This window comes from Falco biarmicus, chromosome 6, assembly GCF_023638135.1.
Source record: "Falco biarmicus isolate bFalBia1 chromosome 6, bFalBia1.pri, whole genome shotgun sequence".
NCBI lineage: Eukaryota > Metazoa > Chordata > Aves > Falconiformes > Falconidae > Falco > Falco biarmicus.
The window spans coordinates 56,971,046-57,096,025 of NC_079293.1; the positions used below are offsets into that span (position 1 = coordinate 56,971,046).

The 124,980-nt window shown below is 40.9% G+C and overlaps 2 protein-coding genes and 1 long non-coding RNA gene across 13 annotated transcripts in view; 2 read left to right on the forward strand and 1 right to left on the reverse strand.

Annotated features, from left to right (window-relative positions):
* Positions 1 to 18,040, forward strand: part of PTPRK (protein tyrosine phosphatase receptor type K) — a 412,154-nt gene extending 394,114 nt beyond the window's left edge. For all 6 annotated transcript variants that reach the window (XM_056343552.1, XM_056343554.1, XM_056343553.1 and 3 more), the window contains 11 exons: positions 1,378 to 1,475; positions 2,194 to 2,310; positions 3,055 to 3,209; positions 4,298 to 4,433; positions 6,359 to 6,508; positions 7,060 to 7,233; positions 10,282 to 10,413; positions 10,645 to 10,770; positions 12,733 to 12,896; positions 14,188 to 14,323; positions 16,767 to 18,040. In XM_056343552.1, the coding sequence (XP_056199527.1) occupies positions 1,378 to 1,475; positions 2,194 to 2,310; positions 3,055 to 3,209; positions 4,298 to 4,433; positions 6,359 to 6,508; positions 7,060 to 7,233; positions 10,282 to 10,413; positions 10,645 to 10,770; positions 12,733 to 12,896; positions 14,188 to 14,323; positions 16,767 to 16,820 (1,442 nt within the window). In that variant the 3' untranslated portion in view covers positions 16,821 to 18,040. The remainder of the gene's footprint in view (positions 1 to 1,377; positions 1,476 to 2,193; positions 2,311 to 3,054; positions 3,210 to 4,297; positions 4,434 to 6,358; positions 6,509 to 7,059; positions 7,234 to 10,281; positions 10,414 to 10,644; positions 10,771 to 12,732; positions 12,897 to 14,187; positions 14,324 to 16,766) is intronic.
* Positions 18,041 to 36,882: 18,842 nt separating this feature from the next.
* THEMIS (thymocyte selection associated) lies at positions 36,883 to 121,452 on the forward strand. 6 transcript variants are annotated; one of them, XM_056343778.1, is made up of 7 exons: positions 36,887 to 37,064; positions 52,637 to 52,795; positions 61,664 to 62,122; positions 65,518 to 66,563; positions 106,439 to 106,592; positions 114,743 to 114,897; positions 119,324 to 121,452. In XM_056343778.1, exons 1-6 carry the CDS (start codon positions 36,974 to 36,976, stop codon positions 114,886 to 114,888), a joined length of 2,055 nt encoding a protein of 684 aa, XP_056199753.1. In that variant the 5' UTR covers positions 36,887 to 36,973; the 3' UTR covers positions 114,889 to 114,897; positions 119,324 to 121,452. The 6 variants fall into 6 exon arrangements, with proteins under 6 accessions (XP_056199754.1, XP_056199758.1, XP_056199757.1 ...); XM_056343779.1 differs by lacking the exons at positions 106,439 to 106,592; positions 114,743 to 114,897; positions 119,324 to 121,452 and adding exons at positions 88,442 to 88,593; positions 89,056 to 90,308 and having other exon boundaries at positions 36,883 to 37,064; XM_056343780.1 differs by lacking the exon at positions 52,637 to 52,795 and having other exon boundaries at positions 36,886 to 37,064.
* Positions 84,035 to 106,408, reverse strand: LOC130151468 (uncharacterized). Its single transcript, XR_008822581.1, has 3 exons — positions 99,970 to 106,408; positions 99,012 to 99,097; positions 84,035 to 85,542 (listed from the first exon to the last, which is right to left on the reverse strand). It is a non-coding gene; the product is annotated as an uncharacterized LOC130151468 (long non-coding RNA).
* Positions 121,453 to 124,980: the final 3,528 nt, after the last annotated feature.

Consider the following 124,980-nt stretch of genomic DNA (forward strand, 5'->3'; position numbering starts at 1 on the left):
AGGCATTTTTCTTTCCATATTACAATATGTTAGAGTATTGTTAGGGTTTAGTCCGGGATGCAGACAGTGAAGATAGTAATGATAAATTAAATGCTATCTGAGAAAATCTGGGTAAAGTAAGGCCAGAGAAAGACAAAGCCTCTTTGTAGGAAGAGGTGTGGAAAATCTTTATCATATAACATCTTGCTAATAAAAAGGGGAGTTAGAGGAAAAAATTGAATTTCTATGGAAATTATTCATTGTGTATTTCTGATAAAACTCCTCACTGAGGAAAAACAAATAGATTAGTCTAAGATTGCACTGAAATATCAAAGGCCATGAATTAAAGTAAAAATAACTAGATTTAGATGTGTCATTATTTGATCTGTGAGTATAATCAGACAGCTGGCTGGAAACATCCAGTTATTTGTGCCCTTGGTTGATTGTAGCTGCACACAGGAAAGACAAACTAAAGGCTTGTTTTAAAGCAGGATGCTCGAATTTCTGTCCACGTTTTTTTTATTTTTGTGTAAGAGCTGTCTAAACAGGTCTCTCTGTGGCAGTTAAGTCCACATTTGTATTTTATTTCTGGTTTACTATGTAAATCATTGCACATAATAGTGCGTAAAGGACACAAAAATGTATTGCTGCTTTTGTATGCAGCCTTCGATCAAGCATAAGGAATATGGTTGAGTCTTCAGATGTGTGTTATATACAGTAATATTTATGCTGCTGCTGGACCATGGTCAGGGAGCTGTTTCTGAGATGAATGTAACAGGGTAAAAGCCTCTGTTACTCAATGGAATGTGTCTCATCTCTGCAGAAGAGCAGGAGGCAAAGCTTAAACAAGTGCTTCTTGTCTGCTTCACAGAAAAGTAGTTTAGTTTAAATGTCCTTCAGTGGGAAGTTTATGGCTCAGCACCTATTCATGCTTGTGCAATTTGATGGGAGCTAGATGGTAAGTGTGCCGGATCTGTACCACCGGCCCTCCTGACTGATGCTTCACCCCAGTGTGGGCATCTCCTCAGTGAACATCTGAAGAAACTCAAGCTTAACGCATTATATTTAACAAATGTAAAACAAACCTAGAAATGTGACTACAGATGTAGTCACACATTGCTGTGTCCTTGTAGTTTTCAAGCAATCTGGCATTTCGCTACATGAAACACGTGCTATTAATTTATTTCAAGTGGCAATTCTGTTAAACTAAGAAGATTCAGCATTGGTTAGCAATAACAATAGTCTGGAAACTTGCATAATGGAATGATGATGTGGTTTCATGAAGCTTTCATCTTTAAGCAAGTGTGTATCAGCTCTGTAAAGCACTGGATTTTATTTTTTGTGTTTGCTTTGACTGTTATTCTTTTGCAGAGCATTACCTGGAATCTTTTCTTACAGGTCCAGTTCATGAAACTGTGTATGACTTTTGGAGAATGATATGGCAGGAGCAATCAGCTTGTGTTGTCATGGTCACAAATTTAGTGGAAGTTGGGAGAGTAAGTTTTTGGTTTGATTTTCTTTTAAAGCTACAAACCTAAAAAACCTGTTGCCAAGACACACTATCAGCAGAATGTAGAAGAGTCTTGCTGAAAGACAACCCTGCATCCTGAGAGCAGGGGAAGGGGGACAGTCTAGACATTGTTGCAGTCGCAGTATTGTATAAAACCAAAGCTAACTTCTGAAATAGACTGGTGCTGTGTTGCTTTCATGAGTAGTGACAAATTGTCTGAATCCAAAATTCATATTTCAGCAAAATAGATTTTTATATTGTCACTCAAATGAGCAGAGTAAGTGGACTAGTGAGCAAATATGCTTCTATATCGGTGGCTAGAAATCAGCAAATTATTTACAGTTTAGCAGTAACACATCCCTCAGGGAGAAATATAAAGTGTCTGGGATTACTTGCAACAGTTTGATTGCTGATATGAAACGCATCCCAGTTTAACATAAGTGGAAATGTATTCCTAGCTCAGCACTAAAAAAAATATAAATGCTCATTTAGAAATGAATTTGACTTCTAAGTACAGCTGTGTAAAGCAGTGAAAACTCCTTTTAGCTAGCGCTTAACTTGACAGCACAGCCATTAGCCATGACAAGGTACACGAGTGCCTGGTCATTCTGGAAATAAATGTGGTGTAATGCAGTACGTGCAGTAGTGTATCCTCAAGCTTTTATTTTCCTTTGGTGTAAAATGCATTTCCGTTTTGTATTTAGGTCAAGTGTTACAAGTACTGGCCTGATGACACAGAAGTTTATGGGGACTTCAAAGTGACTTGTGTAGAGATGGAACCCCTTGCAGAGTATGTCGTCAGGACCTTCACTCTCGGAAGGGTGAGTACATTTTGAAAGGGCTCAGCAAAACACTATTCCCTGGTACCAAGGGGTATGGAGGAGGCTGTGCTCGCACGTGTTGCTGTACAATACCAAATGCCTCTTTCTGGTTAGCAGGTCCACAGTGTGTAGGCAGCCTTACCTCACCATGGGAGTGATGCATTGCATCAGCACTACCCAAGCATGTGTCTGACTGTGGGATTTCGAATTTCCCCAGAAATGTTATTGACTGCTACCCTCCCCTCTCTGTCACCTCTTCTCTGTAGCCACACTTCTGAGCTGACTCAAACACTGGATTATGAATCATGGCTGGCATTCATCTCTGTTCACTCCGTCCTGAATGCCGCTAAGTCAATCTCACTTAAAGAATAAAGTCTGTGAATGCAATATATGTGATACAGTTGTGGTCTTCTGGTAAATCATTATACTTGCCTGTAAATGTAGCAGGCCATTGCCTTAATTAGCAAAACTTCTGAAAGTTGATGCAAATTGCATCTAAGACTATGAAAAAAAATTAGAGGCAAAACTAGCATACTTAATGATAAAAGTAAAACTTACAAAATTCAAAAGGGAAAAAACCCCAGAATGACATCTTTAAGCTTCGTACATTCATTGCTTTAAATAATTGGTGAAATGATGAAACCAGCATGTAGATCCTATCAGTGTGATAATGATTTGACTCAGAGAATATCTAGTCTATGAAATATTTGAATTTCATAAGTTATTTATTTTTTCCTTTTACAGAGGGGCTACAACGAAATCCGTGAAGTTAAACAGTTTCATTTTACTGGCTGGCCAGATCATGGAGTTCCTTACAATGCCACAGGCCTGCTTTCCTTTATACGGAGAGTCAAATTATCCAACCCTCCTAGTGCAGGGCCTATTGTTGTCCATTGCAGGTGTGTACAAAAGAGGTAGATTGTTTTTTTCCACAACTATGTAGGTGATTATTTACAGTAGTCTCTTGTGAAACATCCATCACTTTGAAGTGTTTTGGTTTTGTTGTTCCCTTTTTGAATTGCCTAATTCACACTGCGGTAGAATTTGCCTGTCTACAGCAGTGTTTGGAAATAACCAGATTCTAGTGCACTTTTCCTAAATAGAATAGGCAGAGATTTTCTTTTTCCTGCAAGAGCAGCACCAGCTAAATCATATGATACTTCAAGTTATCATTTTAGGTAGCCTACAACATTTTGTGACAGCATTCGAGAATAAGTGTAGTTACAGCTGCTTTGACAGCTTGGTGTTGCATATAATGTCTGTTCAGATTATTAATTATGAAAATCTGTTCAGATTATTAATTTAAATCAAAGTAAGCAAGTAAATACAGAATGTTGGTTTTCCTCTGCAAGTTTTGCAAGGTTTGCGTTGTTGGGACACAGTCCCTTAAAAAATAAAATTTCCTTTCAGCATCATCAAATGTTTAATTGTATTCTGTAGATATTCGGCCTTTACAGATTTTAAGAATTCACTGTGCAAAACCTGTCCGTGGCTTTATTTAAAAATGAAATAAATCAAGAAAGATTCTTCTGGATACTGTTGAATGTGCTGCCTGAACCAGCTTAAAGCTTAGCTGGTAACATACGCTTCAGTTTCTTACTGTAATATATCACTTAAAAAACATCTTTAATCTTATTAAAAAAAAAAAAAAAAAACAAGATCTGTCTTTATTTTGAAGTGCGTAAGCTTAATCTTCCTCCAGATTTCAGTTTAACTTTTCTGTTTTACTTGAAGTATTGATCACATGAAGGGTGATAAAAGGAGAAAAGAAATTTATTGGGGTTTTTTGCTGTTAGTAGGTCAGATCTGATGGGAAAAAGTTGTTTGGGGCACATTGAAAGGTTTAAAGGACATTACGAAGAGGAAAGAAGATAAAAATTAGATGATGGTTGTGATGAAAGAACTGAGTGACTTTATAAAAATGCTGTCAGTAATGAGTTTTGAAAGTCTGAGTCTATTCCTAACAGTATTCACTAATTTTTTGTAGTGCTGGTGCTGGACGGACAGGTTGTTATATTGTGATTGATATCATGTTAGATATGGCAGAAAGAGAAGGTGTTGTGGATATCTACAACTGTGTCAAAGCCTTACGGTCCCGTCGCATCAACATGGTACAGACAGAGGTATGGAAGTTTACCTTCAAAGCGCCTGATGCTTTCTGAAACGTGCGAGGTCAGAATTTCACTGTTACTCCGAAAAGCCCTGTTGAGGGGTTATGTCCACTGGGGAGCATAGCTCAATGCAGACAGTGCCCAGGACCAGGATGGTGCAACAAACCTGCCAGCTCTTTCATTCTTCACACAAACAAGTGCTCACCTAATTTTGTACCAAAAGGAAAGCAAAGGTGATTTTTTAGGGAGCACCTAAAAAGTGCTCCTTTTTAGGTAGGAGCAAGAAAAATACTTTTACAGTAGGCCTGTCTGGCATGTCTCTCTCCAGCTCTGGTATCAGCAATTCCAAGGACCCAAAGTTGGAATTTCAACAAGTTGCCACTGGTTTTAGATTGTCTCAAATCACTTTGTCCATAATTTGACTTACCTGTGGAACTTTATGTCCATTTCACTCTCCCTTTTCAACTCTGCTTTTATTTGCTTTATTAACCTCATCACCAAGCCTTTTCCTTTTTCTATCCTTTTTGTCTTTTGTCATGCCTTCAGCAACTCCACAGTAAAACTATTGTCTTAGTGATGAAGCTAGAACAGCTCCCATTCTGCCACCTGAGAGTCATTGAGCTTCCACAGAAACATAGTTTATTGATACATATTAAGACAGGTTACCTGAAGTGGTTTGCCAGACCTCTCTCCTGTCCTCCATGTGGACATCTGCCTGAGAAGTTATTTCACCTGTGACCATGTGGAAATCTCTGCAGCTGGCAGCCAGGCATATCAATGCAATTTGGTGCAGGTTTTATTCCATGCTGCAGCCTGTGGCCGTTGAACAAATCAATGTTCCTGATCAACTACGGGGCCTTTGGGAAGTGCCTGTGGTGGAGCGTTTCAGTGCGACTGCTTCAACCATCCCAGTTTAATTTGCTCTTGCATGTGAATTAACACCCCTGCTGCAGTTCCTTTCTCTTTGTCGCACTTTTGCCTCTTACCTCTCATCATCTCTCAGGAGTTCATACTCACGCAGCTAAATAAAGCTGTAATTGCAGCAAATTCTTGTGATGCTCATCTAGACAACAGTGATGGCGATAGCTCCATAGCTGTGGCAATAGCTCCATAGCTATGAGGGTAAGGCGGCACAGGCTGTAAAGCCAGAATATGACCATGGTCCCTGGGCATGTGCTGTTGTTACAGGCACATGTTAAATTTTGTGCTGTTAATAACCTCATTGGTATCCACAATAGCTAGGTGAGGCTGGCACAGTTCTCGCAAGTTGCTGTGTAGACACAATTTACATCTATTACTCTTGGGGTAAATATAATAGGCGTTGTGTAAAAATTGACAGGAGGCCTGACTGAAATAGTAATGCAATTGTCTAGGGCTCAGGATATCTCAAGGCAAGTCAAAGGAAAAAAAAAAAAATAGGAAAAAATGTTGTTCCTGTTGGGACGCACTTGAATTTATTACTGGCCTGGAGCCCGCTATCAGACAATTGGTGTACTAGCTTGCACACGCATAAGGAAAACGCAGTGTGCCAAATAATTGCTAATCACACTAATAGTGCTTGAAGCAATTTACACTTTCTGCTAGTATTGTAAGACTGAAAGCTATTTTTAAAAGAACAAAATGAGTAAAGCCAACAAGTCACTGGCATACACACAGAAACCTTCGAGCACCACAACTGAAAACCTCCCATTAAATAAATTGCTATGCCTGTTCTGTTAAGTTTTACTGAATTTAAATTAGTTCTGAACTAAACATCCTTGTTAACTGCATACCAATTAGGACAAGATTGTGTTTGTACTAAAGTGTTACTTAATGGGTTGATGGACACTACCTTGAATGACTCTTACAGTGTGCAGGAGATCTGTTTATCCTAAAAGAAGGAAAAATCAGTTGGTTTTAAATGGCTATAATTTCTGTTTCTTTGCCTAATTTGGTAGGAGCAGTACATCTTTATTCATGATGCCATTCTAGAAGCTTGCCTGTGTGGAGAAACTGCCATTCCTGTCTGCGAATTCAAAGCTGCTTATTTTGATATGATTAGAATAGACTCTCAGACAAACTCTTCACATCTCAAAGATGAGTTTCAGGTATTCACAGTTCCTACTAACTCTTCATGTGACAACAGTGTTTTTGCCTCTAGATACATTTAATTTAATTGAAGGGAAAGGGTTTTCATATCATATTTATAACATTTGGTCCCTTTTAGTCCACAAAATAAAGCATCCATGTTTACATCCTTTGCAAAGTTGTTTTAAGTATGGAGTATCATCCTTTGAATAAAATAGCAGTAAATATTTGGAATAAAGAGCACTAACTGGGAACCGCAGAGAGTATTGTTTTCATTTGCACAGCTCTTTAGAGGTCCAAAGTATCCTCTTTGTTTTATTCCTTTTGGAGAGGATAGTGTCATGTGGAATCTGTTCAGTGGTACATGGAGCTCCTTTTACACCTGCAGCTTAACCCGCCTTGAAAAGACTCAGCACATCCATCAGATAGATAGGAGCTCTTATTTGCTAATGTCTTCTTGCTAATGTCTCATGTTTTCCCATATTGCAATATTTTAAATGAAAACGTGGGGAATCTAGAGTCCATTGTTTGTTAGTTCAGTGTGCTAAAGCAAGCATCCTCTCTCCCTTAGACCCTGAATTCTGTGACCCCTCGCCTGCAAGCAGAGGACTGCAGCATAGCCTGCTTGCCAAGGAACCATGACAAGAACCGCTTCATGGATATGCTGCCACCTGACAGATGTCTGCCTTTCCTAATTACTATTGATGGGGAGAGCAGCAACTACATCAATGCTGCTCTTATGGACGTAAGAGACTATCTTCTTTGTCTGCATAGTGTGCTATGAAAAACTGTGTAACATGAGAGAGAGCACTTGCTGATTTAGGAAAGGGTAATTCTTTCTTAGTGTAGTGCCCAGTAAAACTGTCCTAACAAGGAAGGGTGGAGCGAATGGGTAAGAAACCCCACCAGCTTGTGTTGCTTGTTCAGAAGGTTTGTTATCTTTAGTCTTCTGCATCCTTGTGGGACCCACTGGAAATCTCCCCTTTTCAACAGCATTATGTAAAGCTCTAGTCTCCAGTCCTCCAAATCTCAGCAGAATCTCAAAAGTCTGCTCGTTGTTGAGAAGTGAATGTTACATACTTGAGCATGAGGTTACTATTGCTATTTTAGGAAAAAGCCTACATATATCAAAGCAGGAGAGACAGGGGAAGAATGAAGGAAAAAAATGTTTCTTTGGCATATTTGGGGGTAGAGTTGGGGGTTTTTTTGTTCATATTTTGAGTTGCAGCTCTTTAAAGTTGAAGTTTGAGCGACGGATATACTGTCAGGGGAAAAGGTGAATTAATGGGAAAAATACAGGTGAACCTGCTTATAGGTGTCTGATTGATAAAGCAGTTAATCATATGTGCTGTCATATACCTGCCTGTGCCTGCCATTAGCATTTCCAAAGTTAGGCCCCTAAAGCCACCTTTACAGTAAATATTTAAATTAAATTAAAAAAATAGCCTGATTTTCAGGACCATCTCCTTTCCTCAAAAATGAAGCACTGTCAGAAACTGCAGTGTCAAGAAGAGATGCTGGAATAAAATGGCAAATAGCAGCACAAATCATCAGGACTGAATGATGTATTCATCCCAGAGCTCTGCCTGAGCTAGTGCAGGAAACATTTGAACTGCTAGCAAAATGCAGTCCCTAATCTCACAATTAGCTATTGTGCCAGAAAAATAGAGGACTAGCATTGTGTGAGACTAATCTATTATGGAGTCACTGGGGCTGAATGGATAAATTAGAGCAGTGAGCAGAATTTTGGTAGCAACTAAAATTGTTTAGAATTGCAGTTAAAATCACATTAAGCACCTGGATAAATTTGATGTGCTGTGGACCAACCAACACAGCTGCATAGAGGAGTGTGGTTTGGGGAGGAAGGAAGACGATGCAGGCTGAACGGCTGGGTGGCAGGAGGGCTCTGAGTGCGTAGCAGCGTGTGGCAGGCAGCGACAGGAACCAAGCAATGTATTAATGGATGAGCAGTCAGAGGCAAGTAAGGAAAGGCAGAAATGGTAGTAATAAAAGGAAAAAAGCAGCAGAAAAAAAGTAATATACTACAATGAAGTCATGTACCAAGGCTGATAGTACAGCGTTAAAACTGGAGGATAAAAGCTTTTTCTTGTCCTTTCTCTTCTGGGTTTTTTTTGGTTTTATTTTTAAGACCGATTTATTCAGAGAGGGGGACCCCACTGCTGGGCAAGGAAAGGGACTTTCAATAACAAAACAGAAATGGAAACTTTCCCCTTTCCACAATGTACTTGTCCCTGTGTTCCCACAAGGTGTCTGCTTCCCAGTGTGACAGTGGGTCTCCTGCCTCTTCTTTTTGAAAACCTCATCATCTCAGAACTCAGTACATTCTCTCATCTCAGAAAAGACCAGAAATCATGGGGAAGAGGGTCAGGAAACATGTACAAAACTAGTACAAAACTAGTACATAATTTATTTCTTAAAAATACAAGGGAAGAACCGATATTGGTTGTTACTCTTCGCTTCCTGGGCAGATCTAGGAAGTAGGACACAAGCCACTACTACCCCAATATGCTGCTTCCCACATTAAAAAAGCATAGCAAACATAGATTAAAAATTTGTCAGCCACCTTTTTCTGTTGTCAAACAAGTACTGATGCTCAAGACATTCATTTTTTTTATCTTCACAATTTACAGCAAGTAGAAGGGTGAAAAGAATTGTATTTTTTCCTTCTGGGCCTCGCACTATGCTCTTCAAGGGTATGTCAATATATCGCACATGAAGATCCCTCATATCAATCTTCAAACAAGCAAGTTTCCATACCAAAAGTGGTTTAGCTGTGCTACCAGGTCTTTCTCCTAGGATAATTTACTTAATTCAATAAAAAACAGCCAAAGTGCTTTTGGTACCAGCATGGGTGCTAAACACAGGGATCTTTGCATTGCATACAGCAGTCCTAGCACTTCATCTTCAAACTGGTGACTTACAATCCCATCCACCTACAGGGATATTCACCATCTTACTATGTTTCTCAGATGAACCTGTTGGTGCTTCCTTGCCTGTTCATACCTGTATTCCTTCACCGCAGAACTCTTCGGTGCATAGTTGCAAACTGGCTGAAAACAACCTTCTGATATCTTCTTTTCTGCTTGGTGCTCATAACATATGTGCTGCAGGGAATTAGCCCCGCTGCTATTAGTTGCATCTCAGCTAACCTAAAGGCTGGAAGTCCCTATGTGCAGTTGTGTCTAACACAGCACACAGAAAATGGAATCTCCTGCCATGACAGGAAATACTATTTTCCTGTTTAACTTCTCCTTTCAGCTAGAAATGGGCCCCAGTAATCCTGAAGGTCAGTTCCATGGGTGACCTTGTGGCCGTGGCACTGAAAAAGAATTTGGGATTGAACATAGTCCCAGCTTCAGTTACAGAGCTCACGTGTAACCTGCTGTGGATGGGGTGACCTGAGACCTCTGCTCCCCTCTCTGCAACATAGGGAGAAGGCTTCCTGCTCGGTCTCTGGGACATTGTGCCTGGAGCGGAGTTGCTTGAGCCTCAGGTCAATGGAGTCCTGAAGAGCATCTTCAGTGCCCCGTGCATGTCTGAACTGAAACAGGGCTTGGCCTGTGACAAAGCAGAAGGTAGATGTGAGCAGAGTAACCTCTTTGTTCTTACCGGAGATGATAATGTATTTTTAACTTCAACAGCTTTGGTGAAATCTTGTGCAATTGATGTCACAGCTTTGTTTTATTTTTAAGTTTTTTTCTGTTGCAGTGTTTGAGTGGAAGTTATTAAGTACTTCCTCTACCAGTGCTAATAAAATCGTTTGTGTTTACAGAGCTACAGGCAGCCAGCAGCTTTTATTGTCACACAACATCCTTTACCAAACACTGTGAAAGATTTCTGGAGATTAGTATACGACTACGGCTGTACTTCTCTTGTGATGTTAAATGAAGTCGACTTAGCACAGGTTAGTTTGGGGCTGGAGTTTTCCACATACCATCGCATGCTTTAATCACTCTGGATCCACTACATGATCAAAATGTAGAGCAGTGCCATGACTTTACAGTTATTCTCTGCTTTACAGCAACTAATTAACACTAGTTGCTCAGTAAAGTTTAGGTGAGAGATCTGCAGTGGAATAAGGCAGCGCTCCAGTTGTAACATACCATTTAATTATGCCTGTTTTGCTTTGGTGCAGGGCTGCCCGCAATACTGGCCTGAGGAAGGGATACTGCGGTACGGTCCCATCCAAGTGGAATGCATGTCGTGTTCAATGGACTGCGATGTCATAAACCGAATTTTCAGGATATGCAATCTAACAAGAGTGAGCATTTTCATAACAATATATAGTGGAAGAATATGTCATTTCTAATGCTCTCTAGGCTCTTGTGGGTTTTAATTTGGAATAATGGTAAAATAACTAATGTTCTTAAGATATTACCCAGAAAAGAAGCAGTCGGGCATCAATATCTAATACTAATTTCTAGTACTTTTCTATAGCTACACACTAAGCAGAGAGCAGTAAGGTGAATGGCTGTTGTTCTGTGGTGTTCTCCCGGATGAGTAGAAAATGTATGACAAGTACACTGTTTGCTCTGTGTGCAGGGAAAGAAATATCCTTGTAAGGAACATATAGTGACAGGTATTTAATTCATAGCTTCTGTAAGACATTTTCTGTGGTGAATCAGAAACAGGAGCACTGGGGCTGGTTATGCAGCCAGCACCTTCTCAGCTTAAGGTGCAAGAACCGCAACATAAAAGGAGGATTATGGCACCCTGCAAAGCGGGGTATGAAAAAAAACTCCAAAAGCTCCTCTGCCTCTGAAGGGCTCTGCACCACTGTGCCTCGACCTACATTTCTCATCTTTTTCTCAACTTCAGTAGCAGTGGCGGTCTTGAGCTCTTGTCTGCTCTTTCACACTTTACACCATCTTGTCATTTTGCTGTTCTGTAGCGTCTTACACGGTCACAGCATCTTCTCAAACCCTGTTTGCCATGCAGTGTTTCCTCCTTTAGCTCACCCCTATAAATCATTTATGTTGCCTGCGTGTAAAGAGTTACAGATGTTTGTGCCACCATTGTATGTACAGTTAAGCAGCAGCCCCTGTTTTACTTACAACTTTGTATCTTTCATGCAATACTGTACTTCCACGCCACCAAGTACTACTTGGAGTGTCCGTTTAACTTTCATTAATGCTGAAGAACAGTTGTGGGGAAAATGGATTACAGAGCATACGAAGATTTATTTATTTTTTCTTTCCCTTTGGTCACATTTTCATTTTTCAAAGGGGAAAGATCAGTTTGCATACGACGAATATTTTATCCAAACTTATTTTGCTTATATTCAGAGATAAGAAAAACATTTTCAACTCTTCATACCTTGTTTGGTAACTACAGGAAGCTAAGATGTAGGCACACTGAACCATAGTGTGCTTTTTTTGTTGTATTTTGAGACTTCCTCTCTTTTTTTGGGGGGGTTGTGTGGGGAGTGTTGTGTCTAATGTCTTATTTTCACTTTTTCCATTTCTCCTTTCTTACAATGTTTTGGTTTTCTACTTCTCTACTTCTCTTTGCCTCCCATGCCTTTTCACCTTTATGTCTTGCTTCTGAATATCTCTCTGCTCTGTTCTTCCTTTTCTAAAATCCACATTCCTACTCCTTTTTGAATACTTCAGTTCCAAGAAACTGAAACATTCTTCCAAATATTGAGGCCTTTCTTGTGACAGTCTAATTCTATTCAAAGCTCTCCCTGTGTAGCATCTAGCACATGGAAGACTCAGAGACTGGCAGCAAGGCTCTCATTATCAGTCTGGCAAAAAAGGAAGACTTCAAGGAAAATAGTCATATTTGTCCACCAATATTACTTGTTTATTTATAACGGGGTCAGTTTATGCATGGGAGCCAAAGCTATGTCTCTTCCATTCTGTAGGTCTAAGAATTTAACAGTGATATTTTTAATTGACAGTTGATGTTAAGAATAAAAACCCTTGACACGTAGAATCTGGGGGATTTGTCCATTTAGAAGTCAGGATAGGTTACCTTAGTGATTGATAAACTGATGTTGTCTTCAATGTAGCTCCCTTTTTTTCCTTTTTTGACACCTTCCTTGAGCTCAAGTGATACAAATTAATGGTGACCCTACATTCCTACCTATATGGAATGTATATACATGTTGGAATCTGTCCATAACATAAACACTTAGGGTTTGTGTCAGTTTTATATTTTGGTTTTCTAAACCAAGATGTAAAGGTGCCATATTTACCTAAAGCTCTTTGGTTTCCCTCAGCCACAAGAGGGCTATCTGATGGTGCAGCAGTTCCAGTATTTGGGTTGGGCTTCTCACAGAGATGTGCCAGCTTCCAAGAGATCATTTTTGAAGTTGATTCTCCAAGTTGAAAAATGGCAAGAGGAATGTGAAGAGGGGGAGGGCCGGACCATCATCCATTGCCTGTGAGTAACTGGGAGAAAGTCAAATTGTTGTTATTTCAAATAAATGCTTATAAACTCTTGTTCTAAGTTGAAGCAGCATTCTTACAGCTACATTCTTTTGCACATGTCCTTGTTTCTTTTATAAAAACCAACCAAACAAAATGTACCACTTCTACTGTGGGTTGGCTTTTGGTCAACTTTCTGATTTGTCTCTGTTGGGTCAAGGTACCATGGGAACGAGCATTTTGGGCATGATACTACAGTGATACAGCGTATTGTCTCCCTCTGTACATAATAGCATGTTTTCCAGGTAGAAAATATGTACAGATCAATTTCTTCTGTATGGTTTCAGTAAGGAAGTCTTTTATGCTGGCTGCCAAATAATTATTTCCTATGTATCTCTTGCATGTCGTGTGTTGCATTTTTTTCCAGAAGGTCTACTATATTTTGAATGTTTTAGATTGAAAACTATGGATATAGGAAATCAGATAAAAGTTCTGTGATACAGTACATGATCCTAAAACTTGTTGATAAATGACCGCTGGCTGCTTATCTGAGCCTGATATTTAAATTGGAGCTGGTTTGTGAGTTTTGCAAAGGCAGCATCTTTGTCTCCGTAAGCAGAGAATGACCAACCTCTATCCTACCTTATTTAAATATAAAATTTAAAACTTAGAAATTTAATTATCATTTCTCCTTACTTTTTAAAAAAGCTTCTGTTTAAATGTTCAGGATTAACTTTTGGCCCCTTTCTGCCCACCCCTCCTCATTATCCATGGAACCTTCTGCCTAATTTACACTTAATAAGAAGAAATGCCTGCCTTAATTTCTTTGAAATGAAGATTAAAATACTTCAGAAGTGTCCCCAGAGGTCAACAAGATATCAAATCAGTGATGCCTTGGCATTACTCTGGCTTAGATAATCCTCATACTGTAGGATAACTCGAGTCTCTTTCCAGAACTAAGTGGAAATTATTTTACTTGCATTTCAACTTATTTTTTTATTTCTAATGTTGTAATTGCCATTGAACTTAGGGTTTTATTTCTAATGCCTATGTAAATTAAGCTATAGCATAGCTGGGTGGCGTGGTGGGCTGTAAGGGCAGAATTCAAAAGAAGTAATTGAGAGGAAGGTCAGGAACAGCAAACATCTCAGACCAAACCCACTGGAGCTGCAAGGAGATTGCTGAAGCCTGGTCTCCCCGTGGGACTCAGGAATCAGTCGTGCTCACAGAGTGAAAGAACAGAAACACATTTTGGATGCTCTCATACACCATAGTGACATTTAACCAGCTCTTTTTCTTGCACACAGAAATGGCGGTGGCCGTAGCGGGATGTTCTGTGCCATCGGCATTGTGGTTGAGATGGTGAAAAGGCAGAACGTGGTGGATGTTTTCCACGCCGTCAAGACTTTGCGGAACAGTAAGCCCAACATGGTAGAAACTCCGGTAAGCATGAGCCCTTTGGGGCTACTGCAAACAACCAGGGAGCCAGAGGCTCTCTTGTGTGAGTTGCATTCTCAGTCCTGAGCCCACAAAACAGAGCAAACTGATGTTGTGCCACAAGAGGAAAGGGACACTTTTGAGTCACACACATCAGCATTGTGAGAGGCCAGGCTAAGCATTTTATGCTACTTTTCTTGTAGAAGTACTGTGGCTTTTCACAGAAAACGTTCTGAGTGAACAGAATGCACTTTAAACTCCAAAAATAACCTATCTATTTGAAGAGAAGTTGCAGCAGGTTGTGTTCACACAAACCATCCTGAAATTTTACAGAGCAAGGCAGATCTTGGTAGGAATAAGCTATGAAGTCCAGATTAGTAGCTGGAGATGTGAACATTTTGCTTCTTAATAACAACTGCTGCTTTGGAAGCTGTACTGAATAATGATAATGTTTGTTATTCAGACTTGTAGTAATCAAAATGATACCTCAGAACTTTAAAAATCAAAGACTTGGATCTAGTATGTTGCATATTAACACATAGTATCATAGAACCATTTGGGTTGGAAAAAAACATTAAGATCATTGAGTCCAACAGTTAACCTAAATAATAAAGCAATATAAAAAATAAACTAATATAAACTATATGAGCCTGAGTTAGCAAAACTACAAGACCAAATATTTGCACGTACATTGCCAGAACTTAAAATAACCTTCACTCTTCTGGTCAGTCTTTATGTGTACAGTATGAGCGCATATCCATTTGAGTGATCTGTCATGAAAGCTGAATATTGTGGGAAGTCCTTAAAAAAATTCTCCCAAGTGGATTTTTTTTTTTCCTTTCTGTAGGTGAATGTGAAAGCAGGTTAGACACTGTTAGGGAGTTTCTGCCACTTGACTCTCACACTGCCAGCAGCCAGTGTCACTTTTCAGCCAGATGGCTGCCTACAGCATAAAAATCAGGGATGCCAATTGAAATTAAAAACGTTTTGCAGTGTATGCACAGTGAAAATTGCTTCCGACCTTGTGAACTTGCGTATTGAGCAAAATGGCTGTAGCTGCCTCTTCCCATATTGCCCTTTTTTCCAGGTGTCAGTGTTTGCTTAGGATCAAGGAGCTTCTGTGGCATGATTTGCCTAATTATTGTGCCTCGCTTCCATCCCTTGCGACCACATAAATTAGGAAGATGGTTAAAATATTAATAGATAGAGCATCCTGTAGCAGCAGTGACATGGGGCTATGTATTGCTGGTTTTGCCGCAAGTACTTTGCAGTCTGCTGTGCCATAGATGTCTGAGACACAACATATTGAATTGCTGCCTGGATTTCAGTTCACTGCTGTGAAGAAAACAGGTCAGATCACATGGAAAATTACTTGTGTCACTGTAAAGGGAGGCCAAGGTAGATTGTGTGTGTTTCTGATAAATGGGCTGTAAACTTACATTTCATTTCAAAATGCCCCTGAATTCCATTGTAGCTTTAATCTGCAATTACTGAATTTCCATAGTTCTGTGTTTCTGTTGTGTGGGTTTTTATTCAGAACTCTTGAACAGCAGCAGCTGTTGAGTCGTTAGTTAGAGCACAAACCAGGAAAACCAATATATAACACTGTCATGTGCCCTACATTCAGCAACATGATCAGATAACAAAAATGAGCAGCGCAATAAAGCCTTTAAGATATCCCCACCACTTCCTGCTAATGGATCACGCTGGCTTCCTTTGCGAACAAAAATAAATCACAAAAGCAAATTTGTTTTGTTAGGTTACAAGGACAATAGAGATCGAATTAGTTTTGTTGTTTCCTCTTCTTGCCCTCTCCTCCTTCCTCCTCCTTCTCCCCCAGTATCAGCTCTGAACAGCAGCCTTGTTACGGAGAAATACTAACCACGATGGAGTTTGAGCTTTAACGTCTCTTTTAAATGTGCATCTGATCTCTTGGACATTGCATCGACATGACTGTACAAATGGGCTGTGAGCCCAGAGCAGCTTTGTGTCACAGCTCAGTATTCCTGAGGCATTCACTGGCTGTCCAAGCAGCAGGCGCGAGTTAACTGCTCAGTATCGGCTAACTTAAATATAAATGTTATATCAGAGTCAAGGTGCTTTCACTGCAAGAATGCTCTGACTGACAGAACTTTTCATGTTTGATAAACCAGTTTGTTCAGAAGCTGAAAAAATCAGAGAATCAAATCATTGCATTTCATGGTCAGAGTTTTTTTCCAGTTCATTGGTTAGGATGAGATTTTAAATCAGAGCTGGTAATATATTTTACTTGTGTAGTAGGAAAAAAAAAAAAAACCAAACAGAAACAAAACCCAAAGCATGTCAGGCTTGAGGTTAAAATTGCGTAGTAGTTAGCAACTACTATTCTTGTTTGTAGATATTGCTGCTAAGACTTTAGAATCGTAGTTTAACTTCTCTTCCTGTCCCCAACCCCCTTTTGCCTTTACAGGAGCAATATCGCTTCTGCTATGATGTTGCACTGGAGTACCTGGAATCCTCTTAGTCGGCATGGATGTGACAAAGTTCACCAAATACATGAATCTCAATAAGCTGTTTTGACAACAGTTCTTGATCCTGTGAAGAAAGATTTTAGGGGAAAAGGGGGGTGGGAGGGATTTTAAATTTTAAATGCAAAGTATTTTTCTTATGAAGTTGTGTATCTTAATAAAATAACTCAATCTGTTTCTATGCTTGTATACAGTATCAACATTTAGTGCCACAGAAATACTATTTAATGAAAACCAGAGTCAGAAGAGATTTGCGCAAATTAGGACTTTTCAGTGTTTGTATATGCAGCCGTCTCTCAATTACAGTAAAGCGACCATCTGTTGCATGTATCAATATTTCCTATATGGTATTAATTTTTCTTTTTTTTTTCTTTTGATACATTGTTGAAGTACAATAACAGTGCAAATTGATAGTAAGGTTCATTCTTTATACGTTTCAAGTGTTGCATATATATACTATATATAGTAAAACAAACTGGCTTATTTTGTTTTAATGTGCAATGATGGCTGGATCACATAAAGGTCTTTATAAAGAAACTTAAACATAAGCCAAAGACTCAAGTGTAAATATGTCTATATGGAGAAAGCACATGTATTTATTGTTTACTTGCATTCCTTTTTTGATGGCTGAAAAAAGAAGAATCATTTTTCTTGAAGAAAGCTTTTTTTGCTGAAATCAAGTGTAAACAATTTTTGTAGTTTATTTTTTGTATGTTTTAGTGTAAGTAGAAGACATACTTTTTATGCATAGACCAAGAAACATTGGTATAGTGGTTTTGTTGTGTACATGCTTGTGATTCAAATCCATGTAAACAACTCAGTTATAGAAGGTCTTTAACTACAAGACCAAAATCAAAACATTTTCCTGAAAATGTATAGTTTTTCACAGTTGCATTAGTTATGTACTGATCAAAAAAATATGTAAGGAAGGGCACACATCAGAATGGCCTTGCCTATGACTTGCACAATATTGGAAGAAATTCTTAAGCACCATTAAAAAGGTAAAGGAACCAATTGTTTTCAAAAATATTGAAGCACAGGTCAACAGGAGAACTGTAAGACATATAGATGGCTCTGCGTATGCCCTTCAGGGTAAAAAAGTATTTGTTTAGCAAATTGTACAATTAAGCAATGTTTACTTTTATGTTTACGGACATGTAAGCTTTGCTTCCAAGAAAGCAAAATTTGAATAAACCAATGCCAGATTCTGACTATAGTTGTGGTCTACAAAATACTACTGTGCTTTCACTTAGCTTGTATCCATTTGTTCGGAAGGTTTCCTAGATTTTACCAGCTAAAATCATATTCTGGTCACTTGGTCTTTTTTAGAACTGACAGTAAAATGATAAGGTGCTTTTAAACATTCTGTAAAGTAAGAGTGAATTAAACTTTTATTTAAAGATTAATTTATATTATTTCCTATTTTGATACCCTCTCACTTACTGTCCTTGTTAGGGAGTCATTCTTGTCTGGAAGACTGATATATTTGGGTAAGGAAAATCTCAAAAGGATATTGTTTGTGAAGGTTCCATGTCATCTGCATGCTCTAGTTTCTTCCGTCAGACACATGGAATTACCCATCCATCACTATAAATGACAGAAACGTTTAAAGAAATTCTGCTTCTCAGACTTTTTTGAGTGCCTCCATCCATATTGCATAGCTCCACCTCTTCCAGATTTTAAAAAAGTGTTTTTCTTTTGTCACCCATTGTTAGTTTCTACCTATGAGCAGCAAGGTAAACAAATCAAGTTTAAAAATGTTCACTGGGTCTGGATTCTTAATACTCAAAATTGCTCTTTTTTCCTTTTGCCACGTTGGAAAAGGGATTGTAAGCTGCATGCAACAGCACTGCAACATTCCCAGATTTCTCTGTGAGGTCATGGCATTCAGCTACCTCTGGCGTGCATCATCTACAGCTCACTATCTGGTCACCATGTTTTATGGAAACAACGCACCATCTCCACAGACTGATGCGTCCTGCCTGTTAGACCTGTGTCTGGGACGAAATGGATTGGACTCTGGAAGAGCCTTACTCTGTTGTCCATAAGGGGTGTTTGGAAGATTAGTCTAGAAATCTAGATAAAATTTTTGACAGATGAGTAGCTCTTAGAGTTGTAGAATTTGAAAGCCACATTCCATTCTGACCAGAGTGATTTTAATGTGGGGTTTGTGGGGGCTTTTTCCTGATCAAAAATGTATCATTACCATTAGGCTGAATTAATAGTTATTTTCAGGGAGGGCTGCTGTGCTGGTGGCAGTGGGGTTCATCCCCATCAGTATTTCATAATCCTTGGTAAGATCTTTATGTCCTGTTTCCCCTATGCGGTAAGTATGACTGGTGCAAATGCCGGTATGAATCCTGGCATTGCAGCACACTGTGCCTGAGCATCCCCTGCAGCTAGAAGGTATTGTAGCTGCCGGTGGTTATTCTGCAAATGGGAACTACTCTGCCTGTTGTTCACGTAGCTGACTGTGCTGACCTAATGAGTTTTTGCAATAGCTCATGACTGAAAAAGCTTGTGGGAAGTTCTTGCAAGGCCAGGGAAAAGTATGCAGAGGGAATGTGATGTGTAAGAAGCAGATCAGAAATATCATTCTCCAGTAATGGTATACCTTGGGGATCTCTTAGGCAAAAGACAATAACAGAACCAGCTTTTTAGTATAAAGTCAGGAAGAGACAGTTGGCTTTCCTTGTGGCAGCTCTTTCCCCTCCCTTACCTCATCCCATGGCAGCAAATGCCAGCTTTGTTTTCTGGGAGCACTAGCTCTGTTCCCCTTAATAGGTGCTGCCCTAGTGTCCTTTCCTTACACTTGTGCACAAAGAAAGAGAAGTGGAGGGACTATGAAAACCTGCCCCAGAGGTATTTCTCATAAAGAGAGTGTGCAGTGGAGGGAGAGAAGTATTCCCAACCTTGGGCACTCAAAGAGGGAAATATTTTACTCCCTGAGGAAGTGAAAAACCACCGGCACCAGTATTGCAATGTGTCAGCTCCAGCTCCGGCCCTGGAGCAGTCCATAGTTGTTTCCAGACTCCTCAAAATCTTTCTGCTGGCTACCACCCTTGCTGAAATATTAGCACAGACTCAGTCAAGTGGCTTCAGCCTGCAAGGTACACAGGTTCTGCCTTCCTCAGCAGCATAAACATAAACTGGACCAACAGAAGCAGTAAATACAGAGAGAGCAAATGGGCATCAAGTCAGAATACAAAGAAGTGTGAAAGAGTTCATCCACGGAGGAGTGTGAGATGATTCAAATTTGGAATGAATTAAGTTGAAACTGGTCTAATGTCACATAATGAAAGGAACTAAAGGAGTGTAAAAATTTCCAAAAGTTTTTTAGAGCTCTGTGCTCTAAAACTGAGAAGTGATGACTCATGTCCTAGTCTCCATAGCCACTAGTGGAAGGAGTTCCAAGTGTCGCTTTGATGGCTTTAGTTCATTTTCTATAGAACAGTAATCAAAGAGGTACCTTACAGATGTGTTCGAACTATCTAAATTTTCTCTAAATAAACAGAGCTTAGGATCCAACACTGAATGACTGTATCAGACCCTGATATCCTTGGAATCACCTTAAATCCTTGGAAGTGTCTAAAGCAATATCATGGAGACTGAAGTTTGCTAAAACAAGAGCTACTAAACCTCAGCACCCTGTATGGAGAGAGGTTGCATGCTTTTTTTTTTTTTTTTTTTTTTTTTTTTTTAGACCTGGAATCTGCCTTCCCTGTTCATAGTGATCCAGCTCCAGCAGATGGAGGTGTGAAGAGACCCAGTTTTTGAACTTTTATCTGGGTCCTGAGAGATCAGACCCTAGCTGGTCGATGAGATTCTAGAATTTATGTTTCCTGCTTCTTGGGCTAATTCTGCTGTCAGGAAACAACAGCTTTGAAAGAGGCTTTGCCTTCCTGGGTAAGTCACAGACCTGAGTGAAGCTCGAAGCTTAGTATCCTCAGTATATGCAAGCAGTTACTGGTATTTATTTCACTCAAGAAGTTGCTCAGATAATAGAATTATGTAGTTTATGGTACATCCTAGCCTTGCACAATGTGCTACATTAAGAAACACAACATTCCTTAGAGGAACGTGAAAGCAAAAGCTACTGCAGGAGTGTGCTCTTGCAAAGGAGTTAACAATTTCCAAAATCAAAGGTCTGAAAAAGCAAAGTGGGGAAGCAATGGTAGGCAAGTGCTATGTGTTTGAGACTCCGATGCAAATTGAAATGTTAAAGGACAAGGAAGGAGCAGCCCGAGAAAAAATGTTGCAGAATCATTGCGTGGCCAGGCCACCTGGACTGACAAATGACTGCATAAAGGGCCTCTTTTAAGCTTCATTCTGCTGCTGTGTCAGATGAAACCCTGAGATCTTGAAATAAATGTAAAAGCTGCTTTTATAGTGCCCTGCTTCTGTACTGAAAAGTAACTCATTTTCTGCTGCACTTTCCTGTGTCACCTAGAAGTCTGAATTGAGTTAAGTGATCCTAATCTCACAAAGGAACCTTTGTGGTGGTTTATTGCTAGTGCTCTTGCTTTGTTAAACAGTCAAAGGTCTTGTAACCTCTGCAGATCCAGGATAGTCAAGGATATCTGTGAATTTTCACTTATGTCTTTCCCTTCTGGGGTTGAATAACCTGCTAGGAACAGATTGTGTATACTGAGGATGAGACTTTCAGAATATGCAGAGGTTTAGTCCCATAAATGTCCCCTCAACTTTAGGCAGCAAAACCTTGTCTTTGTTTATTTTTTAACTAGAGGCTGTGTTTGAGCAAAATTTGAGATGCTGATAATATAGAAGTGTTTCTAAATTATTTTAAGCTTGCTGGATGCTTTTTCTTTAAGACTGAGTAAAAGAATGCTGTGAGATGTGGTGGTGGTTGACAGGCATAAGCATTGTTTTGGCCCATACTTCTCAGAAATTAATGCTTTCCCTGCTGTTGGGTTTAGAGTCCTAATTTATGCAGAGATTGACATGTATGATGACAGGCACAATAGGATGCTTACCTAATAATAATGTTTATTAACTGTGCCTTGGCCAACAATGAACAGATGTTTTTGTGCCTTGTTGATATACAAAAGCTTGATTTCAACAGTCTTTTGTAACCCCATCTAGCTTCCATCTGGATCAGAAAATAGTCCTGACTTCACAAATTACATCAAGATAAATTTGAAATCCTCATATGCTCAGAGATTTTTCAATGTCCACTAAGCAAGCAGAAAAAAATTAAGTCTATGTTAAAAAAAAAGAAACAAACAAACAAAAAAAAAAACTCTTTCCTGGACATGGAACCAAAACATGATCTTTCTGCAAGCTTTGGAATACCCTGGAGCTTTTTGGTAATGAGCACAAAAATGGCATCTGGCAAAACACGATATCTCCAGATTGTGATACTATGTGATAATATTTTCCTGCCAGGTGCAAACCAGTGCGAGCTCTTTCCATTTCATGGTGGAAAACTTTTGTCTCTCTTTTGTGTATCTAATCTTTTGTAGACTGGTAACTGAAAGGGCACGGTATTTTTCCAAGTCCCAACATTTTGAAGAAAGTTGCTGTCTTTTTGCACTCCTATAGCAAACACGAAACCAAAGATTTTAGTGTCCATAGAGTTTCTCTCTCAAAGTAAACAGAGCGAGTTGTTTTCTGTAGTGGCCATAAAGCCAAACTGGTAAGTTTCAGAAAAGGCTTGAAAGATATTTCTTTTGCTGAAGTCCCAGCAGGTGAAATCCCAGTCCATTTGCAGCCAAGAACAATAAGTCTCGCTGCTCGTGTGTTGTTATTCTTTCTGATCCACTTGCTGTGTCCATGAGTGGGCACAAATAGCCCATTTGGACTCACAGTCCAAACTCCCTTCAGCACAGAACCTGCTGCTGTAGTCTTTTCCTCCAGCTTCAGGATGAAGTTATGAAACTTGCTGATGATACAGATTAGCAACACAAAATTGCCTCTATTTACTGAAAATGGTTGAAACCACCTGCTGAAGCAGTGTGTGCCTTCATTTTGTGTGAGGTAGAAATCATAGACTTAGGAAGCTGTGGCACTGCTGCAACCTTTTCTGTTGCACAAAATCGTATCATTGAAGCTTCAGTTGATGCAGTTTAACCTGTACAAATAGGTTGCTGCCTAGTTTCATCTTCTGAAACGATCAAGGTTTCCAGCTTACCTTGTATTAAGAAACACAACAGTGTTTGAGCAGTAGTTCTCACAGGTCAGACAGCTTCAGGGATGGGGATAAAAATGGAGCATAAAAGCACTAGGCACAGTATAGGTTTTTCTAATATTTCCTCTCCAGCATGACAAGCTGGTTCAGCTAGTGTGACAATGAGCTGTAATTACAGCTGTGAGAAAATAGCAGTGTGGTTCTGTCTGTGGCAAAGGCTTTTAAAAATGCCTTTTAAAAAAACTGGGAAGAAGTGCGGGCTTTGTTTCTGCTTCAGTGTGTCTTCCTTTCAGGCACTTGTTTACTTCAAATAATAGCCCTGCTTAACACAGACCCTTTCGAAGGTGATAGTCCTTCCAGCAGTCAGTCACAGCCTGCAGCACTCTCTGGCCTTAAATACAAGTAAACTGTTGGTATGTGGGTTAAAGGTAGCAGGTACAGGTACGATGGATGCTATAGTGCATTAAGGTAGGGGAACTGCAAAGGGCAGAGGCCTGAGGAATACGCCTCTTGCTTTTGCACAGGGGGATTTATAAACTTTGTGCAAGAGAAAGAGAATGAAACACTCAGTGAACTGACTGGGACCAGCATGAAGATAGGAATCTTGTTTGCTGGTTATTTGGGCAACAACATAGAAAGAACAGGCTTTGGATGTAAGAATAGGCAGGATGGACAGTACAAAAAATCTAGGCAAGATGGGAACTTCCCAAAAAAGCATGCAGTTATGAAATATATGGAAGGAAATAAAAATCCTAAAAGCCCCAGTCAGTGAAATAGTTTCAAATATTGAGTATATGTCATGCCTGTGGTCAAGCAAGGTTGTTGAATAGATGGTTTAGGCCACTGAGGATGAAAGAAACTGAGCAAGGGCCAGTGTCAAAGAACTGGGCAGTTTATGTGAGCAGCTCCTTCAATAAAGGAGAGATATAACTATGAGTAGGTCTCATGAAAGATTTAAAAAATTATAATCCCTCAAAACCAGGCTTAGTACAGGCAAGAGACTTAGGATCAGCTCACTTACCTCATTTTATGACCTCTAAACTCCACTTGATTTTTGGACTCCAGCAGTTAGCTGCCTCAAAGCCCAAGAAGTGCAGCTTTGGTGGTACCATATTTATCATTGCTGATCAAGAAAATGAGAACAATACTGCTGCAGTGCTGAACATGATCATTCAGATAGTCCTTATCTTAGTTTTGAGGACAAGCAACAAATGAGAAGTAAAGTAAATGTGACAGTAAGTGACAGGTGTGATTTCACAGGCATCTCAGCCCCCACTCCACTGTTAATCGAGAGCCAAATGCTACTTTGCAGATTTCTTTCTGATGCTTGGTTTTTGAAATTATGGTTTGGTTTTGGTTTTCCTTTCTTAGAAGAAGAAAATTTATACTGAGAAAAGCAACGTTAGACATTGTGGGGGTGAAATGAGAAGCATTGTGGGACAGTGTGAGGGGCAGCTGCCTGGCTATGGCCAAGGGGAGCCACTGTAAAGGAAGATTTTGAAGACTGAAAAGAGTTCTGAGTGTCTTGAAAATGTAAGTCAACTTGACAAATGAAATAGCTTCAGAGTCCTACACCATTTAGTGTTTGGGGAAAACTGCAAAAAATGGGTGGGAGAAGAGCACATGCCCTGCAAGCTTTTATCTGTGTTTACAATCCAGCGTGGCAAAACAAAAATTGAATTAGCAGATGGGCTTGGGAAAATCAGAGAACAAAACATGACAATTACTTTGATAATACACACATTCAAGCATGCATTTTCCACATTCTTCACTTGTAAGGCTTTAAGTAACACACTTACTTGGTCATGAAAAGTCTCATCACGGTATCGTGATGTCCTGATCTTGCTCATTACTTAGAGTTTGCTGGTGAGGTGTCTATTCTGGACTTGGCACAGGCCACACAAACATTTAAGGAAGACAGATACTCATCTTTTTTCAGGACTGTGTTGTTCAGATTAGACGCTCTACTCTTACCTGATTATTTTTCTTCTTCTTCCAGTGGTCTTTCCCTTTCCAAAACACAGTACAGATTGTGCAGTTTTGTTGTTTTCATTGGGATTTTTTAATTCTTGTTTTCACCCACATTTTTTTCCTCTACTCTTTCATCTTCTACATCTTAGCACAGGCTGAAGCTAAGCAGGCAGGGATGGGATGTGGTATTATTTCCATAACACATTTCAACTTTTCAGCAGAACGGACCTCAAGGAGTAGTTTCAAATTCACACTAAATGGCTGGACCAGCACATCCCGCCCTCTGATCTCGCCTGAGCCAGGATCAGCTGGCATCTCTGAAAGCAAGCTTATTGCTGTTTGTCACTCAAAGTCTGCTGAGTGCGTTAAGCAGGATGACAGTGACTTAGTTACAAAGTGAAACAACTGCAACTGCTCTTTTGTTCCTTCCAGTGCTTCTCTGGGGTGGGGAGGAGGTGAAAAACCTGCTCCCTTCCAATTCTTTCAAGGTCTGTGGGCCTTAAAAGCAATGTGAAACAGCACAGGAAGAGATTTGGTTAGTGATGTGTTTAGGCGTGTTTGATTTGTGAAAGATTAACACAACAATGTATGGGAGGGGTTGGTTAACTTAGTAGAAGGTCCTAGGTGTTAAGGGAAGGGAAACAGGAATATCTGGGTGTATAGTATGTACACCCGTGTGTTTGGTGTAACTGACTTTCTGTCGTGGCAGGTCCTGAAATGTGCTACCATGATGTGAATTTGAAATGAGACTTAAACATGCACTAGTAAAGGAAGAATGGCAAAAATCAGTTTTCCCACACCCAACTTCCAATAACATTACCATAGCTGATGTCCACATGGAAGTGGGGAGGCATGCTCTTGACTCTTTGGCATGAAGCTGGGTTAAAACACATGGCCCAGGGACAGTATTCAGAAATACAATGTTCTGAGAAGACCAGAACCGACCAAATTGAGGTTAAGCACCCCAAGTTACAAGCATCTCTTGAGCCAGTTCTTATTTTTGCAAGCAAGAAGAAAGAACAAGTCCAGGAAGCAGCATCTTGATGAATGCCTGTCCTAGGGCAGGCTTGGATGAGCAAGGGGCTCTCGTTATCTGCTAGTTTTAGGATGCTGTACAGCATCCTCAGCTGCGTGTTAAAACAAGAATCAGCAAATTTTCTCCAGCATTTTTGTTCAATCTTTGTGCTGTTTTTTGCTGCTGCTCTACTTGCTTTGATTTGATTTTGTTCTCTTTTCTATGAAGACTTTGAGTATTTGGATTGGATGTGGTTTTTTCCCCCTTTTTAAAGTCCTTTCTGTTATATGTTGTATTAAATCTTCTTTGGCAAGCATACTGTGTTCCCGGGTTTTGTAGGTGAGCAGAGAGCAGAATGCAGAAGAAGAAATAAGCAAAATATGTTTGTGAAACTGACTTTGGTGCAAGTGATGGCTTTGCAGATTGCAGATTTCATCCTCTAGCCATGGCAAGTCTGTTTGAATTAATTTGTTGACATAATTCTGCAAGAACACTTATAAATACATTCCTCAGATAGATGTGAAGGGAGCTGTAAACTTTCATTTTTCAAAATGTATCTGTCTATTCATGCTGGCTGATTGTTAGATCTCACAATGTGCTCAGCACCAGAAGGTCCAGGATGCTGTAGTGCCCCCACAGGCTCTCAACACCCTCTGGCTTGGGGTCTCTGGCAGTATGGTGAGGAGAAGGAAGGAGAAGGGTCTAACTGCTGCACTGTATGCTTCACCCAGGAGAACATGTGCTAGGAACACATTGAAGGAGATGCCCAAGGGACACAAATGCTCTTGTATGTCAAATAAATGTAGATGCAACAAACTGAAAAAAAGATGAAAGGCTGGCAGAAGGACTTAAACTCCGAAGTGAGAACCCAAGGATGTTTCTTACAGACTCTTTGATATCTTAGATAATTTAAATTAAGTTTGCAGAGAAGGACAAGTTTAAAGAGCCTTGGCTGGATCATAGCACATGTTCCATACTGCCAGGCTGCCTACAAGAAGAAATGGATGCTCAGTGTTACCACTCTACATGAGAAGTAACGAGATTTATTTAGCTTTGAAAAAGCAGACAAAATAGGTAAGAAAACACATGGTGAAGCTTCTGGATTGAGCATTTTAACAGGAAAGGGCTAAAATACACACTAGAAAAAATAAAATAAATGCTACCTATAGGTTCTTCTTTTGCAGTGTTTTTACAGGTTGTTCTGGAGAAGAGCTCCTGTGCTCTTTCCTCCTCCACAGCTGGGAAGACAGGCTTATTGACCAAATTGATAAAGAAATACAGTTGTTTTCCAGCACTTTTCCAAAGCAAGTCTCTAAAGGCATAGCTTGTCAGAGTGGGAAGTGTGCTGCATGCTCTTAGTGATCTCACTGTTTGTTGCAGTCTACCACAAAGATGGTGAAGGGTGTGGAGGATTCAAAATAGATGTTGGCCAGCAGCTACTGAAAGTACTGCATTTGTCTCTTGTGTGAGGTAGAGGATGGGACGTGTGCTGCCCTCAAGGGCATTAGAGGGATCTTGGTGACCACCCTGTTTATGTTCATGATACCAGGCATGGTGCAAAAGGCAACACTCTGCTCTTGGGAAAGGAGAAATAGGACTGGAAGAGGAAAAGAGTGGGATGCTTATCTTTGCTTCATATGAAGCAAATGTACATTGCTTATGCTGCTCACAGAATTTTTTATGGCCAAGTGTACCAGATTCTGCATTAATCAACAAAACCAATCTCTATTTAAATTGCACTTTCCTGGAACCAAATAACTTTATGGCTAGTAAGTAAAAACAAACAAACAAATAAAAAAAAAATCCAACAACATAAATAGTGCACTAGTTGTATCTTTGCCTGTGATGAAATGCAGATGTGTACTGGCCTCCAACCCCACCATCCCTAGGGATGAGGGATCATGAGGGAAGGCTGAGAACTCCCTGGGCACCGTCTTCTCCCACGGGCTGAAACTCTGGCGGGTGCCAGCCCAGGAGTCTGGCTGCCTCTGCAAATAAAATGACCCTTTATTTCAGATCTTAGCTTTCCCACAGCTTGCTCAGACTTTTTCAAATCCCTTCATCTAAGTTCAATTCTCCTGTGTATTTCCAAAAAATACCCACAACCCTCCAAGAAAGAGGTCCAATTACTGAAATCTTTATACTGCTTCTCCTTAAGAAAAAGCAAGGGACACCTGGAATAAGCCCATAAACGCAGATCCCTTAAGCAGCAAATGCATCTAAGCTTTCATATAGGAAAATAACAATGATAACCAAAATGCCTTGCAGCAAGGTAATATCAATGCCTTGAAAAAGGTAGGAAATCAGAATCAATTTAACTGATATGTTGGCAAGTGTTAACTGCATTTCATCTGGAGTCTTTATTCTTTGAAGAAACTCAATTTTCCTGCAGAAACACTTTGCATATAGATTCAACTTCATACACTGAGTAGAAGTAACTGCAATTAAGTTTGTTCTCAAACTTTCTGAAGCTGTTTCTGAAAATCAGGCCAATTGGATTGTGTGCTTGGCAGACTATCTTTCTGTGTACCTTTTTAGAAAGGTTCCTATTAATGGTTTTAAAAAAAGCAACAAAAAAAAAAAAAAAAAGAGAGGAATGCTTGGTTCTGTATGTATTTTAAAATGACAGCTGATATTTCAGTTGCAATAAGAACAGGAAAACATATTCAGTGCCACTGCTTTATCATTAATTTGAAAGTCAGACAACATATCTGTCATTTAAAATAAATATTAAGGATGACAAAAAAATTCAAGGTAACCATTATTAAAATAAATGTTTTGTTGATTTCTTTTCCCAGCTGCTTAGACTAAACTCTGGGTTCTAATGCTCACATAAAAAGGGATTATTAGTGCTCGTTCTTCTGGTAACGTAGACATTAGAGAGTTAAGGAGTGCAAGATGCCAGTTTTAATTCTAGTTCTGTTAAAGCTCTTTGCTGTCAGGGAAAGTCAAACTGTTTTGCTTCTCTTATGTAGAAAATTGTGAGTTGATAGGTGAAACTTCAGGAATAATTAGTGAAAGTAGATGTGTAAATTCCATTGGGGGAATCAATCTTTCCAAAATATATTTAAATTAATTCAGTGTCCTATTCTTTGAACAGTGGCATGGTGCAAAAAAAAATTATTTTGGATTCCTTTAACAGCATCTAGAAACCTACATTGCCTCTTTAAAAATAAATTACAGCACACCCCACTCAAGAAATCACAAAGGGAGAAAGTGATATTTAAAATTAATTCAAAAAAAATCTGCAACATGTCTTCAACTGTCAAAAATGCACTGAAGATATGCCAACCATATTTCAAAACACTTTTTGTAATTTGAAGATATCTCAAGTAATTTTGACTCCCAAAGTAAATCTTTAATGGACCTGTACTTCTCCCTAAAACTGTGGGATTTCTTTTTTTTTTTTTTTTTTTTTTGTGTCCCTGCCTTCCTTTCTTTTACCTCCTCAAAGAAACCAACAACCCACAGAAACTAGGTATTTAATGAAATCTGCAGAGATGGTTAGGTTTGACTTTTTTCTTTTACTTTTTCTTTTTTTTTTTCAGAGAGAGTAGATAGTTCTGTGCTAGGAGTAGTCAAGTTGGGCTTTGGAGATTTGGACCTAAGCCAGGGCTTTGCCATAGATAATCCATGTAGCCCTGGATAAATTGTAAATTCTCTGCTTTCAGTCTGCTTTGGCAAAATGATGGAAGATAGAGACCGAAATTGCTTAATATTCGCTTAGCTATTGGAATGCTCCAGGTTGGTCAACTGCCTGGATTGACTTTACAGTGTGACACCATGTACAGAGATATTAATATTCTCATGGGAATACTGAATTCATGTTCTGTGCTGTTAAATTAAAAGCCTTAACACCAGCTGAGGATCACCAGGATGGCTCATTTTGTATAAGCACCCATTTTGACAGGTTCCTCTTTGTATTGTAAAGGCCCAGAGCTCCTACTGTATTAAACATTTGCAACTGGCTTTACTTTCAAAATATTTTATAAACATTTAAGGATCAATCATCTTAATATATTTATAAAGATAGGTGCCATTAATTAATACCTGTCAACAGACGGAGGAATTTTTAGCTTGAGCTTTTGAGTCTATACTAGTGCAGAACTTAGAAATCTCAGATCATGTCCTTTTCTCTGTGGTTGAACAAAACAGCAGCACTTGAACCTTTCAGGGCTTTGAATGTCCAATTCATACACAGTACCAAAACTTTAAATGTATTTATTAAGGCCATGGTGTTAATCCCACTTACCGGCAGCTGGAGAGAGAGTTCTGGAAATACATTTCCTATAGTTTACTGCTGTATGTAAACCTATTACTCTTTCTTGAAGAAGTTTGGGAAAGATGCATGTCAATATTCTTTGCAAGACTGTAACTTAAAATGCCATTATCAGCACAGTGTTTATATGGGAAGCCACAACCAACCGAAAGCCATAACTCTTCCTTATTAAAAGCCTACTCCAACCCCTGTTAAAATCAATGGAGGGACCTTTCTGACTCCAACAGGTACAGAACTGCTCAATAAAATGTAGAAAATCCCCACAGGTTATTGTTTAGTCCATAAAAAGTCAGCCAAAAACTTACTGTTTTTCAAAATCTGATGTGTGTACATATGCTTCGGTTCTTTTAAAAGCACTAGGGGATCCTGGTTCTTCAATAGACCATTCACTCGAGTCAAACACTGGCAAACAACCCTCTGGGCTCAGGAGCTTTTTACTAACAGCCTTTTGTTCACACCTGCTAAGCCATTTAAATTTCATATGAAGAGCACGTCTAAGATCTCTCTGCCGAGCTGTAAGGAAATGTCAAAGAACCCAAAACGTAGTTCCTGGAAACGTAAAGGAAAGTTCACAGTACAATCACAGGGCATTAAAATGTTCCAAGATTTTAAAGCCAGGAGCTATCACAATTCACTGGGGTGAGCGCCTGCTTTGTGAGGGTGTTAGGATTTTCAACCCAATCATTTTTGTACCAGGTCCAAAAACTTGGAGCTGAGCAAGATAATATCTTTAGAAGGGCAGATTTTATCTTTATCTATGGGCTTCAGCGGATGGTGAAATAGTATAAATATCTGTGGGTAATCATCCTTACTTTTTAACACAGCTCCTTATTTTAAATTTCAGCAGAATCTTGCTATGCTTTTGTCTGCAGGATTAAAAAGTCGTCTAACCACACTGACTCATACTAGGGGGAGTTTGAGCAGAGGCTGCCCATGGAAGCCAGAATGCTAAAAAAACCCCATCTTTAGGGGGTTATTGAAATATGCTGTGCAATTAGTGCTTTCTATTTTCAGGTGACATTAGAAGAAATTGTTGCAGGTGCTGGAGGATAAGTTATGCAAATATTAGGCTAACAAAGCTAGGTTCCTTTGGAAGGAATGATTTCAATGTTTAAGAGGTGATCATTTTGGCTTTACTGGGCAATTGATCCCATCCACCTATAGCAGTAAAACAAGCTTTTACACAAAGATCTACCCATCACATTGCAACTCATGTTTTGTTTCATTTAGGTCTTTGGCCAATTGAAACCCTGTCTCTGTGGAGATAAATCCAGGGGTACTATTGTAGGGGTTGGATTTTTTTGCTCGTGATGGGACAACTTGTTCAAGCTGCTGAGACCATCAGTTTACATCCCAAAGGCCAATGAAAATGCATGGTTGTCAGCAGAGGGTCAGGTGCTTCTTGAGTGAGTTGTCCAAAACCTGAGTGACGCTACTACAGGGGTCCTCAAACTGTTTAACCAGGGGGCCGGCGCGCGGATGCAGTGGCAGGCAGCCATCTGCGGCTGCTTGGTTTTCCCCCCCCCCAACCCCCGGCGGGGGGATCTGTAAATACCGGGGGCCAGATTGAGGACCCTGGGGGGCCGTATCCGGCCCGTGGGCCATAGTTTGAGGACCCCTGCGCTACTAGAACTGGTGCTGACTAGGAGAGGAAGATCCCAGCTCCTGAAGTCTTCACAGCTTCTTTTCATGCTAGGGTTCACCTCTGGAGCAGTTTCAGTATAACACTGTTCACCTGACTTAGTTATTGAGCCAGTAGATTCCTATAATGAAGGGTGACATTACAGCCCATCACCTATAGGAATAGATGACCTATCTCCCTTTCTTTATCATAATTGTTCTTGATGTGTCCTATAGTCCTATATTTATTCAGAGCCTAAACATCCCAAGTGTCCACTTGTTCCCCTGGGAGATTATTTCACAGCTCAATGCACCTGTGTCAGGGAGGATTCCCTACAGTTTAGCCTGACTTTATTTTTAATGACAGGTGGAGTTCCCACCTTACACTGGAAAAAATATGTAAGTGAATTGAACTTCCTGCAGTACCTTGAGTTTGATTCAAAGACAGCATAACCATTCAATATAAACCTCACTCACACCCGCCTTCCAGGGCTTCATTGTTCCCAGTTTCCCTAAAGCATCTTCCTCTCTGGAATTACAGTTCTGCCAGCTCAAGCATCAAATATATTTCCCTTGTGTATATAAGCTCAATAAATGGGGCGTGTCTTCCTGTAGACATAATGCTTGGTTTCATATTTACAAGATCGTTTTAAAAAGTCCCTTCAACCAGCGCAACTAATGGCTGCATTTATCTGGAGAATGGTCTGAGCTTAAAAAAAAACCAACAAACCTTCACAGGCTTATTTGGAAACTTGAAACACTTTATTGGCTTCCTGAAAACCAGTGAGTAAAACAAGTGAGTATTCATCAGCATGGTAGAAAAATATTCTTAGAAATAGTTTTCAGAATTCTCTGTTTTGCCATTCATCCATTCTTCTGAATTAGCTGATGTCACTTTTCAGGCACATTCCCCTACAGCTGCTCCCTGGCCACCCCCGTGGGGGAATGCGCAGGGGCTTTTCCACGTGGGGAGATGTGGGTCCCTGTTTGTGCACGTCTTTCAGAGCAGCTGGAGCTGCTGGCACCATGGCTGCATGAGGGCTTATGGCCGCTTTGGCTTTTGCAGATTTCCCTGCCTGGCTTCACCTTCAGCCCGTTGTTGGCGGTAGGAGGTGCGGTGGCCAAACCAAATGCTGCCTGCAGACTCCTGCAGGGCATAGGTAATGTGGAGGTCCCGGTAAGCTCTCTGTCAATAACACAGTAACTCAGAAATGGAGGTGTGGTAAGGAGAGGTTTGTGGTCTCTGGTGTTTCAGTATGGGAAGAACAAGCTCAGATACCGCATCCTTTTAGTACAGTATACATGCATTTTTCAGCAGCTTGTCTTCATCTTCAATACTGAAACTTGGAGGAAGCAAAGGGAATTTTTCCAAGTCAAGATCCTCCTGAGGATTTAATCTCCAATAGAATAATCCCCGCAAATGGTCCCTTATTACCAGCAGTCCATGATGGGGTGTGTTAATCTTCCATTACGGGATTAAGGATGGTTTGGAGATGGCAAATTATTTTTCTCTGCACTTAGCATTGCACATCAAACTGGAAAAAGCTCCTGCAGAGCATTTGGGAGAACAAATCAGTGGTTCTCACTTACCAGTCTAGGTGCTAGCAGAGACACGGATGGCTCTGATAACATGTGAGCAGCGGGTAGCATTCCTGATTTGGACTGCAATTTCAGACAACTGCATATAATGCTCCTTCATTGCACCTAAGACGACTGGTTTTGCTGGGTTGTGTGATAAAAAGCTGGTCTCTGCACACACAGAGGGGCTCAAAGGAACAACGGCAGGTGGGGGAACCCCAGAGGTACCCTGCCCAGGGTACTTCCAGGCACGTTACAGGAGAGCCATCAGCCCATTAATGGCTCATCTGAGGAAGCACAGAGGCATGGCACCAGCAGGGCACCCCGATAACCCATCAGAGAAAGGGGCCCTTCCCAGAGCCCCCCAGGGCATTGCAGAAGGGTGATCACATCTTGAGCTGGCCATGACACCCAGCACATGAGTTGAGGGGAGAGGCTTTCCAGAGCACCTTACAGACTGACAGGGACTATACTTAGAGTTATGGGACTCATTATGGGATGCAGGGCTATAGCCAAGTATAAGACTTGCTATGGGATGTTTGGGAGATGAACCAAAGATGGGGAAAGGGAGGGATGATGATAGTTTTGGGAGGAACGAGGGTGGGAAAATACCTTAAGGGCTTAAGGGGATAAAAGGAGCTTGTCACACATAAGCAGGCCTGGGGGTCAGTACGCTTGTCTGGCCATGCCCTGTGCCACATCAGCACAGCCCACCCTGGCTTCTTATTCAGCTCCATTCCTGATTATTTTCCTGTGTGCACATGCACGCTGTGTGTATGGGGGTCTGAGTGCCAGCAGCTGGAGTGGGATGATGGGTCACAGGGCCATGTGGGTGCCAGCAGGGCAAGTGGCTTGGGAGCCAGGGGGTGTGGGGTGGGGAAGGGTGCTTACGTGTGCTAGGGGAGTTTGTACCAGCCACGGTCATGGGGCTCTGGGCCCTGAGGGCTGCTGACATGCCCAGTGGCAGGAGGATGAGAGGCCAGTTACCAGGTGCACTGTGCCTAAGCCCAGCTCCTGGAAGGATCCCCACCGCATCTACACATATGTGTATGTTTCCCACTAACAGACTCATCCAGATCAGCCAGAGGGGGGCACAGGATGAGGCTGTTGGTGGTTGTGTAAGTGCTGTGGTTTCTCCATAGGTTGAGCTGATTTATGTGTATAGGTGCTGTATACGTGTGTGTGCACCCGTGCCTATAGGGAACACATGCTGCTGGTTGACCCTGGGAACATGGAGCTGCAGCTGCCTTCTCCATGCTGTTGGGCTGCTGCATTCAGCAACATAAAACAAGTTTTGTTCTGATTTTTCTTGTATGAAATCCACGCCTGGTTGGATTCAAGCAAATTTGAAAGCAGTTATTAATTTTTATGTGTGTTTGCAGTTTATGTTAAATGTTTTTTTGTGGTACTGTTCCTGGCAACCTTATCAAAGTGAAGAGCCAAATACAAGTGAATTCAGGAGCAGTAGAAATGGGCTTAAAGGCTTTTTATCCATAGGCCAAAATGACCAAACCAATGTGGACAGGTAAAGTCCAGCTACCATCACCAACACAATACCTGATAATTTGGGGAGCTGGTACATGAAGAAAATTTGCTGTGATTTCCTAGAGTAACACACATCATTTTAAAATGTATAAAGATGTCCCACTGAAATAGCTGGAACCACTCACACATTTCAATGCTCTGTGCCCTGTAAGAACCAGCTTTTTACAATATGGCTCTTTTGATTACCACTGAATGCATGTGATTTCCCCAGCTCTCTCCCAGATCAATCATATTTGCTTAGTTTCAAGTATGTGTTGTTGGGAGTAGAGAAGGAAGGATCTTTTATATTAAAATACTTGATGAGTCGTTGGCTGTGCATGTTCTCTAGTATGGCTTTCAATAACACCTGTCACACTGAGACCCAAAGTCCTGTTATTCAGCTTGCCTGCAGCACCTGCAACATTAACAAAAGGTAATAGTGAGCTCTGCACCTGCAGGCTCCCCCCTTATAAAACCTATTTCACATTCCCTAGAGCAATATTTGTTAAGCCCAAGCTAACAAACTCTTCAAACCCCATAGCTAGCCTGGCACCTCAAAAGCCCGGACACCCACTCCGTTTTGAATTTTAATATGTGAGTTATATTGTCTCCTGTAAATTAATAAATACAGATGAAATGCAGCTACCATGCTTTTTGAAAACAAACACTTGGTTATCTCACTCACTGTTTTGTCCCAGCATCATGCTTCCTACTTTTCCTGACACCTTAGGGAAGCACAAGACCAGTGTAAGGGAACATGAAATCACAGTCACTTCAGTTTTCCTGGTGATCTGAGTCTGCTGCTTGTTTGCTCTTTGGTCTTGCTTTTCAGAAGACTGCTGCTGCAATAACAGCACTTGATCAGGCTCAGAACAGCAGAGTTGGGACCAGTGCTGGGGATCTGCCCTCAGCACAATCTGATTTTCACTTGGTACCATGCAGTAGCCTCTTGAAATTCATTCCCAGTTGCAGCATCTCAAATTCAAATCTCCACTGGTGACATTAACAGATCTTGGCCGTTTTGCATAACACTGTTGCGACGGAGGGAAGACACAGTCGCTCAATATGAGTGATCAGCAGACTTCGTTTATTGTCCCTTACAGTCACCTTTTATGCCTTGTTATAATTAGCTCATACATATTACAAAAGTTAAGCTCATTATTGGTTAGTTGCCTAAATACCAAGCCCACCCCTAGTTTCTCTTCTGTAGTTTTCTGTTCCCACCTGCAACATTCTTTTCCCACCAAAATCTTCCTGTTATTGTGTAACAAGGACAGCCAAAGACAGTGTATTTTGCTTTACTTCAGATAAGCTGAGAGCGATGTGCATTTTTGTCCAGCCAGCTGGACTATGTCTATGTGACCCTTTTCAGCTAGCCAGTTATCCACATAACACCATGGTGGTTTAATGTCCATTTACATGATGAAGTAATTTGTATTCTATTTCTATGTCTTAAATCCAGGTACAATTTTTAAGACAGCAAAAAACATCAGAACAAAATGGTTTAATTTCTTTTCTTCCAAGGTTGTTTGTGGTTTTGAAGAGAACAGACACCAAACTATTTTGCTGTGCTCCAAGGGAAAAAAAGAAAAACCCACCCCCCACCCAGACATAATGTCTTCCCCCTCTTTAGGCAGGGCTGATATTCATGAAATATCTTCTTTTCACAGGGTCAATAACCATCACCAATGAGATGGAGTTTTGTGACAGATCCTCTGGCCCCCTCCGAAGCCCAGCACCACAGCACCCCCTACACCTCTCCCAGCTTGGCACAGACCCTCAGCGGGTACGGGTACCCCAACCTGGTGGCAGGGCCACCTGCTCAGCATCCCCCTGCCTCACCCCACTCCAGCTGCAGCCGTGGGAGGAAGTGGCCATTAAGGGGAAAAAGCAGAAGTACCGCCCCGTGCCACTCCCCCCGGGTGCAGCATGCACCAGGCTGCAAGAGTTGCTGCTTCGAAAGCTTTTCACTCGTCTTTATGTGCCAAACCCACATGCTGCCTTGCTGCAGACCATGGCATCTACTCTGGAGAAGTTCATTCATTCTCTGGACCCCAGAGCCCTTCCCAGGGTCCTCCAAATCCAGGCAGGCATCTATTTCCAAGGTGAGCATTGGGTACTTTCTGGCAGGGCTTTGCAAGTCCCTCTGACAACAGGTCTCCATTGGGACTGGGATGGGGGGGGCAGCAGGAGGATGGTGACAGAGCTGTCTCCCAGCAGTTTCCCACCAGCTGCAATTTTCCCTGTGAAGAACTAGCATAATGATCAATGGCTTTGAAAATATCTTTGGTATGGTGTGCATCTGGTTTTGTCACAGGCAGTGAGCAAGGAGCTGTAATTAGTCCTCATCATATCCTGGAAAGAATACTGGAATGAGTCATGAATTTGGTTTGCACTCATGCAGAGCCATCAGTCCAGCAATCACAAATCACCTCACAGAGGTTAATTGCTTAAGCCTAGCTCTGCTCTTCTGGGGTTGGCATGGAGAGGTGCTGTCTCAGAAATAAAGAACCAGGGAGTCTGGAAAGTGACTGTGAGGGACCATAACGTTTTCCTGAAGTTCTGCCCTGCATTTGGGGATACTTCAAGCGGTGCAACAATACAAAGGGATGGGTATGAGCCAGACAGGGTTTTCCTGCTGTGAATCTTTTTCTGATGTTTTTAGTTCTAGGCTTTCCTTGTGCTCAAAACACAGTGGAAGGGTGGTAAAGAGGCTTGCACTGGAGGGAAAAGTTCTGCACTCGGTCAGGGCATGGACTTTGTTTAATGACAGTGAAAACAGCATGTCAAGCCCATGTACCAACCTATGAAAAGAAAGTTACCTCCCTGCCATGGCAAGGGAAAATGTGGGGTCACATTAAATAAAACAGAGAGGGCTTCATGAAATGAACTGAAGCCTGTTTCAGCTTCAGCCAAATACCCACTTCAGGATCCACAATATCTATCTTTACATTAGTCTAAAAATCCCCATAGTGCTTCATAGTAGGAAAAGAGAGGAGGTGGCCGCTGTTCGCTGTGGCCGTGGAAGGTTTGAGCTGTGATCAGCAGCTGTGGCCGGAGTGGGTGATTCTTCCCTGTATAAGAACAACCTCTTGGGATGGAAAGAAAATGGGAATGGGCAGAATTAAGCTGAGATGGTAGCGTACTGTCCATGTTCTCCTGATTGCCCATCCTGGCTGCTCTGGAAACTGCCTAGGATGCACGAATAGTACTGATACACAAAAATACATTCTGGGAAATAAACAGCCAAAATTACCAAAAACTTTTGAAAATATGCTTTTCCCAACCTTTGACATGTGGCCTGTCTAAATTTTACATTTTAAACTGGCCCGAGAACTTGAACAGAATTAAGTTCTTGGTAAGGAGGCTATTACCTCAGTGATGAAGAGGGGAATTTAAAAAATAGGAAGATCACCTCCTTAAGTTAGAGTAGCCACCATATTTGTCTCTTTCCACACACCTAGGAAGCAGAGGTAATATAAATAGAGACTGTATGTATATGTACATGTATATATGTGTATATGTGTACACAAAATACTGTGAGATATATATGTATATACAAAATGCTATGACAAAATTATGGTAGCCCAGCTGTCGTCAGGTTTCTGAGTTCCTACAGTCTGCATCCTACTGCTAGTGGATGGTAAAACTCATACCAGTGCATCTGTGGAGCCAGGGTATTCAGCTTGTGGTTCAATTTACTGTGTAAACCCTTACACACAAGCCAAAAAAAAACCCCAGTGAAGACAGCCCACAGATCATTCTGCAGCAATGTCCTTGCATGTGAGAGACAGCTGATGAATGTCTACAATAAAAGAGCCTGCACAGCCCTGGGAGGGGGTGGTATGTGCTCTAGAGCCAGGAAAGTTTGCACTAAAAGCCAGAGCCATTGTGCTGCCCCGATGCTTCTTCAGTCTTCAGCAGCACACCTCTTCCTGTCCTCTGCTCCCGGTGGCTTCCTCTCAGCTGTGCTCCTAGGTGTTTTCACCAGCAGGCTAGATGCAGCACTAACATACATGCAAGTGTTTCTTGCTTATACAACGAGTAAGGCTGAATCAGACATGTCACTTGGGCCTTTGCCCTCACAGTCTGTGTATCCCCAGAATGCTTGCAAGTACCTAGAAACACCAACATCCACTAGCAGGTTGTGTTGGTTCCTCTCTCTTCTTCTTTGCTTCAGAGGAAGCTTGAGATGCTTGAGGCACTGTGCCTGATAAGTTTGCAGGATCTAGGGCTGCAGAAGACCTTCTCAGGCCAAACTCTCCCTTTTCCTCCCTTCCTCCTTCCCTGAGATCTCTGTCCATGTCAGACCTCTCCCGAACACTTTTCTCCCCTCCATACCTGGCAGCAGGGGTGAACACACTGTTCTGTGATTGCATTATGATTTATGTTGCATTTTCTGAAGCGAGAGTAGTACTTCAGACAGAGTCTGAGGTAACTCCTGTTATATTGCTAAACAGCAGAGTGGACCACTTTGTGCACTTTGAATTTCCATTAGGACCATTCTTTGGTCCTTCCTCAGGCAGATCCTCCTGTGCCCCCAACAACCCTTTTGATTTCTCTTACCACATGCAGTACACCGGCAATCACATTGCGGGTAATGGCAGGTCTATTGACAGAGAACACAGGTTTATTGCTATGGTTGCAGGGACCAAATCAGAGCATTTGTGCACTGATTGTAGTAGCTCCCACACAGCTACAAAGTCAGCCTTGTCAGCTGAGTCCTACTTGGATTAGTGGTTTTATCAAGTTGGATTTCATAGGAATCTTTAACCATTCTTAGCACAACAGGCAGATAGTGAGGGAGAATATTAATTTTTAAAGCATTACATGGGATTTTTTGAAACTGGTCAGTCACAAGAGATAATTAATTTTCTGGTGTAAGAATTTAAAATAGCGAGAATTTTTACATATGTACATGCTATGTATATTCCCCTCTCAACAACCCCAGAAAAAAAGTGCTAGGTTTCTTAATGTCAGCTTAACCAGGTCCATAGAATGGCTAATGGAGTAAATAACGGTCTACTAAATCCATTAGAGCTGTCACGTCAAAGTTGTACAGCCAACCAAAGAAAGCTATAGTAATTATGTGGTAAGATGACAGCAGTGTAATTCATTCACTGGTCTTCTGTGGTGGACTATGTCCTGTGGGGATGAAACTCTTCATTTACTCTATCTGGAAGCAACATTTTGCACACGCTGCACTTAGGTCTAAATGAATTTGCAAATATAGGACCTGCAAATTAGCCACACTTTTCTTGATAGTTTTTCAGTACCTCTGGAAGCATAAGGAAAGCATAATGCTGGAAGTCTTTGTAAGGATGGATGCATCTTTTTCCGTGTGGTGAGGTATTTTTATTAGAAGCTGCAAAGTCAAGCTCTAGGGAAAGAGTGGGAATTTGCTTGCTTTGGGCAAGGTGAAAGGTCTAAAAGATCCTATTCTTCCTTCATACCCATGTTACACCAAATGTAATCCAGGACTCTGTTTTGAGACCCAAGTCTTCCTGATGCAGTTCCTGGTGGAGAGTAAGTTGAAAACATATTGCTGCATGCACCCATTCCACCATTAATCTACTGGCCAACAAAAAATTATGTTCCTGCTGCTATTAATGGAATTGTGATATATTTAACTGTAGCTCCCCAAACTGCAAATGCACAGGACTTGTTTCCATTCAAAACACTTTCAGCTAGAGAAGCTGCAGGCAATTGACCTTTTGCTGTTGGTAGTGAATACTATGACCAAGACACCTTTCTGAGGAAGTTCTGTTCCTGTTCACCTCGCTGTTCCTTCCCTGAAACAGAGGAAAGGGTTTCTCTAGGATGACATCAGTGTTTTTCAAGCTATGCCTGGACTTTGGGCGTTGGTTAAATCCTTATCCTTGTCTCAGGCAGGATAGTCAAGGTTTGAGAAGCTTCTTCATACTCCCATGTTCCTCCTCCCCTTTCCATCCAGCGGTGTGTGGCTGCATAGTCAGTGCCCCAGCCTGCAGTCACCACCTACAACTGTCTGGCACTATGCAGAGTCAGGAGCACGGGAGGTTAGTAATAGCCCCAGGTTCTTCTGAAGTGCTTTTCATTCATCACACTCAAAGGACCATACAGAAGTAGAGAAATTATTGTCATCTCTGGTTTGAAAGCAGAAACATGGGTGAAAGAATAGGGTGGTTCTGCAAACACCAGGGATGCCTCTCAGAGCAGTTGTTTAGGACTTTGCAGTCATAACATCATTGCTACAGAAACTGGACTGTTGAATTTCTGGAGGGAATAGGGAGGCTGATTATAAAATGAGAGCTAGTTTGCCAGATACAAATATCTTGGTAATCAGCACTGATTAGAAAAGAACTACAGTGCAGACTGAAGTACGTGACAATTTAATAGCTCATTAGAATATATTATTAAAAAAATTAAACTACTGAAAATCCATTGGAAACTGATTTGATTGATTGAATATCTTTCTTTGAACATTTTAGTAAATATTGATGCTTAGTGAGCTGAGTACTGTATGACCACTGATTTTTACAGATAACATGCAAATATAGGCTTTCATCTTTATGTTGCAAAAATTATGTCTGTTTTAATACTGATATAATTATTTTATGGGTAATTGAATTTAATATTATGCAGGCTTAATTTAACCAGTGGCAGGACAGTAAAGAGTGTCAGATTTTAATCGTGAAAAATGCAAAACTGCTCAAGGTACCTATTCTGTTGGTGTTTCTTGCCATTAGCCATGTTCCCTACCCACAGCCTTCCCATTTTTGCTCCACCTAAATAGAAATCCCACGTTGCCTTTTTTTATTCCCCTAAAGCTAAATGCACACATCAGCAATGGGATTAGGGCCCCAAGGACTGGGGCTTGCCAGAGTACAGCAAGATTTGGTAGCTCCTCTCTGCAGTTCAGCTGTTCAAAACCAGCATGTGTTGTGTAAATCCCAGTGCCAGGACATGTCCTTATGACAGCCCCGTGAAGCACATCAGGAAGGCGTACGCTCTGCCCTCGTTCTCTGAGGAGAAGGGAACTCTAAGCCAGCATGCTCCACCTCTGCAGGTTGGGAGTGCAGTGAAGCAGCATGCTGCGAATGTGGTGTTCCCCTCTCTGCTGCATCTCCTGGGGCTCTGGAAAGTGCCAGGTCTCTCCACACAGGGAGAAAATGGTGGGAAGAGGCAACAGTGGGGTCACATGCACACCTCTGGTTAATGACCTTCCAGACCTAAGGGAGTTAAAGATGCTTAGTATTGCCAGGTGGGGATCCCCCCTCTGGGCAGCTGCTTGGTGCTCTCTGACAGCTGCGTGAGGGGCAATGCCAAACAAAACCGCTTGGTATTTTCTCCTTCTTTGGTAACAATGAACAGTTCCATTTCAAAACTCCCTTTGGTGAACCATAAAGAACATGAACATGCTTAGGCTCGTGGTTCCTCTTGACTCTCCTTTGCTGGCTGTGTATCCATGTCTGCTCACCCTCTCTGCAGTTTCAATTTCACTCTTTCTGCTTCTGTTACTGGGAAATGGCATCTTTCCAGCATGTGCTTCTGTGAGCCTTTCAGGGGAGTGATGGGTTCTGCTGGCCATCAGCAGACTGCAGGAACCACTTGCGAAAGTCCTGTTAACCCTGTGACTGCAGCTAGGCAAACTGAATAGAAGAACACTTGTATATCAGGTCCCAGCTGCCCAAGTCCTAATTTAGACAAGAATAGCTCTCAACACTAGAAAACGATCATGTACGATTGTTGCGACGGAGGGAAGACACAGTCACTCAATATGAGTGATCAGCAGACTTCGTTTATTGTCTCTTACAGTCACCTTTTATGCCTTGTTATAATTAGCTCATACATATTACAAAAGTTAAGCTCATTATTGGTTAGTTGCCTAAATACCAAGACCGCCCCTAGTTTCTCTTCTGTAGTTATCTGTTCCCACCTGCAACATTCTTTTCCCACCGCGATCTTCCTGTTACTGTGTAACAAGAACAGCCAGGGATAGTGTATTTTTGCTTTACTTCAGATAAGCTGAGAGCGATGTGCATTTTTGCCCAGCCAGCTGGACTATGTCGATGTGACCCTTTTCAGCTAGCCAGTTACCCACATACGATGGAATGATGTTTTACTGTTTTTAAGACAACCTGAAGGGAACAAATTCTGCTCCCTTATCAGTGTGAAAAGCCAGTGAGTCAATGACAGCTAGAATATGCACTCTGTAATACATACGAATATAACAAGCAAGCTGCCTCTTTAGGATTAATAAAGGCACTTTTACTTATAAAAAGCAACAAGATAATTTAAATATAGGCTAAGGCATGGACAACTTTGAATGGCTTTGATGAAGATAGTTAGGGTTATATTCCTTAGAGGTGGAAGATCAGTAAAAATGACCTATGCATTTACTGGGGGAACTCTCAGCTGAATGCATGCCAAAGGGAGAATTGCACATGAAATTGGTGACATTTGTGATACAATGTTTGCACTTGCTAATTTGTCTCATTTTTTTAGAGACAGAAGCCAAATGTGTCTGTAAAAATGAAAGGGTTTTTCCCTTGAACATAGTTGTTTCCCTTCCTCTTGATTGAGCAGTTAGGAGCAAGAGTTCTAGGTACAGTCAGAGTAACAGTTAGTTTGGATTCTTTTTTGCGGTCAGCAGCTGGAACATATTGGTAAATTTTCTCTATTAATATGTACCACTGAAACTCTCCTGCACTTTTTCAGGCTGATTCAAAAACATGTTTTATTCTGAACAAGAAGGAAAGTGCCCTTCAGTGAATGCAATATGAGAACAAAACCTGACTTTTATGGGTCAAATATTGCTCGTTTTATTCATGCCGCTGCCCTCAATGGATGACTCATCCAGACACAGTGAGAAAAATCTGACCCTGGGTAGCTGGTGCTGAGGGCAAAGCTGTTTCGAGGATCTCCTTGTGGGGATTTCCTTTCTGTGACATTAAACTTTGGGCCTTTCTGTGGATAGCATAGGAGATGGGCAGAATACCCAAACTGCCTGGCTTGCCTCAAAGCAGGGGTCAATCCTCTGCCTTGGCTTACTGAAGCTGCCCTCAATGTCCTGGGTTCCTGCAGTGCAGACGGCTCCCCAGCTGTTGCACTTTGGCCTCCAGGGATGCAAGGAAGAGGTCTGCAGCAGGAGGAGCCATGTTTTCCTACACATGAACCTGCTATTCTATAAAACCACCAAGACAATTTTCACAGACTTGGGCTCTAGGAAGATAAGGGGACAACTATATCAAATGACAGAGTAGGGAAGATCCTGGGATAAACATCTCATGATACACAAGCCTATGACCATGCACCATTTCTGAGTCTCAGGGCTTTTTGTAGGGTATTTTTTTCTTCCGTTACCTGGAGATCTATGCACATTGGAACATGGCATTAATCCAGGTTCACTGTTTCTGGTTAGCTCTGTTGGACGCACAGTAATGGTACAAGAGGCAGCATGCTGTGACCTCAGAAGGGCAAGATGCTTAAATATATTTCCAGTTCTGGGCTTCACGTGTGAAGTGCTCAACACTCTGGTCTGATCCTGCAACTTAATTTAAGCAGTCTTCTTAAACCTAGTACAACAAATCACAGATTTTCTGTTAAACATATACTTCAATAAACATCCTTTAGGTCAAAGTAATCAACGCTGCAATGAAAATGAAGAAAACTAAATAAATCACAAACAGTGAAAACAGTGACTAATGCTGTTCAAAATCAGCTTTTAGCATTCTCTTGTCTGCTGCAGTAATTCTGACTTGTGTGGGTAAACCCAAACAAAAGGTCAAGGGTGTTGCATTTGGAGTTGTGGTTTCACTTGCTCTTTCTATTATAGTGGGTGCTGCACGCACAGAGTTCTGCTGCCACATGCAGAGTGTGAGCCCTCTGGATAGATGAGAATCAGAAGGAAGTATAAAAAAAAAAAAGCATAAACCTATCAGGAAAGCAATAAATCAGAAACTGCAGAAGTAATTTTTTAAAAAATTCCATTATGATTGAAATGGCTTAAAGCACTTGACATTTAAAGTTTGACTCTATATGGCTAAAGATAAATCTTACAGCTTTTGTTTTTTGATGGTTTCGTGCTGGCAAAAATCAGACCCTCTGCAGCCTAATTAGATATGATCAAGACAAGATGCCTTCTTTGCGCAGAGCCTTTTGAAGGGAGTTTACCCCCATGGCAATTCAGCAGCTGAACTCCTCGGAGGATTTGTGTCCCAGACTGACCAAACCTGCACATTTTTGTTGCTTAGGACATGTTAGAGAGAGGAGAGCTGTTACAAACCCCAGTAAGTTGCTCTGTCACTTGATCGAGGATCTTGACGCAGATTCCTACCGACTTCATGACCACTGCTAGCCCTGGGCCTCTGGAGCACCATGTGGGCATGGGGCAGCTGGGCTCACCGGGGTCTGGATGGGTGCACCTTCTAGGAGTAGGGAGGAAGGGGTGGATAAGAGCCATACACGTACTTTATACTATTTGCAGCCACCCTCACAGCCTGGAATTGGAGAAAGAAGCTAGGGCATGCTTCCTGCTTTGCCTGCCTTGTGCGTGTGATAGTCAGCTTCTTTGTATCTTCCCCACAAGGTGTTAGTTCATTCAAGTTTAGTGGGGAAAGGCCAGTGTGCTGATTAGCATCTTTGGTTCGCAGGAGGTATCTGACTGAAAAATAAGGACACCTAACTTCTCACCATCAGACATCGGTTGCTTTTCCCTACTGCTTAATCACAGGATAATATGATTAAAGTTATTAAGCAAAACTCTCCTCCCTGAAACTTTAAAATAGGTCTCTCTTCTTGCCAAAGAGCATAAACTCTGAACAACTGGCTAACCCCCAAATAATGTCCATAAAGAATTATATCTTTTTTATTGACGCTAATTATAGATACATTATGCCCTTCATATTACTTTGGGAGCCTGCAGCAGCCTCAATAAAACTGTGATTTCAGCTGAGCTACGTCGTAGGGGAAAGCATGCTATTGCAATTCTGGCTGAATGGCTGCACCAGTGGGTCGTGCCTTTATGCCAAAGCAGAACCATTTCACCAGCCCCTGAAACAAAGCCATCTCTGATCTGGGAATACAGCACCCATATGGGCAACCGATGACAACTTAATAGTGGAGAAAGGAGCACTGGGAAACGGATGTTGGGACAAAGTTCTACTCTTTCAGGACACATAGGGAGATCTTTCATCTCCCTGCAAAGCAGCCAGGTTCCCGATTCTTTGGATCTTTTTTCAAAGACCGCTCAGCCTGCCAGCTGCAATGAATTCAGTGGGTGCTACCGAGAGATGAAAGGGAGAATTTTCTCCTTCAAGGATTCAAGCTCACGGGGCTAGGGAGTCAATGCCTAGTGTTTGGCCTGCAAAGTCATTTGTTTTTGTTAGGAGAAAAGCTTGGTCTTTGTTAAAAAAGAAAAAGAGAACGGGGGATATTTGGAAGTGCTTAGCAGTACCCTGTAGCAGACAGATGGTTAGACTGGGAGTCAGCCAGCCTGGGCTTGAGCTGCTCCAGCCCTGCTGAATGATCCTCTGTGCCACCTTAGTCAAGCCTTTTGTCTTGTTTGCATTGCTCTCCCCAGCCCTCCTCGCTAAACTGCCCAGAGGCGTGCAGCGCGAGAGGGATATATTATTGCTGTTTAGTCATGGGCCTGATTTTGAGCCATACTTGCTATCAGCATCAGTGAAGCGTTCACTCTGAGAGCAGTCACCGAATGGGCCTCTAAGCTTCTGCAAAGGAAAAGGGCCATATGACTGATATATTTGCTGTTCTATCAACCATTATAAAATATTTCTTTCAATGGTACTGTCATCCGCCCTGACATGAAGAATGACATTCTCCATCTCAGGCTTTCACTGTATTTTTGTTTTATATTGTTGTTTTTAATACAGAAAGACCCTTCTCGTACCTATAATGAGAAATAAAGGCTCATGTTAGGGCTCATGTTAGGGAGCATGGTGGTATGGCTGCTTAGCATTTTAGGAAAGATGGAGGAAAAAAGTATTGAACAAATTGTTATGGTTGCTTTGATGTGATCACAGCAGTTGCTAATATGGATTGTCAAAGTAGAGATGAGCTTATGAAGGGATAGAAATGTGTTTTTTATTGAACAAAGTAGCAATCCAGAAAAGGTGGTTTCAAAGGCAACAAACTCTTTAATTACAGCCTTCAGGGGCATTGCTTGATCATTGTAAATAAGCTGCTTTATTCTGGGTTCTGCTAAGATGTTTTTTTTGCATTACATTGCATACCTCTTTCTCAAATCAAAAAGATTCAGTCCTTAAGGTTACTCGATTTACATTTTCAACATCTTACACTTTCTTTGTGGCTTGAGTGGGAAAAACAACAGTTACCATTGTGCAACAACAAATATATGTGCTAAAAGGTCCATTTTGATTTTAATTTTATTTTTCATTATATTGTGTTTATCAGTCCACGTCACACAGCTGAAGTAAAATCTTTCAGGGTCACATTGTCACACAGTGGGTATTTTCACAATGTTTTAAGACTAATTATCATGGTTCTTAAAGGAAAAAGAATTTTTATTGTCTCTTTTGAAAATCATGCAATTTCCCTCCTTCTCTTTTATCAGCAGAAATATCTGCTGCAAATGCCTAGATGACAAATCACACAGGTAACATTTTTCTTGTCTGAATGTAATCTTCATTGTACTATTCCAGGCAAACCGCCAAGCAATGGCTAAAATAAGGGCTAAGGCAAGCTAGCTGCAGAAAAATACATAATTACAATCAATAATGTAAGTGAAATTGCACCCCAAAAAATGAATCTGTTCTAGTATGGCTAGCAGAGTTTCATTTTTTAATGGGGGGTGTGTGTGTGTGTTGGGTTTTTTTGTCATTGTTGTTTTGTTATCCTGGTATGGTTAAAAATGAGGCTTCTGCAGTCACGGTCTCAGGCCATTAGCCATCCTCCTCCCAATCTCGCACCCTCATAATCTTTCAAACTTTTGGTCTATTTCAAATGAATCTAATAAAGGAGGAGGTAATTAAAACACTACAAATTGCCCATGAAAATGGTCATCTAGGTAGATATCTATCTACGTGTATATATATATACATCCATCTGTCTGTCTGTCCACTCATATGTATGTTTTACTTCTGATAAGCTGTTGGAGGTTGGTCTCTGACTCCTTTAATTGGATGAAAAATGTGGTGGCATACCTCTGTTACTCAGTGGTTATATGAATAATTTGTCCAATTTCTCTTCTGGGATGAAAATTACCACCCTATGGCCATGAGTCCTGGGATTCTTGGGCACTCTCCGTTTGTATTCTGCTAAAAGCTTTCCTCTCTGCTAGAAGACTTAAAACATCCTTCCTAGCTGCTTAATACCATTTCCCTTCTTGATGATGCCAAAATATGCATATTTTTTTTCTTTCTTCTTCTTCTTTTAATTCTAGAAGGCGTTCACTTTCCTTGGTATTATTACAAAGCATTATCTCAGCCAGTGCATTATGTACCCATATAATAGTTTGCAATGTAATTTCTTTGACGGTAAGACAACCAGCTCCCTCGATTTACTTTTTTTTGTTTCATTTTAATCAAAACCATGACTTTCTTTTGTAAGTTCTAATTTTATCTCACTTTTTCCTAGAACTGATACTTTTAGATATATGATCCATTTGTTTTCCTCAACAATGTTATGTTTTGTTCTCATGAAAGACCCTGAGAGTTAAGGTGCTGTGACAGCCTTGTGTGTCTATTCTGTGCACACTCTTCTGTGGCTTGCAGTGTGGCATTTATAATCCATCTTTTTTCTGAATGCATTATCTTGGCCCTTGATGTTTCAAACAGAGCCTGCAGCTCCATGTAATGCTTTTTGTAGACTCCAGCTTGCACTCCATATGCTTGCCTGCCTCAGGTACTTTCTCTCTTTTATGAGTGCAGATTTTCTTTTCTTGTGTATTTTACCCTTTTCTTGTAGTGTTTTAGATTCCCCATCATCTGTACAGTGCTAGGCTACTGTTTACCCTGTGTAGGTTGTTACCTGCATTTCTCATGGTTCGCAAATTTGGATTGCTTTGTCAAAAGCTAATTTTGGTGTCATCCAATCATCTATTTTTGAGCGTTTAGCAGAGCTAGTCTCTTCTCATGCGTATTGCCAGGCTGGATCTTCAGTCTTGGACCTGTCACTAACTGATCAGTGTTTTTACTTTTCTGCAAACTCCATTTATACTTTTTAATTTGCAATGGAGAGCAGGACTACTCAAACTCTCTGCCGTACAATTTGTAGTTAAGCTATTGTGTCTGAGGAAAAGTAAATCTGATAGAAGCAGTAAGTCCTTCAGAACCATCCATGATCAGAGACAGGGTACTCCTCTGATTTCTCTATTTAGAGGAGTCTATATAGAGATGACCACTCTGCTGCAGGTATAGACTGAAGTAGTGGCTAAGTATTCTTCAATCACACCATTGTTTTGAGTGGTGCAGCCTCTTAACTGCTCCCTTCTTCCCCTCGGGGCCGTTGCTTGGGTTGCTCTGCTCCAATTACCATGTTATTTGGAAATCAGCCAGAGCAGGGAGGTGGGGAACCCGCCTGGCTCAGTGCCTGTGTGGTATGGAGCAGCACCGCCTGCACCCAGCTGCATCAAGAGGAAAGCTTGCAAAGTCTGTCTAGCAGAGATGAAAGCAAACGTGCCCGAAACCCATAATTAGCGTAGCTACTGTCACACGTTAAATGATTTCTAGGGGTCTATTTTCAAGTGAGGTGATCTGGAGAAACTGCATCTAAACCTGCACTGAAGAAAAAAAGCCTCTAGAAGCCATGAGCTCCCATTTTGACTAGATTTTCACAAATGTTTTTTCAGAGGTGAGAATATTGGAATTCTTTGCTCATCTCTCCATGTTTCTATAATGCAGAGCTCATTGCGCTGGGTCCTCTGGGATTCCCTAATAATATGGTTGCTTGTGATCTCTACTGTGTCTGATGTGAGGAGCGAGGTGGTTCAGCACAAAAGGAATATTACCCTCTTCACGGCTGCTCAATCTTTATCTCCCTCTCACTCTAATATGAAATCAGTATTGCACATACACTTTTCTGACTGTCATAAAATATCCTACAGAGCTCAGCTAAAGCAATGAGAGCTATGATAATTCCTCATGTGTTTATTAGAGCAGCAGCCAGCCTACTGATGGGAGCTGCAGCAATATCCAGTGGAGACATCTGAGTTACTCAATGTTGAATTGCTCAGGGACCAAAGGGAGAGCAAACAACTATGCACTATCTTTACAATAAGAAAACCAGGCTGTTCTTTTTTAGTTAAAGGGAAGCAGCAATCTTGTCTTCTGCTGAGGTACCAGATTGGTTGGAAGCATGGATAAACAGCGTATTTCTTCACCTGGCTGTGGTTAATATTTGCGTGGCACTATAATCCAGAATACCTCTGTGCTAATCATCATCCTGCTGTGCAACAGAAAGTCAGTAGCCTGGTGTGGGAGTTCAGAGCCTAAGTACAGAAGTCCCCTTGATCCTATGTAGGGTTCTCAGCAAGTGAAACCAGGCAATGTTGTCACATCCAGCCTGCCAAAAGCATCTGCCACACGATATTTAAAAAAAAAAAAAATTAACTGGGATTCCTTCAACACAGGGTTTCAAACCTACATCAGTACCTGTCTTCTACAGGGGAGCAGCTGGGGATTTCCTGGCATCCGTCTCATTTGTGAGAGCATCGCACAAGTAACAGACAGGTTTGCCTTGGCATGTCTTCACAACAGACTACACAACCTGTTGATCATTGTTACCCTCCTTCATCTTCCTGTCCTGACACAAACCCATTGTTCTGTGGTGCCCTACTGATGCTTTGAGTTTAGCCTAAAACCAGAGCAACTTATGCTCGGGTCAGACTCCCAGTGACTTCCAGTGAGGCTGGGATGGTAACCAAGTGGTTGTCACCTGCAAGTGCTGCAGCAGAATTGATAAATATATCCCAGACTCAGTAGGAGATGCTTATTAGCCCAAGCTGTGGTCATGAGTGGAATTGATCTAATCTTGAGTAAGCATTAGGAAAATCATTCAGCTATTAGTTGCATTTCTGATATGACACTTGGAAAAAAAAAAAAAAAAAAAAGGTGCCTTTTTTTTTCTCCCCACCAACTCAAGGAGAGCTGTGAGGTAAAGAATGTTACTTTCTGTGGGAAGTGAGTTCTGCAGGCAGTGGCAATACTTCAGTACAGGCCATCTCAACTATTAGTTGCTACTACACAACCAGAGGTCAGGTTTTAAATATTTCATTGCCTGAGACTGTTCTGGTTACTTACGTTAAAAGGAAAATAATAAGAAAAGACTTCAAACTGAACAAGATTTGAGAGAGGACTACTAAAGGTATTGTGAGAAGGGAAATTGGTCTTCTTAGCAGGTGAAAGGAATACGTTTCTTCTAAATTTTTGTCAAAAATGTGACCAGAGAAGGGCAAAACTAACCTTGCAAACCCTTTGGGAAAGGGAGAAATGAAAATGAGAAAAAGAGCATTTTCAGTAGCAGAGCAACATTAGTAGCAGAGCAAATGAATACACCCACCAATACACTGGGAGAGGAAATGAGAATAAGGTTTCTCACCACAAGGGAAATGAAATTCTGAGACGGGATTCCAGAAAGGGTACTTCTGTACTTCCACGTCACTTCAGGACCAGGCTCGATAAGTTCTTGGAATGAACTGCACGGTATTGCAAGAGCAGCAGCTATCATTAAAATCAACATTCTGATTTTCTGGGCTCAATGCAATTCTACCTACAAATGGAACACCATTTGTAGGCTGCTCTGCCTTTATATATAGTTAGTTGATCCCATGCCTCAAAGCTGCTGCTAACCTCCTGCAGCAACCAGGATGCATTTTCCTTCTGCACAGCTTGGCTTTTGGTTTGGTTTTGCTTTGTTCTTCTCCCCCTGCCCCCACTTCCGAAACAGCAGAGACTAACCACAGCTAGAATGGAGAAGGGAGAGTTCTTTTTGGCAGGGCAAGCTGCAGTCCCAGGTTTTGCTGGGGAAGCTCTGAAATACTTGATTGGATTGCCTTGTTCCTGCTCTCAAACTTCTGAACATCACAGACAAAAACCAAATTTTTTTGCTGCTGGGTCAGAATCAGTAGGCTTGTTTCAGTATGGGGCAGGGATTACCACTGTTAATTTGCCAGTTTTCCAATTTCTTATTCTTCAGGTTTTCAATTCTTCAGGTTTTCTGTTCCTACAGAAAGCTCAAATGCTGGTTGCACTTTGATGCCTCCTGGCTTCTCCCTGGGCACCTTCTAAGGTCTATTGGTTTTTGTCTTCTGATACAGTCTGTTGTTTCCTATGGGATATATTATGCCCTGCACCTTTCCTGCCCAAGTTCCACTGCCTGCTGATTTCAGGAGGCAGCTCCTGATGACCCAGGTGAACCTATGCTCTACCTCATTCTGTTTTGGTCTAAAGCTTGGAAATGCAGGTTTTTCAGACTTTCTCCTTACATGAATCAAAGAACAGTGTACACACAGAGCTGACCTAGAGATCACTGAAGCCACAAGATGGATTTTCTCATGACACTAAGGAAGAAATGAAAATTAGGTTAGTTATCACAGATAAATATTATTTCACATAACTTATTTTAAGTATTTTTTGCTTTCATTCAAAGAGGTAAAGACACTTGACAAAGTGAGAAAAAGCCAAATAATGCTTTTCTTTCCTTTTGTATTCCTTTTCAGGCTCCATCTATGAAATGTTTGGAAATGAATGCTGCCTGTCAACAGGAGAAGTCATTAAAGTTATTGGCTTCAAAATTAATAAGCTCATAGCAAGTATCTGTGAGAATAATGAAGTCAGCCGGTTTTCAGCCAAAGTGGAATTACCACTAAATTTTCCTGGTACAGTATTTCATCAATACATGTTTTTGAGGAATCATAACCCTGAGTAATCACCTTTGTTAATTATACTGATTGGCTGTCTTGATTTATATTTTTTCGACGTTACAACTCAGCTGTCAAGGATACAACTTTATCAGATGGCACAGGACACAATGAACTCATTCGTAAATTTCAACTTTTACGGTTCTTTTCAAGCCTGGATAGAAATTATTAATGTTATAGTGTTTGGTAGTAATGCTTTCTATATTTGAGGTCACTGTGTAAGAATTACTACAAAAATCTTCTTTTCAGTTCTTACGACTTTGCAGAACCTTGTCTGAGCTGAAATCTTCCTTTCTGTGTGCACAGACTAAAATTTCTTTATTATTACTATATTTTTATTTTATTATTTTGGTTATAAAACATTTTTAATGCTTTCTTACATTTTGTTTTTATTTTAATGATTTATTTTCATTCCAGTGGCCAAAGTGGCTGCTCTGTGCCTGGAAGAAGTATTAGAGGAAAATGGATGTGGTTTTCTGATTAAAAAACACTTCAGTTGTTCCACAGAGAAGTCCAAAAATATTCTTATATTGGTCTTGAAACCTGGCGTGTGGTACTGACTTGTTATTTGAAACAGATCTTCCTCTGTTCGTGTGGCCTTGTTAGGGAGAGCTTACCAAGCACTGTACCTAGTTCATCACATGTCATATTTATTCATTTTTCAGTTCTGCTCTCATCTCAATTCCTCTGCTGTTAGGGCCCAGCTGTGTTAAATAGGGAAGTGATTGGAGTGCAGAGGGAAAAGTGCTGGACTGTGATTATCCATGTCTAGGTTAGGAAACTGATAGAAAAAGACTGGACCTCAGAGCAGGGCAGAAGCATGAAGATTTGACATGCAAAGATCAGGGACTGGAGTTGTTGGTGGAGGTGGTTACTGGCACCAGAGCAGGACTACACTCACACAGAAATAAATACGTAGGGCAATTCCTATGCTGGGATTCTTGCAGGCAGCAGAGGTAATGGGAGCCCCTCAGGGAAAGGAGAGGAGCGGGCTGGAAAATAGCATGAGGAGGCCAGTGGGATGTGGGAGGGAGCCTGTACAGTAGGAAACACTGGGACAGAGCACACACAGGACACAGCAGCCCTCAAGAGACTGCATCCAGAACTCACTTTGGCCAGCAGTCTAGCTAATGCACTGAATGAGACTACAGTTTTGTAGATAAAGCAGAATGTAAACACTTAATTGACACTGTATTGTACTGTAAGCACATGGGAGGTTAAAATGACACTGCACAGGGAAACATAATATGAGTGTTTTCTAGTGTTTGAGTGCTTGACTTAGTAACCTCATAGATGTTCTTCTAACATATTGCTGGGCATGTGAGAATCTGTGCACATGCATAATATATATATTAGGTTATACCACTGCCCAAACTGGTACGTGCTTTTTCTGCAGAGGGAGACAAGACACACTTCTTGAAGCAAATAAAATGTCAAAGCACATGGGAATGCGATGTTTCATCTGAATTCCACAGGAAAATACCTTCTACCATGCCTTCATTTTCCATCTCCAAAATACAGATTTCTCTCTGAAACAGTCCTATATATCTTTTTCTTTTCCCCAGAAGATCCTCAATTTACTTTCATGTTTTTCTTACTCACTGAATCAGAACCATTTGTATGACCACTTATTAAAAGACTTTTTTGGAATGCCATTTTCAAGTGCTAGTAGGGCCCAAATGTAGCGATCAAAGACATTTTAATTATCTATGGCTATCTAGAGATATTGAAGTACTGCTGTACTGTGAACTCTCAAGATACTTGGTATTTTTCTTGAAATCCAAGCTTCTTTGCTATTATTAAAATTTCTTCTACCTCTAAAATATTTACACATATAGGAAGTAATATTCTAAATCTTGATTGGCAGATGACTTAACATTTTAAGCCTAAAATATCCAACACAACTGAGTGATAAAAATAATCCTATATTTATTAATGTTGAATCTCCCGATTTTTAAAACACAATGACTTGTGATTTCGGGTGCTTGAATCTGGATTTGTTTGTATTCAAGTGATCAGTTTTACAACCTGGCACGTGAATGTTGTTGCCCTACTGAACACATTTTCAAATTCGGTCCAATTGCTACAATTTGTATGCATTCTTATGAACTTTCCCAAACACTGTTCTAGAAAACTAGGGTTTTTTCACTAGAAAAATAAACTCAGAGTTCATTTCACTGAAATTTATCATTATCATCCTCTATATGACATGTATTACTGCACATCAGCACTGAAAAGGGGCATAACAACACTTCTTATTAGCCCAACAGGGACCACTACTCTCGTTTCTCTCTTTTTATGTACTCTTACACATTCCAGAGCTTTTTTGTAAGATGTAAATGTCATTTCTCTAATTCAGTTCTTAGCAAAGAATGATTCTGCTTTACAAAAAGTCAAGATGTCCCTGTCTGCTTTTTCTCAACCTTCTTCCTTTTCACTTTATTACATACACATGCTAAGCTCTGAATGAAACATCATATTAGAGCATTGCTGGTTTGCCCCTGTCTCCAGAACAAAGCACAGAACCAAACCGCAGATGATCTTTTTCACACTGCCATTGACTTACTTCAATAAAAATATTCACAGGTCTCTAGGAGGCTGGCACTGTATTTACATTGCATGTACAGCACTCTCTTGTCAGCATTGATGCAAAGAAATCTGTTGCTTTGATGTTATTTTCCATTTTCTCTCTTGTGAGTTATCATTTGCATGTGATGGGCTCATGTATCCTTTCACCATGTGCATACTGGCATAAGTAAGTAACGCTTCTATTTAGGTTACTCTGGGGACAGCATCTCTGCAAGTGAAGAACTGGGCTCACTGGCTTTAAATGAGCCTTACCCTTTGTCTTTTTGAATGCATTTGCAGTCTACAGAATTCTTTTTTTTCCTGCTCTGGCAAATCACATCCTTGATAAAAGCCTAATCTGCCCTTTGCATTAGAGAAACCACTGCAACCGCAAGTTCACTGTATTATTTCATTTGATCCTCATTCTAATTTGTTCTTTTTCATGCCTCGGAGGGCCAGGCTGTTCTTTCTATGCTCATACACTGGGTAAAATGGCTACGTGTAACAGCCTTTTGAACCACAATTTTCACTAACAAGTTAGCAGACAGATAATTTGCACAACACCTGAACTGTGTGCCAGCACAGTTTTTCATGTTGCTCTGTTATATTCCTTCTTCTGCCAAAGTATTGCTGGCCTGTCCCTGTTCTCAGGGGGTCCCTGGCAGCTGCTGCTGCTCATTCCTACATGGTCTGACAGACACATAGCTGAGCACAACTGTCCCTTTGAGATCTCAGCCTCTGCGAGCCACAAGACAAGACACTTGCCTGTGGCCATGCAGCACATACATGGAGGAATAGGGGTTAAGTGCTAGAAGGCTCATCAGGATAGGAGATGGAGAGAGGGCCTTTGGGGCAGGGTGGGGAGAGGAGGATGCTGGAGCAGAGGAGGTAGCAGAGTGCATGGTACAGGTAAGGGAAAGAGAAGAGTAGCAATCTAGTCAGCTCCAAAGAAGTTGGGAACTGAGCTCTTCCCTGTCTTTTGCATTACTTTGGGGAACAGAAACTGCTAGTCAGGGACAGAAGGTTGTCATGGTTTAACCCCAGCTGGTAACTAAGTACCATGCAGCTGCTTGTTTACTCTCCCCAACCCCCTCAGTGGGCTGGGGAGGAGAATCAGGGAAAAAGGTAAGACTCATGCATTAAGATAAGACCAATTTAATAATTGAAAAAATATAACAGTAATAATAACAAAAATAATTGTAATGAAAAGGGAAGAGAAAGAGATAGGAATAAAACCCAAGGGGAAAAGACCCAAGGGATGTACAATACAGTTTCTCACCACCTGCTGACCAATGCCCAGCCAGTCACCCAAGAAGCAATCAGCAGCTCCCGGCTGTCACAGCACTATCAAAACTACCCAGCTACAACAAGGCTTTTACCATCCCACACCAGGTTAACTTCAATAAGTAGCTCCCACACCTTGCCTCAGTGCAGCCACCAATACCCCATAAGGTTTCAAAAGTTCATCTACTGTCCATGCTGTTTCTTCATCCTCTTCAGGCCAGTCCACCCTGCTTCTTGCCTCTGTTGCATCTGGATTCTTCTTCTCCAGGCTCCTCTTCCAGCCAGCCTCTCCTCATCCAGGCCTCCTTCTTCTCCCACAGCCTCTCCTTCGTCCAGGGTGTGGGCTCCCTCTGCTTCCCCCAGGCCTTTCTTCATCCAGTGCTCCTTTTTCATGCCCCTTAGAGCCATTTAACTACTTAGCAGGAACCAGCCACAGCTGCACCTTATCCACGTCAGCCAACCCACTGCCCCTGATGCCAGCCCACAGCTGTATATTATCACTGTTAATTAACCTGCCTTCAGTCCTCTACAATTCCTCTACACCTGGCAAACTCCCCCAGATTATATACTGAGCATGACATTCTGTGGTATGGAATATCCCTTTGGTAGTTGAGGTCAGCTGTCCTGGATCTGTTCCCTCCCTTCTCACTGGCAGAGCATGGGAAACTGAAAAGTCCTTGATCTAGAGTAAGTACTACTTAGCAACAACTAAAATGTCAGTGTGTTATCAATATTATTCTTGTACTAAATCCAAAACACAGCATTGTACCAGCTACTGAGAAGAAAATTAACTCTATCTCAGCTGTAAACCAGGACAAGATCTTTCTGCTGTTTTTCTTCCTTGAAGGCTACTTGCTGGTATACTAGGTGAGCCTAACTACCGGCTTTCTCAGTTTTCTGTGGGGAAAAGAGGAAAAAAATAATAATGAAAAGGATACTCCTTTCCTTCAGGACTCTTAAGACTAACAATGCACAGTTTATAAAGCTACAGGGAAGTATACTTTATCAGTCCATAACCGTTAAAAAAAGAGAGCTGAATATACTGTTCTGTAAAAAGGTGGTAAAAACATCTGTCAAAACATGCTTTCCTCAGCATTAAATGGGTGATCCTTGGGCTATATTTTTTCGCCCATAACGATTCAGAGTCCCAAATCCTCTCTCTCTAGCAATGTGTATGTCAATGCCTCAAACTTTTCTTGGAAATGATGGGCTGATTAGGCTTGGGGCTTACTAATTACCAAATTATGGCTAGGTAGACACTTCACCTAGAGATATACCCCTAGGTGCAGAGGGTTCATTGAGTGTGACAAGTATTATACATTCCTGTAATAATTATGTATGCATAGTTATTCTTGTCTCTATCTGAAATTTTCCCCAAAACTATTGGGCATCAGTGCCCTTTGGTTGTAGACCAGATTACACTTAGAAAGTGCATCTATGAGCCATAATGCCAGCTCTCAGTAAACCAGATGGACTTTTTTCCAGGTTTGCTATTGCCATCTGTCTTTCTCCCCAGTAGTCCATCAAGCTCTCTTAGAGAAGTCTGAGTGAATTTAAATCAGTCACTTTATGATTTATGAAAAAGTACAAAAATATTTGTGTTTGACCTCAAAATGTCCAAACTTTAGCATCTCAAACTTACCATACGTCTCCTACTCTAGATATTTCCTTGCTGTCTTAGGTTTGGAAAACATTTGGGTTTGTAACTTGATTCATATTGATTTTAGTAAGGTTCTGAATGGTTCCAGAAAATATTGTTTGGGGTTTGTGTTTTGGGTTTTCTTTTTTGGGTTCTTTTAAATATATATCATAGCAAGGAGACCATTTATGAGAAAATACCATGGCAGATTATGGCAGTTAAATAGGACCCACAGTGGTTTTCACCCATCATACCAAAAGAACTTTTTATATATTCACCTATTTTCTGTATAGAAAGAAGCATATGGAACTTAACATACTCATAAGCATGCCCCTGCTTCGAGTATCATCAATACAGAAGCTAAGCACGCAAGGCCACATGGCTTTTTAGTTGGCTATGCAAGCATTCTGTTACCGAAATTAAGAAAACCAGCAGAATGGAAGGTGAAGACTTTTCTGCTCCCAACTCCGACAAAATCAGTCTGCCTGGGCCCATGGGGAAAATCAGTTGTCTCATTTTGTATGAGATCTTGTAATTATGCTTCCATGTAAAACCTGCTTTCCAACACAGGATGCTCATCAGTTTGTTGCCGCAATAACTGGCTTTCAGATAGCTCCATAGTCCCAGCAAAATTAGTAGAGCCTGAGTCTACTGTCAAACTCATAGAAGAGAAGAATATTTATCATAGCTGTACATTGCCATTTTGTTGTATTTTCAACTAAGAAGGCTTTTTTGACATAGTTTATGAAGGCTTTTTAATGCAATTCTGGATGTTTTCTAGGGGCAGTACATGTGCTCCTGTGTCACAGATGGGTAAACATAGTTATTGCCCTTGGGATACATCATATGTAGTTTGAATACATTTTTTAATGAAGAATATTCCTATTTGCTTTTTCCCAGCACTGCCAGAAGACGATGCCCATCTTGTGCTTGCAAAGCATGACACCAGAACGCTGTTTGGGGGATGCTGTCTTTTCCGCAATTTCAGTTTGTCGTTGCTGCCTTGTCACTGTGATGTTTTCTAAATGCTGGTGAACCAGTTTGTCTTGATCTGCACTGACAGCTCCAGTGGTGATTAGGACTGCGGTAGCTAACTTCCTTAATAATTGTGTTAGAAAGGGCTGTGAGGAACATTGTAAATACTAGTAAATAAGAGGTGCGTTGAAATTGTACTTTGTACTTGAGCAGCTACATTCATGGATGTGGCTTCCTTGCAGACAAGAAAAAAAGCCTGGAGACTTTCCCACAGTGCTGCAGTGAGGACATAATACATAGAGGATGTATTTGCAAAAAGGTACTAATTTCACAGAGGAAAAGCTAGCTGTCATATGCACAACTGTGAAGGAACAGACTGCAGAAAGCAGTTACATAGGCACAACTAGTGACTATTTCTGCAGTAGATCAAATAGACTATTACTGTTTAGGCTGCTGACAAGCCCTCAGAGCTGTTAGTTCCCACAGTTACTAGTGGCATTACAGGATACCTAGAACCAAACATGCATAATCTGGTGATAAATTCAGTAAAAAGCTACTCAACAGACAGAATCTTAATAATATCTCCTGTAACAAGAAGGGTGTTAAAGCTGTGAAGTTAAAGCAGCAGGTTGTGTTACAGTGAAGCCAGAACCACAGTAATCTGTGGCCAAAAAAAATATGGCTTTGTGGAGAGGGGAATGCTTTGATATATACTTTTTAAAGGATACAATCTTAAGGAACCCCTGCTTCCATGCAGGCCCCTCCGTTGTGTTGATTGTGGTCAGTGGTGAAAGTTAGTAAGGGAAAAGGTATAGGAGAAAATAAGCAATTTGGAGGTTATTTTTAATGGAAGCAATCCCCCACTCTAATTTGTTAAACAATCCCACAGTCAGGGGAGGCCTAGAGAAGGGAGTGAGTGTCTTTTCAGCATCCAGCAGGAACTGTGTTCTGGCAGAATCCCACCTTCCTGAGAGCCGGGTATCTGCTGGGTCTTCCTTACAGTCTGGTTCCCACAAGAAGAGAGCCATAGCCAGTGTGGGCTCGGTTCCCACACTGAATCACTGGGGGAAGTTGAATGGGACACATAAACCCCTGCAGACATGGCAGGAACCACTCATGGGAAGCGGAGCTGCCATGAAAGAGTTTCTAGTGCTGCCAAGCAGCACTCCTTGCGTGTCTATCCCGTGCCTTCTCCATAACTGGCAAGGTGGGAGTATTCCTTTACCACAGAGACACAGTGCCCTTTGTGTGGGCCAGGGGAGGCAGGAGTGTGGGACAGCAGGGACGTAGGATTTCTGCTAGTTGGCTTCAGGGGAAGGAAGGCGAAAAGGCATTGTATCTCCCAGGGAGCTTGGCTTCTTTGCCACTGTAGCTACTGATTAATTTGTGGCTAGCAAACCTGGCCTAAAAATAACCTCTACATTCAGTTACGTTCACTGGGAAGCAAGCCTTAGTCAATGCCTATCCCAGGAAACTGCGCGTAATTCCTTGAGGCAGCATTCACACTGCTGTGCCTTGGGAAGAAGACAGCTGAATCACACAGTTCAGCTAAACCCTACTGTTTAGTCCTCTAAACCATCCACTTCATCTTCTGCTATGAAAACACTTACGCAAACGTAGAAATGTACACGTTTTTCTTGTGATGTGAACTCCTAATGAGACAGCTCCAAGGGGCATGATTAACATGAAATAATCATGTCCCTAGGGGATAGGGAAGCTCAGATGCAGCTTCTGCCTTGTAGAACTTGACCACCTTAATTGCCTTGCGATGGCCAGAGTGCTACAACACCCAAACTTTGAATTACTCCATCTGGTGGTCTGGACTATCAGATATGCTAAAAACTACTTCTTTTGCTCATTCTTATCTGTAGGTGCTACTTTTTCTTTTGTGGTGTATATTTAAATATACTTGGTCTAGGAATCCCCAGTCTTGTGTGTGGAAGATATATAGCACTGATGTTTAGGCAGAAACATCCTGCATTTCACTGATAACAGTAGTCTTGCTCTTCTTCATACCATGTCTGCAATTATTTCTTAAGGGTTGTTTTCCTGAGAGGAACAGGTAAGAATTTAAGATGATTTTTCTTTTTTGTGTGGTAAAGAAAAATGTTAACGTGGACATAAAAATGTTGGATGTCAGAAATTAGATGCAGAGTAGAAAGGGCTAATTCCAGCCACCTATACATTGTATCACATAGTTGATTTTATCTTCGTAGAGTCACATTTCTAGCAACCAAACTATCAGCTATGAATTGTTTGATGTGCTTTGCTCCCCATTTTTATTGCATTCACAGTCTAAAAATTTGTCATGGCTTGCTTTGTATGTTTCCCTTTTTATAATGCAAGTTTTCTGTTCTTAGGTCTTTATAAAGTTGTGGCAGATAAAACTCCATATGTCAGCATTGAAGAAATTACAACAAAAGTCTTTATTGGGCCAACAAGATTTGGCCATCCGTGTTTCTACAGCCCTGAGGATATAAAACTGACAAACCTCACTATCAAACACGGTGAGCAGATCACCTTCAACTCAGTGGAAGAGGTCAATGGAACGATGTCTGTGAACTGTGGCATAGTCAGAAATAACCAGTCTCATTCATTTACTTTGCCCCTTTCACAAGAAGGAAAATTCTATGAGTGTGAAGATGACCAGATATACACCCTAAAAGAGATTGCAGAATGGAAAATCCCTAAGTCCAGAGACCGGATTGTCAAACTTTCCAATACTTTACACATATGGGACTCCTCTAATCCACTTCCTGAGAATTTTGATGGCTGCTTGATTCTCACACCTGTCTATGAAGTGCAGGCAGTAATGAAATGTAAGTAGGAATCAAAGTCAATGTTCTGTTAAACTCAGTATAACAAAGTCCCCTTAAAGACACAAAACTTGCTTAAAATAGTCAGGAAGGATTCGGTTTGGTCAAGGATTCCTGATCTGTATTTGCCACTGATGCTAGTTTCAAGATGAAGAAAAAGAAAAATAATATTCCCTTTTTTATTCCTTTATCATCTGTTAATTCATATAGTTACCTTGCATTTCTTTCTGTTGCCATTTTATTAACCACTACATTTAAGTCATTATTGCAAATAAAATATATTGCATAGTGAAAAAGTGCAGCTTAGGAATTCTGTTCAGTTCTCAGATTCTGTTTCTCAGACTTTGGCCACAGAAAAGCCACTTGATCATTTATGGTTATGGCTAGGAGGTAGAAAAAGCATATAGATATACATGTTGTAACACACTCAACTACTGTTTATTTTTCAGGAGAAAGCAAACTCATATTTTTTTTACTCTATTGCAGAAAAAAATAGCGATAGAATATAAACAGAAAAGACTCATGGATAATTTCTGAAACTCCTAGGTTTGAGGAAACAGGAAGATATTAGAAAACCAATATATTTAAAAGGTGTAATTTGTGTTATCAGTTTTGATTAATATGTAAATAAATTATTTTTTCCATGTCACATTAACACTGTTCTGGTTGTTCCACCAAAACATTGAACCTGCTGGATACTGTTCTTAACAATGTCTATAACTATGTCTTACTTTAAACCTGGTTGTGAAATTAGTCATGGGAATAAAATTAGAAGGTGTGCAAGAGTAAAGATACACAGTGGAAGGCTCCTGAGTTATGGTGGCTTGAATAGCCGAGCTGCAGTAATAACCCGTGTGTGCATGTGTAGCATAACCCTCTCTGAACTGAGATATCTACCTAAGCAAAAAAACTTAAGCTAAAATGTTTGACCTTGCTTGAGGACAGCCTAGGCAGTAGCTGGAAATGTGATGCAATTCTACTTGTGATGCAACCATCCTGTTAAAAGTTTGCAGGATAGGAGCTTAACTCTTGGGAAGGTTTTGTTGTCTGTTACATTTACTAGAAGCAAACCAATGAGCTCCATAGAAGTGAAATCCTAACAGAAATATGCCATTCATGGGGATATCAAGCAAGAAATCTTTTCACAGTCGAGCTTTCTCTGATGATTGTTGTAAGTAAATGGATAAAAGAGAAAGAAGTAAAAGTGGATAAAGACTGTTAGCACAATACACTATAGCTGTTAAATGCTTATCATGAGACATTCAGCTGTGCTTGCTATGCGATTTAATGTATGAGTTCGGAAAGTATACCTTGCAAGATAAAATACTTTGTTTTCTACAACACTAGCTACATTCAGGAATCTAGCCCATCTCCTGAAGCTGGGTTCACTTAGGTGTGTATTCCTATGCCTACTTAGATATCTGTGTAGAATCAATAAGAATTCAATGTTTCTAAAAAGCTTTCTGAAGGTTCAGAAATGTTTGGTATTCACTTGTCTTCCAGATATTCCAGTAAAAGTTGCATTTGTTGATTTCATTTTCTGTTTCACAGTGCGTTCAACATTTAAGCAGCATTAAATATGTCCTAAATAATTATTTAATGCAAACTTGAAAAGTAGGCTTCATGGTACATCATTAACTATTTTCTTGTGGACCATGAAAAACAGATTTTCACCATTTTTAGAAGACCTATAAATAGACACAAGCAAAAGTATAAGAAATACTATCCATGATTCAATAAAAAAGATTCCTGATAAGAGGGATAGCAAACTACATTTTCACAGGCTGTGTGCAGGAAGCCTCTATACTTCTCATTCTTAATAATGCACAAATTATGTGTGTGAAACTCCCTCAAACACCCATAGAAAACTTTCATTTTCACTAGTTATTCCTCCTTTATTGGCTTCCCTTGTGTACTAAAGATGCTTGTCACCTGAAGGTGTCCAATAGGATAAAAGCAGAGCTGGAATAAACAGATCCTGAATCACTTATAAAAATCTGTCATAAAATACAACTGATACTGACTTTTAAGTGTAAAATATTGGTATGTCCTGCTACAAAGAAGTGTGAATCCAGGATATACTATCCTTGTGCGCGGGTCTATGCAGAATAAGTCTAACTGAAGAGAGTCCTTAAATATTATTTGCTTGTTAAATCTTACTGCCCTGGTCAGTGATCTGTGATGTCACTGATTTGGAGCCAGATTCTTAAACAAGTCTTAATTGCATAGTCAGATTTGTGCTTGGAAGTTTTACATACAAAATTTTGCAGGTTTGGTTGTGATAAAAAAGTTGTTGCTCCCTGTCAGACTGTTAAATGCAATGGCATGGTTCTGATAGTGAATAAAACCAGGTGCCACAGAAAAAGATGTAAGACTTCCACAGAGGGCCATCATAGCAGAAATTTCTTCATTCATTAACAATAAGCTTATGCTTTGTTATACAAAGGTTTTGCCTTTTTTTCTAAAGTGATATTATTTCCTCTTTCTTATGAGGAAAGGCTGAGAGAGCAGGGCCTGTTTAGCCTGGAGAATAAAAGGCTCAGGGGGACCTTATCAATGCATACCAGTATCTTAAGGACAAGTATATCAAGAGGACGGGGCTGGGCTCTTTTCAGTGGTGCCCAGTGACAGGACAAGGGGCAACGGGCACAAACTGCAGCACATGAAGTTCCACCTGAACAGGAGGAAAAACTTCTTTACTTTGAGGGTGACAGAGAGTCTGTGGAGCCTCCTCTGGAGATATTCAAAACCCACCTGGACATAACTCTATTCAACCTGCTGCAGGTGAATCTGCTTTTGCAGGAGGTTGGACTAGATGATCTCCAGAGGTGCCTTCCAACCCTGACTGATCTGTGACTCTGTGACATTAATAATTATAAATGTTTTCATTATTAGATATCAGAATAACTTATTTCTCCCAGACTGGCCACAGCAACAACATCTGTTAACAACCGGTTCAAAAGCTATTTATTTGTTAAAAATGTTCCCCCCCCCATTTCTTTGGAGAAACCATAAATTACTGTGAAATAAAGGAACAGAACTACATCTTGTACTCAAGTAAAAGTTGATACAATAAACAGCTGATTAAACTTGGAGGTGCTGTGAGAAAGATAGTGAACTTGATATTTTACCCTCTCCTCTTTTTTTAAATTTTATTCACTTGCACACATTATTCTTATCTTGTTTCTCCTTTCCTTTGTGAGGTCTCCTGCATATCTGATAGCCATATATCTCAAGTTAAAAATTATATTTTGATTGGCCCTATTAATTGTGCTGGTTTACATATGAACGTGCATGCCCCAGGGAAGGTATTTTTAGTATCTGGCCAACAGGCCATGTGTATTTTATTCCAACGTCAGTTTGAAAATAAAAATTCATGTATTTCTTTTTCTTTTCAGTTCGAAAGGACATAGTTCATATCCTCTCAGATCTAGATATCGAGGTCAAGGATATAACAGACTGTTATGATATTAGCTCTTTCCTTCAGCCACTGTCTTTGGAAGATGTATTTGAGAGAACAAGCAAGGAATTTCCTATGACTGCTGAAATAATGGACGGGCCTTCAGGAAGCCAAAAACCTTGTAACTTACTGCATACAGGGAAAGAGATCGTCATCTACAAAAAGTACCAGGCAACAAGAGTCCTAGCCTCTGAGATCAGAAGCAATTCCCCGAAAAGACATTTTTTAATCCCTATGAGCTACAAAGGAAAGTTTAAGAGAAGACCTCGGGAGTTTCCAACAGCCTATGACTTAGAGATAGCAAAAAGTGAAAAGGAACAGCTTCATGTTGTAGCAACTAAAGCCTTTGATTCCCCTCATAAAGAGCTTTATTCTGTTTCTGTTGGAGATCAATTTTTAGTCCAGCAATGCCAGACTAGTGAAGTTCTGTATGAAGGAAGAAAGAAACTCATAGATGTTTTAGCTTGTGAACAAATACTGAGTGATACATACAAGAAAGTGCTCCTCCCTATGTACATGGAAGGTGGCTTTGTGGAAGTGATTCATGACAAGAAACGGTACCAGCTTTCTGAGATTTGCAAAGAATTTCGTCTGCCTTTTAATGTCAAAGTGTCCGTGAGGGACCTTTCTGTTGAGGAAGACATCTTGGCTGCCGTGCCGGGTCTGCAGTTAGAAGAAGAAATCACAGACTCTTATCTGCTGATCAGTAGTGCCAGCAGTCCAGTGGAAAGCTGGGAGATTCCTGTATATCGTTTAAACATGTCAGTCCATTTGCTCAGCAAAGATGTCCAGACAGTCGTCCCACCTGTGACTAAGACAACAGTGGAAGAAATCAGCGACGAGCAATACTATATGGTGCGAAGATATGAAAACCAAACCCTTCATCCACCACCCAGGCCTCCCAAAAAGCCAACAACACTTGCACCAAAACCTGTTTTTGCAGTGCCTAGGCAAGGTGTGTCTGATGTACTACAGGCTCCAAAGGTAAGGTATCACACCTTGTCTTCAAATGTCTTACAAGCATAGGTCATGTTCTGTGGGTTTACAGTCTCCATTTCACTGGCGTATCCCTATGGCATGTACACAGATGGCTCTCAGTTCTCTTTAATAGGCAAATTAGCCATTATAGACAACAATGGCTAAAATCTCCAGTGTGTGTTAATTGATCCATGAAAAACAACGGAACCATGCCAACTCACAGCAGAAAGCTTGGCCGTATAGTTTTGTGTGGATAATCCTTTACTGCACCAACGCAAAAGTGAAGGGGAGAGACTTGAAGTGGCCATGTTCAAATCTTTATTAAGAGAAAGCATATGTTTTCATATTGTAAAGATAATATTGCTCAGCTGGAAACAGTAGAATTAAATTCACAGAAAGTCAGGTTGTATAGATATTTTTGACTATATGGTTTTGCACTTACCCAAGTGGCAAACAGATCGGAAGCAAAAAGGGCAGCTGTTTTAGAATAGCACTTGATGTGAAGAAAGAAGTGCCCCTTCTAGGACAATTTTCTTTGTGGTTAACCTAACACAATGCATTTGTTCATAAATTTTTGTGTTGGATCTGGCTGAGATGGAGTTGATTTTCTTCACAGCAACCTGTAAGATATTGTGTTTTGGATTTGTGGCTAAACCAGCTTTGATAACAGAGTAGTGTTTTGGCTGTTGCACAGCAGCTTACTCACAGTGTCAGGGCCTCCTCTTTTTCCCAGGCTGCCCCACTCCTAGCCAGTAGGCTAGGGGTGGAAAAGGGGTTGGGAAGGGACATAGATGGGACAGTTGACCCCAGCAGAACAAAAGGATATTCCATGATGTACCATGCCATGCTCAGCAATAAAAACTGAGGGGGTGGTTGGTATGGGAAGGTGGCCATAGCTCAGAGGCTGGCTGGACATCAGTCTGTTTGTGGGAGGTGGTGACTGACTGCCCTTGCATCACTGGGGCGGGGGGGGTCCCCTTTTTCCTTCATTTACTAAACTGCCTTTATCTCAACCCATGAGTTTTCTGGCTTTTGCTTTTACTATTTTCACTCTGAAGAGATCATCAACTTGATGTCAAGGGGGAGTGAGCAAACACCTGGATGGGTGCTTAGCTGCTGACTGGGGTCAACCCACCACAATTTTCTTGCATACATTGAAAGAATCAAAGAAAAGCATCTTGATGGACTTTAATGAGAGATCAGGAGATATTTAATTTGGGTTGCAGTTGCGGTCATGTGCAAATACAAATTCCCTACAGGGGAAGAAGGAAAAACATTGGAAATACTTTCAGGTCTCTGTACTGTGATTTTGCTGCACTTTAATTGCAATGTAAGTAATGGAATTATATTTTGGGGAGTTCAGGAAAAGTTATTTTTTTGTGTTGCTATCAAATTAAGTTCCAGTTGTAGCTACCCTGGAAGGGGAGCTTTTGTGAGTACCCCTCCTTGCCTGCTGAAGGTGTTCCTCCCCTGAGTGCCAATTCCAAGCCTACACGTGGGCCCGCAGCTCCACATAGTCTGGGAGATGGTTACAATAGACCATAGGAGGAGTGAATGGGTAAGGCAGGTCACTCAGATAAGGGTAATACAGCAAAAAGCTGCATAATTTTCTTGTGTCTTTACGTGTACTGTGGAAACTTCTTTTCTGCTAATTTGTACAGTGAACTTTGCGGCAGCTTTTAAGCCACCCTGTTAGGCTAGGGAGGATATGCAATAAACTGGCTCCTGGAGCTAACAGGCAAGCTGTCAGCCTGGTACTGGCCTGGGGTACAGAACTGGGGAAGAATTCCCTAAAGTTGTGTTTCAGGTGAACCCATACCCTAGTCAGGAGGACTCAGACCTCCTGCAGTTACTGATAGCTGTGTGGAGAACAACAGGTAGATGCTCACTCTAGACTAGACATGCAAAAGATATTATTTTCCTGAAGTGAGGAGGGAACAATAAGGGCAGAAGAGGGATGATCTGAGGTTCCTTTGCACATCAATGAGCCAGAGCAACCTTAGACTGCAGCTGTCCAGACAAGAAGCACATTTAAGTAGCCTGTTCCAGAAGACATTTTTTTTGTCACATGCTTGTTATAAATAAGTAATAAACTGCTTAGTTACACAGATTTGTAAATCTCCTTCCCTGGAAAGGTGACACAAGTAGAGATCCCTTATTCATAAGATTAAACATCCTGAGCTGTAACATAACAGGTTTAAAGTTGCACAGAACGCATTATCTTTTCTAGCCCAAGCACCATGAATCCTCTGAGAGGATGTGGATGGTAGCAGATAGGCTTTGCCTTGGCCTCTTTGCCAGCAGTAGTGACAGGGAAGACTGCATTTTCTTCTACATGTATCAGGGATGTCTGAAGGGTTCAGAAAATTGGAAATTGTGCCAAAATGATAAATGGTCCTCTTTGCATATTTTGTGACTATGCATAGACTTATTTGCATAAATAACAGACGAATGTCCTAATGAGCTGAACTTAAGCCTGACAAGGTGGCAGCCTGGAATAAGCTTTAGTGCTGCATGAATGCCCATGCTCCTCCTGCAGGCAGCTCCCTGCCTGGTGCTTAGGGACTCTGGCTGCTTGCTGGAGGATGGTGAATGTCTTCCTTGCCCAATACTTGGGAAGCTCTGCTTGGCTTGGTGCTCCAGGATTAAATGCTGCTGCTGCTGCATGAGTCCACAGAGGGCTAAGATCTGGCTGGTTTATGCCAATACCTGAGGATGCTCTGCAAGGGTGGGTCACCTCTAGCTACAGCTTGTGCTTTGATCGCCTCTTTGCTCACAGCAAGGCTGTGAGGGCAGAGAGGCTCCAGCTGTCTCTGCCTGCTGTTCTCTGACCTTGGTAAAAGGGAACGCTAGGGCCAGGAGCAAGACTTATGTTCCACTGTGTACTTCTGGTCATGTTAGTCACTGAATTGTATGAGATTAGCAGCCAGCACGGACTGGAACCTCAGATGAGTGTAAGAATGGCCTCCGCTTGCATGCAAGGTGCAATGCTGCAGAGACATGGATATTTGCACAGTTCAGCAAAGTCCAGAGACAACAGATGAATTCTCAAATATAATATAGCTGCATGAACCAAGCACTCTGCCCAGTCTCTTCACAGGGCTAATTAAGTTGTCTTGGCTCCTGCTGACACAACTTTCACTTCCACAGCCTGGGGATCTCTCCTCTTTCCTCCACAGTACACTGTAGACTTTCCCTCTCATCTGATCATTTTGTTTGGGTAAGAAACCTCCAGACCACATATGTTTGCAATTTTGTATTATTTACTAATTAAATAAACAAAGACAAACCCCAAGAAACTATATGCAAACTAAACAAATAAAACAAAATAGTATGTATCAAATGATGAAATTAATCTGCTATTTCAGATATCAGATATCTATCTAATATCAAGACCAGATGGCAGATATCTGTCTAATAACCAATACCACCTGTACCCACAGGCACCCTCAGCTGAGGACAGTAATGACAAAACAATTGTACCCTTTGTCTAATGGTAAAATGTAGGATAAAAGCAGTCATTCACAAGAAATCCACATTTTCCTCACTGGAATCATTGGAATAAAGTCCTCAGGGGGCTCTAACTGCCATGTTGAATTAAATAGCTTAAGCCATTCAGTTTCTGATTTGTGAGCTTAGCTAGAAAGTGAGAAAGACCTAATAAAACCCTAGAAGTTAATGCTACTGACTTGATAATGGAGCGCCTCACTCTCTTGCCAAATTGTTCCTGGAGAGAAGCTCGGGTGGGAGGAACCAGTCAGGACCTTCTTGAAATTAAAATTATTTTTAAAACAAGCCAGAAGTGCCTGTTCTTTCCACAGTTAGAACCACCATGGTGAATATAACAAACTAAGTTTCCACTTAGTAACTCCAGAGTAATGTTTCAGGTGGGACCCTGAACGAGAGAGGCATGAAATTTTTTTTCTAAAATTTCCTTAGGCTTTTTAACTGCTATCTACTGTTTCTTACCCTTCCAGGGGAATAAAGCAGCAAAAGTTTTCTAGCTTTATTTTTGCCTATCACTTCAAGCAGTAAATATCCTACAGATTTAAGGTAATATATGTCCCTCGATGGCTTTGCTTTAAATTGAAACAATCAAACAAGGGCTCGTGCCAAATATTGCTCAGTGCATGTTAATACTGGGGGGACCGTAATCAAGGCATGGAAGGCCACAGTTCAGTCCTGCTACTCCTAATACCCTGAGGGCACTAAGTGCACTGCTTAAGGAATGAAAAAAAGGCAGGTTTTGGCTCCTGATCAACAGGAAAACAGGTTAGCTCCCTCCAATGCTATTTTCAGTGGCCTGCTTAGGCACATATCCAGCCTGAGCAACAGTAGAATCAGTAAAATACTCACCAGCTTCAAGTTAGGATTGCTGCTAAATATCTTTATGAATGTGGAACTAGGAAAGTCAGTCACAGACAGTAACCTGCTCGGCACTGGCAAGAAAGCTGAGAGAATTCCAGCCAGGGAAACAGGAATTCAATAAAATGGCAAGTATCAGAGCATGATAGTTAATAGTCATTCTGTGCTAAGGTCTATTATCCTTCAAAAAGTCATTACAGTGTTACGATATCAGGAACTTTCTTGCTTTCTTGCTTTGTATTTCAAAATTAAAATGAAAGAAAAATTATCACTTCCATCTGGCTTTGCAATTCTACAAACTGAACTATCGAAATCTTCCATTAACATATTTATCGCATCTGTCTTCACAGCAAAATGAAGACTTATCTGGAATTAAATTGATAAGACATAAGCTGCATTTTTCAGCAAATGAGTTTTCCTGCAGCGCCTCCTTTCCTTCCTCCTATTTCTTTTCTGCTTCCAGAGCATTTTTCATGTTTTTAGGGCCTTCATAGGGTAGATTTAACACAACTATTTCTGCTGTGTAGCAAGAAACTAACCTTCCTAAATAAATACATATTAGAAAATGCATATAGGACAGCCAGGAAGAAATAGGTAAGAGCAAGACTTCAGGAATTAATAATCTTTGGCACTGGAAATGAGGGAGGAAAGTGTGGTTCATTAGCAGATGCAAAAATGTGCATATGCAAATGTAAGAAAAAGGGTTTCTCTCTGACAGGTGCAGCACTGTGGATGCTGAGGTTGCAGCTGTGTTTCTTCCTGTCTCTTTTTCTTTGTCCTCACTGAAGAGGTTTCCTCTCTCCCTGGAGTCTCACCTCCCACCCCCTCTGTCCCGCTCCTTCCTCACATCCCATGTACTCTTTCTCCCTGTTACTTCCCAATAGATTTGTAAGCCCCTAATAAACAGCATGGCAAGGCTGGAAGTGCAGCCCTTACAGATTAATGACCACCTCACGTTACCATTTTCTTGAAGTCTTTCAAAATCCCATCCCCACCACTGCCTCACCCAGGAGTCAGGCCCCCAAACCCTCCAAATTCTTGTGCTGCAGCTTCTTGCTCTCTGACCACCACATCCACACTGTGCCATAGGGTCCTTTTCATCCTAACACCTATCCTGTGCCACCTGTGCCTGATTTCCCCCAAACCCATGTGCCCTGGGTACCCCAACACTACGTTTGTCCTGTGCCCTTCAGCCTCCCCCAGCTTATATGACCTTGGTTCTCCAGTCTTCTCTATTGCTTTCCAACAGGCTTTTCTTTTCCTCTTCCTTGTTTCTTCCCAGCACATCTCCCCTGCTTGCTCTTCTCTCATGCAGTGAGATGAAGCCAAAGACACAGGCATCATCAGGTAGTAGCTGCAGGGACATCCCAAGTTGCACATCGATTTTCATCTCTTTCCCCAGCAGCACCTGTTCCAAACCTCAGCAGAGCATCAGTCTTCATCTGGGTTTTGGGGAGTAAAACTGGAGCAGGCTGTAGGTGCTGACAAGTGTCAAGCCATTTAATTCTCTTGTAGGCTGGACAGTCAGAGCTGAAGGACTTTGTATTGATGCTTTGTTGCAGAGATCCTTATAGTTATGTCCATAGCTGGGGGCCATATTCTGGCAACCTTTTATGCATCCAGATACTGTGCTGGGCTGAAGCCTGCACGTGTGCCATCCCACCTCATGTCCTGGGTTTTTCTGTGGCAGAAACTGAGCAGTGCTGGCTGAAGAAGCACTCTAACCTGGATGATGGGGGACCAGTACTGCTGGCTACCCTATGGACTCTGTATGAACCAAGTGGGAAAAGCAGGAAGCACTAAAGCCCCAGCTAATAAATGACTGGAGTTTTCCTGATATGCTCAGCATGGAGAGCAGGCATTAAGACCTCCTTCTCTCTTAAACAATATGACAAGCTTAAAATTTCCATAGAGAAGTCTGTATTAGGCACTTACTGTGGGTTGATGTTTCTCTCAAAACCATAATACAGTGAAGATAGCAATGTGCCTGCCAGAAGGACAGGCAGTAGATAATTGCCTGAAAAACCAGCAGGGCAATCTGAGGTGTAAGTCTCATTGCAGAAAGCCATTACTGTTACAGGAAATGCTGATATAGTACATGAAATTAAGGAAGGTACAGATGAACATTTGGATATGCTGACTGATGAAAATGCCAACTGGTTAAAAGCAAATTGCTTAATTTAGAGGTAAAAATGAATTACTCTGAGAGCAAAGAGAAAGGAAATATCAAAATAAAAAGGATGCCCAGAAGAAATAAAAAATTGGACTGTGTGAAAATATGGAACCCTTGATAAGAAGAAAGAAAACCCTGCACAGAGTGTGTGAGCCAAAACCCATTGATGTCAGTAAGAACAGAACTGGCTGGTACATTTTTTTCTCTCTTGCAGAAAGTACATATTATAACAAAACACATAACACAACAAAATAACATCATTATGTTTAATTATGAAGCAGGCTAAAAAAGTAAAAAAATAAATCAAAAATTCTAGGAAGCACTGCAGGAGAATAACGCCTCAAAAACATTATTTGGGGGAGGACCCGAAATGGCTTTTTATCAGCTGGGGTTCCAAGCAGCCTGACTTCCCATGAGACTATTCTCCAGGCTGCATTCTATCACTTGCCCTTCTCCTGATGGCAAGAAGGTTGTAAAATTAAGTTTGTGGATAGCTGATCAGTGAAGCGCTTCCTATTATGGCCTGTATTTTGGTCTGCTTGGAAGTTGTCAAAGAGTTTTCCAGTTTAAACTGGCCAGAGATAATCTAGACCACAATGGATTTCCAGCAGGAAGCACAGTCCCTGCAGTGCGATGCCCACCCGCAGCAGCAGCAGTGACCTGCCCGGCAGCTCCCGAGGCTCCCACAGAGCCAAATGCTGGAACTCCAGGCAGCTCCCGGGCTCTCTGACTCCATCCCTGCCCAAACACCTCCCTCCAGGGACTTTTCTGGGCTCTGGAGGCCAACTAGCATGAGGTGGCTGATGTCTCTGCTAGTAACCCTTTTGGTCTCCTTACTTGTGGACCTGCTTGCAAACTGTGTACGGGGAATGGGCCTTGAGGTGCTCCAACCCCCAGATCACGCCTAGGAGCTGTTTGGGAAAGCACTAGTTGGCACAGGCTGCAACTGAGCCCAGGGGTGTTTACAGGCGCTGTGTAATCAGCTAATGTTTCCACAGCCTCTGCTAAAAAAGAAAAAAGAAAAAAAAAGAAGGATGCTCATCAGAGTCAGCAGTGTTGTATGTGGTCAATGTAAAAGAAAGCACTGACAATGCCCATTTATGTTATGCCTTCCCTCATGAAATTCAAACTTTTGCAGCAGTCAGCCAGGCATCCTGGAAGTGAAAGCATCCCAGAAGGCTGGGATTATGCTTTGAAATATATTGTTCCATGAAATGAAATAAGGAAGTTTCTGTCAGTGTGACAGCAGGGTCAAATCCCAAAGGACCTGAAGGCATGACTCACATTTTCCAGAGAGTCCTTGCAGTGAGGAATTGAGTGATTATGAAGAAACAGAGAGTATTGTGGAGGGGCTCATTAAATCCATTAAAATTTGTAAAGACAGCGTGAGCCCTGGGAATTCCCTCTCTGCTTTTTTAATGTATTAGTCCATAGCCATGACATGAGAAAGCATGTTGATAATGAAATGAATACTGAAGTTTATCAATTATTGTATGAGGGAGCTTTTAAAGGCTGAAAAATAATGTATATCGTTTCTATACTGAGAAAATTAATTGCCCTTCTTTATGGATATAGAGGTGTATAATTCACACTGAACTTTGTCAAGGTACTTCACAGCATTATGTTCTTGTTCTATCTCAGGACATGAAATCATTTTACCGATAAATATTTTAAATGGCAAGATGTGATGCTGTTGTTTAGGTTTTCCTACCATAGGGTTCTTTTTCTTTTTCTTTTTTCTTTCTCTTTCTCTTTTTTCAATAACAAGTAACAAGGGATTTGAGGAGACACTGGGTATTCAATTATATTGTGATTCCCATGGTGCCACTGAAAAATCAGAGCAATGATCCCAGGCTTGCAATGACTGTAGGCAGTCTTGTATCAATGGTCCACCTGAACTAGTGTGATGGAGTCTTAGTAGAGTATCACTTGATAGAGGTCACTGGAGAAAAAAAAGGAAAAAAAACCTCTTTTCTAGCTGGTGTCATGCCAACTCTGGCTGTAAACCGCTTACACTCCGCACTAATTTGGACTCTAGATTAGCTAGAGTTGAAATCTGATGAATAAAACTAGATAAAGCTATTCCCAAAGCATCGCTTTCTTTTAAACTTTAAATTTAAGTGTCTTAGAAAAAGTAAATAATATTTTATGTGTGAAATGAGGAAACCGTATCTGGAAGCTATTTTTACTGACCCATCTGTTTTACATAAGTGGTATATGCATGCTCTGCAGTATTAATGAGGAAAAGAGTAGCTGAGTTTGCTTGTGAGTTGCTCTCATTTGAAGGTAGATGTGCCAAGCAGTTGAACAGTAGCTCTAAAAGAAAATTCTGACCGTGCAAGGAGTGGGGTTTGCTGGAGCTCAGTGGGTCTGGTTTACATTCCCACTTCTGTCACATGCTGCTTCAATGACGCCAGACAAATCACATAAATATCACTGTCTCCAGAAACATGAAGAAACTGCTGTGTGTGAAGACAGAGTGTGGATTTACAGCTCATTAGTTACTTTATATGGATGCTTAAATCTCAGGTAAATGCAAGATACATTGCCTCACTTTCAGTAAGGGTCAGAGCTACCTCACATTTACTCTGGTGCAATAATCACACAGACAGTTGCCATGGAGTAGTTAATGAGCTGTAAATCCATGCTCATTTACTTGGTGGCAACTTGTTCATGTAGCTGTCTCCTCTGTATGAAACGGGACACAACGCTTCATTTTCCTATCTTGGATATTTCTAGAGACAAGCATCATTTTTGCATGCACGCAGCATTTTGTGCACTGGCTACTGCAATAGGAACAAAGGTATCAACATACAAAAAAAATATCAACAATGAAATTCCTGGACACTAGTACATTTTAACCGTGTTTAAAAGTTTTCAGCTGAATGTTAATGTACAGAAGAGGTGCAAAAAGCAAATGACTTGTCTAGGACAGCTGGATTCTGAAGTGTGGATATTTGAAAGAGGAAGAAACAAGAGAAAAGAACTTGTGCCTTTTAACATTGAAAGATGTTAACCTTGAGGCTCACTAATGCCTTTGTAAGCCTGGTCTTTTGTTAACCACTTCACAGTTTATTCTTATAGTAGACATCAGCCTTTGTGCTTGCCTTCTGCACCTGCTGTGGTATATCCAGTGTCTTAAGCCTTGCCTTCACCTGTTGGCTTACAGAAGGTAGCAGTTAGTTTCAAGACATAAAGGGTTATGGATGGAAACTCCGACGCTTCTCAGAATGACTCCATAAATTTACCCAGTCTATGGAACTTAGACAGATGATAACATTAAGCTAAAAGGTGTATGTTAAAGGTTAGTTTGTGCAAGCATGCAAGGTGTCAGCAAGGGAAGAAAATAAGGAAAGAGACTACTACAGTATGGGTTATATATGTGGTTTTTTATATTGATAGATTATATTTGGGTAAAAAGTAAAAAGTAGTGGGACATAACTGATGATGTATAAAGGAATGCTGGACTAAAAGGCCATTTTTCGAAGTCAACCCTAGCATACAGCTTTTACAGCCAAATCATTTATACTGCTTGCGGTGATGGAGCAGCACCACCATTTGGATGGAAGAGTGGATTAAGGAGGTAGGCTAGGAAGGTAAAATTGAGAACTAGTGAAACAGAAAAATGGAATATCCAGTTATCTTCTATCAAACTGTGAAATGGGATGGGAAAGCAGAATTTATGTAAGATGGAGGGAATTGCATTTTTGTTATAGAAAGCCTTCTCTGAGGGGAACAATTTTTCTTTCTAAGTATGTTCTTTTTCCTTTGTGAATATCCTAATTCACAACTATCTTGCCCTCATTGTCTCTCACATAAAAATGAAAATTAGTGTACTGTAAAAAATATCTGCTCTGCTTGAACCACACAAAGTTATTTTAAATTGCATATGGCAGTGGTGGTGCATTCCCATGCAAGCCACAGTTTGTTAAGGACACAAAAGCCACAGGGCAAGTATAACTTAGACTCAATTTAAAATGCATACATACATGGTGGTTAATGTGAAATACCAGCTGTTTATCTGCTGCTTTGCACCTTGCTGAACACAGATGCACTGGAGAGGTTTGCCTCCTACTTGTACTCTATACGGTCAACATCTGATGATTTGGACACCCAGGCTGCTAGCCTTCTAACACCACTGATATTCCCTCACTGTTCTCATGGTTCAAGGTTCAATAGGAATGTGGATGCAAAAATATGGAAGCTAGAAGGAAAATAGAAACTAAATCCTTAAACAGCAGGGCTTAGATTTTGCATAAGGCTTTTTGTTAGTTTACAACTTCAGAAAACACAGAGATAAAATCCTCTCGTGAAATATTGAAGCCCTTGCTGCCCCATACAAATAGCTGAATGTGAGAGATCTCCCTCTACCCTCCAAAATGGGAAGCAAACCTTCTTATGAATGTTATGAGTTACTGAATAATAATATGGCAGTGGTCTGATGCTGCTATTGTTGAGCCTAAATGAAAAACCTTATTAATCATGGATTTGACAGCTCATTCAGTTATAATAATGTTTCCTGTCAATCCAAGCTCTCATTATAATTGGATCTTACTTAGACAGGAAGATGCTCCATTGACTGCTCGAATGGAGGAAAATACAGGTTTGAAAATGAAAATATCAGTCTGAATGCTGTTTCCAGGGAGCCTGCTTATGCATGTACAAGTTGGATAACACTTTAATCCTTGCTGTGTGTCACATTTGGACGTTGCTATAATAAGATTCTCTCATTGACTAGACACTAGCTCTAGAGTCATGACAGTGAAAGTGAAAGGAGGAAGAGTAAATGAAACTTCTCAGGGATGCTGGTATATCATCACTATGACCTAGTTGCAAAGAATTAACTGAAATAGATGGCTTGTCTACATAAAGAACTGTGCTAGGCTGTGAAATTACAGTTAATTTGGTTTTCTGCATGGCCTCTTTTGTGGTTACTCAGTATGCAGAAAGTATTAGATATTTCACGTGGCATTGAGAGAGGATTAAGTTGCTTCAAACCAAAGCAATTTAGTGTGCTGTAGGAGTGTTTACAAAGAGAGTTAGTGGCAAGGAGCTGTCAATTCTTACCCTAACTTACAGCACCCTATCTTTATAAACGAGGCCAGAGACAGGACAAGCAGCTGAGAAAGTTATAAAGGCAGATGAACATTCAGGCTGAGACTGAAAGCACTTGGAAAAGCATCTCAACCAAATGTCATTTAGAAAAGACTCTGGGCAAAATCTATAAACCGCATCTTGGAGGGGCAGATTCCATGGGTGTAAGAGGGAGGTGGTGCATTCCCATGCAAGCCATGGTTTGTTAAGGCCACAGAGCAAGTATAACTTAGACCAGAGGTCCTCAAACTGTTTAACCAGGGGGCCGGCGCGCGGATGCAGTGGCAGGCAGCCATCTGCGGCTGCTTGGTTTCCCGCCCCAACCCCCGGCGGGGGGGTCTGTAAGTACCGGGGGCCAGACTGAGGACCCTGGGGGGCCGTATCCGGCCCGCGGGCCATAGTTGGAGGACCCCTGACTTAGACTCAACTTAAAAAATAAAGATTTTACAGAAAAAACTTTTCAAGGCCAGCTGAAATTATAAGTCCCAGAAAGTGTTCTTGTTAACTGATAAACTAATGTCATTACAATAAATGGGAGCTTAAGTAGCTTTCTAATGAGTAGTATAATGCCAGCAAACATAGAGATACCAAACTATTTTCACTGTCTAGCAGGACAAGAAGCAAACAGTCTGGTAACATCAAGCATATGTACAGATCAGAAAATGGTTACGAACTAGGAAAGAAACTTGTTTATAGATATGAATAGTAAGCACTCTCTACAAGAAATCATAGAGGGACCTGAAAAGGTAATTTTTGATGCAGCTTCTTTTGAGGAAAACAGAAGTTGGAAAAAGTCACCAATCTGCTACAGCAGAAAATAGAGAGGCAAAGTAGCCGATGGGAAGCTGTTGCAGATGGTGTAATGAGTATGGCAAGTCCTTTTTCAGCTCTCATTTGGGCATGCATGTGTCTGACTAATTAACTGAGGAGAAGCAAATTTCTGTCAGCTTCAAGCAGCCCTCATCTCTCCTTCAAAACACACAGTTTAGGGTCACCAGTGTGCTAGGATATAAAAGCCATTTGAGTATTTGAAGTAATGGCAATGAAAGCTTTCTTATTATGTCCCAAGAGCTTTTTACTCATGACATGACATACAAGTGTAGTGGGGCTAGAAGGCAAGTGGTCCTAACTGCAGCAAAACCAGTCTTCCTCAATATACTTGTTGAGAAAGGTTTTCCTAAGAAACCAAATGATAAGAAGTAGTATTCTGATGCAGAATTAGAATGATTTTGTAATAAACGTTCAATAATGCTGTTAACATCTAGTAGGCTTTGCATGTGAAAAAGAAATCATTAAATTAATTACTTAATTCTCAATTTTCACCTATATCCTGGTTTCAGCTGGGCTAGAGTTAATTTTCTTCTCAATAGCTGGTACAATGCTGTGTTTTGGTATTAGTATGAGAATAATGTTGATAACAACTTTAGCTGTTGCTAAGTAGTGCTCAGTCGAAATGAAGGACTTTTCAGTTTCCCCATGCTCTGCCAGTGAGGAGGTGCACAAGAAGCCAGGAGGGAGCAGAGCCAGGGCAGCTGACCCCAACTAGCCAAAGGGATATTCCATACCACAGAACAGTATATAAACTGGGGGAAGTTGGCTGGGAGCCACTGATCGCTGCTCAGGGACTGACTGGGAATCAGTCAGCGGATGGTGAGAAATTGTATTGGGCATCGCTTATTTTTTTTGTTTTAATTTTTCCCTTGAATTTTATTCCTGTCCCTCCCTCTCCTCTTTGCTACAATTATTATTGTTGCTGTTGTTGTTATTATATTTTAGTTCAATTAATAAACTGGTTTTATCTCAACACATGAGTTTTACCTTTTTCCGATTCTCCTTCCCATCCCACAGTGGGGGGGGGGGGGGGGGGGGGGAGGTGGGCAGTGGGAGCGAGTGTCTGTGTGGTACTTAGTTGCTGGCTGGGGTTAAAGCATGACAGTCCTTTCTGACATTCCACATTGGGTGCCAAAAAGGAATGTCATGGTTTAACCCCAGCAGGCAACTAAGCACCACCCAGCTGCTCACTCACTCCCGCTCCAGTGGGATGGGGGAGAGAATCAGAAGGGTAAATGTGAGAAAAGTCATGGGCTGAGATAAAGACAGTTTAATAGGTAAAGCCAAAGCCGTGCACGCAAGCAAAGCAAAAGAAGGAATTGATTCACCACTTCCCATGGGCAGGCAGGTGTTCAGCCATCCCCAGGAAGGCAGGGCTCCGTCATGTGTAACGGTTACTTGGGAAGGCAAAAGGCTGTAACTCTAAATGTGTCCCACTTCCTTCTTCTTCCCCCAGATTTATATGCTGAGCATGACATCATAGGGTACGGAATATCCCTTTGGCCGGTCGGGGTCAGCTGTCCCGGCTGTGTCCCCTCCCCACCTCTTGTGCACCCCCAGCCTCCTCGCTGGCGGGGTGGGGTGAGGAGCAGAAAAGCCCTTGGCCCTGCGTAAGCGCTGCCCAGCAACAGCTAAAACATCCCTGTGTTATCAGCACTGTTTTCAGCACAAATCCAAAACATAGCCCCATACCAGCTACTATGAAGAAAATTAACTTTACCCCAACCAAAACTAGCACAACCTAAAACCTAGCCAAAATTCTGAAATATCTAGCATTTTGTGAATTAATATGCCATTCTTGGAGATTCATTTGCAGTGGTGGATATCTGTTTTTCAGAGTACATAGGAACTTTATCTTGTAAGACTTACGTAAGTTTAATTTAATGTAATTCTTTGCATGAGTGTAAGGGCTTACTGTTTGTGTGCTTGATCCTATGGCAGATATAAGCACTGGGAAGAAAACAGTAAGCAATCTTTTCTCCCTCAGTGACCCAATCAGTTGAGACACAGAAGAGAGAATAAGCTGCAACCCATACCAGAATTTAGTAGCCATACTGAGACAATATGCTTTCTTCCATTATTTGTCTTTAATCATTGCACCTCAGCACTATCTCTTACTGTACTTTATGCCAAGCAGAGACAACTTAGTCTTCACTGATATTGCGGTGCCTGAGAGAAATAAGGCCAAGGCTAAGAGTGAAATGCTGCAAATGTGAACAGGAATAAAATTGCAAGGGAAAGTCAAAGGTGCTTATTTTGATTTTGTTGTGCATTAATTTTTAAAGTTTTATGCATGAATAGCTTACTGATTTCTCATCTCTGAATGAATAAATAAAAGTCAGGATTTGTTTTGGGTGAAAAGTTGATATCAAAGGGGATTTCTTGTATCATTGAAGTGCAAAGATCATCCAGTCATAGACCAGAAGTTGTCATACGCCTCTACAACCACTCATGTAGTGTAAATTTGTGGAGGTTATGCAATGGTTTGTAGAGTGCTTATTAACATAAAAAAACATAAGATTTGCCACGGCAATATGTAATTTGTATGGTGGCATAATATTTCAAACAATGCGTTTCACAATATGTAACTTGATCAGCAGCTGTTGAATACATAAAATTAATATTTATATTCATGGCATATCTATGAAAAGGTCAAGTAGGTGACGTTTTAATTCATGATTTCAATTTGTAGCTATGTTTTTAGGGTAATAAATCATAGTAGCTTTCAAAAATAACAGCAGCAACAATAATATATGACTCTAAAATTTCTATGGACTGTAAATTAAACTACTTTGCTTTTCCTGAGCACCTAAACACATTTTATTTATTTGTTGGTTGTGAACTCTTATGTAATTACAAAAAGAGATTTGATACTTAGTGGCAAAAACATTATACTAACCATTTCAGATTAATGGGAACTCCCAGTTTATTTCAAGGGACACATTGTCAAGTACTGCCGTCATATTTTTCGTAACTTTTTAAAATGTAAATAAATTTTCAAATGTAGAAATGTAATTTGTGTTTACAATTTTCAGTTTAAGTGTTTTTACCCTGACTGCAGGTACAGCACAGTTGTAATCACACTGCAGTATGCAACACAAATTCATTGATTTAAAAAATTCTTTACAAATGTTTTACATGCTTACACATTGTACGCACCCCTAACCAATATGTCGCGCTTGTGTTTGTCTCAATATATAGTGTCATTCAGATGTAACCACAAAAACCTCTGCTCCAATATGAAAATGCTTGTCAGAGCATTTGGTTTTTCTAGCTGACACCATTCATTAGGCAGCACCAAATGGTTTCCTTTCCAAAACCTGCACTGCAAGTGCTCCTTCAGCTGCTCTGCCGTTTGCCTCGCTGCTCAGCTGTGACTATGTTTTGATGCCTATGTTCTGTCTTAGGCTGTCTGTGCTTGGATAGATGGACCTCACAGGACACATGCAGACGTGGTTTAAGGAAATACAGCTCCATTCACTTTAATGGAACTGAAACTTCTTCCAAGAATTTGGAAGATTTGTTCCGGGAGAGGAAGGTGGCATGTGTCTTCCTTCAGAGCTTGGCCAGCATGCTGCAGCAACTGACGGGCTGGGACAGCTCTGCTCCAGAGAAAGGCACCTTTGCTTAGGTGGCCATGTGTGCTGTATCTCTAAGCTCCTGTTATGGCCTGTACCGTCAGCAGTACCTCAAAAGACAAGTAGACACTGTGGTTAGCTGAATCACTTTTTAACTGTATTGATGAGGTTTTCTGACTGCAGTCAGAGCAAGCACATGTGGAGCATGCAGAGAGGTACATGTAGTTACATCTGGTTTTGTGACTCCCAGAGCTGAACTCAATCCATGGTGTAGTAATTAACCCAAACTGAATGATTGGTGTCGTGTCTTTTTTTATGATAGAGCTGTGACTAGTACATTTACATAGAGAAAAGCTCACCACATGATGGCTGCTGGTACGCACAAAGCCCATCAGTGGTTCAAGCCAAGCCCTGATGCCATGGCTGTGTTGACTGGAACACTGCAGTGTTGTGTGAGTACAAGGCCTGAGGGATGAGGTGCAACCCTGGTTCAGAAGAAAGCACTCTGGCAGGGAAGGATGAGGTTTAGGAGTCCCTGTTTCATCCAGGAACTTACAACACAGCCATCTGTAGAGGAAAAATCACATTCTCAGGGAACTGTTTTCATCCCCAGCCTACAAGCTTGCCTTTTGGCTCTCCTGAGTACGTGGCATGTGTCTTTCAGCCTTGTTCAGGAGTCTAGAAGTTTGACCATATGCATATTGAGGATGAAGTTCATTCCTGAACAGAAACAAGCATAAACACAATTTAATTTACAAGTAGATCCTCAAAATAAAGGTTTGAGGAGCCATGCTTTCCTGTTGTGCACATTTCATTCCTACCAAAGTGTGAAGCTGTTCAGAGAAAATGCATAAGTAAGCATTTAACAGAATTACGCAGTAGGGTTGGAAACATTTTGGGTTTCTCATATTTGTTTCTCTTACAATCCTTCCTGAACAAAGAGATAAAGTAAGAATTCAGATGTAAGCTAGTCCTCCTGTTCCCACAGCTCTTGCAGTGCCACAAATTGAAGGGCACACTGGATTGTGGGATGCCTAACAGATCCTTGTTTTCATCCACCACTTTGCTTTAGTAGTATTTTTTATAACAGGAACAGATGAGAAGACCCATGCATGTTTCAAAGGCATAAGAAACACTGACCACTCAGAAGTGACAGCTGTGGCTTTTTTCCTTCAAACTCTTGTTTGTTTTTGCTTAGTGGTCACATCTTCGAAGTATTGAAATTCTTGAAAAGCGTCCTTTGCCCTCTGCAAACATGCAAGCACACAGTAAGTCAGAAAAGATGACAAGTGTTTATTCTGACAATCTAAGCCTATAGCATGCCCCACGCTTTTCTTACAACAAGGTGAGAAATGGCGAGTTCTGAAGACTTCATCTTCACTGTTGGTGGAGGTGTAAAAGTACCAGCTTGAATTAAAAAAAAACAATCAACATAATTCCAGAAAGTTTTAACACCTTTATTGTGACAAAGAAAACTTTAATTACATGACTTTACATTTAAAAAATCAATTTAAATTGGAAGAAATGTGTATGGTTTATACTCTTGCCATAAATTTTGACTCATATACTGAAACATTGCACTTGTCAATGTGTCTGTTCAGCTTCTATTTCAGGTGTAAGAGAGTGCCCATGTGCCATGGTTTTCCTTTCCTCAACGGTACAAAAACTGTAACCATTTGCTAAAATTCTGCCCCACACATATAGGGCTGTATAATTGAATATGTCCTCTCCCTCTCCCTCTACTTCTCCTTCCTCACTGGATATTGTCAAATGCATGAAAGAAGTACACAATTTTTGAGCTTTCCTTTTCTTTCTGAACCGTTTCATTCATGCTTATTACACAAGCATCTCACTGTACTGAACTTCTGTCCTAGATAATTTTCAATGGCAGATAAAAGGAATCATCCACAGAATAATTTTGTACTGAAATTCTTTTTTTCTTCAGTATTTAATAAATGTGTCCCCAGCTACTAGTCACACAGGGTCCATATTTTCATTAATAGGTGCAATAAAGCAAATTTATATCTCTTTCATGTTACTTTCTGATCTTTATTTCACTAAAATTTCTCTTTCATCTGGAAGATGTATGTGAATAGATTTAATTTATAGAGAATTACAATTTACAAAACACCACACCATATTGCGAGCCCTCACCTAAAGCCTAATAAGTTAGGGTTTTCTATTAATTTATCTGAAATGGTCATAATTTACAGACTGAGACAGACTTGGACAAGTTTTTTTTTCAAATCTGAAAGGATTATCTACTGATACACAACTACTAAGAGCATTTTTGTGCAGCTACCATTACATTACATTTTAAAGCTTGTTCAGTTAAGGAAAGATTCCATCTCTACTGTTTCAAACAACACTTTTGTGGAGAAAGAAATCAAACCAAGAAAAAGCAGACTTTTTCACATTAGAGTTTGATTCACTTCTGCCTAGTCTAATAATAAATGAATATTCATCTGCAAAAAAAAATTTTAGTCACTTAGCCTGTGTTCCACACTTTACAATAAATGGGGTGATATAAAATCCCTATTTTGTAAATTGATCAGTCTGAGAAAACATTGCTGTCCTTCAACTTGCAGAACATGACTGATGAGTAAAATGTTCATAGCGAAGTGTATTCAGTAGAAGTTCAGAGGATGAAGCACTTGCTAATGCCTCTGTTCACACCATTACCTAGTCTCCTGCCCACAAATTTTTTTCTCTTTAAACAATTAAAGGTATATTTTTAACATCACATGCTTCTTGCTTTTTTGATTTGCTTTTTGTGGACCCGTTTGGATATATTCCTTGAGAAGACAGGATGCATCATCAGTATTTTGAAATAAATGAAATTAGTGCTGAGAAAATAGGAGCATAGCCGTCGGCTTCCTAATATTCCACAAGTGAACTGTCTTGATGCATGTCAGCAGGTAAAAGTACCATTACTTAATGTCTCCTGAGAAGAAAAAAAAAAACAAACAAAAACACAAAAAAACAAATCAGCAATATTACATCAGTTTTGAAGGACCATCAATGTATCACTGAAAGATGAATAGCCCAGTTGTCCCTTTGTTTGAAGGGATCATAACTGGTTGTAATAAAGTACAAATGCTTTGGCTCCAAGGCAATGCTGAATGCAGCCACGTCATTGAGTTCAGTGATCTTGGCGGACAGTATCTCAGATCCTCTTCTCAGAGTTTAGAGGCACAAATCTTTCTGGCTGTAATTTGTACCACTTTAAATTTATTTTTGACAAGGCTTTACATTCCATTACAGCAAAAATTTATTTTTTACCACTCTTTTGTGACTGATACACATTCAGGCAGGAGATTACTTCCCATGTGTGGATGTTAACAGCATGTACTGTACCAGTGACATGAGGAGTGTGCTCATGCCTACCCTACTGCTTGTTACTTCTCTTCAGAAAGATCTAAGTTCTCCACCCAGGGACCTGAAAGCCCAGAGAATACACTGGCTCTGACAATATTTAATAGTCAAGGAATATTTTTGCTTTAAATGTGAGCATATCTAAAGTCTATGACCATTTTCCTTGCTGGTGTTCGTGGTCTTTAAAGTCGAAATTACAGGAGTTTTACATAAGCAGCCTAGAAGCCTTGGTTATAGAATTCCCTCATTCTTCATGGTTCATCCCTCTGTTTCCACTTCTTCAGAGCTGAAAGGACTGTTCCTATCGCTTTATGAATCTATATATGGATTCTCCAGATGTACAAATGTAAAATCATTGAGTCACTGGAGATTCCCAGAGGATTAATAATTTAAATAAAAACAATCAGGACTGACTTGGTGTTTTACAGTCAAAAAATGTCTTTTCCCCATACTATTTCCTTTCTGGTGCATAAATAATTCCTCTAGCATTAGCGGAGCTATGCTAATTTATACCCACAGAGGACTTAGTTTCAAAAGTCTGATTTAGATGACAACACTGAACTGCAGGGACTTGCCATTTTTATTTGTATGTAAAGTACCAGGCACTTAAGCAGTCATATGTCATTAAATTATTTCTAGAAAATAAACTGTCATTTGGAAGGCTTGCTCTTAGGTGAAATTACATCTTTTTGTATGACTTAAGACAGATGCAATGAGTTAATTTGAACCACCCCTCTTCACTTTCCTAATTTTGTTCTCTTTCCTATCTCCTGTCTCTCCTCTGCTAAGCATGCCTTCTTCACTACATCTGACTGGAACAAATACATCCTTGGGTGGTAGCTCGTGTACTTCATTGCAATGTTCCCTTTGTTCTGAATGGCCTTGTGAAAAATGAAGTAGTAGGGCATAAAAGTGGTCGATGTCAGCTATAGCTCCTGGGGCAGCTAAAAGTTGGATGATAAGAAGACTGTTTTAAGCCATCAAAGCTCCCTCTTCCTCAGCTGTAAGTTTTTTGTTGCACAGCACAGAATTTCACCCTAGGGTTTTTGACTGAATAGTGATGGATTTGACAACAGTCTCACCTGCACACTGGACATGTAATCATTAATGGGGCACTTCACTTCAGAAGAACCATGCAATTAAGATAGCTGATGTGCTTCTACTCTTCAAGTCTCATGTTAGTAATTTCATAAAGGCTGTATTCTGGTTTTGGCAGTCAGTTTTCTCCTCAGCATAAATTGCTGGAGTATTTGCCTTAGCTGTACCTGAGGCATGCTTCTGTGTAGCCCTGGTTGAGCTCTGATGCTGCCATTCTTGCACATTAGTCTTTCCTTCTGACAAAATTAATTTGGAGTCAGCAGGACAGCCACGTACATAGGTAAACACTGCTAAACATGAGAAAGGGCTGCTTTGTTTGCAAACGGAGATGAGATGATCTTTGCCGAAAGAGCTTGCCATCCAAAAAAACCAAATATATGCAAAAAACCTGTGTCAAGGTTAAGGCTGATGTTACATTTGATGTAATTAACATGGAAAGCTTATGTGACCTGTAAAGAGATTACAGGCAGTGGGGTAAGCTATGAACTGATCCTATTGCTTACTGGTATATGATTCTGTGCCTGTCATTTAATCTCAATAGTCATCGATGCTTACCTGCCTCGTGTATTCCTAGTGGAATACAGTGTACTGCATTCTGCTTTCAATTTCGTGTAAGACAGGTCCCCATGGTGTCTCAGATAACCTTGTAAGCCAGCTGGTAATTATTGTCATGGTGACCAGGATATACGGTGAACTCTCACAAAAGGCAACTCTTTGTCTTGAGGAACCAGTTTGACATTTTCTCAGAGGTTTTAATATATTTGGGTTCAGATAAGCACACTTTTGCAAGAACACTGTTTTTTGATGATAGACCAGTAGGTTGCTGGAGACAGAAGTCTTTCAATAGTATATGTAGATAAAAATAGTTTCCTTTATTGACAGACTATATTTAAATCAACTCATCTTTGCATCCTTAACCATAACTTCACGGAATTTTTCTGACCTCAGACCTCCGCTTCATTTAGACAGTTTCCGGCTTTCTATATTCAAAAAATATATATATTATAAATATAAAAATATTTGTGTGTGTGTGTGTCTGTTTGGTCAAGACTAAGGCAAGCTTGATTTTTTTCACATTTTTCATGTTAGTATTGGCTATACAAGAGGACTGTATAAGGGTAGTATGAAAAGAGACAAGAACAAAAGGCTACTGCTAGCTGTAAGGATCCTGGGGAGGTATTTAATGCTATTGTAACTGTCTGTATCTTCAGTTTCTAGGCAGCTGGAGGGCTTCTTACACCTGGGGACATGCCTTGGCCAATCACTGGAAAATAAGAGTAGGATATTTGGATGAAGTGAAATACCACTAGGAAATGGTGTGCTGGTAAAGATCCCTTCACTGATATTTACAGTCATTGTATCACCTACAGGCCCATGTGGAAGGAGGGTCTTGGGGTCTCCGAGCGCTGCAGAAACATGCACTGAGTGGCAGTCCCAGCAGACACGCTTATGCACTAAATAGATGGAGAACGCATGGCAGAGGGAACAGACAGCAGACGACTTGCCGGCAGTCACTCAGCAGGTTAGCAGCTAGGTTTCTTGGCTAGCAGACCTGTTTTGTCCTGAACTAAATCCCTTGACAGGAATTTTTCTCTCCAGTTTTTGGGGAGAAAAATAAACTGAGATCCCAGATACAAAGTTTGTCAAATCATCAGCCTACAAACTGCATTCATAACAATTGCGTAGTATTTTTTATGTCAATAGTTTGTTGCTCAGGTTGAATTGATGCTGTCCTTGGAAGGATGCACTTGTCACAAGGGTGTAATGTGTCCCTATACATCTACATCAAAGCCTAGCAAGAAGTTCTGTGTTAGAATAACCTTGTAAAACACTGTTAGGTGTTATTTTTGTAAAATGATTCTAAAGTAGTTGGAGATCATCACCAGACAGCTTGTTCTTGAAAGACACCCATTTTTGTAGTTGTAGCAGGAATAAATTTTCCACCTTACTCTTCTGGAAGCCACTCCTCTTCCTCTCTTTACAGTGGAAGGATGAAATATAGGCAGGTAAAGAAGAAATCCTGGAGCAAGTGACTACTGCATTCAGTTCTCCTCTGGAGCAAAACCCTCAAGGGACCCTTTTGTAACAAGTGTGTGTTACAACTGTTTTCCTGGCCCAGAACATTGAAATCCACCATGGCCATGAGAGACCTGAAGTCAGAGGACTACCTAAAATGAAGGATTTTGGTCAGGAATGCAATAAATGTTTTGGAAAGGCTAATTTTAAAAGGAAATATTTGAGATGGGCAAAAAACTTTGTTTTAACAAAGGGTAAAGTCTACTCTCCTGTACTACTGCTTTAAATCTTTAAATGACTTTGCAGCCATTGATAATGAGCTGCAGTGACAAAGCGTGTGGCTCCATTCCTCACTCCATGTGTTATCTGCTAAAATCTGATCAATTATTGAGGAACAGTGTCGGGGCTTGACCAGCCACTTGATTTTATGGCTCTGTAATGCTACCATGCTCAGTAAAGTAACACCTGCCTACAAAGGAAATCCACTACAGACCTTTGGTTTTGCTTTGTTTTCCACTTAGGGCTGTGACCTAATAATTACCAAGTAAAAGCAGAAAGAAACTGGTTGATTTTATTAAATACCCATGTGATACATTTCTAACAAATAATAAATAATCAAACAAACCTTTTCATCTATGAAAAGGAAAGCATCACTGATCTTAATGTATTTACTGGAACCTGGATTGATCGTCCTACTTTTATCACTAGCAAGACAAAAGTAGCCATCAGGAGGAAGAGATGTGCAAGATTCTAGCAGAAAACAGAGTATATTAATGAAATGTACTCAGCAGAGAGCCTATTATGGTATCTGTCCTCTCTCCTGTGCCACTGCAGAGCTAAAAGTGATTGATAATAACCTTGTAGTTACTGTACAATTTGCCTACAATTTTATAGTTGCAGTCATGGCATTGATCTACAGTTAAATGAGATAATTCCTGTGTGCTATCTTGCCAGTCTGCCAGGAGCAATGTACCAATTGTACCTGTAAAGTCATAAAAAATGAATACCTGCTTGAATCCAGGGCTTAATATAGAAGTTTTAGATAGCTACATTAGGAAATTGCTATAAAGAATATTCTCAAGTTTGTAAGAGAAATGTGATGAGGACTATTTAAACCTAGAAATTTCTATCCGTAATACTGCTTTTATCAGCAGAGTCTTTTATAGCCTCTGCTTTCTTCTTCTCACTATATGAATGTTGCAAACCATTTTTTTGGGGAGTGGGGGTGTGGGGTAAAAAAAAAAAGAAAAAAGAAAGTAAACTTTGCAACTGTAGTCTTACTGATATTAAGTTCTAAGACATTAGAAAATGCTTATGCAGCATTTAATAAATTAATCTGGAAGACTGGTAGACTACTACAAATACTGAGATAAACTGGTTTAAAATACAAGATCTTTTCCTTCTGCTTTTTCTTTAATCTCACACTTGCATACGATGGATCAAAATTCAACCTCTTAGAAATTTTACTGGAAAATTCCATGGAAATCCTACTTTGGACTAGAAACCAGGCAGTTCAATGAACACTTCCTGAAGCTTTCAAATACATATGTACATCTTTCACTTGATTTCTTCCAAAATGCCTTATTTCATGCAACCCCCAAAACTTAAAATGAAACTTTTGGGTCATAAAACCACACAGATCACCTCCTGCAAAGGTTTGCTGAAAACAGAGCATGGTGAAACTCAGTGGCTTCACAGAGCTCTACACCGCAAACGTGGCTTCTTACTCCTCCCTGGGTCTAGCTCTTGGCTTGCACTGAAGCCTCTTTGAGCTATGCCGATATAAAACAGGGCCTCAAAAGGGAGCTGGTTACTGTCATGGGGAGTATGTTTCCCTGTTGCTAACATGCTGGTTACACAGGTGGCCAAATGGGCTATTAGGAGTCAGAAGTTGCTGACCCAATAAATTCTGACTCAGAAAGAGGCACTGGGGGTAACCTCAGGTTGCCTGTGACAGCTTTTTAATCCACGGCACTTTGTTTCTATGATTTCAGTCAGGAATGCAGAATTTGGGACTGTATGTCTTAGGAGTGCTGAAGGGAAGGCTTCTGCTGGCAAGCAGGGTTGTGTCATCCACAAACTGCTGCTACCTTACAGATGCTCCCGAATGATCCATGCGAAATTAATGAGAGACTTTAGTCCAACTACAGGTAGATTAGGGAATTTTCTCCCAAAAGCCATTGTCACAGGCAGTGTCGCCTGCTGCTGATCTTATTAGTTATCCAAGAAGCTGAAATAAGTGTTGGAGGGTGAGGCTAACCTGAGATCTGCATTACTTACATAAGCTTTCAAATGTCACCAGGCACTCAAAACATAGATTTGTTAGTTTTGAAGTTTTATACACCTAAGTAAATAAAAGACTGTTAAACCACAGACCTAAAGATAACAAGCTGTACATTCGTATTTTATTCTTGTTAACCTTCTTCTAAATCCCCAGAGAAGCAAATAAATAAATTATGCCAAATTATTTTCTCTATTTATTATTTGAATTTCGGTAGCACCCACAATATGTTTAACACTGACTCCATCTGTGGAAAAATATAGTTCCTTCCCTGAATACTTTTCAGCTTAAGAAATACAGGATTTGTGTATCTGATAGATTATTTGGCTACATTTTGTCATTTTCTTAGTGCCAAAAATATGCTTTGCTGTAAAAAACATTGAGTCCAAGGTCCTGATCTTGCCAACTGTTAGGCTTGTACAATACCATGGTGAGATTTCCCGTGTGCCAAATGGGATTGTTCACTATAGTAAACTTAAGTATGTGTGAACGTATTGGCAGGGTCAAAGCCTCTAAGGCTCTGCTCCTGTAAACACTTAATGCATGTTCATAGCTGTACTCACATGAGGATGCACACTGATTTTAATAGTCTAATTTACTCCAGCTGATTAGATATTTTTCTTGCATTAAGCTGTTTCTCACTGGGTCGAGAAGACAACAATGGCCAAAACCAGCCAAACACTATTGAGAATTTGTGTTGCTTTCATTAAACTCTCAGCAAGCCGTTTTTCAACCAACTTGCAACAGCACCGGCCACCTCATCTTTCTGTGACTTGGCTGGGGTCATTTCAGGTTTGCCATTTTATTTCAGCTCAGACAACTTCTGCCACATGCCTCTTTGTATGCATGATCTACAGCAGTCCTGATCTGCTCATGGATGCTGGCTGAAGGCACAGCTGGGAGACAGCCCAGTCTTTCTGGTACTGGAACATTTTTGTATGTGCTCTGTGCCATGCCTCTCTGCAGCACTGTACTTCCACAAACTGTGTTTCTGGTGAAAGACATAGAAAAGAACAGCTCTGGAGGGAGAAATACCTCCTCACAGCTGGCTGTGGTGAGTGTCTTTTCCTCAAGCCCCACATTTCTGGCTGGCTGCACCGGGGAGTTTCCTGAGGAAGCAACAACTAACTCCTGCCACCTCAGCCAAGAGCTCAGCCTCCTCCTCTCCTGCTTGCCGCCATTTTGCAAACCAGAGGAAGGAAATGAGGGGAAGTTGGAGATCAGCAGTCATTTCAGCTGAGGAAGAAAAGTCCTGCTGCTGTTAACACTGTCAGTTGGAACAGACACACTCTCCTTTCTGCTCCTGGAGCTAAAGCATGAGAGCAGTGTTGGTAGATCTGGGAGACCAGCCTGTGATACTGCTTGTAAGATCCTCTGCCATGTGGGGCATGAAAGCTCTAATAATGTGACACGTGACATATACCATTGAGGGAAGATGTAGTCTGCATGTTTGAACTACTTGCTATTGGTAAGAGTGAGAAAGTTGTCTTTCTTGTGCAGGTGATAGGAGGACATGTATTACCTCTCAAGACTGGCACAAGATTAATTCATAATAATATTTTTTAAAACCTTCTGTGACTTGCTTGGGGTCATCTCAATTTCCATGTCCTTAGAAGAAAGTATTCACACCAGAAAAAAAGACCCAGCTGGCCATCTGAATGTTGAGCACGAAGCCTCAGGAGAAGACAGAATTATATTTTTAAAGGCTGGCTGCTGAACTGAAAAGCAAATGAACAATTAAGCTTGGTTCAAAGGTTGAATAAGATCAAACTTTAGGCTGCAGAAATAAAACGTTTTCTGAATTCCCAAGGTAATCCAGTGGACTGAGGAAACCAAAGGAGTCCTGTGTGATTAAACTCATGAGAGTTACACAGGTTTTTGTCCTCAGAGCAAACTGAAAAGCACTTTCTTGTCAATAGTTTGAAGCATTGTCTACCAAACAATTATTTATTTGCTCAAAGAATCTTCTATATGGTATATATCTGTGATCATCATGGCAAAGCCCTCTGAAGATGCATGTAGTTGCACTGACAGCTCAGAATTTAACAGCTGTGTGTCTATACCTAGACACAGGACACAGCAGGACTATCCATGCCAACAGCTATTTAATGCATTGGTCCACTGCAACAGTGCTTAAATACCCACCAATGTGGATGTCTTCTTGGGCTTTGTAAATGTAGTATGGGAATCATTTAATTCATTATTTTGGTTAGGAAATGCAGATATTTATAATTTTGACTATCTTCTGCACATAGGTCTTCCAGAAAAATCTTAAAGTGATTTAAAAGGCCTGGTTTAGTACACTGAGACTATATGCAAAGTTCAGACAATATTTCATGAAGTTGGACATACTCTGTACATAAATGAATGTGTACTGGGGAGCAGCAACATCCACTATCAGGGCTGCATAATCATTAGTGTCATCTGCAGAACGGCAGAACTAACAACTGAGGTTCTATCATGGTATCATTAGTTTTTCAGACAAATGCATACTTAACATAGCTGAAATTTCATGCTCTCCTTTTGAGCTACTACACTCAATGAACAGATGTGAGAAAAAACCTTCAGTGAGATTACTGTAATCTTGATTCTCCTATTTTTAACCCAAGCAAGCCAACCACTACTATAGCTGAAGTATTATTATATAACAAAGAGATTGCCCTATATCAGAAAAAGATAACCAGTGAAAGGAGACTTATTTGTCAAGCATGCTGTCTGAATAAGGGTAAAATCTGTCATAAAGGTCTAAAAATTACCTAAACATTTAAATACCTTAAACCACAGGTGCTTGCTCCTGTAGAAACATGATTGTCTTAATTATACTTGCAAACATCAATATTTACTTAACAGACTGTTCACATTCAATCTTCCATAGCTGTAATAAGAACATCATCATGGATAGGTGAGCTACAAAGAAACTATGCTCAAGACAGGTGACTGGGAACATGACTGTGCCTGTAAAGCAGGCAGTGGTAACCAGTTTGCTGAAATATGCTTGATTTGAACACATTTTTGTCAGCTTCACCATCAGTGCCAGAGGAGCTCACCAGGAGTCAAGGGGGGTCCTGATAACGCCACGAACTGAGAACATAAGAGGTTGCCCCAGGGACCAAGAATGAAAGAGATCTTTTGGTCCTTCCTGTAGGCTTGATGACTGGTATTTCCCCCGGAATGTGTGAGAACATTAACAAGATCATTAAACACAGACCATATATTCACCATGTGACTCACCCAGGCCTTTTGTCACAGCTGGGAGTACTTGCCCGCCCTGCGTGACACATCCAAAAGATGAAAGCAATTAAGACACACTGTTTATATTTTCAAGCTTCCCTTAATTTCCTTGGTGGTCTGCAGGAGCTGACCTGTTTCCACTGACCAGCCAGGGGCACCCTCCCCTGTCTCACCACAGGGCATGCTATCTTGAGGCTGGCAGTCTTGACAAATGAAGTGATCCATGCTGAAGGCTGGCTACAGCTCAAAGCTCCTCAGACGGCTTGTTACCTGCTTGCAAAAGACTGTACCATTACCGATCCCCTCCACAGTCCTGCAGAGGTGTAGAGGAATGAAGGCAGTGGGGTGATTAGCATTGATAACATGCAGTTGTGGCCTGTGGAGCAGGAGCAGGAGCAGGAGCAGGATGGTCTGACCTCTGGAGGAAGGAGATACAGCACAGACAGTAGAATCTGACCAGTGGTAAAGCCTTGTTGCAGTCTACTAGTTTGTGCTGCAACACAGAGGGAGTTTGAACTGAGGTTCAGCAGTAGCTATGAAGGCTTGAGGTGTCATTGCCCAACATTCACGATCGGATGCTTCCACACCCCAGTTCCAATAGTTCCAAGAGCTTAAAACATTGGTCCCTGATCCTCTCCAAGAGCAGTAGTATGATAGCTTGGAGTAACAGGCTACAAAATGGCCACACGGCTTTAGCCAGGCCACTTGAGCTGCTGGCCTGTGTCCTCATAGACTTGCTGAAGAGATCTGCTTGCTGTAGGTCCCATGTTGGCAGCTCCTCAAGAGATCTGCTTGCTGTAGGTCCCATGTTGGCAGCTCCTCACAGCACACACAGCCTTTGCTTTTCACCATGAGCTCGGGGAGGGACTGTGGTGCTTCTGACAAGCCACTGTGCTGTCTCCTTGTTAGGCATGCTGTTTGCTGATCGTGCAACACAATTAATATGTAGCATCTGCAGGGGATGGAGGGAGGAGGAGGTGGTGAGCAGTTTGGAGGTCCATTTTCCGCTCCCTTTTTGAAATGTTCAGTTCCAAACATGGAATAGTATGCATGTTTGGTTAACACAAGAGCATTCCCGTTCACAAAAATGTGATCTATTTCCAGTTGAAACAACTTTGAGGAATTGTGTAAAAGCAAAAACTTTTCTTTCCTAACTTCTTCTTTCTTCTCTCCTGTATAGTTTTTCCATTGTTTTATGTGCTTTGTTGTGAAACAATTTTGATTTAGATTGGGCTTAATCCTTTGTCACCTGATTTATCTCCAGTTTAAGTGCAAAAGCCAGTATAATTTTAAGAGGCAATACTGGGAGAATTTTAGTTTACCTGTATTTTACTTTAGCTATAACTTAAACCACAGTTCTTCAGTACAGATGGTAGGTACATTTTTATGCTCGTATTTTTAACAGTATACCAAATAAATTGAATACATTGAAAATTAGTAACTACTGTCTCCAGAACAGTTCCTTTGGAAGCAACAGAAATGCGTGTCAAGGATACCATCACAGTCACGCAAGGCAAGAAAATTGCCACGTAATCTCCAGGAAGAAGATACAGGAAACAAAGCACAGTGGTGCTGTGTTGGAAGAAGCCTGTGGTATGGCATATCCATCTGTCCTATGAACTAACCCACTATGTATAAATATGAGCACATGCATTACAGGCCTTGACTTCCACAATACAATGTGAAATGGCAACGTCATATGAACCTTCTTCTGCTACTCAATATTTCTTAGTGTACGAGCGAAGTACCACCACCACTGTTTTCCACATTGCTTACTGAGATGACTTCTGCAAGCCAAGAAATAACAGGTTGAGATTTGTACAGATCCTGTCTTCTCAGCTGTCTTCTTTTGATTGGGCTTTAAAGGCCTTATAAATGCCACGGAGGCATAGCTCTGAAGACCACCAGAGTGTCAGGTCTGTCCTACCAACCCAGCTCTCTGGAGAGGAGCTAGAAAAGGAACGATGTAATAAAAGTGCTGGAAAACAGTTATAAGCAGAGGAGGACGTTTAACTGTCATCCTCACAGCTTGGTATTGAGGCAGCTCATGGTTTGAATCTATAGCCTGGCTCTGAAGTGAGCTGGTGACCAGGGTCTGCCATTTGCCGTAGAGAGAACTCAGGGAGACACCTCAGACCTCCCGCAGCCTCAGCCTGCTCCAGTGCCCAGGAGGGAGCATGGATCAGGGTGGGAGGCAGGAGGCAGGAGTGGGCGCATTGTATTAAACAGTTTCATTTTGCTACTGGGGAGCAAATGCCCTTGCATGCCTTCCCTCCCCTTATTTTTTGTTCCCTGCACTGAATTGAGGAATTTCAAAATCTAAAAGGCCAACAAACCGAAACAGACCAAGAAGTCCACTTTTAATAGTTTTGTAAGTACTTGTAATTAGAAGTGAAGCTTTTCTCGGAGGTAGGTACTTCCCAATTTGCCAGAAGTTCTTGGATGCAAACATCCTTTCTGATGAGGAAGAATGCAGCTCCTCCCCAGGACATTTTTCAGTATTGCCAACAAACCAAAACCCCCTGTGACTTGACCAGTTTTGCTAACCACTGGTGTGCAGTTTAACACAGCTGTGAGTGAATTTAGTGTCAGAGGTTCAAAATTATGTCAGAGAAAAAGAACAAAGAGGGAAGTGAAAAATGGGGCAGAATAGTTTCTTTCTGCCAAAACAGACCAGCTTCTAGTGGGCAAGCTGAAATATTTATACACTCATACCTCTGTGTACTTTTATATGTGTATATGTGTGTGTGAAGGCAAAATTCTTGACGGGATCCAAACGCTGCAGAAATACCTGTTAAAGCAGGAATGCATTTTACTAATGAAATAACCCATTTTTTCTTTTACTCCTGCTGTTACATTCCCCACTATGGCCTGGAAACCAGATGATTTTGAAAAACAAGAAGCCTGATGCTGAGCTCAGGCATGACTGAGTAAATCCAGAATAATGCTTCCAAACTGCAGGGAGTGACTCCAGATTTACACCAGGTTTCTGAGATCTGAATCTGGTCTGAAGTATTTAATTCCTACCAATGCGGTGTCCTGCTGCTTTCCTGAGGCTGCTGTCTGCCACGCAGAGCGTTTGCTGTCATGCAGTAAGAGGAAGCGCAGCGTGAGCTCTGCAGCTGGACTTGCAGACTCATGCTAGGAAGGGCAGCACAGCAGTAAGAACTTGAAAACAATTCATTTTAAACATCTTGCCCCCACCCCCTCCCCCCTCTCTGCAGGACCACAATTAGAGGAAATGGGGCAGGATGCAGTCAGACCAAGGGGAGCCAGGACAAGGCTGGGAGTGGACCAGGAGTTCAAGGGGACACTGGACAACTACTTGGAAGAGAGGCATTTTGAGGGTCACTAATAGGCAAACCACGTCAAACTCAGGAAATTCCACAAGATGAAAATAGTAAGAGGCTGAGAGTGTATTCAGAAGTAGCAGATCGCCTTGCTCTGTTCTTATTCTTCCTTGGTGTCTGCTTAGGGCAATGGTGAAGAAAAAGGACTGACTGAGATGCATTTTGACCTGACACAGTGTGGCAGTTATTTCATTTTTTAGGGGCAGAGAAGTCCTGAGGACTGAGTGAGGGACAGCCAGGGGAACGGTGCAGCAAGGGGTGCTTTGCTTGAGGTTCTGCATCAGGAGTTACAGGAAATTTCGTTCCTCTCTTCATTTGGTTTCAATTCAAATTTTCCCCACGGTAAACTGCACTTATGTTCACATTCAGCTTCAACATTCAGATTTCATTCTGTTGAGTAGATTCCATCTGCAGTTTGGCAAACCCGCAGATAATTAGCTCTCCCTTGTAATTATATTTCCAGTTAATGTCCCATTAAGATAAATGAGAAGAATTCGCATCTTCTGCTTAAGTGGTGATTTCAGAAAACGCAACATTTCATAGTCTTTGAACAAACAATCCCCTCCATTTGTTGTGGTGAGGTGTGTTTGTAGTACAGAAGCAGATCTTAATAATTTACATCTTCAGATGTACACCTTTTTTCTCCTGAGAACTTCGGTGCTTAGTGGGTGAATAGCCCAGGAGAAGAGCAAAGCCTGCCTTGGGGTTAAGGCATCAGACTCTCCCTCAGACAACGGGGTCCACTTCTCGCTTCCTTTTGCGGTTGCCTTCTCACACCGTGAGTACCATGCAAACCAGGCTTTTCACAGGTTGCTACTAACTGTGTTTCATTGCCCAAAGTGAGACAGCTCATGCCTAATTCCTGTAGCTGCACACTCATGAGCATGACTGCAGTCACCGAGCAGGGTGGGCTGGCAGCGAAGGCAGTGTGGCGAGGAGTCAGGGTACATGGAAAGGTGACAGCTGGGGGCACCTCGCCGGTTCCTACCCACTTCCTGAAGCTACATGGAAAAGAGCACATTTCAGTTTGCCAGCTCGTAAAATGCAGAAAACAATACTTACCTTTCACTGCACAGTGTGTTGAATAAAGAAAGTGCTGTTTAAGACCAAGTCCTCAGAAAAAGGCAGGCCTTAAGATAAAGGCATATCTGCAAAAATAAATGTAATGCTAACTTCATATAGATTACAGTGAAGATGAAAAAACTGTTCTCTGCTCTGAGGCTCTGGGGATCAAGTGCTCCCCGGGGAAGAGATGGGGCTGGAAGGACACTGTGCAGTTCCGTATTTTGCATTTGAACTATTGCTAAAAAGATTTTAAAATACCCTTTTTGATTTGCAACACCAATATCTGAAGGCGTAACCCTGGTGATTTTGCGCTGGCTAATACAGCATTGTTTTGTCCCAGGGCGCTCAGGGGTGCCCAACATCATTTTCTGTTCTCTTTTGCTTGTACACACAGGAACAGGAGAAAAATGTCTGGGAAAAGAGGCTGACAGCTCTGGTTACCCATTGACATAAAAGACCCTTTGGTAGCAAAGCTTCATTTTAAAGTCTCTTGAGACGTACTCTGCATTATTCTGGGGCAGATTTTGGAAAAGAAAAAGATCTCATTCAACAAGAAATGATTAAATGAGTACTGTGAGCAGTGAATAAGTGCACAAAAGTCATTGGATTAAGAACAAAAAGCTCGGGGCTCTGAATTTCTGGAGCAAGCAAAGAATTTTAGCTGAATGTAATGGCAGTACATTCTTGCATGTATTTATTGATAACATAAGGCAGCCCGTTTTGTCTCCATCAGCTGTAGAAGATTTACCTGAACTGTGGGAACAGTCAGTGCAGTGGCTGCGTTTCATTACCTCCCCAAAGCCCCCATGAAATTGCATTGAAAAGCCCGTAACCGCGGCCGCACGGCAGCCCCTCCTCAAAGGTCACCGCGGCGGCCGCCCCCCTTCTGCCCCCCGTTTGCTACGTCCCCCACGTTAACCTCACGCCGCTCACGCGGCAGATTCTAGCATTTCACCCCGCAGAGCCGCCCCGAGAAGCCAGCAGGCCCGCCCCGGGGCACCTGCCCTCGGCCCGGCCGCGGGGACCACCGCGGCGCTCGCTGCGCTGCTGGTTACGCGCGGGGGCAGGGGCGGCCCGGCAGGCGCGACCCCCGCTCGCCGCTCCCGCCCCCCGCCCCGCCCCCGCCGAGCGGGCTGCACGGCGCATCCGGCGGGGCAGGCAGCCCCCTAGCGGCAGCCGCGCGCCGCCCGCCGCCCGAGCCCCCGCCGCCCGCCCGCGGGCCGCTCCGGCCGCCGCCTGCGCTCGGTCACCCGCCGTGTCCCCGGGACGTTTGCGCCCGTCGGGCAGAAGGCCGGGCCGCCCGCGTGCCGCTGAGTGCTCGGGGGCCGCCATTTGCTGTCACTGTTGGGGAAAGGGCCGTAGCTAGCGCACGGCTTGCTGCGCGGCTCGCTAGCTTCAATCCAAATACTCTTCCTCGGGCTCCGAACAAGGATGAATTAATTCTGCCCCTACCGCAGGGAAAATACCGCTTTTTAAATACGTTATCTGAACCCGACGAATGAGCCTACCGTGGGGTCTGCCTGCCATCTGTCCCGACTCTCTCATGACACAGCCATCTGCTTTTTAACCCTTGAGAAATCCCAGACTAATGACGACGAAAGTCAAATTAATTGTCTTACTGGCGGCATGTACAGAAAGTACCTTGTGAGGGGGGAACCCGTTAAGAGTTTGAACCTTGATCAAAAAAACTTAATTTGATCAGATGTTTCGTGTCCCTTTTAGGCAAAGGCTAATGTGATTTTGTTCCTGTCTTTGAAATGATATAACCTTGACCCCTTCTTCGGCAAAAAATAATTCATCTGTAGTTTATAGTACCTGAAAAGTTCTGCAGGCAAATAGTAATTCTCCAAAGTGCTCCCATCCGGTATGTTAATGAGGCTAAATGAGGATCCTCTTTATTGCCCATGGCCTTTCTGAAGCATCTTCTAACTAGCTCTTCTACTTTTCCACACTCCAATGGACTGTGGAAAATGAAGGCTTGGTATCATCTACGGGAATCAGCGCAATGGGGAAGACCGTTAAAATTCTTTACTACAAAATCATAGGCCCTTGTCAGTATCCTTAGCTGTGGGTATTCTGTGCCCTTGCAAAAATCACCCTGACGTGCAAGATAAGTTGGCTTGCCCATAGATCATACAAGAAGCCTATCCTGGGGTACCGATGAGTAATAATCTAAAGGTAATTGTTTCCTTTCAAGTGGAATGAATCAGTCCTAACTTTCTGCCACAGTGATGCAAATTTCCTGAGAGGTGTCAGCAGTTTCCATGTGTGTGTTCCCATTACTTAAATTTGTGTTCCCCATCTGTTAGGTGGAAGTACCCGTTTCTACTTCTAATCATACAGTGGGTGAAATTCTGCTTTGACTAACACCGGTCTAAATCTGGCCGACATAGCCCAGAACATAGTAAAAGAAATTTTACTTTTACTGACTCCAAAAGCATTACTTTTGCTGACTCCAAAGTAATTCAGATCTGTGTTTCGGTGTGGCCTGTGGCTCTGATTGTCATAGCACTTACCCTGCTTCTGTATTGATACAATACGGAAATTAAAACCTGTGATTCTTCACTGATTCGCTGCAGTTCCAAACTGTCCCTGCAGAAAGGCACGCACGTATAAGGAAGGTTGGGACAAAATTATATAGGTAGGTTGTCATTCTATAGGTTGCTCTGAAACTCATGAAGTTTTCTCTATAAAGCAGCAACTACAATACACTGTCTCACTTAGACAGATACATATCCCTCTCTACCTGTCTCATAATTTCCTTAAAATATTCTTCAAAATATTAAAAGCTAAAAGCTTTATTCAGCTTTGTTTGGGAAGTTTGGGCTTCCCCATGATACAGTGCTGTGTGAATATCAGTTTGGGCTTCCCCATGATACAGTGCTGTGCGAATATCTTGAAGAATCTTCATCTGTAACTTGCGGGGATAAATTGCCTTTTTTGTCTGGAAACAGTGAAGTGTGTTTGGACTGCAAAATCATTCATCACACTTTCATTCTATGTATACAGGCTTTTTTCTGGTGGAAAGATGCATGCAGCAATTAAGCATTTTACAGATAAATATACCTGTGCAGTATATGTCAAAGCAAAGATATGTATCTAGAGCTTTGGCTTGGGTTTCTGAAAGCAGCAAAGAGTGCCACTCCAAGCTGTCTTCGAAGATTGCAGTAAAAGGTTTATGATCTGTATCTACTAGCATGGGTGACTCATAATAAATGTACTCCAAAGGTGTAGTGCCATGTCCAGCACTGATTGCTCTGACAAATGAGTACTCCTCTTCACTAGAGTAATTTGTAATCATATAACAGCTTGACTTTCTGTCTCCAAAAGCATAGTTTTGTCAGATTGGTTTATGCCACTACATCTCTCACAGCATTTTCAGAGACTATGACAGCTTTTGGTTTCATATTTACTCCCACATTTTTCTGTACTTTAAACAAATGTTATTTCACCTTCTTTACTCTGAATGTTCTAGATGCCGTTGAAGTTTTCTTTCCTTAAATAAAAAAAAAGTAAAGAAAAAAGAAAAGCAACTGAAACAATAATGTGTATTATGAAACATGTATTAGCTTCTCTTTTTTTTTTTTTTAGCAGTCTTTTTTTTTACTCACTTCTTTAAGAGCTTCTTTCTGCTGTTCTGTCTCAGAGGTTACGCTACTTTTGCTGGGCAGCTCCGAAGTGGTGGTGGTTGTTTTAATTGTAAGAACTCCTGTGCTATTTTGGCTTAATGAGTAGTTGTGACCAAATGCTGCTGTCTGAAGTCCGTGTGGTATATGGACTGCCTTCAGTAGTTTTGGATTCTATCCTGCAAAGAAGCAAGAATTTCAAGAGCTGGTGCATCATGGATTACTTATTTGAATCCTGTAAGAGGAAAGATTAAATAGACCAGAAACGCTTCAGCCTGAAGAAGAAGTGACTCAGCAAAAAGAGTAAAAACCGGAATGCAAGGAGAAAATTAACTGTGAGGAATTATAGCAGCAGCGTGAAATTCTGAGGTAGGGCAGTAAAAAAAAAAAAAAAAAACAAACAAAAAAAAAACAACACCAAAGGAGATTTTACACAATGAAGAAGTAAACTCTGGAACTCATTGACACATGATGTTGATAACAGAAATATAAATGAGTTCCAAAAGCAATTAGACACAGAAAGGAAAGAAATATTCACAGGGAGACAACTGTTAATAACCCAAATTCCTGAAGGCAGAGGAGAATGCACCTTGGAACTGTGAGAAGGGGAAGCTAGCATACACTTAAATTGCAGGGGTAGTAGGCACTTTTGGAACAGGTTTTGTGTAGCCGGGGCTGAAGACAGGAAAACCGTTACTATTTGTGCAGTGCCATTCGTAAGAATAAAAACTGCTGTCGGATTTCACTGCTTCTGGAGCCGACAAATGGAGGGAAGGAAGCCTTGCTTGCAGAAGAGAGCTCAGGCACACATGCACACAAATGCAGTGCATTAAGCTCTTCAGGTAATCAAAGGAAATAAATTCAAACCGTTCACTCTGAAACTCAGTTTGCTACTGCAGTGTTTTCAGTTCGTGCATCTTCGATAAACTCTGCACTCACTCAAACTTCTGCAGAATGCTGAAACTTCTGTTCTTACTAGAGTGATTTTTCTCACCTTAGCTCTCACACTTTTTTGCATCCTGTTTGATGTAACTCCTGCTATTTCCTGAGAGGGACTGTGCAGACTTAGGCTACCTTACCTCTTACAGCTTTGTGCTTGGTCTTCTGAGTTGTTTCTGGCCAATAAGTGAACCTAGAGATGTGATGGACAATGCTTAGACATGAGGTAAAATTTCAAGTTCATGCACCTGTAGCTGTTGGTTGGATTTTCCATATGCTGAGATTTGGGGTTTTCTCATTAGTAGTCTGTTATAACAAATTACTGTAGTTCAGATCATGAGTTTTTACCTGAATTAGCGTTTGTTGTGGCCTTAACTGAAAACCATGGCTGATATCTTGACGTCTTTAAATTAGTGGAACAATGACTCCATGTAGATGGAAACCCTATGCTCTTAAGCCTGCCAATTATTTGAAAGACAACTGTAAGACTTCACTCATATAGTTTAACAAAGCATCTTATCTCTGTTGGTGTCTAGTATAATTGTTATTGATAGTGGTATTAAGAATGTTAAAGTGATACCAGATTTCAGCATATAGTGAAGTGACAGTTCAGTTTCTGTAATCCTGTTTCATTTTAAATATTTGAGTTCTGCATATTTTAATTTGTTTGCAAGGTGCCCCAGGTAACCACTGTATCACAGTGTGTGATTTTGCTGATGACTCTTAAGATTAGCACAAATTTCAGCTGCCTTCTTCATAACGAGGGGATCTTTCTGTTTTGATACCAAGGCTTGGTTTTAGTTAGTTAAGGCAATGCAAAATAAACAATCTCAACATGCTTGTTCATTATATCGATTGCTATGATTAATATATTAAATAATAAACTGACCAGAAAATAAGAGAATTCATTATATTAAAAAAAAAAAACTTTTTTATATCAACCATTTAAATTAAGGTTCCCTTGTTACCTGAAATCTGACTTTTAAGTAAAAGCTTTCTGTGTGCTAAGTGTGCCACGTAACCTGGAGACAGGAAGAATTTGCTTATGAATAATAATGCTTCCCTGCCCTTCCCAAGACCTTTCATTTGTGATAAACAGGTATGACTGGTACTGAGGATAGGACAAGTTTAGTGACAGCTTTGAAAAATGGTTATTTAAGCATGTATTTTCCTTGAGCAGAAGTGGACATTTCTCAGTAACTATCTGTAAAGTGTGTGTTCATATTACCGGGCCAGAATGGCAACAAACAGGTGGTGCACAGGGGCATGTTTAGGTGCAGATGATCGAGAAAAGAACTGGAGAAGAAAGAAAGGCCACGCTGAGCTGGTGGAAGAAAGGAAACGGTCCTGTAACCTCAGTGAAGCTATTCCACAACACATCAGCCGAGTATCGTCCTAGTTTGAACTGTGCCTTTTCCATTGGGTTATTTTAATTCTCTTCTGTGAAGAACTTCTTCTGACATTTCTGCCCTCATTGCAAAATGTTTGTCAGCTGTGTTTCTTTTTGTACAAATCCCTGAGGTTTTGTGAATGACATCACTGCTTAAAGCTTTGCTTGACCTCAGAGGCTTTTCTGCAATCAAGAGCGCTAGCCAGCATTGCACAACTTGTACTGCACAAACATGCATTGAACACTCAGTCAACCCCTGCGATCGAGCTTGCAGTGTTCATGTCAGAAAACAGAGAAAACTACCATAGATTCTTCTAACTGAAAAATGAGGGTCTTCTACTTACATCACATTGTGACCCACCCACTGAGGAAAATTGTCCATCCATTTTACAGATTTCGTCCTCATCTGTTCTTAACGTACTCTCTCAAATTTTCTATTTCAATTACCAGTGACTTTCTTGTTGCTCACTGATCTTTTTTCAAAGGGGGCAGATTTTCATAACATGTGGGCTTGTGCTGTGCTTTTGCAAATTGTGGGTTGATTCTGAAAAGATCAGGCACTATTACTGCGTAGCTACTGTCAGTTTTACCAACACGACCTCTCTCTGAATACGATGTTCTTTGTCATTGCTGAAGAAAATCTACATTTGATTTTGAATGGAAAATCTATACTGATTATTTTTTAAAATATATACTTTCTGGTATAATTATGGTAATTGGACTGTACCTGCACTGCAGCTACTATATAGCTTCACTGAAGGTATACTTTTTGACACTTCAATTGACTCTTATTTATCAGTTGAAAAATATGTATTTGATGGAAAGTAATTATGACATAAATACCTCAGAATTAAAAAAACCCACAGAATTATGGAAATGTATGTATCAACCCTGAATTTCAAGGGGTGCAAGTATTGCAGCCATATAACTTACTTTCTGCAATGTAATAACTCTATAGTTAATTATTGCATAATTGTCTGTTCATATCATCTAACTATACTCACTATGCTGTGAATGCTACTGGATAAATGTAATTGAAATGTCAGACTTTATATGAATTTGTGATGTAATATGTAGCAGAACTCATTAAATGAACAATTGATACAATAAAAATAGTTAATTGGAAAGAAATCTGTATCGACCAAAAGGGATACATAAATCTCCCTCCTTGTGTTTGCATGACTCCATATACCCAGAAAAAGAAAAAGAAAAGAAAGACTGGAGACATGTTTTAAAGGTAATTTCTTCACCTAGAGTGCCTTCTGGTCATGTTGGTTTGTGAGGTACCTACCTGAAAAAGAAGCACTATGGTAAACATGATTAATGACTTTGTCAAACAGAAGATTTGTGGTTAAAATGCACAGAGGTAACCCAAAGAATGTTGCTTTTGAGTGTTACATTTCTGAAAGCATCCAGTTTGGAGTAAAAATTTACATGTAAAGTCAATGTGCTTTTCTATGTAATTTCAGAATTTCGGTGTAGACACCACCAAGAAATTGTGCTCAAATCAAGCTGCCGATGTTTCAGAATTACAATTTAGTTGTCAAAATGATTTGGTGCATCGTGAGAATAAGAAGGACATGACTGGGAAAGCTACATTAGTGGAAACCAGTGTGATTAAAGGTCAGTTAAGCCTTATGGTTTGAGTTATTAATATAACAAAGCTTAACCCCAGCCCTGATAAATAATTTACATACAGGATTATCTTGTGTGATTTCACTTGGAATCTGTGGCTTGATCAAAAGAGATGAAAAGTGAACATTTCTGTTCTTCCTCCATAAGTGCCTAAGGCAAATTCACCCAAGCTCTCAAGAGCAGCGTGGTATTAAACTTTGTTTGACATTGCAGTATGAATATTCAGTAGTTTTTTGGAACAGATGTGTGGAAAAGATGTGCTTCCCTTTTGCTTTAGGATGATGCTTACACATCATCTGTTATAAAAAACACTGATTCCAACAGGTTTTAACGATGAACAAGCAATTTACATTAAAGATATGAAGATGTCGTCAACTCAGATTTTTGTATTTTGAAGAAAAAAGTAATATTGAGCAAATTACTTGACAGATAATTGTTTTTAAAGTCACCATTTGTTTGGATTCCCCAAGCATTTTTGATAGCTGGTTAGTTTTTCTACTTATCTTTCAAGTTTTTTCCTTTTTCAGAAATGAAACATACTGAAGCTGAGAAGCTAGATGATAAAAGGACAAATCCAAAAGACTTTGCAGTTAATATAAAAAATTCAATTGATTTTATTAATCTGTCAGTCATGGGCTATATCTGAAATATGAACACATCACATCAATTACAACACTGGAAAATTTGGAAGACTGAAGCACAAATACTCATCCTCACAGCATTTGTTAACAGATAACTGATACCCATATAAGAACATCCTATAAAGTTTCCCTTTATTGTCTTGTCATTCAGTGTGTGAGACTCCTAAAAAGGACTGCCTATTTGAAACTATACATATTGAAACTTCCAAATGCAACAAACACAATGTTTATAGTGAAGAATTACTGTGGCATGTTGAATATTCACTAATCCTTATTGCCGTGGAAATTATTCTTTGGGAACTGGTTTTTGAAAGGCATTTTGGTATCTGGCTGCTTTGAAAGATAATTCCAAATTTGTTATTTTGTGGCTTTGAAAAATATCCCTGCAGGCTCCATTTTGTCACTGTTTAATGATTTTATTAGATTTTATAGGGTTAAATGGTGAAGCTTCCATATTGGCAGCTACAAAGTATGGTATCCTCTGTTTAAACCCCAGAAAAAAGAAAAAAAAAAGAAAAAAAAAAAGAATACGAAGATGGGTTAGTGTTATACTCTTTTGTACCAAGGGAACTACCAGCAAATCACTGCGGTCTGACTTTGAAAACCTCTGTCCACGCTACAGGGATCAGTTGGATCACTTGCATGGGTTACTGTCTGTGGGGTGAGGCAGGCAGAGGAAGCAGGGGGGATGCTCCTGAAGAAAACATGACTAAGGTACCCTTGCTGAAGTAACCCAGGCATAAAATTTATGCTGAGCACTGGTTCACTCACATGCACAGGAGTCAATGCCTGTGTAGGTGCTTTACTTAATGGATCTAGACTCCTCACACACAGGGAAAGCCACACGGGTTAAAGTCATATAATAGTTTTACAGCCAAGTTTTTTCAATTATTATTTTCTAAACACAGCCACTCTGTGCAGCAAGAAGTGGAGTCATACTGTGTCGTCCTGTGCCTTTTACAGGAACTGTGCAGTAGCTTCTGAAGTGAGATCCTTGGCTGAGAAAAGAAGTTTGCAGCTGCTGTTACTAAAGCTTCAGCTCAATAACAGAATCGGGGCATCACCCAGTCTCTCCATTCTTTGTGTTGGAACCATTTTCCTACTGTGAGAGTATTTGCTCCTGCTTGTGTTTCTTTTGTCACTGGGCACCACTGAGAAGAGTCTGGCTCCATCTTCTTCACATCATCCCATCAGGAGCTTATACCTAGTGATAAGATCCTCCCTGAGCCTTCTCTTCAGCAGGCTGAACAGTCCCAGCCCTCTCAGCCTCCCCTTCTATTTCAGATGCTCCAGTCCCTTGATCACCTTCATGGCCCTATGCTGGACTCATTCCAGAATGTCCATGTCCTTCTTGTACTGGGGAGCCCAGATGTGGACTCAGCACTCTAGGTGTGCTCTCACCAGTGCTGAGTAGAGGGGGAAGAATCTCTGCTGGCACCAGCTTCCCTAATGAAGCCTAGGAGGTTGCTGGACTTCTTTACCACAAGGACACATTGCTGGCTCATGGTCAACTTCTTTACCAGGACCCCCATGTTTTTATCTGCAAAGCTCCTTTCCAGGCAGTCAGCCCCAGCCTGTACTAGTGCGTGGGATTATTCTTCTCCAAGTGCAGGACCTTGTGTTTTCTTTCACTGAATTTCATAACATTCCTCTGCCGAGTCCTCGAGCCTGTCCTGGTCCCTCTGAATGGCAACACAACTATCTCAGCCATTCCTCCCAGTTTTGTATCATTTGCAGACTTATTGAGGGTACACTCTGCCCCATCACCCATGCCATTAATGAATCCCTGTGTTCTTAACAGACACCCACAAAAACATCACCCATGTTGATCTGTCCACTAAACCCTGACTCAGAAGTTCTCAGTGGGCTCTTCACCTGTCCCTAGGTAGAGGGCTGCCTCTGTTAGCTGTGCTACCAGCAAAGTTTCTGCCTTCTCCTTCACACTGTTTGTTAACTCATGCAGTTTGCAGTTCTGGACACTAGAAAACAGACTTGGACTTCTTGCAACTGTTCTTGATTTGGACCTTCTGCTGAACATGTTTTGGCACTGCTGTGAAACAAGGCAATGTTGCTGACTGTCTCATCTGCTCCAGTTGGAGTGTGCTTGCCTTCTCTCCCTTTATTCATTCCAAGCCAGAAGCAATATTTTATCCACCTCATTATGCCTTATTTTTATGTCCTTGATAAACCTTTTTCGGCATCTCCAGGAGCACTTGATTTTCATTTGCTATTTTTTCACTTTCTATCACAAGTCTATTTTTCTCAGCCAATTCTTCATTTGCTTTTAATTCTGAAACACTCTAATTGAGGAGAAAGCTTTCTCTAGGGACTTTTTCAAGTTTTAAATTATCTTCTCTTAGCTATTCTTGCTCTATTTCCTTTGGCCTTCATTCCATTAAGATCTTAACCTTTGTTGTGGTATCCCTTCTGTGAAAGTAGAGTTTTCTTTTCTGCTGGTTGAGAGCCACACATCAATCACAATGGTAGATTACTGATCTAATTCTTCCTGCTTCCAGTAGATGCATTTCTTTTAAACTTCAGGTATCCATCAGGCTTGGTTTTTTCCCATCTGTTTCCCTGAGTTTATGGCTAGAGATCTGTGCTTTGCAGGTAGCCCTAGGTGTATGGCCAAGAGTATTAGAGTATTTTGGAGAAAAAATGGTGTTAGGGCTGCTGAGGGCTTGCCTGCCTCTGGTCCTTCAAAGATTCACAGCACTAACTTCCCAGCTATCCCAGCTCTTAGCCATGTTTCTGATTTATAAGCTCATTGATCACATATCTCCTGCCTCATTTCTCATGAAAGCTGCAATTAGTTAATTTGAAGTTCATCCTACGTACTGCTAAACTTAGACTACTCACAGATGAGATAAAGAATAGACTTTGTTACTGAGCGTTTCAAACAAACTCTGTTCAGTACACACGTGGAAAATCAAAAGGTCGTATCATGTTTCTTCCTTTGCAAGGCTAAGAAATTGCTTCATGTTTAATTGCCTTGCACTATATCCTTGTATAAACTCTGTCTAAATTTGAGTATAGTGTGAGTTTGACCCAGGCAGATTTGACCTAGACCAAAGAACAGTGATGGATTGTATGCCGACATACCCAAATCAAAGCTAAAGGTTTTTCTGAAAGATGTGTGTTAGTATAGTCCAGAATTATTTGGCTTAATTCAAAGATAACTGCAGAATTATACAGAAGATTGGATTAGATGATATAGCAGTTCTTCCTGGCCAGCCAAGGGATCCCCATGAGTCCACTGTTGCGTGCAGCAAGCTTGTCTGTTCCAGAGAGTATACTCTGCTCTGCTAATTCACAAGATAACGGATTAGAAAATATGTCAAGACTAATAACACAGACACACTCCTGTGGGTTTTGAGTGGGAGGAAATGCACCATCCACTGACTAATCTTTAAACTTCCACTGATGAATGTTAAGCCACCCTCCAAAGCACAAACCTGTTTCAAATTCCTAATAAGGTTGTTGAATCTGTGCTTTCAAAAAAACCGGTTACAGAGACAACTACTATTTCTTACCAAAGGCCAGATAGTTCTGAAAAGAAAAACAACATGTTTTTATTTCATTTTTAAAGCCTCTATTGTCTTTCCTTACAGTGTTCATGTTAATAAAGATAGGATTTATTATCTTTGTTTCTAAAGAAATTGAACCTTTTTCCTCTGTTGCAATTAAATCTGAATTGGCCACTGAAAATATTATCTTATTTTCTTATATTTGACTGAGTTTGAATTCAGTAGAAACAGCAGCAATATCTGCAGGATAATAAGTTTCATCAGAAATTTGCTGCATGGGTTTTTCTTTAACCTTGAAATTTGTTTTAAGTGCAGTTTCTAACACATTACCTAATCTTGTTGCTTATGGCTTAGGTTTCTGGAATTGTTACAATCTGCAATAAAAGTGTTTATGTTGATTTTGTTTATTAATGTCAGGACATTTTAAGGAAGATATTTATATATTCTGACTTCAGGCACTTGATTTAGCAGGCTAGTGGGCTGGAGAAATAAAAAAAGGAGTGGGCCTTCTGACTGCAATTTAGGATGCATGTATAATGTCTACAAAATTTGGCAAGGGGGATGCTTTAAGAAATTTCCACCCCTGTGTTGTAGCTTGCTGTCCCATCAGTTAGGGCAACACATTTGGTTACAGGGCTGTGCTCTAAACCAAATATTAAAATGAATTAAACATAATACCCCCAAAAAATTAAAGCAAAACGTAGAATTCTGAATTATTTTTGGAAAAAAACCCTGTTTATTCTTTGGTGACATCACAGGGCTTTCATATTAGTGTTCTGAATTAGATGCATAGGGATAAGCAATATGAATTAGGAATCCTTTACTGTATGCATGTATGAAAACTCTCCAGCTTCCACACTTTATCTCGGTCTTTGATTAGGGCAAAACTATTATTAGAACCTTTGGCCTCTATGGTCCTGTAACTATCTTTAAAAAAAAAAATGGACTTTTTTGGGCTGTGAACAGAAAACTTACTCTTCACTGACACATCTCCAGAAATAAGTTTAAAAAAAGAGAAGAAAATTATTTAAAATGTGGAGATCACATCATTTCATAGGACAGACAGTACACTTTAGTAAATGATATTAAAACATTTTCAGCCAGCTTTGTTCTTAACCAAACTCTAACTTGTTGCATGGCAGGGGAAAGAAAGCATAGCTCTGAATCTTTACATATTTTGCTCGCTTATTAGGTGTGACTGATTCTAATTGCAGTAATATGCAGAGGATCCAGGCAGGAGTTTGTGGAAGTGGTTGTAAGGAGGAGGCATTACAGTGGTATATTTAGGGTAATTAAAGGGAACTTCAAATGAGTCACCTCTCTTGCTCTCTGGCAGCTCTGCCCCACCAGCCCTGTGCAGAGCCGCACCTGGGAGCCTGGGGGGTGCGTAGCGGTGCCCTGAGCCTTTCTTCTTGCCCCCTTGCAGGAAGGTATGATGGGGCCTGAAATATGTGATTGCTTAAAACTTGTGGCAACCATTTCTCATATGCAAGAGCTGTTAATACACTGAGGATTTATTTTACAAAAAGAAGTAGTGCAACAGCAGAATTCATTGTCTCTAAGAATTTAATAAACCCAGCAAGATAGACTGGAAAAGAAGTGTCAAAGAAGATTTTTTTTAAAAAAAAGGACAGTGAAAGAGGTCAACAGATGTCTGTCTCAAATTTAAGATTAAACATTTCCCAACAATGTCTTAGTAGATTGCAGAGGGAGACAAACATTACCCATACATTAATTTGTAACCCTACAGTGCATATGAAATATTTTGATTGTGGCACTTAACAGTTTTTAAAGATATGCTACATCATCATGCGAAGGAATGGTTGATGGATACCAGCTCAAGGAACAGTCCATTAGTTTTATGGACCCTGATTGTGCTATCACTGAATAGTTTTCGGTGGCACTCCCTAAGGAACTGGTTCTCATTAACACTGAGGAGCATCAGAACCAGGCCCACAGCAAAGAGAATGCTACTGTTCATAAAACCACTTTGGCTTATGCATATGCCTTCAGCTCTGTGCATTTTTGCTTAAGTGACGCAGAAATAAAGATGTGGTTCTACCATGTTTAGTTCGCAATATTATTGCACATAATTCACAACTATTGTTTTCAAGTTAGGCATAAATAAATACTAAATGTTAGTATGTGGTTGAATGTTAATTTATGTAGCATAAATCCTGAACTATTTACGACAACTATAAAACTGTGTTATGGTCATGGCCAGGGGCCTTTAAGTATGCAGCCTTGTATGTATGTGAGCCAGGGTTTCTAGCACTGGTTTCCTTCAAGCAAGGGTCCTGATGGATTGGGTTAGTTCTGTTGCCTACATTTTGAAGGAGGGCAGAATGGAGAGTTACGACACCTGTTTGTGGCCTTGAAATTTGTACAAAACCAGCAAGTATATTCCAAGGAAAAAAAAAAAATCCTACTCACTCGAGAATACAAGTGAGATAAATGGAAATTTTTAGTCTGCAGAGCACTACCCTTCCACTCTAAAGGCAAATGTAATTATACAAATTGTTCCAGGAAGCACAGAATTAATGAAATTTGGTTTAAGTATTCAGGTCTGTTGTCCCCTACTGCTCCTCTTCCCTTTCCCTGATAATAACCAAAACTCTCCTTATGGCACTCCTATCAAATAAAAAAGAGCAGGTCTGGAGCTACGTGTGTGTTGAGTGGCCAGCCAATATGCACATGCTGATTTATCCTGCTGTCTGCTGCCAAATGGAGTGTATAACAGCTGTGTTCTGCATGCTTTTCTTTCAGTAGAGGAACTAATTCAACTCTCGCTTTTGTAACCACGTTGAGACTTCTGCCCCTTTTCAAATCTAACTGAAACTGGCAAAAAAACTTTTAAAAGTACTGGACAGATTGACAGATGGATGGATAGACAGCACGATGACATAAACCTTGTTTTCTTAGCAGGCTGAGATGGCATATCTGATTCAGTAATTCAGTGTTGAGACTAATAGATATTTTTTTTCAAACAGGGAAGCAAATTGCATTGATTTCATTGTTCAGAATCCCCTTGGGATTGTTCAGCTTGTCCCATTCATTGCTTAATGCTTTATTGAAGTGTAAATATATACATTTCGGAAGGAATCCTACACAGGTTTGGGACTGGGGACAGCTGTGATTTAGTCTGGCCTGATGACATTAGTTTCCTTTCTCCTTGAGTGTCTTCCTTAGAAGTGTATCATTTTGTTTGCATGTGTTTGGTAAGGAAGAAAGTCTAGCTATGCCATCCATGAGCAACCTGTACTTTATAGCCGCATTAGCAAATCTGAGCACACAAACATTATTTCCTTTGCCAAATCACAAGGATTAGCTTATTCTTTCAGTGCCTGTTTTATTTATTAGTTTACTTTTACTAACATGAAACACAGCCAACTTGCAAATTAACTACAAACCTGAAAATGCTTATTAACATGATAGTGGCCACAGGTGTGAGTAAGATCTTCATTAAATAACTCATCATAGGTTTGGGTTTTAGGGTTTGGGGTTTTTTTTTCATTTTGATGCTTAGATGTTGAAATAGCTTGCTAATTTACTCATTCCTAAAAAGTAGCAGGGGGGGCTTGTAGGTAAATCAGTTTATGATAAACCTCTGTACTAGTATGGCCAGACAGCTGCTTGATTAACAATGGTTATTTCTGGCCTTTAAAAATCTGTAAAGGAAAAGATCACAACTTCAGAAAAAAAATGAGTCCTACTCAGTTTTTCAGGGAGAGACACCTCAGGCATGGAGAGTCTCAGGAGGAACACAAGTGGGGTTTGGAGACTGCCAGGGGGCAGTCAAGTTCAGGAACTTGAGCAAGTCATTTAAAATCTCTGTGAAAATCAGAACAGTGAGAAGAATGTTGCTTTCTTTGCTTTTTGCTTTTGTGGTTGTCTGTATGAACTGTATATTTTTTCACAGCAAGGATAGAGTCTTCCATTTCCTTACAGTTATTTTTTGCTAATTGCTCAGGTCTAACAAACAAGGCACTTGGAAAGTGTGAGGCAGAAAAGGAAGAGGAAGAAGAGCACGACTACAACTATGTGGATGAACACATAATTGAAAACATAACAAAAGTATTTCAAGGCACCACTGTTAGAAATAAGCATGCACTCTGAAGGAAGAAGGTGAGTGTGACCTATGATCACTTGTGAATGCAAACAAGGGCTGGCAGAGTGATTTTTCAGACTGGCCGGTAACCTTCACTCCCTAAAATGAGGGAGGGTGTCTCCTGGGAGCTGCTGCTGTTGCCCCAAGTGTTCTGTGAATAGTGCAGGAGGGGCACCTCTGAGCTGCTGCCTGTGACCCCCTGTCACTCTTAGGGATGCCACCTTTGTCAAAGCCGTACCTATCATCGTTCTGGTGATAAAGTTCACAGGCAAGCTCAGGTTTACAGATAGAGACAAAACCTTGATTAGACCAACAGTCATCCTTACAAAAACACACAGCAACCCAGAGAAAGGCTTTGTATTCTGAAAGCCTGTCTAATTTTTCTGATTTGTGCCAGTGTGCTGGAACAAATTATAGTACTCTAAATGCAATTCTTTTCCTCTTTTTAGAAGTGGATGCCTTGTTGTGCATGACTAAGGTTTGTCTCTTAAAAAGCTTTCAGGAATTATCTGTGTTTTCACTAAATCCTTGAGGTTCTGCTCTGGCAGTCTGCAGACACTTAAAGTGCTGGTGAAGAGGGCCTTTGCTTCTAAAAAGCTCCAAGCATCATTTCCAGCTAAACACAGATTAGACTTTTTTTTTCTATATCTGAGTGAAGCTGTGTAGTCCCAGATCTTTTCACTCACAGCTGAACCTTCTATGAACTTCACTTGAGTTGGCTGAATTGCTTCTTTTGTTAAGAGAAACCCCTGAAAACCCAGAAAAACTTGAAATGTTGTGTTTTAAAGATTTTTAAAAAAAAATCTATTATGAAGTGGTATTTTATTTTCAAATGCATTTTGTATTTATTTTAAAATGGCGTGCAACACTTCTATTTGAGTTAAGCAGGCACTGAATCTGAAACAAGTGGTGTTTTTCTGAAATGCTCAGACTCCTCAGAAACATGACATCCACAGCAGTGTGTGGTATCACTGCAGCCATCTCTTCCCCCGCTCACAGCCACAGAAATTCAAAAGTTACAGAAAAGACTGAAAAATGAAACAAAGTAGGGCGTTTCACATAATGCATTACTTCCTCAATCCACTTGCCAAGGAGGATGGGAACTTGCTCTATTGCAATAAAGAGAGAATGAATCTCTCTCTTGATTAAAATAGTCCTTTTGACTATAGGCATTAAGGGAAAAACCTAGTTTCAAGAAGCAATGCCAGCCTAGAGGATCTACATCTAATTTTACTACTTACTGTTGTGGCATCAGTGCGCTTAAGTCTTTATCCACCTGCCTTTTAAACTCCCTATTAGTAAAGGCAAGGTTTCACCTTATTAGTTGTTGTCTTTGAGGGCTCTAGCAAAACATGAAAGGACAGACCTTTGCCACCTTGAGGGAGATCACTGTCTGTCTTGGATTATGAAGCAATACCATAAATTATCATCCTCAATGGATGACAGAGGTATCCACCCTCGTAAATCATTAGCTAGCCAAGGAGTACATAGCTCCTTCAGCCTGCTGGTGTCTCCCCAGCCATTAGAAATCGTCCATTATGGCTTTTATCTAGCACTTAAAACTTCTGTCAAGCTTCTATGCTTGCACTTGTGAGCATTTTGAGAAATGTGGATTTGATGTGGGTACATGAAATTAACCTTTAATGTGGGCAAAAACCCTATAAAATATCTTGCCAGGTAAAATGATTGATGAAACTTAATCAGCTTTTGAGCATGTATGCTACATAACTCATTGAAGGGGCTATTAAAAATAACCAAGTAGCTGTTTTAGGCTTACTTAAAAGCAAATAATGTACAAAAATGTGTTGCCTCTTGCATCTGTGCCAAAAAAAGCCTAACATCTGATCTTGTTAGTTCTACTTCAAGAATTCATCACTCAACTATTTCCCACCCATGGTCCCTCCCTTTGTCAGGACATGTATGGTATTTATGAATATCCACTTTTAATTATTTACTATATATGGCCTATCAAAATTAAGTCTATTAATCCAAATTACTTTTAAATGGAGTCGTTAAGGGGAAAAAATAGTTTCCATGAAATACAGAAGTAAGCCTTAACAGTCAGGTGTACTTTGAGAAAATCAGTATTTATTTTTTGCAGTGTTCACCAGTACACCCCAAAAAAGTCTTTCCACAACCAGGGTCAAAGCATGCCAGGAAGATACTAGTAAGAGCAAGTCCTCACCCTAAGCAGAAGGGAGAAAGAACAGAGATTTGCCTCAGGTCATTGCTATGTTAATTTTGACAGAATAAATGTGCCCAGAGGGTCAATGATGTTAACATGACCTCATCACTCCAGAACAATAAGCAATTAAACAAAAGACTTCACTACAGATGCCTGGAGCTTGCTATAGCAACAACTATCATTAACATATTTTAACCTTTCATTAAAGATTCACGAGAAAGTAGGAAAAAACCCTGAAAACATTTAAAATGTATGGCTTTCTTTTTAACAACACAAGTTTCTTTCCTTTTACTGCCATGAGCTGGTTTTGGGGGGATTTTTTTTTTTTGAAGGAGAAAAGCCCTCAGTTTGACAGTCTTTTAGAAGACATTAAAGATGTAAATAGTGCTTTTTCTTAGCTGTGAAAAAAAAGAGGAGAGAGAAGGTTCATTGCAATGAACTGGAGTACCTCTGGTGCTGCTATAATGTCTTACCCCACATCCATGCAAACCAAAATGAGATGGAAGCATGCAGAAGCAGCAACATCAAAAAAATACCAACAGCAAAACCAGAGAAGGCAGCTTCTGTTTCCAGTGCTGAGAGCTGCTTGTAACCTCCTGGCTGGAAAATGACGGAAACAACATGGTCCAGACACCTGGAGAGCTGAAAACGACTACTGGTGTCAGGCTCTTTGAGGACATTGCTTTCTGGGCTTGAACTTCACACAAGTGCTGGAAAAGCAATGGTCTCAGCTGACTAAGCCTGTGTGCTTATTAAACGGGAGCCAAAAAAAGGAAAAGTAGACGAGAGAGAGAGATGCTGTAGGGAATGAAAAACATATGCAGCTGTGTTTTCCTCTTGTCACAAACTCAACAGCTAAGGTGGGTTTTTTTGGACAAAGTAGTTTGCTTTGTTTTCGGTTTGCACCATTTTTTTTTAATGTATTTGGATGAAACAGATTGAGGTGCAACTTTTCCTTTTTTTTTTTCTATTTTACCTTGGCTGTGCTGAGATACAGATTCCTGCATGACTGAAAGCTAGAGACAGTGCTACAAATGAAAACCAACCTTTCTGACCCACCACATCTTCATTAATCCTTTTGTACTGTTTTTCTAAGACATCTCACTGGAGCTTTCATACCACTGACCCTCTAAGCTAGCTGTTCCTTTCATAGCTCCCCTTGCCTCCTGCTGAGGCAAACTTTGTAGCCTCAGGGATATTGGAGTAAGGAACCCAAATCCATGACTGGAGTTGTATATTCTCAGCACTTTTGAAAGTTCCCCTCCTCTTAAGTATTTTTCAATGCAGATTTGGAGGTATCGCCTACTTTGCCAATTTTCATCGTTAGATAATTTTTCTACTGCCTGGTGTTTTCACTTTTCCCTAATGTGCAAACTGAAGCTTTTTTCCCAGGATGCAATCAATAGTGATTACTGAAGGAAGGAAGAGTCAAGAGGGAGCAAATGAATTGTGTGCTGCTCTGAGAGCTATGATTCAGTTCTTAGCTTTGACACAGGCAGGACTTCAGACAGCCTGTCTCAAAGCAGTTGCAGGTTCAGAGACCCTAAGGGCAGGGAAGAGTACCAAACCACCATGGTTATCTAGATATTCTTCCTATATGCACAGGTCTTGTCATTGCCCTAAAGGGCAGATTAAAACGTAGTTTTGTGGGGTGGCAAAGCTGGGAACAGAGCCTGCTGGTGAAGTATCAGCATGATGGCATACTGCCATTAAATATTAACTAAATTATTAATTAACTTCCCTCCAGGCCTGTAACTCTGTTACCCCAGCCCCAGGGAACACCCATTAGAAGATTGTCTCCAAGAGGAGGGTATCTGTTCTCCCACATCTGCCAGATCAGCAACACAGCACAGACATCATGGGCATAATCACACTGGAGAACCAACAAGAAAAACTTTTTGCTGGAGTCATACCTTACACTGACTAAATGAGTTCTTTCACCCTGTATAGGTCAAACTTTTCCCTAAACTGCATGAACTATACTAGTAAATGAAAAATTTACTGGTATGAATTTCACACACTTAGGCAAAGTTGCTGGCACAGCTGTGTTGGAGTCATATATTAACTGTATTTTTGCTGTAGTCTTGGGGTTGCTGGTATAATTGTACTGACAAACCATTTTATGGCACAGACAAGCCCCGACTCACAGCCGTTAATTTGACTCAAGACCTCCTTCAGCTGCACTCTCTGTGTAATTTTTAAATCCAAATGTAAAGGTTTCCTGTTTCACCCTATCATTTTGTTTTGTTTGTTTTCAGAGACATCTGAAGCAAAAGAATTCTGAAATTAACTGGAATGAAATAGGAAACTGTGTCCTTCACACATTAAGAAGAAAAAGCTGCTCAGGAAAATGTCCTTCTTGTCTCATGAAGAGCATATGAGGCTGTAATTTAACTATAATAATCCCCTGAGAAACTAAACTGCTTACTTGTCCTAAATAAGAAGTCAAACCAGCTAATGTCTTGTGACCCTTTGGAGGGACAAAGTTCTTCTGTACATATTTATTCATGAGTTTAGATAATGATGCCAAGTCTAATCCTTCATTCATATTGCACTGAAATTCCAGTTGATTTTCTGAACCGCTGTAGGGCATACGCAAAAGGAATACCCCTTCCTGAAACAGCTGCATGGTAGTTTCCTTTGTTTTTGGAGAAGGGAAGGGTAGGAAGGGGAATGAAGGGTTGTCTAAGGCGAACGTCCATTTTTTAACCAGTCTCATATGCTTCAGGTTAAGGCTTAAAACTGGAAACAGCCAGATTATGCCACTCTTTCAGGCAACGATCAATGCTTTATTGCTCAAGTAGTACTGTTGCACAGGTCATTCACCCTGGAAAGCAATGCCACTCCTCCCATAGGGAAGTGCTACTTAGAAAAATTGGGAGCACCTAAATTAGATAGCATTGCCATCTCCATAACCCCTTGCACAGCTTAAGTTATGTAGACTCATGCTAGAGCTGTATATTTTGCTATTATGTTTGGCAATTTGCTGCAAACGCAACCAGGAAAGGACAGAAGCTGGAGCTGAAAGAGTAGTGTTTGTGCTAGCCCTCCTCATTGGGAAAAAGGCACATGCTGCCCTCTTTAAGACGTCTGGGGAAAGCAGTGTTGAAGAACTTCACCTGCAACTTGTGGTACCTCGTATTCCCACACAAGCGTCTGGGGGCAGAGGCAGCCTCAGGTGCCTCTCCGCATCACACATGAATGGCCAACTCTACCCCACTGGAGAGAGGGCACGGGAAGGGCAGCACAATCTCTTCTCCTTTTTTAAAGAAAACAAGTGTTTGCTTTGAAGGATTTTCTTTTACTTTATGCTTCTGAAAATGAAAAATGAGAGCTAAATGCTTACATGGTATCTGAAAGGACACAAGACCTCCTTGGCCTTGAAGGAGGGACCTCCTTTGTGCCCTGCTCCTTGTCTGTGAGTGCCGAGCAGCGGCAGGGAGAGCCTCTGCTCACACAGAAAAACATCTCAGTGGGCTTGGCAGTGAGCATGCAATTGGTGCTGATATTAGAGCTGCCATATTCCTGTCTGGGATCGCTGTGTGCAATCACACAAGGTGCACAGGTGAAGTGTGCTCAACATCTTTGGGTGGCACTGGACCTAGTCCTCATGTTCTGGTCTGATACTGGTCATTTATGGCATATAAGAATAAGAAGTGGGCAGCACATGCATAGTGAGCACTGTGTGTCTAAAAGTGTTGGATCTAGGGCAACTGCATGTCCCTCTGGCAGTGGTTTGACTCTCAGGGAAAACTGAGAACTGATGTGTAAACAGACAGTTTGTGTGCCAAGAGTTTACAGACTCAACAGCAGCTTGATCAGAGTGGCATATCCAGAAATCCCAGACAGCAGGATGGAGAAAGGGAACATGTCTAGAAAGCCTAGACATACCATATTTTCAGTCCTACTGAGGACTTAAAAAGCAAATGCTCACAAAAATGCCTTAATATACTTTAAAGAAAAAGTCTTTTCATACATACAGTACAGTGTCTTCAGACTTCCCTATTAAAATTCTACTGAATGATTAATTTTCACTAATTAATTTAGAAGTTCTCAATATTGTCTCACATTAATTTATTCAAGATAAATGTTCATCCTCATTAAAATCAGTTGCAATTTAAGTATTAAGAATGTAGCTCAGAGTGCTTTGATTCCATGCATATGTAGCATGCAGCATTTTGCATATCACTAGTTAATACGGAGGCTTGCAGGCATGTACAAAACTTGTAACTAGCTGACATCACTTGTGGGTATTTGAAATATGTTTTAAGCCTTTTACACAAAAATCCTTATTTCTTTTTGTAGCATCTCAAAACTGTTCCATTCATTACGGTAGCAAATGCAATCTGGTATTTGAATAAAAGGAATTTGTTGTGTATTTTATTGACTTCTTTTTCTACTGAATGTGATGTTGTCCTCTGCTGGATGTCTGAAAGATATGATATGTTACTACCACAATTTTCTTTCACAAAGGTACCAGAAGCCTGACTTCTGCAGCTAGAAAGGAGGAGAGGAAAGCCTACAGCCTCCTGGGCTGCGTTGGGAGAGCGCTGCCAGAAGGTGGAGGGAGTCTGCTCAGCACTGGGGAGGCCACATTCGGACTGCTGTGCCCAGTTCTGGACTCCCCAGTACAAGAAGGACATGGACACACTGGAGTGAGTCCAATAAAGGGCATAAAGATGACTGAGCACTTGGAGCATCTGGCATACAAGGAGAGAGCTAGAAAAAACAAGGCACTCATTAGTTGCTCTAGGTGTTAGGATGGGTGTAAACAGGGTGGAATGCAGTTACTTTCCCAAAAAAACCAAGCTTCTTTCAGACATTCTATAAAAAAAACAAACCTTGGATTTAGTTTGTGAACAAAACCAAGACTTATCATCCTTTTTTTCATGTTCTTCCCTTTAAAATGCTTCCAAAGAAGCAATTTCTCTTCTCTGCATAGATCCTGTCACATAAGGAATCGGGTTCTGCCACCCTTGTCATGCGCAACAATCCTGTCTTGTACATTCAGCCTCATTGAATTCAATGAGTTTTATGCATCTGAGTAAAAGTGGCAGATTTTATGAACCCTGTAAATATATTAGTAGCAGAGATGTCTCTGGTATCTTTTCCTCAGGCACATGAGCCAACATCATATCCTATCACAGACATGAGAGCTAGCCTGGCTGTTCAGTTTACATGATGCAGAAGGACAGTGGCATTTGCATTCAGTTCTTGGCATGGAAGGGAGGCCATGGTGCTCTTCTGTGAGGACAGGACATCCAGTCTTGCTGGGGAAAGTGAAGGGGAGGGAGGAGGCATGAAGTAAGAGCCTAGTAAAAGGTTTGTGTTTGATGTTTAAGACTTTGTAAGTATTGTGACTCCCTTATGTCATACAGATGACCACAGTGATTTCGCACTGTTTGCTAATACATGTTTGACAAAGCTATAATGTCATCACAATCCTTGAGGGATCTGGTTATCGTTCCCAGACATTAATGCTCAGGAAGACGATGTTTCAGAGGGGAAAGCCATTTTCAGCTGAACACAGACTGCAATTGCTATGCCAAGAGAATACAAGTGTATTTCAATAATAAGATATTTGCTTTGCAAAAGACTGGCACAGCAAAAGCTTTTGCACAGACTTGTTAGCTTAAAGGCTTATCTCTTTTAATGCTAAGAAGTATTTCCAGAGAGTTCTCACTGAAGGCCTGCTCAGGAGCAGCTGCTTCCGCAGCACTCCATGTGTGCATAAGCCCTTAGTGAGATGGCATTTTCTGTTTGAATGATCAACATGCACATTTTTTATATATCCAGCCTTTGTGCCTGGGAAGATAAGAAGAATCTTCTCCCTGCATTCTTCTTTAAATGCCAAAAGCTCTTTTGTTTAAATACAAAGTGTCAAACAAATGCTTATCTATCCCACTCCTCCCAATAAGAAGCCACTGTTTATTCTTGTTATCTTTTCACTTAACGTGTATGATACTTCTCCTACCTCTGCTAAGACTGCCCAAGTGTTTTGCTAACATTTTTTCACTTTGATGCGCCTGTACCATGTTAACTTTCAACTTCTTGACACCATATTAAAACTGATAGTACAGTCTCCAAAGAGAAAGATTTTTCTTGCTTCGACTTCATGTATTAGTGGCAGGTTGTTGCTGCTGTTTTCTTTAATTTTCCTCTCCTCTCTTTTTTTTTTAATGTGCCTGTGTGCTGGGAGTCTTCCTGTGCTTTGCAGTAATACACCTCTTTGATGAGCTTCCTCTGTCTCTTTTCTTGGGTTTCTGTATTTTCTAGGATAGCCTTTTACTCTGAAGTAAAGATAGACTCTTTCTCTGGGACTGATGAACCATGTGGGTCTGGTCTAAGCGCAGGCTGCCAGCTGCCAGCAGGCTGGGTGGGAGGAGGGGGTACCCTGCCTTTGCCTGGCTGCTGCTGCTGCTCTTGCCCCAGTCCACTGCTGCCAGCCACCGCCAGGGAGGGGGTACCAGGACGGATAGCTCAGTCCAGCCATTTTTATGTTCTCATGTAACTTTAAATCCCTCCTGTATGTTTAGATTTGGGAGTATGTGGAAGTGGCTACATGGTGTTTCAAGGGCTTGAATCTGCCAGGATTTAAGAAATGCCTGTACGTACAAGTGCCTTATCCACAAGTTCTCAGTGACGCTGTCCTTGAGGCTCTGGGCACAGCAGTGCTGGCAGCTGGTGGCTCAGGCCAGCCTCAGAAAGCAGTAGCTCTTCCTAGGGCAGCCTCAGAAGTTACAATCTTTCTTTCTTGCAAGTACACTGCTCCTCCATCACTTCCCTGGTCCCCATGGTGCAGAGGAAGGGTGTGAGTGGGGCTCAGGGGGTTGCCCCATGGGGTACATTCTCAGCAAAAAGACTTTTCTCCTTTTCTGCCTTATTCCAGGTGCCTGTTCTCCTTAGGTTCAGTGATCACTTCTGTTAGTATTTTGGGGCCTAACATCGCACATTTCTAAACTGCTGCTTTTTTCCAGTTTGCAGTCCTTCCCTGCAAACGTACACAAAAAGCAGTTCATTCAACTCTTGCACAGCTACAAACGATTTGCGAAGGAAGTGAAAGACATAAAGGATTTTATTTCATTGCATTTTATGTCCTGGAGAGTTTGGTTAGGCATGAATCAGTTAAAAAACATTTTAAAATTATCATGGGTTTTCTAGATAAACATGTGACATGAGTCATATTTTAAGTAGGTATAAACACCTCGTAACAAATCTTTATCTGATACTGCCTCCATTCCTTGTCTTCCAAACCCTATTTTGAGTTTGACTAACCTGATCTCCTTCTATGGCAAGGTGACCTGCTTAGTAGATATGAAGGAAAGGCTGTGGATATTTTTTACTTAGACTTTAATAAAGCCTTTGACACTGCTTTCCCACAGCATTCTTCTGGAGAAACTGGTTGCTCATGGCTTGGACAGGTGTAGTCCTCACTAGGTAAAAAACTGGCTGGATGGCTGAGCCTAAAGAGTGGTTGGGGATGGAGTTAGATCTAGTTGGTGGCCAATCACAAGTGGTGTTCCCTGGGGCTCAGTACTGAGTCCAGTCCTGTTTAATATCTGTGTCAGTGATCTGGATGAGGGGATCAAGTGCACCCTCAGTAAGTTTGCAGATGACACCTGTGGTATAAGAAGGCACAGACCTCAAGTGAGATCCTTTATTGCATACATAATTGCTGGTTATATACAATCACTTATCCACCCAGGTTCTGCCCCAGAACGTGCTTATGTGTAGTGAAATACCTTTCCAGCCAGTTCACACACCACTGAACTGTTCACTTTCTCCATGCTCATTTGACAATATCTCTTCTTCCCAGATCAGGATTTAAGGTGTGGGAGGCTTTGGGCACACCCTCATTGCAGACAGGTGTGCACAGAATTGATTTGCAGGTGAGTTCAGAGAGCCAGATTTAGTG

Excerpts from the sequence above, each read along its gene's own strand:
- THEMIS (XM_056343778.1), top strand. The coding sequence starts at position 36,974 with ATGGCATCTACTCTGGAGAAGTTCATTCATTCTCTGGACCCCAGAGCC. Across the intron at positions 37,065-52,636 it reads GGCAGGCATCTATTTCCAAG|GCTCCATCTATGAAATGTTT; the intron begins GTGAGCATTGGG and ends ATTCCTTTTCAG. Across the intron at positions 66,564-106,438 it reads ATGTACTACAGGCTCCAAAG|AATTTCGGTGTAGACACCAC; the intron begins GTAAGGTATCAC and ends ATGTAATTTCAG.